Source organism: Haliotis cracherodii, unplaced genomic scaffold, assembly GCF_022045235.1.
Source record: "Haliotis cracherodii isolate W230 unplaced genomic scaffold, xgHalCrac1.p SCAF_30, whole genome shotgun sequence".
Taxonomy (NCBI): domain Eukaryota; kingdom Metazoa; phylum Mollusca; class Gastropoda; order Lepetellida; family Haliotidae; genus Haliotis; species Haliotis cracherodii.
In genome coordinates, this window is record NW_027266287.1 from 2172758 (window position 1) to 2285250 (window position 112493).

Below are 112493 nucleotides of genomic sequence, written 5' to 3' on the forward strand. Positions count from 1 at the left end.
AGGGGAAGGGTTAGAGAGGGGGGAAGGGCTAGAGATGGGGAAGGGTTAGAGAGAGGGAAGGGCTAGAGAGGGGGAAGGGCTAGAGAGGGGGAAGGGCTAGAGGTGGGGGAAGGGCTAGAGAGGGGAAGGGTTAGAGAGGGGGAAGGGCTAGAGAGGGGGAAGGGCTAGAGAGGGGGGAAGGGTTAGAGAGGGGAAGGGTTAGAGAGGGAAAGGGCTAGAGATGGGGAAGGGTTAGAGAGGGGGAAGGGCTAGAGAGGGGGAAGGTTAAAAAGGGGGAAGGGCTAGAGAGAGGGAAGGGCTAGAGAGAGGGAAGGGCTAGAGAGGGGGAAGGCTAGAGAGGGGGAAGGGCTAGAGAGAGGGAAGGGCTAGAGAGGGGGAAGGGCTAGAGAGGGGGAAGGGCTAGAGAGGGGGAAGGGCTAGAGAGGGGGAAGGGCTAAAGATGGGGAAGGTTAGAAAGGGGGAAGGGCTAGAGAGAGGGAAGGGCTAGAGAGGGGGAAGGGCTAGAGAGGGGGAGGGCTAGAGAGGGGGAAGGGTTAGTGGTGGGGAAGGGCTAGAGGAAGAGTAAGGAGTAGGGGTGGGGGAAGGGCTATAAGTAATGTAAGGAGTAGGGGTAGGGGCTGGAGGTATGGGAACGGGAAAAGCTAGAGATGGAGAAAGGGCAGTAGGTAGGGATAGGGTAAGTGCTGGAGGTAGGGGTAGGGTAAGTGCTTGATGTAGGGGACAGGCTAGAGGTAGGGGAAGTGCTGAAGGTAGGGGTAGGGGAGAGGCCCGGTTAGGGGAAGTGCTGGAGGTAGGGGTAGGGGACAGGCTAGAGGTAGGGTAAGTGCTGGAGGTAGGGGTAGAGGAAAGGCCCGGTTAGGGGAAGTGCTGGAGGTAGGGGTAGGGGAAAGGCCCGGTTAGGGGAAGTGCTGGAGGTAGGGGTAGGGGAAAGGCCCGGTTAGGGGAAGTGCTGTAGGTAGGGGTAGGGGAAAGGCCCGGTTAGGGGAAGTGCTGTAGGTAGGGGTAGGGGAAAGGCTACAGGTAGGGGAAGCGCTAGAGGTGGGGGAAGTGCTGGAGGTAGGGGTAGGGGAACGGCTACAGGTAGGGGAAGCGCTAGAGGTGGCGGAAGTGCTGGAGGTAGGGTAGGGGAAAGGCTAGAGGTAGGGGCAGGGGAAATTCTAGAGGTTAAGGAAGGGCTGGGAGTAGGGGTAGGGGAAGGGCTAGAAGTTAAGGAAGGGCTGGGTGTAGGGGTAGGGGAAAGTCTAGAGGTGGAGTAAGGGCTGGAGGTACGGGTAGGGGAAACGCTATAGGTGGAGAAGGGGCTGGAGGTAGGGGTAGGGGTAGGGGAAAGGCTAGAAGTAGGGATAGGGGAAAGGCTAGAGGCTAAGGAAGGGCTGGAGGTAGGGGTGGGGGAAAGGCTGGAGGTAGGGATAGGGGAAAGGCTAGAGGCTAAGGAAGGGCTGGAGGTACGGGTGGGGGAAAGGCTGGAGGTAGGGATAGGGGAAAGGCTAGAGGCTAAGGAAGGGCTGGAGGTAGGGGTGGGGGAAAGGCTAGGGGTGGAGGAAGAGACATTGCCGAAGGCGTCGTCAAACTCACTCAATCTGCATCGATTTGAGCTAAGATAAAACTGATCCCTGTTTACATGTGTTTATGTTACCAGCGCATCAATGTCCCAGAGTTCTAGTGATGCCCTAGAAAATAAATGAAAACAAAAACAGCGATTAGGTCACAAAACAATAATGGTGTTTCCCACCACTGCTTGGCCCTAACAATCGGAAAGGACCCTTCTGAATCTTTATTCTTTCCGAAGTTGCACCTCTCTATAAATCTTTTGTGATGACTCTCAAGGACGATTCATGATTTTGCAAATCAGGAATTACTTCAAATCAATGTTAAGGTATCGCAATAAAAAAAGAAACTTCAAATTCAACCGTTATTACCATATCTTTCAAAAATAAGAAACAAGAATGTTTTTGTCTGTGAAGATGTCCATATGGATTGTGATGCGTTTCATCCATTCCAACCAATTTTAATGTAATCTACAAAAATAATTTCTCAAAGTAAACAAAAACCGTCTCATGTCTAAGATGTTACAATGATCGAGAAATATCAACACAGAGACATGATAACATTATCCATGAATTGCCCAAGGAGAACATTTACTGGAAATGGCTGGATGGGACTGGTTTCTGACGTCAATGTTGGTGTGAAAAACATAGCCGTTTTGTATAAAAGACTTGGGATTGTCTCCGTACCAACATTAGTGAGATCAATTAACATTCGCCGCTGGACAACTGAATCCGTATCAAGGAAGGATGGCATTATCCTACCTGACTTCCGGCACCGCTTCTTCCACCTTCACATCATCAACGGTTGGAGGAGACACGTTCAGAATTGCTGTCATGGGAGCAGCCGCTGTAGGTAAGACAACCATCATCAGCCAGTTTGTACACGGCACGTTTCCTCGACTTTATTGGCCAACGGTGCAGGAACGCTACACCGAAGACATTGATGTGAATGGAAAGTCCGTTGTTCTGGACATCTTTGACACCCCTGGGGGCTATTGCTTCTCTTATTTAAGAGAATTAGCCATCGCCAATGCTGATGCGTTTGTGCTAGTGTATTCAGTCGGAGCTGAGGCATCCCTTGAGACGGTGGCTAATCTCAGAGACATGATTGTCCAACAGAAGCCTGCTGGTGTTCCCATCATTGTTGTTGGCAACAAGACAGACCTGATACCCGCAACTCCTCGTTTTATGTCAAGTGAGAAAACTGAATACATGGTGAATGTAGACTGGCAGCATACCTACAAGGAAGTGTCAGTCAAGGACAGTTCCAACGTTTCAGACATTTTCAGAGAGATTGCCATTCAAACCCAATCTTTTCTGTTCCCTAAAAGAAATCGTATCAACATCTTCAAAAGAATCAAACGTCGTTTGAAGAGGAGCGAGTCGGGGAAAAAATGATTAACTACTGCTTAAAAGTGTTTTTTGTAATATATATGTACTATGTGCAGTGTATAGACAAATATGACAAATACGTCAGTATGACACTGGCGTTTTACCAATGGATGAGTCTGATGTAAGGCAGCTTTGTTGAATAGTGGATGCCAAATAAATCTTCACGTGAATTCATATAAATTTGTTCTTTGTCTTAACCTTATGGTTCCCCAAAATAGTTTGAGGGAAAATTTCTAAAACATGTTGGGCCAGGAAATATGTATAATGCCTGAATTTTTCAGGGATTATGTATTGTTCCCGATTGAATGACACATTATATATATGCCCGGAATTTTTCAGGGATCATACACATTCCCTGACATACATGCAATTCCACTACCTTTGCCAATGTCATCTAAAGCTCATATTGCAACTTCATGGTTTGAACACTTGTCACAAAAACAATTGTTGCAATATGTAGGTCTTTATCAAGTAGTTTTAATTAAGCTTCAGGTATAACGCTGATCTGATATCATTCAGTATTGTTAAAATAGTCAATTCCCTGATTTAACTACCTGTAGTAGGGGTTGGTGTCGTAGCCTAGTGGTTACAGCATTCCCCTGTGACGCCCTGGGCTTGATTCTCCACATAGGTACAATGTGACCTGGGCCATTCCACGTGTTTCCCGCCGTGATATTGCTGGAATATTGCTAACAGGGATGTAAAACGATACTCGCATTCACGAGATGAAGGAATAAACGAGATCAGTGTCACATTTAGATCTTTGCAAAAAGATTCAGAATGACAGAAAACTCTCCACAAGACTTCAACTTTCCAGTAGTGAACATTCTCTTCATGTCGAGCAATATTTCATTTCCAGTGTCATTCAATGACCTTCGATTTCCTGAAACACATTTCCAATGTAAGATAACTTTGAAAAAGAAACTCTTATTCCTCTAGCTACATAACTACACACGCCTACCTCAGTAAGAAAGTTAAATGCACTTTCCATTGAATATCATTCTCATTTGAAAACTTACATGCAGTATGCAGTGCAGCTTTAAAAGAAAGTCTGTTGCTTCTACCAACAGTTATGATAAGGTTACATTTACTTCTGTTGTATATACAAGCAACAAACCCTTTCCACAGCCACAAGACATTTCTACTAAAGGCAGAGTCGATTGTACGATTCTGACAGTATCATGTTAATGTGTTTATGAAGCCTGGTCTAGGAGACATAAAGTCTTGTTTGTCTCTGCAAAACCGGCACATTTCGCAAGCACATCGACGGCTTGTAGGTCACAGCGATGTAAACCTTGACGCGATTCATTCAAACATAAGTCAAATGAGAAAAAGTGTCTTGCAGGGAGTTGTGTATCTCTTTGGCCCCAGCGGCAAGTCCATGATCCTGAGGAATGGTACTGGGGGTTGGCGTCTATGCCCGGTAGTACAGTGAACGTGTCGATTGAACGCTGGTTTCTGACGCAGTTTTCAGTGAATCCAGTTTTCAATGGAATTAGTATTGTTCCTGGATTATCTGTCCTACTTTAAGGTCCTGCTTTTTTGCCCATTCAGGCATTTCCTCGGCCATGACAACTGTTTTTATTTCACGTCCTTTTCGTGGAGTGAACAGAGCAAATAAAGCCACAAACCCTTTCCATATCCAATAGGGAACTCTGCATAAAGCAGAATCTATTGTACAATTCTGACTATAGCATGTGATTATGAATCACTATCAAATAGTAATGATATCAGGTGTTCTCGAAAAGGTTAGCGTATCCTGCCTTACCGGTGGCACACGTCATAAAGAAACGTAAAGGCAAGTCAATGCATCTAAAAAAAACATGGGGAAACATGGTACAAGTCAAAATAGAGAATTGCATCTGACATCATGTTTGTCACTGATGCGTCAAGTTTGTAAATGTCCGCCACATGTCTGCCATACAACTTTTTGAAACCTTTACTGAGGCCCTGAATTTTGTAACCGTGATGAAACAACTTCTGAGCAAGATTCGTATGCCACTCTTTGAAATCTGGGTAGAATGAGCATGCGCGATTGTATCTTAACAGTTGCGAAATGTAAACACCAAAGGCTGGAGGTGCATAAAGGGAGAGTTGACTATTGGAAAGTTGAAGTCATCCCTCTTGTCATACAGTCTTGTTGAGAGTCCATTGTTACTCTGAATCTTTATGCATAGATTTAAATGTGAAACAGATGAAGCGGTCTCACTTGTGTCCCTTATTTCTAGTTCAGGCATTTGGCTATTTGACTGTTATTGAACGATATCAGATAATTCTGAAGCTTAACTTCTTGGCCAAATTACCTCAATTTGACTTTGGCGATCCGACCAGAACTTCCGATTCATATGCACAATGAAACAGATCAGCAGGAAGGGGAGTACGGTTGGTGGACATAGGGATGCTTACTTCATGCCTACACGTCGAACAGTTAGAAACAAATATAACAATTAGACATAATTCAGTTTACGCGACTACTGTCTGTTTTGGATCTTTCACTTTCAGATTCTAGTTTGTGTAAATGAAGTTACATGATCATTCCACGATGACCTTTCTGGAAGGGACCATTTCCCTTCTATTCTTACTGCCATAAACCCAGCTGATGAGCCGTGGAAATTTTCAAAGACAAATTGTCAGAATAAATTGAAACCTGGTATTATTATTAATTATCTGATTACCTAGCTAATTTTCAAATATATAAATAGCAGCAAGAGAAGACAAATGTTGATTTTAATCAAATTTAGACAATTAGACAAAAATCTGAACTTAAAACAATAAGGTATGAAACCAACAAACACATGGTACACAATCAACAATTGTAATACACAATGAATTAGGTTTACAAATCTATAAAAACATTACTGCACAGCAACGACAATGACAGTATGCAATAAAGAGGTGGTACAATATTCAATGGCAGTATAAAATGTGATCAGTGGAAATGACAATGACAAGAATGAAAATCACTTCACCATAACAGTGGTCAAGCTGGTCCGAAGTTGGGAATCTGGGGTGTATGAGTGATCTTCACATGAAAGCTTCTCTTGAATAATGTCAGATAAAATGTGAGATGAAATGTGAGATGACATGTCAGATGCCACAGGCACGCGCCTGCTCCACTCATATAGTCTAACTAGCTTCCAGCTTTCTACAAAGTGCCAGACAAATCCAGTGTCACATACTCATCTACCCAAGCCATTTCGATCGTTTACAGATAATCTGAAAATCTAAATATAATAACTTCCTCACCACTGCTTACATTAAAAAAATACGACATTCCTAACAACTAATTATTGTCCAAATACACAGCAATGAACTTCTAACAATAAATGTTGACAATAAATTACACAGGTCCCTATACCAAAGCCTGGCAGGGCCATTCAGATTCTTCAAATTATTGACCTATATCATTAACTATGTGTGTCTATAAAACCATGGAACGTATGGTAGACAATAGATTAATTTGGTACTTGGAACCTGTTTTAAATGACTCAAGTGATAAGTCATCATTTGTTGAAGATTTTAACATATATAGAGTCGTAGCAAAAATATATGTACTACTGAAGGACAATTGCAGCTGTGTCTGATTAAAATTCAATTATGGTATCTTGAAAATGGTTTAAATTTTTCAAAATCCATGACAAATAGTATACATGTTTGTCAAAGCTATAAACCCGACAAAGATTTGTTTCTTGATGGTACACCTATTAAGGTTTTAGAGGAGGCCAGAGTTTCATGACTTTGACCGCATATTAGGTATCTAACGACTAAATGCCAAAGGCTTTAGACTTGTTGAAAGTCGAAAAAGTGGGGAGGGGATCAGACAGCACTTCTCCACTTATACACATCACATATTCACTCAAAATTCTAATACGGCCCGATTGTTTATGGTGGAGCCTGCAAGAGTAATATAGAAAAAATAGACAAAACACATCATCAAGGACTGAGGCTATGTATTGGCGCCTTTAGGGCATCTCCCATTGATAGTCTCGATGAAGAAGCTGATGAACCTTCCCTAAGTTTTAGCTCTCTCTTAATTTACAGCTGAATATCCTCCATTCTGTATCACTTGTGATAAAAGAATCACAGTCAAACATGTTTTGCTTGACTGTGCAGATTTTTTCTCTGACAAGGGATATCTAATATCCTTTAACTTCTTAAAAGGATCGTTTTGATAATGTCAGCACTCGTGTAATTTTTGGCTTTTTAAGAGAAATATAAGTAATAGATAAATTAAGAAAAGTTGATATATGTTTTAAAAGTCGTTTCATGTTATCATAAAGTGATATTGTTGATGGTGGGGCTACTCGGGGGTGAGAGTGGTGTAAGTATATTGTCCTTCTGCCAGTGGCACGTAAGCCTCGACCAAGGGATATTATTGACCAGTTATAACCATAAGCCACAAACATACCGTCATACAGTACTATAACCAGATCCAGATATGACATGACATGACATGACATGGCATGACATGACTTTCATTCTTTCATCACAAGGGATCCTCACATTTCAATAAATACTCATATGATCAAGACGACATATTCACATTGTGACCTCTTCAAATTTGGACTGACAACCAAAGTGGTTGTTCCCTATCCCTGGGTTGAGATTGATGTAGTTTATTCATAAATACTTGGGTGTCCCATTTCTTTTGCAATATATAGCTGCTGTAACTTCTAACCACAGGTTAATAATCCCTGTTGGGGATAAGCAGTGTTGTCACAGACGTGCTGAGTGCTGCTTTAGAAGTAACAGCAGCCATTTTGTTACCAACAATCTCAAAATGGCTTGGTAACCAACAAGAGACATAAATACACACAATAATCCTAATCACTGCTTATAAAAGAATGGTAAATGTAGTTTTTGACTGCGCATAATACAAGAAATATGTTTTGTTCACGAAATACTGCATCCCATAGAGTGGGTTGCGCGTTATGCTTGTGTACGCAATCAAAGATAAGTTCTAAAAATGTGGCTTCCTCCATAATGTTTATTGCAATGCCATCAAGCTGTGGCTCAAGATCCTCATGAAGTCTAATTTGCAACACAAATGAATACAATTTGTCCCGGTTTTAGACATTTTAATTATTTTTTCAAGACATCATTTCTGCATTTTGTTGAGACATAATTGAAGCTATCAAAAGTATACATACTTTTATCCCAGAAGATCTATTGAAATCAGATCCTAGTTCCCGCAACCGCTAAGACCAACCGTCACCTCAGAACGATCTTTCACCCAAGCATTCAGGTATTGCTTACCAGATCCGGAAAGTGAAAGTCGGAATTTGTTTTCTAATCATGCCACTTCCAAACGGTAAACACGGGGTATTCTGAATGACATATATGGGCTGTACGACTGATTGCGTCAAATTCAGCGTATATGTCTGGCTTCACAAGGGATAAACATTTGAAACGGAGGAGACACTTTGGGGAGTGATGCCATACTATCTCGGCCGTCCTTTACACATTCCAGAATTTTCTTTTGTTCACTTTTCGAAGTAAAAAAATATTCTTCAAAGCAAAGAATTGAATGGAAGTTACCACTTGATAACTAGTAACGTAAATATAAATTACAAATGTCCTCCTGCCGTCATGTGACATGGGGCTAGAAAGTGCCAAAGATGGGGAGTTCATAGTTTTGTATTTTCAATACATTTCAGAGCCCAGCGGTTCTTTATGGAATTGAAATAAAAGTCACAAAGAATGCATAAAACTGTTTACAGGGCGAAGTCTGGCTCAAAATATTGGCGATAGAACAGTATGATTCTAACGAAATGTGAATGTTTCTGTCATTGCCTACATACTAACATTTGGACTCTGGGAATCTCAATAGTTTAGATCTTGGTAACAATCGACGCTGGTTTGGGCGGAGATTTCTTACTAAGTGATTTGTCGATTTTTTTTGCAGGAATATCTCCTCTTTTTTCTTTTTCATAAGTTTACCCTATCCTGAAAATGTGCGTATTGAAGGATGCACAAATCTTAAAATTGAATATTTTAAAATCATTTGATCTCTTTCAAAACTTCAACACCTGAACGTAAATCATTTTACATTTTACATACACTCACAGAAGTTTTGAAGTAACTGTTAACAGACATGTTCACAACATATTTTATCTTTTCATGGTATCTTGTCTTTAATATCTTAGACCCATAGTCCCATGTATGAGTTGTGTCATTATTTCAGATGCCCGAGAATTAGAATGATTTCAGATGAACATGTCTAAAAGACCCCCCAGCGTTGTTTTGATCCAGGGTGACAAAACTCTCTCCAACAAGTCTGTATGACAAGGGGGGTGACTTCAACATTCCAATCATAATCTTTCCCTTTATGTCAAATAATTTTCCTGCAGCTTCTTACAAAATTACGTGAATGACTAGTCAATTGTAACATTCAAAATGGTGTGTCTTTATTCTTGAATTGAGTATGAGCTTATCTGAGGCTGAGGTAAGGAGAGTACCATTGTGAAAGCAGCGGCATATTGCAAGGATCGAGAAGCAGCAGAGTCAGGATTCAGAAATGTGACGTCAAAACGATCGCGTATCTTGAGGCAATGAAAAATAGAGGAAATATAGGAATGTGGGTTGCTTCTAGTTACGATCTGAGCTGTTCTGTTTTTGAATTTTCTTCAGGCTTGGGAGCAGCTGCTTATCAGATATTCCAGTTGCAAGGCCTTTGCAATAATCTCGTCAGGATAGAATATGATTGAACAAGGATGGCAGTTGCATGTTTGGTGATAAAATGTAGGATAGATCAATTGTATCTTACATGGAGCTGGCTTATTTTATACAGAGGATCATATCCCATGGTGAAGCTAGGCGCATTGATGTCTAACAGTAAGAGTGACAGTGTCACTTGTGTCTGATGTCAACAGTACTCAAGACGTAAAGCAGGACCTACCAAAAAAACCCCACTGTTTTCATCGCTATGTTCTTACATTTGTAATTACATCCACTTTGGATAAGCAATTTTCGAACAGACACATGACTGTCAGTGGCCATACTGAAACTGCCAATCATCAGAATGTCCACCATCAGAATGATGATATCACGTAGGAGATGCAAAAGAGGTATCAAATACTGGGTGAAGAAGATGCGGAGCCCTAAAGAAAACTTGTCAGATAATGCATTATCGATCGGCCTTCTCAGGTGTCCCCCGCAATGTTATTGCTCAAAGCTGCGTAAACCCATGCTCACTGAATCCAGTGAGAGCTTTTGATATGGCCAAACAGTTGAGCTAGGCTGGTGTTATAACTATTTGATAGTGATTCATTGACACCTTCTCATGATGTAGTCGGAATCGTATAGTCGAGATGCAGAGTTTTCTTATGAATATCGACAGGGTTTTATTGCTTCTCTGTACCTCTACAGACTGAAATCGCGTCCACAATCCATATTTGATGTGGACAGCTGAACCTTCATCAAAAAATGAAGCAGTGTCTAAATCATCATGCAGTCTTGTTGTTTTGGAATGGGAACCACTTAATTGTCACGTCCTCCTTGGTCTCCACCCCCATGAAGTGTCAAACAAGGGCTCAAGCCAACTGCAAATACCCAGGCAAAAAAGACATATTGTTGTCAAACAGAACACATCAGGCTGCTGTTGGTATTGACCTCAACAAAACTAGAACATGTGGGCCAATGATGCCAGATTGGCCTACGAGGCAGCACCTTCTGTCATAGGTCAAGGCAAGTGAATGATAATTCTGAACAATTGAACATGGCGTGACCAGCCGATTGATAGAAGCAGTCCAGGTGAGGCTGGGGTCAAAAGTGGTGAGTTTGACAAAGATATGCTGTTTTTTGGGGTCCAAGGTCCAGAATCACCTCGCAACACCTCGCCTGGTCAATTTAGTCGCCTCATGCGACAAACAGTGGCGTGCTTTTGACACATTCATACATTCATTATTGAGGTCATTAACTTGTGTTCGTGATAACTCAAGAAGTGTTTTTGACTCATGTGATCCTCAGAGGGGGGATTGAATTGATAAAATTTTAAGCGACAAAAACACCCCTACCTCGCAAATTAGGATTTAATCAGTGAGAAATTAGAAACCAACGGTTGTACCTAGGCAAAAAAAACACCTTCGGTAATCACGTCTCACACATTCGAATCACCTCGCAACACTTCTCATGCGACAAACAGTGGCGTGCTTTTGATACATTCATACATTTATTCGTGATGACTCAAGAAGAGTTTTTGACACATGTCATCCTCAGAGGGGGATTAAATTAGTAAGATTTTAAGCGACAAAAACACCCCTACCTCGCAAATTTGAATTGAGAAATTAGAAACCAACGGTTGTACCTAGGCAACAACAACACCCTTGGTTATCACGTCTCACACATTCGTGATGCTCCCTCGCAACAAGAGAAATATAAGCAACTAAAAAACATTTCCATAGACAGCAAGATCTACTAAAAGCTGAGTCAATGTGCGATTCTGACTATATCATAATAATGTGTATATGAATCACAGCCAAATAGTGATGATACCGGGTGTTTGCGAAATGGTGAGTGTATACCACCCCATCAGTGGCACCCGTTACAAACACATGCAAAGGCAAGACAAAATTTATCACATGAAGAAACAGGGATACAAGTCAAAATAGGGAATTGCATCGGATACTCACATCATTTTGGTCATTGGTGCATTAAATCTAGAAATGTCCTCCACGCGTCTACCATTAAAACGTTTGGACAGCTATACTAAGGCTTGATTAAAACATGAACAGATATGGAAAACATCTGTTGACGCCCAGTTGGCGGTAATCATGCTCTGCAAATTCCGCAATCGACCGAAATATGAGGTCAGTCGCCATGTCGCCGAATGTCGATTTCGGTACCCGATTTTAATTGGACTATGCATAGAGTCTTTAGTCCAGCCATAATTTAACTCAATAATTCCAGCCTTGATCGGAAAAGGTGTAAACAGTATACTCCCTTGCCTCGGGAAGATGGCGTGAGGAGCATATGTGTTTATGAAGAGCATATAAAATGTCTGGGAACCATTACGTACACAGATGTGTTTATAGGATTCTGATGCCCATCTCAATGGACAAAGATATAATTAAAGTACTGTAACTACCGATCGCCCTACCTGTGGTTTGAAGTATTTCAGTCACAACGAGTCCTATCGACAAGTTTACAGGAAACAAATTCGAACGAAAAACAGGAAGTTCACATTTATTTTAAGTCCAATGATGACAGTCTGAAACGGGCTATAGAAATATGCACACGTGACTCTGTTATAATGATAATAATTTAGTCTTCATAAAACATCTAATCCACACACAAAAATCATTTTGAGAAAATTCTAGATGTGCATCTTCTTAAATGACAAAATGACGCTGCGCTTTTTATTAACATTGCTCCGATGATGCATGTTACATTAGACTTGCATAGCCATAACCATGGTACCCGATATGGAGTCTGTACTGGGAATTGTATACAAGTTCTTTACACTTTAGACAGATAGGAGGAAACCATTTATTAACTTAGATAGGGTGAATTACCGAACTGCCCAAGCTATGGGGTTTTCAATTCATACCATCAAGTCTACGGTATGATAAGAAAACAAAACAGGTATAGGGGTGGTCTCAAAAACAAAACTGGGAATTAAAAGGGTATTAGATAGCTGTGATACAGGGTGATGAGGCGTATAGCGCACAAGCTTCATCAGCAGAAGGTAACCCTGACTTGTAGTAGAATTTGGGAGGAATTAAAGATACAGTAAATGTTTCCTGGACTGCACTAACTATTGCTCTCCAAGAGATGAGATTTCGATACACGACGAGTGGCGATGACCGAGCACTTTTCAGGGGAAATATTCCATCCTGTCTATGAGGTCACATTATCTCCGAACCATTCATAACTATCACAGTCAGGGCGTCCAGATAATTTACCTTGATGAATCATTTCACTGACTACATGTAGCTATCGGCAGATGGACAAAAAGCACCCATGGTACTATCAGGTAAAGGTAATCGTGTCATTGTTTTGCACGCTGCAACCCATGATATGGGGCTTATTGATGGATGTGTAATAGTTTTCGAGGCGAAAAAGAAAACTGGTGATTTTCATAAGGACATTATAGGAGGTGATGTGTTTATAGAATGTTTGGAACTTCAGCTATTGCCCACTTTAAACAGTGAGTGAGTTAGTTAAATTTAACGTCATATCGGCAAAATTTCAGCCATATCGTGACGAGAAGTTATTATATATTATCAATTAATAAAAACTTGTCATCAATGGACAGTAAAATAACTAGAATATCCCAGATAAATTGTTAAAACTAGCATGTAATCATAAAAAGATATCACCATATGTCATGATACAATATAAAAATGAGCTATAGATCACCAGCAACCAAAGTTCGGCCACCATACTAGGGACCATGGGGAATTACGGTACTTCTGCTACCTACATTGTACCCCAGCAGGATTTTACACCATCCCTCTGGCTACTGGCGGTGGTCAGAATTATTAACCAAACAGTTAAAACAACAAAAATACTACGATTAAAATCACAGAGAAATGAAAAAAAATTACTTTGAATGATACCGGACGCCTATTTTAAACAACGCTAGTGTTATTGTCACGGGTAACGCCAGTTATATAACGTCCGGGAATCAGATACTGTCGCCCAAACCATGAGTAGTCTGAAGGCGACCATACAGGAATATATGACATTGTCGACTTCAGACCATATGAAACGAAAGTTCAACTCATGGAGAAAATTCGGCTGAATAAGAAACCAGTAAAGTACAAGACATATGTGCTGGCGGCACAACACGGTTACGTTGTCTTACGTACGCCAGTCAGACATTGTGAGGTCAATCCTGTTGTGCCAATCTTGGCTAAGTGTAATGGGTTCGTTGACATAACACAACATTCAAAAGTACAGTTTCATATACGTCATCAGCGGAGATAAATGCTACCTCAAGAAACCATCTGTAGAACAACAAATACCTCTGGATTCCAAAACCGCAAGCTTCCAATACTCATCCCGTTTCATAGCTCTTAACAAGTCCATCAAGTTTCCAAGCAAATATAATGCAGTACATATCCTAAATTGCTACCCCATCGACGCATGTCAATTTAATACAATAACAGCAATATTTTGAGACCACACCCAACTCGGTGACATTTGCACCTGGGAGAATGCACGGACGGTGTGAGGTCATCGCCTCGGGACAGGTGTTAGGTAATTAGGCCATTTCATACATGCATGACAACACACGAATATTTTCTAAGTTTGTCATAATTTTACCTGTAAAAGGTCATTTGAAGGGTAATCACAATGTCAGTTAGGACAGGCCAGATTAGGTCAATGCGCGTTATTTTGATATATGCTTTTTTATAGTCCTATGATTCGTATTTATTACTTGAAGTCAGAAAAGCAGTGTTGTATCATTTCCGACGGTACTTAAGTAAAATTTGAATTTTTTTCGTATTTTACCGTCATGATGATTATTACACTTTTGGTCTGATCACGCAAATCATTTAAGCTCTCTTAAAATACTCTACAACGCTTAGACTTGCAAATGACTTCATAGGTAAATAAATTGGACTGTGCTAGAACAAATAATTAATTACATATGGATTATACATTGACAAAAAATGTCTGTATTATCAGCCACTTTTTGTGTGTTGTTTGCATTGTTCAAGGAATTATGTTGTCGGTCATCTTTGAGATTTAGACGCCGCCGAAAGGAGTGACCATAATATTGATTATGATGAATGTATGTACATAATGTAAACAGACGTTATACATGTACAATGTTATATTTGACTTCAAGTATACAAATAGACTAGATAAATGTCTTCACCTTCACGTCACATATGCGATCTTTGAGAACGCTATTAACCTGTAACCTCATTCCTTGAAAAGCAGCAATGAAATGGTTCACTTTGAGCAAGGAATACGTTTTTTGATATGTTCATAACATTATCAAAAACTAATAAATAAAAAAGGAACATGTACGACCTTCAAGAGCATCATTAACCTCATTCTTTGAACAATAGGAATGAAATGTTTTGTAAAATATTATTAAAACATAATTTCTTATGTGTCTTTCAAAGACATAATTTATATATATTTGTGCGACTCCCCTTACCTGGATCTGTTTGAACAATCGTATCCAAGGTACAATTTAGCCCTTAATTACAGGTGTTAATTGGTGTTAATTAACAGGAGTGTAACAGTCGTTACCTCCTCACCTGTACCACGGTAATCCCCTCGTTCTTGGTGCTGACAGACTGGGATGTTACGAGAGGTACAAGGTCAGTACCCGAGGGCCTTGGATGAATTACCGTAGTTCTCCCAATGAGCACAAAGAGTTTTCTTTCGTTGATGGCTGTTTATTCAATCACCACAAGATTGATCACAAACTTCTGGTCACGATGGTTTAAGGACTTTAGCCGCAAAGCTTCAGCCCTGGCCGAAATACTGGAGGTGTAAACTGGTGTTTTTCAGAGTAAGGTCGAGATCGTGGTGCTCAATTGGGATCCTCCAGTCTCCCGAACCTTGGGTCTCCCTGTCTTTTTACCCCCCAGCCTACGTCAAGGTTTTACCCATTTTTTCCTATTTCATTGGTCAAACACCTTTCCCCCCTTACCTTAGGTCGTTCTTCCCCACTCTTCTCTAATAACCAGAACCTTATTCGGACTTACTATCATGTAACTCCTCACCCTTTGGAATTCGGGCTATTTCCACCCCCCAGACCATATATGTCCAAAGTCCCTGACGTTCCCGTACCTCCCAACTCTATTTTACCCCTCTATCTATTTTTCATCTGGTAATCATTTTTCGTTAATGTATATCCCTCGACCTACTGCCCTCATCCCTGGATTCTGTAGCCCTCGACCTACTGCCCTCATCCCTGGATGCTCGTGGCCAGGCAAGCTCCCGTAGCCTTCAACTAACCAGAGCTGCCTGTATTATACATATACATATTCCCGACTTACCGACCCCAACTCTCCCTCTTGATCTTTTATAGAATCAGAATGTATCTTAATGCTTATTACTTACTTTAATTATTTGTTAATTATCTAAATATATATTACCATTTTATGCCTATAATAATAGCCCTTACTTGCTCCAATGTTCACACTGTTGTCGAGCGTATGTCATGACAAATAAACTTCAGTAATATGAAAGAAAGAACAGGGAAATCTTCAACTTCTTTTGTGTAGAACATATTTCTCAAAGTTCGGGGCTCGTCTCCATTCCTTTTCAGAATGGCGGGTTCACGGACTTCTATACTGAATCTTACTTAGCATCATCATGAAACGTTTCTGCTCTTATTTTCCCGGTTTTCTTAAAATTCCGATTATTGATGGGCTCATTTCCATAGCATAACTCATGAACCGTTTGTATTTCCACAAAGATTTTCTTCTATATATATTTTACACTGACACAACGGAAAATCAGTGTATCCGACGATATCCACTGCCTCCGGTGATCTTTCCACAGTAACACTTCCATCTTGATTTGGCAAAATGTACCATTCAGCTAGTAGCATATTCTTCAGGTTTCTATCAGTGTCATGGGTGGGTGTTGTGTTTAGGAGCTCTATTATTATTGCCAACGTAAACATGTACTATGAATAAATAATAACAACGAACACTTTGATATACTGGCAGGAAGCCCACAGAGCCCTTATGTAAACCAAACAAAACCATCCACGGTCAATGCAGCATTTGTGTGAATCTAGCTCACCACGAACAGACATCCCCCTCTTATCATTAGAAAAGTCTGTGACACTGAAGAATGTCCGATTCTGATTGGTCAAAACATTATAAAAATCTGGTCTCAACCTCAATTCGATACCTAAAAAATAACATGCCTAATTCACACAAAAACGTGGTGTGGAGACATCGATCTATTGGTAGTCTACACAACTTTATCATGCCTGTCGATAAACCATATTATCATATAATAGGTTCGTTTCTTGCAGGATAAAGCCAACGGATAAAAATGGTATCCTTTGAGGTCATATATGGATGAAGAAAGTGTGAAAGGTCAGGTTCGTTTCTCGCAGGATAAAGCCAACGGATAAAAACGGTATCCTTTGAGGTCATATATGGATGAAGAAAGTGTGAAAGGTCAGGTTCGTTTCTCGCAGGATAAAGCCAACGGATAAAAACGGTATCCTTTGAGGTCATATATGGATAAAGAAGGTGTGAAAGGCTAGGTAGGTACTACTTTCAGTTTTTTCAAACAAACATGGTGTTGCCCTTGTCCGTCATCGGTAATCGGTAATGTCTGGGAGCGATGAGAACAGGTTTTTCGAAGACTGGATTCAAGAATGACATGATATGATATGGAGGTTACCACGCTTGTGTGTTTATGTAGGAATACACACTACTCCTAGTACATTAAAACAAGATAAAGCCAATGGATAAAAACGGTAACCATCAAAAAATAAATTTGCAAATTACACAATTCAATTGATTCCATAACAATTCTCTGCAATCGATTGTATCTGACATTTGTCCCCGCTTCTGTCTTGTCACCACATCTAAAATCATTTTGAGGAAAATTCAAGTCAATGAGAAGTTTCTTGTATTCCGTCAATAGTCCCAAAATTTTATAATTTCTAGAATCACAATCAGTGAATTATTACATTTAAATGAAACTTTCATAAAATGTATCATGCCGTGTGTATTCAAACGTAAATAGATGTAATAACACGGTCTCTGTCATATTGCGCTAGTATGGAGGTAAAGCATAGTACTCGCGAGTAATGCACCACGTGTTTGACTTCCCCCACTGATACTTTATAACTTTAAAAAACATATCTTTATAAACAAAATTAACATATTCCTTTTAAATCCGTCTTTCAACAGTTGTGGTTAAAGTGTGTTTCCCTACTACAGAAATCGTATACCGTACATGTACGTCATCACGAGGCGTCGATAGTGGGCGGAGAAACACAGAGGAAGGGGCGTTGTTGGGACGAAGACTGATGTAGTTACGATACAGTGAACAGGACACCTTTCTTTGTTTTCTCCTTCTCAGGGGTCGCTCTAGTTGTGTTCCTCATAATAAAGAAGTCGACATCCACGCATTCTCTCTGTGAAAAGGTTAGGTTTTGTTGGGTTTTTTAAGATGTAGGAAATAATGGAACTGTGAAGAGTATCTTGAGCTGTGTGATCAGTTGAAACACATTTTGCTATCAAGTACATGAATTGTCAAAACACCTATTCGAAATTTATAACTGAAAAAAATCACTATAACCTAAATGATTATAATGATAAGTGAGCAAGATGAAGAAAAACTATTTTTTTGTCAGTTCAGGGATTTGGACAAACGCAAACAAATCATGAGCACAAGACATGTGAGTACATGTGGACATCGTGTTTTGTCGCGTGGCACTTGAATAAAGAGCCCCATACACTGGTTGCCGATAGAAACGTTTCTTTAAGGGAAAATGCTGTGCCACTATTCAACTTGATCACGTGGTCTGTGATCACCTGAAGTTGGCTGTATGTGGTGGTTTCAAAAGGAAGAAGAATTCCTGGCCGTAATGTTTGACAGGGAGACGTTGATCGTATGCCGTAAATGAGTTGTAAATTATCCCGGAATAGACGGCTATGCTTTCCCTCGCACAGATCACAGTTCCGTTTGGTTGTGTTGTTGCAACCACAAGTAGTTTCTGATTCTCCCCAGTATACTTACCAAAGATGGCGTTGTGTACTTGGTTCCTGGTGGGGGAGAGAGCCTTCTATCACCACGTACTATTATTTGCATATCAGCATCGCTTGCACTTATTGTAATGGCCTTGGATTCAACATAACTTTTAATCTTCGTTTAGTCATCAATATACACTGTCATGTTCCCTACTGCAGTGTGGATACTCACCTGTCACAGACCTTTCCAGTCTCTCCAGTCATAGCAATTACATAGATGGATCTCTCATCGTATGCCATAACTGCCAAGAGGGGCGGTAGGGTAGCCTAGTGGTTAAATCGTTGGCTCGTCACGTCGAAGACCCGGGTTCGATTTCCCACATGGGTACAATGTGTGAAGCCCATTTTCCGGTGTCCCCCGCCGTGATATTGCGGAATATTGCTAAAAGCGGCGTAAAGCCGTACACACTTACTCACACACTCGTAACTGCCAAAAACTATTCACCTTTTGATGTTAGAACAAGACTACAAAGCTGCGTATATAAATATTTATAATATAAATTATATATAATTATATATATTTATGGTTATAAATATTATACCTCAAAACAAAACAAAAAAACACTTTTTAGCTGTCACATTTCAGACTAGATATGTCGCCGAATACGTTTTCATTTCAGAAAATCCAAGTGCTGTTTTGATTTATTATCTGAATATAATTTTGTAAACATTTAATTCTGTCTACATTTTTGGACAAGGATAAGGCTCACGCCATTTTGTTTGTTTGTTGTTAAAAGCTGCATTCGGCAATATTCAAGCTGTATAACCAGGACCCCATGCTTGTCATAAGAATCATTTAAGATTATCGTGTGATGTTGACGATTATATTTCATGTTGCCCGAAGGAGTTGATCATTGCTCGAGCATTCACTTAATGGTTGTATGGTCCAGGTCCATTATTTTGATTCTAAGACCAGACAAACCAGTGTTTGATACTGTGAGCGACAATCCACGCCGTCGAGGGGCGTTGACACACTATCAACCATGTCATCGAGTGTGACAACCTGATTCACTGAGTCGACACAAACGACCAACATAACTTGCTAGGTTTCAAGTTCCTGAGGCACCATCTTCGACACTCACTTCCGCAATTTTTGACAATATTTCGAAAACACATAAGTATAAATCGGAGACAATTATGCACAAAGTTTCCTTGTTTTAACCCCTAAATACCACAGGCAGAGTAACAAGTACAACAAATCGTTTGGCAAGACGCGACCAGGGGACAAATACCCCGTGCATATCAGATCAGGTTTGTTTGTGATTGTTTTTTAAAGTTGCACTCAGCAATATTCCAGCTATATGACGACTGTCTGTATTAATCTAGTCTGGACCAGACAATTCAATGACTGACATCATGAGCATCGATCTACGCAAATGGGATGTGATGACATGCAGAAGATCCATTCTACCCCCAATATATTAGATCAGAAAGGCCAACCAAGTGTGACGAAGAATAATAAAGAACAGTGCACAGCTGGCATCTTCACAGCGTGTCAGTTAAAATACACTTGTCTGTAAGTGAATGCGGCCAAGTGAGGTCAACGATGGAAACTGTGTAAAATATCAATACACAGCAAAATATTAAATTTGTTATTGCTGAACAATTGGCAAAATGACGTTTTCAATATGGCTGCCAGGAGGGCTAATTCTCGTTGGTGATATGTCGTTGGTGATATCTGTGATCTTAACTGCGACTGGTGGAACAGGTACGCTCACCTTTTCGGGAACGCTGGCATCATCACTACTCGGCAGTGATTCATAGATACAATCTTGTGGTAAACATGTGATACAAATATGAAAATCACTGAGGCATTGGCGTTGTGAATGAAATTGAAATCGAAACGTCAACAGACTTAACATCATGAGCGTATGTCTTTGGATAATATTTCTCATAACATGAACCATATTTTTGCGAAGATTTTGAGCTTCCGTTGGTGGTAACGTGACGTGCACCATGTTGTATTCCATAATTATTATGGACAAATGTAACATCTATTGATAACAAATGAATATAATTGCATTTAATTCTTGCAATTTTATTTCTAAAGCGCGCATGACAAAACGTTTGGTCGTATTAACTAACAATAGAATAAACTAAGATGTTGCTCACAACAAGGAAATAGACGTACAGTACAGCACTTCAAAAGCACAATATAAGAATCCTTAAATGTATAGGATGCAAAGATCTCAAGGGCTTACAGCTAGTCATTTGCGAAAACATTATAATACTATTGATTTGAGACTAAAATAAAGTGAAAAAAATGTCGAAATGAATGTGGAGGGGAATGCTGGCGTTACCATTATCTCTCAGGATACTTAAGCATTTTGCATGTCTCTCCCTCCTTGTCACTGTGTGCGCGTGTGGTTGCGCCTATAACTATACTATTTTTTATCCATAGGGTAATAGGTAACCGAGTTGATTGGGCAAATATCACTTCACACGCGCCGGTGTATTGTTTACGTCATCCGGAATCATTGGATCACATTGTGACGTAAGGTGGTGATGACGTCACAATAGTAATGACACCATAGCTGAAGAATGTTGCCGTCATTCGATATACATACCCGTATAGTAATCTCTATTTATATGTTGTGTGGGATTTATTACACATATAATGGGATTTATTACACAGGTGATAACTCGATAAAATTAGCGTGAAATGAAAATATATTATAATCACTGCCTAATTATTACAGAGTGCATAATGCAAAATGTAAGTTGGGTAACAAAGGGATATGCATGGGAATCCATAATGTGAAATAATTTTTAAGAGATAGTAAAACAAACACAAAAAGTATACTACAAATATCCTAACAGTATACATACTTAAACAAAGTGAAAACAAGAAAACAAAAGATACTCAAGCTAATAGAAGAGCTATAATTCTTGAAGAACACTTGTGCTACAATATATCAAAGACAAAACATTAACCATCAAAAAGAAGAAAACTAACAGTAAACATGCATGGATAAAACAATAAGTGAGACAAAGCTAAGCTTCAGGCACTATCGATATATGGATTTCTGATTAACTATGAATTATTTCCATGTGTAATATGGCACCAGACAGGTGTTAATGGTGCATGTGTCTACGCTGGATGGCTCACTCGTCTCATCAATGGTCAAGTAAGACAGGGCTTCAGCAGCTACAGCCAACAGGCAGGAAGGGCATGCTTGTCCTGAAAATGGGTTGATTCATTGATATATAGTGAGGAAATGTAACACTTAAACGTAAATGTTTAAATATTATAGACAGGATGTATAAATTTAGGGTCACTGCTGATACTCAATGTATTTCTAACTGCACCTTCCTCATATTTAAGGAGCAGGTAAAAACAACTACAATAAATGTTCCGCTTGTCGATCGCCTCACCCTAGGTCACTTGATAGTTGAGATCAAATCCTCTTCCTGTGATGCTGCCATCACTACTGAAGTTCACCACGATGTCACCGCTGGTGTAGGGGACTGCAACAGTTGCATACATGTTAACTGTAGAAGTTAACTAGCCAACTTTCACATTCAAGGACTGATATATTTAATCATCAACATCACATTTTAGGCACGACTGACAATAATGGTCTTTTAAAACTTTTCCGGACTCAGAAACGAAGTACGTACAGCTAAGTGTAAGGCCTGCTCTGCTGCGACCACAGGTCTTGGAGGAGTTGACTCCGTTCACCTGGAACATCAGAGAGTCGAAGTTGCAGGAAGAGTGAGACTCGAGGTCGAAGTCTGTGAAGGTGACGTTGAATGTCTGTCCAGCCCCAGGTCTGATAGTCACCTGGCAACGGACGTTGTTGGTGTAACTGGCGGTAGTTGGGTAGTAGATGCGCCCCGTGGGAGATGTCAGCGTTGTGCCACAGGCACCTGGATAGAAAGCCGTTTTGTAGTTTAGCACAACAACAGCGTCAGTGAAAACCTTTATCTATTTTTCATACATCGTAACTTTGTCATGTGAACACTGCAATATTCATAGTTTTTAAACTTAAATATCTCACAAGCTCTTCTTCATTTTGAAAAGCTACTTTATTTCTGTCCGAGTCGAGAGGAAATGGTCATAATTACTACAGACAAATGAAATTAATATATTGCTGTACCAGGTATCGGGCCATTGTTATGCCACATATACTGATTTCAACCCTTTGCGTCCACACAGTATATATCAAAGGTAAACTGAATATAACGTCTTAAAAGATCAATTCAAACGCACAGAAACCTAATATGTGAAATCAGATTGAGGGGGCGATCCACTGAGCAACTCCTTTCATATCCAATTTCATAAGGAATTAAAATGTAACCCTTCGATTGGAATTGCATTGATGACACAGTTAAAGCATCAAAATATGCTACTTTGGATGCAATTATATGTTCCCTGGAAAACAGCTTAATACACTTGACGACGTTGCACAACATTAGCTGGCATGACCCTTCAGATGAAATGATCTAAAACTACTGTTGAAGGTTGAACGATGAGCAGGGTTGATATTGAAGTACATCACTCACCGTTGTTTGACGCCAGCTCAGTGGGGTTTGAAGTTGTGTTTTGCACGTCAATCACTATAATTGAAATGAAAAGAGTTAGATAGTCGTGACTAGTTGTTATCTGGCGTTGACGTGGTTGGTGGGAGTGGTGGGGGTGAGCACTGATTTCAACGAGATCTACTGGAGTGTGAGAGACAGGACATTATCGGGGTGGGGGGAGCACTGATTGCAACGGGATCTACTGGGTGCTGGAAGGAGAACATTATCGGGATGGGGAAGCACTCATTTCACAAGTTCTAATTGGGTGTGGGAAGCAGGACATTAACGGAGTTGGGGGAAGCACTGATTTCAACGGGATTTACTGGGGCGTGGGAAGCAGGGCATTATCAGGGCGGGAAGCACTGATTTCAACGAGATCTACTAGGGTGTGGGAAGCTTAATGTTTACCGCAGGGGCAAAACGTGAACATTCCAAAACACATACGTGGTATGTTTAATTGCGGATAATAATTAATTCAGTAAGCAAAGTTGATAGATTTCATGACTGGGATGATCCATGCAAAACAAGAAAGATCTTATTGTTACAGAAGAACATTTCCATCCCATATATCACATGTACATTCAATATAATTGAACTCATTTTTAACAGAATAAATCAGAATCGTGATCTGTGAATGTTCAACATCCTTCATGTGTTGGTAACTTCAAATAAAAAAAAGGTGAAACAATAGGTGAGGCTAGCAGGACAGGGTAGCATCAAATTCGTTGATGACTTTAAATCCTGATAGATGAACAAAAGGACGAGGTGTAGATACACGGAGTTACACAGGGGTGCTTGCAGGATTATTGTACGATTGTGTGTGATGAGAATCAACCATCAACCATCAACCATTAATACCTACCGTCGTTGATCTGGTGTCTGGCAATACATTTCAGGCAAACCAGACGATATAAATTGCTTAAAAGAGAGTATTTCAAGTTTTAGGGACCAGAATGAGCTTGAAATTTGGCGCTTTTCTATAGCCGACTGTGACCTCATATTTTCTGTGTCACAGTGTAACATAATGACAGTGACGTGCGGTGAAGAACTAAACCTTGCAAGACTTGCTTATTTTCTTGACGGATGCCCACATCACGCTGGTTCACGAAGTTGCTGCGGGTTCGGTTCCAAATTCTATGAAGCACGCTTAAATTTACAGGTAAAATGGCTCTACATTGAAAACATAGTAAATTTATCCCCTAATTTAATATCTGTGTAATAATCAGCAACACTTACACAATATACTGATAAAATACTTATGTGGCATTAATTTTAAATGTACTTTTCAGGATCAAGTAGTGATACGAATACGCACATAAGAATGATATGATATTAATTTTACTGTGCCAATAAAGAAATCCAATATCTTTACAGCTTTGTTTGAAATAGGCTAGGGAATTTTCAATATGTCCACAATCCTGCGCTAGCTAAAATAAGAAAATCCTGTTGGGAAAGTATATTTCCAGCATGAGATTCCTAGTTTATAGTCCAATATTTGTCATACGTTTCTAACATCTGGTAACAAGCCAGTGGGTAACGGTGATTTTCAATTTGTAAGTATTTGAGACAGCTACTATAGTAGCTAAAACATAATTCATATATCTAAAGATCTTCCAGCAACCGTCTTAGGAGAAACTAGGTTACTTACACACAATTATATGTTGAACAACATAACATAATCAAATATATTTAAAAAAATGTCATAGGGAAATGTTGGATAATTCCTAAACATCGAAAAACAATGAAAATATGCTTTTTTATGGCCTATGTTGAATAAAGGACCACCAAAATACTTACTAATCATTCACTATTTTTTTTAATATGGTGCCCTTAATGAAACCAGTTTTCTTAAAACACCAATCATTCTAATTGTCTTTACAAGCCAATGCATGGAACTGAGTCATCAATAAATGTATTGCCGCTGTCCAAAGAGTAATAGTACTGTTATTTCCATTTAGAAAAAACCCATAGCGGCATGGGTGGCGTAGTCGTCAAAGACGCGGCAGTTCTCTGTGCAGAGTTGCTTCCCTCGAGCACAATAGAAACCTATGATTGTGGGTGCAAATCCCGGTTCGCCCTGATTATGTTTCTAGGTTTGACAGCATCATACCCGTGCTCGTGGGTTTCACCAAAATGGGAGACGAGCTACATCACTTCGGGCTTTCCTCCCACATTATGCTGACGCGCCCGGATATAGCTGGAATACTGTTCAAAGCGGCGGTAAACCACACTCACTTGCTCACTCACATTCTCACTCTGACAAATATCCCCATTACGCCACTAATTTTCATTTCTTCGACTCTTTCAGTAGCAAAAAAACTTAATATTTCAGACTTGATGTGAGCTCTTCTAACAGAAGATTTTTTACAATACATCTCATAATAGCAATACAAATAACAACATACAAGTATTTTTATCCATCAAATCAAACATATGGAATCGCCCCATATTAAATGTGTGCAAAAAATGCTACAAAACGACAACGCGACAATGTTCCGTTCCAGAATTCCATACAAACGCTCTACAGAAGTTTATTAATTGAACATAAAACCTGGAAACACTCCCGTGACAAATTCTGTATTTAAAAGTAATTCTAAATTCAGAACGATATTATAAAGCGATATTTTTTATATGCGCCAGGGTGTCGTAATATCCAATATGAATACTTCACAACAGCTTTGGTCAACCTCCTGGCATCTTCTTCAGTGAACGTATAGCGCCGTTATAATATAAACATCTTTAAACCAGGATTTAGCAATTACCAGACTCTGTCGCAACTTCTCAGTGCACATCACTTTTGTTAGCTCCCTTAAGATTACTTGACTACCCCTCTACAGTTTCTGGCTAGCAAACACCTACATGGCTCCTTCCTGTAGTTGATGACGAATCCCCTCCTTGTGACGCTACCGTCTGTCTTGAAGTACAAGATGAAGTTGTTCCTGAACGTATCTGTTGGCATATAAGAGGCACGAACTAAATTATAAAGATACAACATTTACACACTCATTCTGACCAGCGTATGGAAACTAACAAAACACATGACTAAATATTAATGATATAGCTTTTTGTGAGTTTGGTGACGCCGCTTAATCAATATTTCAGATAGATCATGGCGTATCATGTGTGAAGAACGCCCGAATCGGCGCAGGCATGACGCTTGAAACCTACAAACAAGGAACGGCGCTCGCAAACCCGAATCTGGGTTTGGACTCTTGATCATAGGTACATTCGAACGCGTATTGCAGCGACTGACCCAAGGGACGCCCCTGACCCTCATGTTTAATGATATTTGTAAAATGTGTTCCACATTAAACCAGAATTAAAACCAGCACCCTGCCACACACACATAAAAAAAGAAATGTACGACGTTTCTTATTTTGTTAGTTATATTCCATTGTTCTGCGCCATTGATATCACGAGTTGAAACAGTTAATCTTCAACAGATAAAGTAGTTGAAAGATACAAAATAATATTAAGAGTAAAATGTAATTCTCACATGTGAGAACACTGCCGGCGTACAGAGAGCTCCCGCAGTATTTCCTGCTGGAAGTTGAGCCGAACTGGAGCGAGTCGTAATGGCAGCTGGACTGATCCTCCAGGAGAAAGGTCTGTACAGTGAGCTGCAGAGTCTGCAGGCTGGATTTCCCCTGTACAGTGTACGTACAGTAGGCGTTGTTAGGGTAGTAGGAGCCGTCTCCAGGGGTGCTCTCTATAGTGCCCTCGTCGGCCGTGTAGGTCAGGTTACAGCTGACTAGACACAAGCAGAACATTGACAGCAAATACAGCGTAAGGGAATTGTGGTAAATGATATAAAATTGAATATATTACATAGCTTCTGATATTGTTCAAAGTTATTTTTATAGAATTGAATTGTAGTGAATATCTGAAGTAGTGAGGCAAACCGATCTTTCAAGAGCAAGTAAACTGAAGCCGTGCTTCCTCAACACTATCAGACAGAGTGTAACATCTGGTAACAAGCTTGTTGGTAACGGTGGTTTTTCCATTTGTAAGTATTTGAGACAGCTACTATAATAGCTAAAACATAATTCATATATCTAAAGATCTTCCAGCAACTGTCTTAGGAGAAACTAGGTTACTTACACACAATTATATGTTGAACAACAAAACAGAATCAAATATATTTCTAAAAATGTCATAGGGAAATGTTGAATATTTCCTAAACATCGAAAAACAATGAAAATATGCTTTTTTATGGCCTATGTTGAATAAAGGACCACCAAAATACTTCTAATCATTCACTATTTTTTTTAATATGGTGCCCTTAATGAAACCAGTTTTCTTAAAACACCAATCATTCTAATTGTCTTTACAAGCCAATGCATGGAACTGAGTCATCAATAAATGTATTGCCGCTGTCCAAAGAGTAATAGTACTGTTATTTCCATTTAGAAAAAAACCCATAGCGGCATGGGTGGCGTAGTCGTCAAAGACGCGGCAGTTCTCTGTGCAGAGTTGCTTCCCTCGAGCACAATAGAAACCTATGATTGTGGGTGCAAATCCCGGTTCGCCCTGATTATATTTCTAGGTTTGACAGCATCATACCCGTGCTCGTGGGTTTCACCAAAATGGGAGACGAGCTACATCACTTCGGGCTTTCCTCCCACATTAAGCTGACGCGCCCGGATATAACTGGAATACTGTTCAAAGCGGCGGTAAACCACACTCACTTGCTCACTCACTTTCTCACTCTGACAAATATCCCCATTACGCCACTATTTTTCATTTCTTCGACTCTTTCAGTAGCAAAAAAACTTAATATTTCAGACTTGATGTGAGCTCTTCTAACAGAAGATTTTTTACAATACATCTCATAATAGCAATACAAATAACAACATACAAGTATTTTTATCCATCAAATCAAACATATGGAATCGCCCCATATTAAATGTGTGCAAAAAATGCTTCAAAACGACAACGCGACAATGTTCCGTTCCAGAATTCCATACAAACGCTCTACAGAAGTCTATTAATTGAACATATGTTGAACGATGTTGATAAAATGTGAGTGAGTGTCGTACTGCCGGCTGTCACGGAAAGCTCGTGCAAAAAGAGTATGAGTATCTCTATTCAGTGTTGGAGGGCCCGGGTCGGCTCGTTCGTACCCAGGAGTCGAAATCCACCGGTGACAAATAGTTCGTTGATTTTGAATGGTGGATTTATTTCTAGACAGATTCAATTGTTGCTTATTCTGAACTTGTGTATTTTCCTGAATTGCCGGATGTCTCAACATGGCGGTGTTAAGGCCAGTTGTCTGTCGACAGTGGGTGTATTGCAAACGAAATCAAATCAGACCATGTGCAATGAACTAACTATTTGTAGTAAACCACATGTACCAAGACTATTGCAACTATGTTGTGACATAGAACTGAATCCTGGCCCACGAGTACGTAGTCAGAAGGGACCAACTGAAAAGCAAACGAGACTCCCTTATCACACGAGTGTTGACAGCGATAATGACGAGCAAGGCGACATTGTTTCTATGTTCAGAGACATTAAGAAGGAAATACAGTCTTTAAACTCAAGGTTTGAGAGTTTCAGGGAAGAGTTCATGGACGAACAAATTCGTTTGAAAGAAGAAAATAAGGAACTTAAGACTAAACTTGAGAAGCTTGAAGTAAAGTTTGACAGATACGAAGCCCAGAGCAGAAGGAACAACATCATAATACATGGTCTTGAGGGCGTGGCCGGCGAGTCGTGGGACGACACAGAGAAGTTAGCCCGTGACTTCATGAGTGAGAAGCTTGGGGTGAAAGACGTAGATAAGTATTCAATTGAGCGAGCACATCGCTTGAATACTAAATCAAAAGTTAAACCTGTCATCGTTAAGTTTACCTTTTTTAAGGATAAAAGTTGCGTTTTGGATGCAGCCAAAACCAAACTCCGAGATGATAAATCGTTGAGAGTTGTAAATGATCTCACTGAGAGGGTAAGAAATGTTCGATCAGAGCTGATACCGTTCATGGTTCAAGCCCGAAATGATGGTAAAAGGGCATACTTAACATATGACAAATTGGTTATATCTGATCAAGTATATGTTCTGGCAGATGATGGCAGTTCACTGAAACCAGTGGGTACCACCAGGCGAGTTCCTCACCCTGGTCGTAATGCTGGCACATATAGAGCTGCACAGGGAGTCCACGAGCTTCATGAGGTGCTTGAGAACCAACCCATGAGCCACAAGGTGGGACACTCCAGGGGTGAGCAGGAAACTTAGGGACTCGGCAGTGGTCTGGACCACAAACCCATAGTGGACACTGATTCCCGCTTTGGTAGTTGCCACATAGATATGTCAACTTGCCTACATATATGTTCATGGAACGTTCAAGGACTGCTAACAAAAATAAATGATACTAATTTTAAAAGTTTTCTTGAAGGGTTCGATATATTTTGCCTAATTGAAACAATGGTGTACAACGTTGATAAAATCCGTTATCTGTTTAATGATTATATCTGTCTCCCTGTCCCAGCAAAACGTATAAGTACATTTGGTAGATTTTCTGGTGGCGTAGCACTGTACATAAGAAAGACATATGCTCACTACTTCAAGAGAATTCACCCAGAATGGGAAAACTGTGTGTTAGTAAGCTTATTAGGCTGTAGAGAACCAGTTATTTTAGGAGGAATATATATACTGCCAGAAAATTCCCCATTGTATGAAAATCCTAAAGGTAATGGTATTGAAGAGCTTGATGATAAAATAGCTGCCATTAAGTCCGAACATGATAGTGACATAGACCTACTCCTATTTGGGGATTTGAACGCTCGAGTTGCACAGCAGGATGATTTTATTATTGAAAGTGAAGAAGATGTAGATTTGCTGAATCTAGGGGAAATGTATAGCTCTGATGTATTCTGTATGCCTAGAACTTCTCAGGATGAAAAAATAAATAAGTTTGGTTTATCACTTCTTTACATCTGTAAACTTTGGGGTATCCATATAGTTAATGGAAGAAAGCTTGGGGACAGTGAGGGGTGTTTTACGTTTATCGGCTTTAATGGAATGAGCTTGATAGATTATTTTATAGCATCAACTACTATATTTGATCATATTACCAACATGTTTGTGCATAGTCGTACAGAGAGTGATCACTTACCAATATCATGCCATTTTAGTTATTGTCCAAATCCAATCCCTCAGTATCCCAAAGATAACGTACATACAACAAGTATCCCAAGATATATTTGGGAAGAAGGTGGAAAACAACAATTTAACGCCAATTTCTCTTCGGATAAAGTACAATCAATTATTCAGAAATTCTCTAACTTAGTAAATGAGAACATAGATGAAGCTGCAGATGAATTAACAAATCTATTTTATGTTGCAGGGTCTCATTTTGAGAAAGTAAGGAAAGTACAATCAGATGCATTTCAGGTTCATAATCAACCTCAGTGGTTCGATAATGAATGTAATGTATTAAAGAAGTTGAAATACAACCGTTTGCACCTTCTTCGAACAACAAAAAGTCCCCTAAATTTGAGGTTGTACCTTGAGTCTAAAAGAAATTTTAGAAAATTATGTCATGAAAAACAAGAGTGTTTTAAGCAAAAAACGATTGAGTCCATAAATTCCGCCCTACTAAATAAAAACTGCCAAACTTTCTGGAGTAGTGTTAAACGTTTATTACAGTACCGCAGTCGAAAATCTGGGGTGCCACCGTCTGTATGGGTTACTTACTTTCATGAACTTTTAAATCCTGAACAAGTTTCTGATAATGAGTTTGATAAATCTGTGGCAGATTTTATCAGACATCATGATCCTCTGAATTGTGAGAAATGTAACGATACTGAGGTGCTTTCAGATATGATAACAGATGAGGAAATAAAACAAGTATTGAAAACTTTAAAATTAGGTAAGGCGCCTGGATCGGATGGAATACCACCCGAGTTTTATAAATATTGCATGAATATCGTCCCATACTTAAATATACTTTTCAATGCCATTTTAAAGACAGGGACTTTCCCTTGTGCCTGGAATATTGGCCTTATAATTCCTTTGTATAAATCTGGTGAGTCAACAAATCCTAACAATTATAGAGGAATATCCCTCTTAAATATAATGGGTAAAATATTTACTTCTGTTGTTGAACATAGACTTAGATACTGGGCTGAAATCAATGAGATGTTATCGGAATCCCAAGCTGGTTTTAGAGAGGATCATTCAACAACTGATAATATTTTTGTTTTGCAGGCGTTGTGTCAAAAGTATTTAAGAAAACCAAAACATCGCTTTTATGCCGCCTTTATAGATTTTAGAAAGGCGTTCGATTTTGTTGATAGAAAGAAACTATTGTTTGTACTTCTCCAAAAAGGCGTTCATGGTAAAATGTATAAAGTTATTGAAAATATGTATAAAAATGTTTGTGCATGTGTGAAGATAAGTAATAGCAGATCGGATGTTTTTAACACCTCTTGTGGTGTAAGACAGGGCTGTATGTTGAGCCCATTATTGTTTATCCTCTTTATTAATCAATTAGTGTCTGAAATTGAGGCAAGTGAATGCCGGGGCATTTTTGTAAATGAAGTTATTGAAACAATTAAGCTGCTGCTCTTTGCAGATGATGTTGTCCTACTTGCAGACTCTGTGATAGAATTGCAAAGAAAATTAGATATATTAGAATTATTTTGCAATAAATGGGCAATGGAGGTAAATATGGAAAAATCAAATATTATTGTTTTCAGAAACGGGGGGTATCTAAAAAAAGTGGAAAAATGGTTTTATAAATCTATGGAAATGCAAGCAACTTCACATTATAAATACCTGGGCATTATATTTTCTTCCAGGTTAATCTGGTCTAAAGCTTGTGAGACTATTTCATTACAAGCTAGAAAGTCATGTTTTCCGTTATTTCAACTTATGAAAACTTATCCAGATATATCTTTGAAGACAATTGTTGCTTTGTTTGATTCAAAAATTGCACCCATTCTATATTATGGCAGTGAAATTTGGGGATATACATACAGAGGATCTATAGAAAGAGTACAAAGTTTATATTTTAAAAGATTTTTGAAACTGGGAAAACAAGCGTCTTCAAGTGCCGTTTTGGGCGAAGTTGGCCGTTATAACCTATGTATAAATTATTTTAGCAGGTGTCTAAAATATTGGTGTAGACTTATTCGTATGAATCCGAAGCGTTACCCCTATGCCTGTTATAAAATGTTACAGTCACACGATGCGATTGGGGCTTTGAACTGGGTTTTACATGTCAGGATGTTGTTATTTCAAACAGGTTTTGGTTATGTCTGGATTGCTCAGGATTGTGGAAACACGAAGGGTTTCATAACTATGTTTAAACAGAGATGTGTAGATATGGAGATACAGAAATGGTTTCAAAAGATTACCAGCTCACATTTCCTGTCACATTATAATTCATACAAGTCATTACTAGCGCCAGAGATGTATATCACATCGGGTGTTTTAGATAAAGACTTGATCTGTGTATTAGCTAAGTTCCGCACTCTTTCGCATAGTTTGAAAATACAAAAACTGCGTTATAGTAAAAATAATGCGAAAACAAATGTTGATCAGCTGATGCTATACTGTGACCAGTGCGATGAATTAGTTGTAGAGGACGAGTACCATTTTGTACTACTCTGTTCATACTATAAGCAAAGTAGAAACACATTTATTCCACAGTATTACCATAAACATCCTTCTCGTCAAAAATTAATTGAACTAATGTCCTCTACAACACATTCAACAATCAAAGGTCTTGCTTTGTACCTAAAGAGAAATTTGAAAAACACAAGAAACAAACAAACATAATTATGTAGTATGTATTACGTCACATATTATGGAAACATTGTAAATCAACTGTGTGAGATCCACAAATAAGTTAGATATAAATGTATTGTACTCTGGTCCACGAGGCCTCCAATACTGAAATAAAGAATCTATAATCTAATTGAACATAAAACCTATTTTTGAACATTTTAAGAAACGTATGGGATAATGATTGCAAAACAAAATATATTAGGAAATGTTGAGTAAAACCTATATGAGACTCATCTTAGATGTTATTCAACTCCACCCGCAATCTTATACGAATTTCAAGAATAGATGTGAAAAGCTTAACCACAATAATGTTTAACAGTGGGATGACCCAAAACATATTCGAATCCACCTGATTAAAAAACTTGTAGAAAGAAATTAATCATACCAACGATCCAACTTCCTGGAAACACTCCCGCGACAAATTCTGTATTTAAAAGTAATTCTGAATTCAGAACGATATTATAAAGCGATATTTTTTATATGTACCAGGGTGTCATAAAATCCGTTAACAAATACATGTACCAAGACACATTGTATGCAAGACGCATGCTAATTACAACAGGGGGAGATCCATCTACTCGTATACTGAAGTGTGTATCGTCAGGAACAAACATCATCAGAATCTAGACATGCCAAGGGGGAGTCGATAGTGTGTCATGTATATCGGGAAATGCCATGCATACTTACGTGTTGGCGGTGCTGCTGCTGTTGTTGTTGTTGTTGTAGTGGTTGTGGGAACATCTGAAAAGATATAACCAAAAAGGCATGATCACATTTCGTAAACATTTCTATTTCTAATGTTCAAGGAGTCTGGTTGTAGTTGGTAGTCGCATCGAAATCATCACATTTCAACCGACATGCATGTGTTTAGTATCCAATATGAATACTTCACAACAGCTTTGGTCAACCTCCTGGCATCTTCTTCAGTGATCGTATAGCGCCGTTATAATATAAACATCTTTAAACCAGGATTTAGCAATTACCAGACTCTGTCGCAACTTCTCAGTGCACATCACTTTTGTTAGCTAGTCACAAATATCTGTCTGAAAGAAAATATATTCATTGTGACGTTGTGTCTACAGTGTACATACGACTAAGACAATGCCAGGAGTTTTACTCACTTTCTGTGTAGGAGTATCTGATCAGAACTCCCCTCTTCTGGGTGGAACTGTCACTGTGGAAAGTGATGTTCAGATCCCCATCAACGATGTTATCTGGAATAGAAGGACATTTTCAGAGATGTGTTGCGTTAACGTACATTGATTACTGCATGTTTTATGATAGATTAGGTAGATACATGTTTAGATAAATTGAATGCATCATTGAGGATAATTGCTAAATGGCTATTGATATGTTCAGAAATGTACATTGCCTAAATCTTATTGTTAAAGGCAATGGAAGTGATAAAAAAACTAGCATTGGCTAATTAATGAAATATTCTTTATCTCTGACATAACTCTGCACAATGTTTCATAAGTTTATGACTCGTATACCAGTTTTACACACGTTGTATCTATCCCTCAATGCAGATATATCGATAAAATACGTTTTGTTTTTTACAATAGGTACCTGGCAATACACTGCCTCTAGTTACTTCCTTCCCCTATAATTTGGAATTTAAAGGTACCTAGAAATGTCCAGTAGGCTCTCCTGCACGTGTAGTCAGACCTTTTATGAAGTAAGTGTAGAATAACCTATTTTTATAAGCCTCCTACTTGGCTTATCGTCCAGGCTACAAAGTATAGTGAATGACACAGACAGACAACTATTTCAAGCCTCATTTGGTCGTACATATTTTTTAACATAAATCGGTATACGTCCATATCTCAAACGGTGATATGACTTACGTATGTAAGATATGGGTGAAATCCTCGTTCCGCACATCCTGGAGGAGGAATAGCCGTCGTAGAGGACCTGGACATAGTCCATGCTGCAGGAGGTGGAGAAACTGTTACTGTAGGAGGAATAATATCTCTGCACGTCGAACTCCTCCAGTGTAATGTTAACAATCCATGCCCCACCTGCTGGAGGCCTGATGGTGAACAGACAGTCAAGGTTAGGTGAGTAGGTGGCGCTGCCATCGTCAGGGACCTGGATCTCCCCTTGAGCATCTGTCAGGACTTGGACACAGCTGTCTGTGGATGAGGCAGGAGACATGTCGACTATGGGTATGGTTCTGTGTGATGCTCATTTAAGGAAGACTTTTGTCCTAAATTCACTGAATATATTTTGTGAGTAATACCTTCTAGAATAACTATGAGAGATTACAAAAGTCCAGATGGAAGGAAGCCTCGATTCTCATGTACATCTGCTGCAGTAAGGACATTCGTATGTCACGTTTAATCAAGCCCACTTACTCCCTATTACATAGAAAAATATACGTTTGTTAATACTTACTTTGTTCATATGAATAAGCCATCACAAATCCTCGTCTTAGTATAGATCTATCAGTGACGAAGTTGATGACAAAATCACCTCCAAATGCATTATCTGAAAAATGTCATTTGTGCTGATGCAAATAAAGGTTATAAGAATGTTCAAAATCAAATATCTTATACCTCCCTGTTACATGCTTCCAATACAGCCTTCATCCATGTCTCCACACAAGGATTGTCTTGGTTGACTAGAACGCACAACATGTCTTAGATCGCTCATTAAGTATGACATACAAAGTGATAAATAATAATGGGTGCTAGACATCCAGATCACACTAAGTACATTCAGAATGTTAACTCAATGTATACAGTTTACATACTTGTAATCGTAAGTACAGTAGATCTTTTATCTACAACAGTCATCTTGTATGCCTTACTTCAGAGGGCCGTATTACACAATGCAATGTTTATTATACAAACATTGTAAACATATATATCACTATACTGAATGACACTGTTGCACCTTTTAGTATTGTTTGTTTATGGCTACATGGTTAGAGTTTAACAAATGGCAAATCGTCTGAAATGCTACATTGGTGTCCCAAATATATTTTTACGAGAATGATTACAAACAAAATAAATCCAAATATTATTCTAGATAGGTACGAATAAGAATATGTGCAAGGCCTTGACAATAATAACTTCATATACTATTAGATGATAGCTTGGTTATGATTTGAATAAATCCATATGCTCTTCAAACGTGAATCTGTTCTGAAAAATCTGTAGCTTGTATACTTTGTTCATGCGAAGCTTTTGGCCTTTTGGAAGGCCTTTTGAAGTCAAAGAAGCACTCATACAATGTTTCATAGCGTGCATACGTTTTGAATGTGTTGTGTTTACACAATTAAGTCCACATGTCGAAGTGATTCCAAGTGTCAGCATCATCTGCCAGTCCACGAATACACTCTTTGTACTTTCCCTCCTCGCGTATTGAGTTAAACCACACTCATGGTGGTTTTCAATCAATATGAAAACAGTCTTTGTCTTTTCTCCTTCAAGAATGCTTCTCTTGAGACTTGCTTGGAATTACGTTTTACAGTTTATTTAAGTTTTCATAACATTTGAAAACGTGCGAAAACGTTATCGAGATTAGTGTGTGGTATCTTGTTGATGTAGGAGACAGAGTGAACTGACAAGTTACACATGCCTAGCACAAAACGAAGAGTGTCATGTCTGCATTGACAGAAACGGTTGCAGCAGCTGATGTAGTAGCCTATTGTTAATGTAGAATATAAATAGAGGATTCATCACGAGTGTTTTTTAATATGGGAAATATCAACCGAGTCTTAGTTAATCGGTATTTGCCGAGCCTTTGGCGAGGCAAATACCGATTAACGGGACGAGGTTGATATTTCCCATATTAAAAAACACGAGTGATGAATTCTATTTATCATTTTCACATTTTTGCTTCCCAATTAAGGAATAATTGCATTAAACATTAACATCAGCAACTTGTGGAAATCTTACTTATAGATCGTGCGTAGTGATACATGTTTTCCATAGCCGTGTAAACCAAAATAAACAACCTCTTAACTCCTTTATGGCATATTCCTTCGCTGAGAAAAAAAGTTCCTCGGATTATTTTAAACAAAATACTTGAACAGACTTTTACAGAATAATTGAAATAATGTCTCCAACATCAAAGGTATCCATGTTGTTTGTAAACACCTACTCACGTGCACTGGCGAAAAAAGTCCCACTTGCGGTTATCTAATTTGCATATCTAATTTGCATACTTATGTCATTGGGGTATGACATACATGTTTTTATGTCATAAGCTTATGTCATGGATAAATGCTTTAGTTAAATGATAAATGTCATTAGCAGAATCATGCCACGCACATACGCATTGAGACAGAAGATTATGTACTTTTCAAAAGTGGTGGTCTGATTTGTCTGGCTGTGATATAAGAAGACCAAAGACGCACACTGTACATTGTTCACATGTTTGCCCTTAAATATGTCTGAATAAGAAAAGTAGGTTTATAAACTGAGGGCCAAAAGAAACGTTACCAACATTAACTGATTTGCCACTTTGAAACAAAGATGCCGACCTGTTCAAAAACAGTAAAGAACACATCTCATACAACCTTCATGTTCTCTGTCGTTCTTGGCACGTGCCTTGTGGATTTTGGGAGATATTGGTGTTTTTCAGCAACTTTTTAAAACATTCTTTCCAAAATTATCGTGCAATTTCCGGGTATAAATTACGCACGGATCTGTTTCCTATCATCGGTTGCGATGATTAACACCAACGAACATGCCAAGACTGACCGCTGTCCAGAGGGAGAGCACCATAGGTATGCTGCAGATGGGCCCGACACAGAGAGCGGTTGCCATTAACATGAACTGCTCCAAGATGACCATTACCAGACAGACTGGCAGAACCGCAGACAGACCACGGAGTGGCAGACCAAAGGTCACGACCCCGCAGGATGACCGATTTTACGGGTACTTCATCTGAGGAACAGATTTCTGTACCCCTTAAAGCCCGTATTACTAGAGACTTCCTCAACGCCAACAACGTGACTGTCCTGCCGTGGCCAGCACGATCACCAGATCTGTCACCCATCGAACATCTCTGGGACCAGCTGGGGCGTCGTCTTTGGAAACGTCAACATCCTCCCTTCACGAGACAAGCGTTGATCGTTGCCCTCAGTGAGGTATGGAATCGGATACCTGCAGTCGATGTGAGGACGTTTGTCTCTCAGTTCGACGCAGCATTCGAAGATGCATTGCCGCTCATGGAGGTCATATCCCGTATTGAAAGGTCTGGGCCGTTGTCACCTCAAAGTTGTAACTAATGTTATTGATCGAATACTGGTCAAATGACCCTTTGTCAAGAAATGTCCCCGTCGGAGGTCAAGGACTTTGTTGTTGAATCAGTAAATTTGCATTTTACTGTTCTGAATGATGAATTTCTACAATATTATTGTTACTGCTGCTTCAAATAGTGATGGTCATATCTTATCCTAGAAATATCGTTGGTAACGTTTCTTTTGGGCGTCAGTTTAGTATTACGGTGTAACATGAGTAGAAAATGTGATATTTTTGTCAGGATTTTACAGGAACATAATTTGCCTTCTACTTTACAGTCGTTTTCGTCAAAACAACGACAGGAGTTGTTGCCATACGGGTGTAGAGTGAATTATACTATGTTTTCAAAGTGCATAATCATGACTTACAGAAATACGTCCTTGGTGAGCTCATCCTGCCGCACAGTCTGCTGGGGCCGTTTGGTCCTGAGAACCTGGTCTCCACGTAGTCGTAGCTACATGATGTACTCAGAGAGTAAGATGAGGAGTTGTAGGACGTCCTCTGAACGTCAAACTGAGAATACGTCAGAGTGAACCTGTATAGACCCTGCGTTGGAGGTCTGATGGTATAGGTGCAGTTCAGATTATTTCTGTAGAGACCAGTGCTATATACGGGACTCCTTATTGTGCCATTAGAATCGGTAAACAGCTCATCGCAAAGATCTGAAATAACAAAATGATGAATAATAATGATAATGATAGTTAGGATTTCCTCACTCGGGAAAGATAATATATTATCTCGATATTGATTTATATCCAATGGATTGGTTTGGGAATCCGTAATGTCCATCGATCTGTTATTGGTATGTTATTCGTCAATCTCATCAATTTATATTCTAATTCGTTTGTGAATGGGAATCTTTTAAGAATATCACATAAATTATACCATTACCTTCTTCAACCCTGTACGACATATTGAAACCTTGTCTGCTGATCTCACTGTTTGTATGAAGGATCAAGTTGAATTGTCTCGCATTTGTATACCCTTCAAGAAATATAAAAAGTATTGGTCTTACTTTGAAGTGCAGTAAAAGAGTCCATATACGATAACAAATCACGATGATCAAATTGACAAACATAAGATAAAACGTCACTCACAGGTAAACCTGGTTCCTGCAGCGATGGCACCACAATACCTCCCGAAAGTATAGGACCCGTCTGTGAAGTATATGTAGTCGTTGTAACAGTAGCTCGAACTGTACGATGGGGATTCAAGGTCGAAAGCATTGACGGTGACCGTGACCCTAGTCTGGTTGTAGGATGTTAACATGGTGTATTGGCAGTCAAGGTTGTTGTGGTACAGACCACTGCTTGTCACGGGGCTGATGAGAGTGCCTTCAGTAGTGTTGTGCGTTACCAGGCATCCAGCTGAAAATTGGTGCATGCTATGTGATCAACAACAGGATTATAGGATTTTGGTAAGGAAGGGCAAGGTGCCATTGTTTCTATGGACATAATGTCATGAAAAGGAACGTATCATACAAGTAAACAGCAGTGGCTTAATGTTTTTTTGTAATCTATAAAGAATATGGGTTTTGTCTGTGACTGATCATTCTGATTGAAAACGATTTGTGATCACAGACACGGAGCAATGTGCATCATGTCATTGATAGTATTTAAAAAGGGAAAAAGACAACTATTTTCTACAATTAATTATTGGCATAGTCACCTGGTACGATGTTGTAACGGATGTTGAAGCCCAAGTTTGTCTGATACGTGTCACTAATGAAGGTCACGACAAATGTATCGTCAAAGTTGACTGTAACAGAAAGAGGTATAATATTTTTTACAATGTCAGACTGTAGAACGTGAGAAAGATAATCACGAATCACACCAATATCAACCATGACAATTACAACATAGTTATTTGTTATGAACCTTGAGGCCAGAGCTCTTCTGAAAATGTGACTAAAATCAGAATCATTAATTACATTTGGCTGCGCATAATAACACATTTCTCTGATTTGAATGAAGTGGATAAAAGCCCTTCACTTACAGCTGCGAGTCCCGTTTTGGTATCCACACAGTCTCTCTTCGCCATTCATATCCACATAGTCATTACAGACAGATGTGCTGTTGTCAGGGTCCTCCAGGTGGAACTGATTGAGACTAAAGACAATTGTCTGACCCACAACGTCATCCCCCTTTATTGTGAAGATGCAGTGAGTGCCGTTATTGTCGTTGTAGGAACGGCTGTACACTGACGGATCGCCATAACCAGAGTAGCTGTTGATGTAGCCCGCAGTGTCGGTCAGCGTTATATTACATGAAACTGAGAAGGTGACATTATTCATCTGGACGCAGCTTATCAAATTGGTATACGTAAAATATATCGATATATAGAACGGGTAATTAATTGAAAATGACTATAAAAAAAACATAAAGAAACATTCTTAGGGCAATTAATCTAGTTCACCTTTGATCACTTATTATCATCGAGATAACCTACCGGGCCTTGTGTTGTAGTTGATGTGAAATAATTCCCTCCTCCCTGTGACTGAATTAACAGAGTGATGATACCTCACAGGCAGCTCAGGCTCCTCGGATGAGACTGGAAACATATCACGTTACGACATCTATCTCGATATGGAGAAGTAGGGCGTTATTGCACATTATATATTAGTGTCAGTATCCTGATCAGTTTGATGTTCAGCACACCTTTTCAAGATAGATAACTTGCACTTTATCTGCTGGGTATTTGCGCTACGAATATGTCCCCAGCAGCCTACGTTGGTCATAGGACGCAGCTTCTTGGAGAATGGATCGGGTTGTCACGTAAGGTGGCTGATATATACGCGTATCATCTTACACCAACAGTCTTGATCGTTGCTACCAATGTCGATCACTGGATTGTCTGTTCCAGGTTCGATTATTTAAAGGCCGCTGTCACAAAGCTATATTATAACATGAGTGTGGCATTAACGACAATCAAACCAAAATACATATTCTTCAATTTCTAATACTATAACAATGCGACACCCTATATTTTTTACTTTTAGTACAGTTCTTACAGTTATACTGGCCATAATCGGTTCCACAGTACTGTATGCTGTCGATCTCCACATAGCTGCCAGAACACGTGCCGTTGCTGCTCATAAAGTTGTGAGGCATATAGAAGGGATTGAAGTACATCGTCAAGATGAATGGGTAGTAGGGGGGACGAATGATGTGTTCACAGTCCATGTCTTGTGCAAGAGGAAGTCTTGACACAGTGTAGGTATCCAAATTCCCTGACGTTGAACGATATACTCGATCACATGTGTCTGCAACACAACGATGTCATGATATGCTTTTAGGGATACCAAAGGTGATAATCAGTGTTTTCCTGTATTTCAATTCACTAATTTACAAAATCATATAATATTCTAAAGAACACTAAACGTGTGTGGGACAATCATTCATGCACTGTCAGTTTTGAGTTTCTTCTAACTGTTGAACGGTGACTGGACACATTGTGCTCTTCTGTTCTTTGAAAAAGACAGAGAAAATATATTCATGGAACTATCGACGCATTTTCTTTTCTTTTCACCACACAAGGAATCTATAATGCCACTTACAGTTAGTTACAAAGTAGTCGACATCCACTCCTCGTCCTGTGCTGTCACTATTGGACAAGAAGGTCATGTTGATCCTCCCTGTCATATGGACTGAAGGAAAAAAGCGCACATCTAGTAAATAATAGTAGTTTTATGAGTTCTAAATGGACACATTGAAAACTGTATTTTCCCTGAAGTAAAGTCGTACTACATGTTTTTCGGCATCCCCAATTTTAGATTATACTGAGACAATATAACATCTGTGTAGCTCACTATTTATGTTTCTGGAATAATATTTTGGATCGGAAAGGCTATACAAGTACAATAATGAAAAGGCAAAGGAAATAAGACATTGGTACACAAAGAACAAGGATGTGCAGGTAAATATAAACCATCATCAAGATTGCAATAACATTACATATTACACAGCAAATAGAAAATGTGTTACAGGGCACAGAACACACACACACGCACACACACGCACACATTGAAAACAGTATTTTAAATGAAGTAAGGTCATACTAGCTGTATTTCGGCTAACCGATTGTAGTTTGGTTCCTCGAGAAAAAAACAACATACAAAGATATATTGTCCTGATCCACAGCAAATCCTCAAAAAGTGACTTGGGGTACAGTGAACTAATGCTTAACATAGCAGAGTTATACCCCAACTTCTTTGTGCATATGTTACCTCTGTGTCGTCTTTTGACGTCATAGAGAAAAATTGATTCTCGTCCTTTATTGCAAGCTATTTTTTGTCGAATGTATAAAGTTATATAATAGCATAAAAATACATTTGATATTTATTTATGCCATTCAGAGCTATTAAATAACAAAAATTGTCGCACATTACTTTTATCGGCGTAGATTAGAAAGTGGAAAAATTTACTGTTTAACAACGCTTTACATCATCCCGGAAAGCACTCAACAGTCTTCTCTTTTTTCAAACAGGTTTCCAAGATTTGCAGTTAAATTCACACCATCAGATGGGAAAATAAATAATCAATATCCATGCGTAATTTTAAGGTGAGCGGTAGATCTGATGCTGCGCGAGTGCAATTCTCGCACAACATTCACTTTTCAGATCATATGAAAATGTGCGCTACAAACATTACTCAGTATTCAGGGGCTTAACATGACGGCAATGTATGAAAAATTAGAAATTAGGGATTCAGTGTAAAGATCATCGTTGGGTTTCTTTTGAGCTGTATCTTGAGATTTGCCAAGTAATTGACGTTGTCACTTCAGTCTTATGCTCTAAATAGTAGACTGCGTGAAGAAATATAGAAATTAACATAGATTCACTACTCACATGTAGTCTGGGTCAATCTATTTCCACAAAAACGCTGTCCGTTGACGATGAAATAATCACCACAGTTTACATCAAAAACCCTGACTGTGAAAGTAACAGTCTTGAGGGAATCTCCCAGGTCCAGGTAGTAAATACACAAGGTGTCTGTTGGGTAGGTCACCCCACCCTCAGTCACAGGGCTGCGGATTGTACCATTATTCTGGTCGAGGTCCGTCACACAGGTGTCTGAAATGTCAACACATTTTGCTATGTCAGTTTGCTATAAACAGAGTAGGTTTGAGCACTTGAAATGAAGCTGTGGGGGTGACATATATTTATCAAATATTTCTGTCATGTACAGTTGTACATGCATCTTCATTTGGGGAATCAGGTTACAAGTTAAAACTGACTGGAACTGCAACAGAGATAAGCATTTGTAACATGCTGCACCTTTCAAGATGCACATGGATAATTTCTTGATAAAGATCAATTGTGCTTCATTTAAGAAGTATTTGTATACACAAAATCAGGGCATATAACCTTCTATTGCAAGACGTCTGCTTACTTTCAGTGTAGGAGAAAGATATGTTGAAACCATTCCTCTGAACGGAGGCATCACTGTGGAAAGTGATATTCACATCACTGTCATAGATGTTGTCTGCAGATAAGGAAGTAAAATGTATACACATATAAACCACCATTTTAAACACATGTAGTTGTCTTTCTTCGGTCTCTGATCCATGGGGTATTTGTCACTGAACGTGAAATTCTGCACAAATTGGAAAAATAGAACAAAGGAATTTAGTGAAAAAGTTAACTTCATGGTCGGGTATTTCGATGATCTGATATCATTCAATAATGGTCAAATAGCCAACTCCCTTCAACTGATTTACCCACCTCAGCATTGGATCCCGAGAGACTGCTTCATCTGATTTAGATATATGACTACAGATTCAAAGTAAAAATAACTATCCACAACACTGGATGAAATTAAGGATGACTTCATCTTTCCAATGGTCAACTTTCCATTGATGTCTTGCAATATGCCAGTAGATCCAATGTATGACATCTTTTGAGCAACAATCGAGAACATCCATTTAAACATACATTAAAGATGTCACGTGTACATGTACAAACATTGTTTTATCAAGCAAATGGTGATGGCAAGCATTGATGGTACAAACATATGTAAGATTTGGGTGAAGTCCTGGTTCCACACATCCTGGAGGAAGAATAGCCATCGTAGAGCATCTGTATGTAGTCATTGCTGCAGGAGGTGTTGAAACTGTTATTGTTGTAAGAATAATATCTCTGCACGTCGAACTCCTCCAGAGTGATGTTGACAACCCACAGCCGACCTGCTGGAGGCCTGATGGTGAACAGGCAGTCGAGGTTAGGTGAGTAGGTGGCGTTACCATCATCAGGGACCTGAATCTGTCCATCAGCATCTGTCAGGACCTGGTAACAGCTGTCTGTTGAGGAAGCAAAAGCTTTTAGTAGATTTGATCTGTATGTTATAACAACGTTAATCTGGACTAATGCAATGATATATATATACAGTTTTAAGACTTTTAACAATAGGAAATATATATTCATATGGCAAACGAAAGAATGCTGTTTTACGCAAAATTAGAAAGTTTGACACGGTATGAATATGGGTGACCATTCACGTCATCAGAGTGAGTGAGTGAGTTGGGTTTAAACTTAATGTGGGAGGAAAGCCCGAAGTAATGCAGGTCTCAGACGTTTACCACTTCGGTGAAACCCACGAGCACGGGTATGGTGCTGACAAACCTAGAAACATAATTGGGGAGAACCGGGATTCGAACCCACAATCATAGAGTTCTGGCGTGCCCAAACGACTCAACTCTGCACAGCGAATCGCAGCGCCTTAGACGACTGGGTCACCCGTGCCCCCGATGATGACACATTGATGTAGGTCACAGCAATGAGACAAAACTTAACAGTATCTGCAATATGCTTACAATATATAAAACCGAAATACACATTTTAAAATCATTCGAGGGAGGAGAAAAGACTTTCTGACATGTGAAATATATTAGCAACAATTTTTAAAAGAGAGAAGTGATGAAACGAAGGTTAATCTTTTACTCCAAGACAACGGTAATCAAATATGAAATTGAAATATGGCAAAACAACTTTTTTGTTGGGATCCCCGTGGGGATTCCATGTTTGAACTGGCCCCTAGCAACCTCTGCTCCAAGAGACGACATAATGGAGAGGGTGGTCAGACTCTGTGACTTGGTTGATGGCATCTTGCTTGCATAAGTCTGAGTGCGGCGTTACACATCAACAGTACGGAAGCATGGATGCACGGACGCACGCACGCAAACATATATTGATATTGATGAAGGTATTGATGAAATAGTAGGAGGAATAACATCGACAACTTGATACTGAACATATGTATCTCTGTCAAAGTAGAGATTGACATCGAGGCTCAAAACTGTAAACAGGGTCAATGGTTAAGGTAACTCTTGTCCAGTAATCTTACATATACACGCTGATTTGATCATGACGCCCTGTATGACCTATGGTTGATCGCAGTGTTAACAGGTGATCGAATATACAAGCATTGTGATGGATAGTATTTGCTAAAAGATTCAATACACATGTGAACGTACTTTCGCCATATGAATAGTTCAGCACAAATCCCCTTCTCTCAATGTTGCTGTTTGTCACAAAATTGATGACTATTCCTCCATTCATACTGTTATCTGAAATATAAATACTTCACTATTACAGGAAATTCTCAAAATTCTTGGTTATATTCCAACGGTTATATTGACAATGTCTGTCACCGGCCAAAGGTATCTTTGAGCATTGACCAGTAACATAGATCAATGTCTGTCATGTTACAGAAAACAAAAAACTATCGAAATATAGTGTAAGATGTCATGCGATAGGAATTGTATTAATTTATTTCACTGATTTGAACTCAAACGGTTTTGGTAGCATGGTACCTGTAATGAAGCTCAAATGCATGTTTACCCTGTTGACACACTCACGGGGGTCATGACTTACAGAAGTACGTTGTTGGTGATCCCATTCTGCCACACAGTCTGCTGGAGCCGGTGAGTCCTGAGAGCCTGGTCTCCACGTAGTCGTAGCTACATGATGTACTCAGACTGTAAGATGAGGAATTGTAGTACGTCCTCTGAACGTCAAACTGAGAGTACGTCAGAGTGAACCTGTATAGACCCTGCGTTGGAGGTCTGATGGTATAGGTGCAGTTCAGATTACTTCTGTAGAGACCAGCACTGTAGACAGGGCTCCTTATTGTGCCACTAAAGTCGGTAAATAGTTCATCACAAATATCTGAAATAACAAAAAACAATTCTTATTATAACGAAAATCATTTCTTCGCAGGAGAGGTCTGTCTTTCGCGGGAAAGATAGTAGATTATCTCGATACTGAAGTATATCAAATGAGATCGGATTGTGGAGTAATCCATTGATCTCTATATTTTTAGTGCTCATTACGTCACAAGTTCAAGAATATCGAAGAATTGTCGTTTAAGAATATCACACTACGTATAACATTACCTTCCTCAATCTTGTAGGACGCACTGAAACCTTGTCCACTGATCTGGTTGTTTGTATGAAAGACAAAGATGAATTGTCTCGCATTCGTGAACCCTTCAAGAAATAAAAGTATACACGTCTTACTTCATGTAGAGTCAAAGAGTCCATTTAAGATAACAAGTCACAATGATTACAATATTTCAAAAATAATATATAACGTTATTCACATGTGACGGTAGTTCCTGCAGCGATGGCACCACAGTATCTTTCTGAAGTGTAGGACCCGTCTGTGAAGTATACGTAGTCGTAACAGTAGCTCGAACTGTACGATGGGGATTCAAGGTCGAAAGCATTGACGGTGACCGTGACCTTAGTCTGGGTGTAGGGTGTTAACATGGTGTATCGGCAGTCAAGGTTGTTGTGGTACAGACCACTGCTTGCCAAGGGGCTGATGAGAGTGCCTTCAGTAGTGTTGTGCGTTACCAGGCATCCAGCTGAAAATTGATGCATGCTATGTGATCAACAACAGGATTACATTTCCTAGGAAGATAATGTTATGAATAAAATTTATCATCAATATGAACAGCATCTTTATTTTAATGTAATTTAAAATGAGTATTGAGTGAGTTTCGTTTTAGGTCGCTCATTAGGTAGCAATATTCTAACACTATCACGACAGAAATGAGCTTCTCACATTGCACCTATGTGGGGAATCGAACCCAAGCCAGGCCTTCGATCTGACGAGGGAAAGCTTGAACCACAAAGCTACCCCAATGCTTTCAGAATATGAGTAATGTCTGTGAGTGATTATTCTGATTGAAACGATCTGTAATCACGGATGATATTATACATCTAAAAAGTTACAAGAAGACACGATGCAATGTGCATCATGTCAGTGACAGTCCTACAAAGTGGAAAAGACAAGTGTTTTCTATACACCATTAATGAAATAGTCACCTGGCACGATGTTGTAATGGATGTTGAAGCCCATGTTTGTCTGACTATTGTCACTGGTGAAGGTCACGACAAAAGTACCATCAAAGTTGACTGTAATAAAAGGAGATATGATAAGTTTTTAAATGACACAATGGAACTAGAGAAGGATTATTACACCCCTCTCAGATTTTAACCAGGTCAATAATAACATAGTTATTTGCTATAAATTGTTGAGCACGTGTCACCAATAAACAAAAGATAATAGTTGTGTTTCTGTCAGAAAAGCCCTGACAACTCCGGATTTCTTAACCAAAATCTGCCCTTCTGACTATTAGTTACACTTCGTTAAACATAAGAACAAATGTGTTTTAACTGATGGAAAATGATAAAAACCCTGCACTTACAACTTCGAGTCCCATATTGGTATCCACATAGTCTCTCTTCGCCATTCATATCCACATAGTCATTACAGACAGATGTGCTGTTGTCAGGGTCCTCCAGGTGGAACTGATTGAGACTAAAGACAATTGTCTGACCCACAACGTCATCCACCTTTATTGTGAAGATGCAGTGAGTGCCGTCGTTGTAGGAACGCCTATACGCTGATTCATCGCCATAACCAGAGTAGCTGTTGATGTAGCCCGTAGTGTCGGTCAGCGTTTTATTACATGAAACTGAGAAAGTGACATTATTCAATTGTATGCTTATGAACAGGAAGGTTAAGTTTGTATTTTCTGAATATCCTCACGATTTTCTCGCCTATTATCGGTACCTTCTACCAAAACAGATTGCAATATCTCGCCCACTTTTGGCCACTTTTGCCAAGCTACATCTTGGGGAACAACTCACTACCCACTAAAAATACCGTTATCCAATTACGACATCATCAATATGCGAGAGGTATGTTCGAATGTCCAGAAATGACGTCATGATAGCACAATGTTTATTGTGACGTAAACCAGGCCTCATTCTTTATTGTTCTTTGGGATTTATCTCGTAGCATCGTATATTAGTATTTGAAGAAGCATTTCAAGGGCAATAAATCTAATTAATCTTTTATCACATATTTGTCATCTGAGATACCTACCGGACCTTGTGTTGTAAGAAATGTGAAAGACCTCCCTCCTCCCTGTAACTGAATTAACAGAGTGATGATACCGCACAGGTAGCTCAGGCTCCTCTGATGAGACTGGAAACATATCAATTTACGATTTCTATTTTTCGGTGAGGTAGGGCCTTATGACAAATTACAAATTCCTATATAAGTGTCTGTAACCTGATCAGTTTCTATTTTCAGTACAGCGTTTCAAAGCTGATAAGGTGTGCTCCATGTGCTTTACATGTTCGGGGAGTTTTCGGGTTATAATAGGTCCATAGCAACATATGCTGGTGTATGCTGGTTGTAAGAGGCTAGCTAATGGATGGCTCCGTGATCTGATTGATTGCGTTTAATCGCACCTGACGACGTGAGTCGTTGCTCATAATATCAATCACTGGATTGTCTCATCCAGGTTCGAGTATTTACAGCTCGCCCTCATGGAGTACATTAAACGTTAAACACCAAACAAAAAAAACAAACCATATTCTTCAATTTTGTTTAGCTTATCTGCTCTAAATGCATACATTTATAACAATGCGACAACCTATATTTAAAAAAAAATATATTACAATAGTACAGTATAATTCTTACAGTTATACTGGCCATAAACAGTTCCACAGTACTGTGTGCCGCTGATCTCCACATAGCTGCCAGAACACGTGTCATTGTTGTCCGTGAAGTTGTACGGCATAAAGAATGGACTAATGTACATTGTCACGAGGAAGGGGTAGTAGGGGGGACGAATGATGTATTCACAGTCCATGTCTTGTGCGAGAGCAACTCTTGACACAGAGTAGGAATCCAAATTCCCTGACGTTGAACGATATACTTGATCACATGTGTCTGAAAGAAAACGATGTCATGATATGCTTTTAGGGATACCAAAGGTAATAATCAGTGTTTCCTATATTTCAATTCACTAATTTACAAAATCATATAATATTCTAAAGAACACTAAACGTGTGTGGGACAATCATTCATGCACTGTCAGTTTTGAGTTTCTTCTAACTGTTGAACGGTGACTGGACACATTGTGCTCTTCTGTTCTTTGAAAAAGACAGAGAAAATATATTCATGGAACTATCGACGCATTTTCTTTTCTTTTCAGCACACAAGGAATCTATAATGCCACTTACAGTTAGTTACAAGGTAGTCGACATCCACTCCTCGTCCTGTGCTGTCACTATTGGACAAGAAGGTCATGTTGATCCTCCCTGTCATATGGACTGAAGGAAAAAAGCGCACATCCAGTAAATAATAGTAGTTTTATGAGTTCTAAATGCACACATTGAGAACTGTATCTTCCCTGAAGTAAAGTCGTACTACTTGTTTTTCGGCATCCCCAATTTTAGATTATACTGAGACAATATAACATCTGTGTAGCTCACTATTTATGTTTCTGGAATAATATTTTGGATCGGAAAGGCTATACAAGTACAATAATGAAAAGGCAAAGGAAATAAGACATTGGTACACAAAGAACAAGGATGTGCAGGTAAATATAAACAATCATCAAGATTGCAATAACATTACATATTAAAAAGTTATATAATAGTATAAAAAATACATTTGATATTTATTTATGTCATTCAGAGCTATTAAATAACAAAAAATGTTGCACATTACTTTTATCGGCGTACTAGAAAGAGGAGAAATTTACTGTTTAACAACGTTTTACATCATCTCGGAAAGCACTCAGCAGTCTTCTCTTGTTTCAAACAGGTTTCCAAGATTTGCAGTTAAATTCACACCATCAGATGGGAAAATAAATAATCAATATCCATGCGTAATTTTAAGGTGAGCGGTAGATCTGATGCTGCGCGAGTGCAATTCTCGCACAACATTCACTTTTCAGATCATATGAAAATGTGCGCTACAAACATTACTCAGTATTCAGGGGCTTAACGTGACGGCAATGTATAAACATTAGAAATTCTTATTGGCGGGATTCAGTGTAAAGATCATCGTTGGGTTTCTTTTGAGCTGTATCTTGAGATTTGCCAAGTAATTGACGTTGTCACTTCAGTCGTATGTTCTAAATAGTAGACTGCGTGAAGAAATATAGAAATTAACATGGATTCACTACTCACATGTAGTCTGGGTCAATCTGTTTCCACAAAAACGCTGTCCGTTGACGATGAAATAATCACCACAGTTTACATCAAAAACCCTGACTGTGAAAGTAACAGTCTTGAGGGAATCTCCCAGGTCCAGGTAGTAAATACACAAGGTGTCTGTTGGGTAGGTCACCCCACCCTCAGTCACAGGGCTGCGGATTGTACCATTATTCTGGTCGAGGTCCGTCACACAGGTGTCTGAAATGTCAACACATTTTGCTATGTCAGTTTGCTATAAACAGAGTAGGTTTGAGCACTTGAAATGAAGCTGTGGGGGTGACATATATTTATCAAATATTTCTGTCATGTACAGTTGTACATGCATCTTCATTTGGGGAATCAGGTTACAAGTTAAAACTGACTGGAACTGTAACAGAGATAAGCATTTGTAACATGCTGCACCTTTCAAGATGCACAGGAATACTTCCTTGATAAAGGTAAATTGTGCTTCATTTAAGGAGTTTTTGTATACACAAAATCAGGGCATATAACCTTCTATTGCAAGACGTCTGCTTACTTTCAGTGTAGGAAAAAGATATGTTGAAACCATTCCTCTGAACGGAGGCATCACTGTGGAAAGTGATATTCACATCACCGTCATAGATGTTGTCTGAAGATAAGGAAGTCAAATGTATACACATATAAACAACCATTTTAAACACATGTAATTGTCTTTCTTCGGTCTCTGATTCATGGGGCATTTGTCACTGAACGTGGAGACCATAGATGTAGTTAGTATCTCTCTATCTTCCAAGGTTTAGGACTATTTGTTAAAATTGAATCAAATGTTATCTGAAGTTCCATTGGAAAACAGTTTGAAAAATGATGGACTTTCTCACAGATAGCATCGATGTGACATTGGGAGCATGATATTTATGCAATAATTTAGGCATCCCCATAGGCACCAACTGTGCTCTCCTCCTTGCAGATCTAATTATTTACATATACAAGTCAGAATTTCTGCACTAGTTGCAAAAATAGAACAAAGGAATTTAGTGCAAAAGTTGATATCAGGGTCAAGTATTTCGATGATCTGATATCATTCAATAATGGTCAAATAGCCAACCCCCTTCAGCTGATTTACCCACCTCAGCATATGATGAGAAATCCCGAGAGACTGCTTCGTCTGACTTAGATATATGACTACAGATTCAAAGTAACAATAACTATCCACAACACTGGATGAAAGAAAGGATGACTTCATCTTTCCAATGGTCAACTTTCCATTGATGTCCAGCAATATGCCAGCAGCTCCAATGTTTCACATCCATTTAAACATACATTAAAGATGTCACGTGTACATGTACAAACATTGTTTTATCAAGCAAATGGTGATGGCAAGCATTGATGGTACAAACATATGTAAGATTTAGGCGAATTCCTTGTTCCGCACATCCTGGAGGAAGAATAGCCATCGTAGAGCATCTGTATGTAGTCATTGCTGCAGGAGGTGGAGAAACTGTTATTGTTGTAAGAATAATATCTCTGCACGTCGAACTCCTCCAGAGTGATGTTGACAACCCACAGCCGACCTGCTGGAGGCCTGATGGTGAACAGGCAGTCGAGGTTAGGTGAGTAGGTGGCGTTACCATCATCAGGGACCTGAATCTGTCCATCAGCATCTGTCAGGACCTGGTAACAGCTGTCTGTTGAGGAAGTATAAATCGATTTGATCTGTATGTTATACCAACGTTAATCTGGTCTAATATATATATATACACACACACACACACACACACACACACACACACACACACACACACACACACACACACACACACACACACACACACACAGATATATATATTTACATTTACTTATTGTTTTGGTAAAGAAGGGCAAGGTGTCACTGTTTCTGGGAACATAATGTTATGAATAAAATTTATCATCAATTTGAACAGCAGCTTTATTTTAATGTAAGTAATACAGATAATGAGTAGTGTGTGAGTTTGGTTTTATGGTTTAAGTTCGCTTTTACCAATATTCTAACACTATCACGACAGAAATGAGCTCCTCACGTGGCACCCATGTGGGGAATCGAATCCAGGCCTTCGACCTGACGAGGGAAAGCTTGAACCACTAGGCTACCCCAATGCTTTCAGAATATGAGTAATGTCTGTGAGTGATCATTCTGATTGAAACGATCTGTAATCACGGATGATGTTATACTAAGGTTACATGAAGACACGATGCAATGTGCATAAGGTCAATGACAGTCCTACAAAGTGGAAAAGACAAGTGTTTTCTATACATCATTGATGAAATAGTCACTTGGCACGATGTTGTAATGGATGTTGAAGTCCATGTTTGTCTGACTATTGTTACAGAAGAATATTTCCATCCAATATATCACATGTACATTCAGTATAATTGAACTCATTTTTAACAGAATAAATCAGAATCGTGATCTGTGAATGTTCAACATCCCTTATGTGTTGGTAAATTCAAATTAAAAAAAATGTGAAATAATAGGTGATGCTCGCGGGACAGGATAGCATCAAACTCGTTGATGTCAAAAGTCAAATGACTTTAAATCCTGATAGATGAACAAAAGGACGAGGTGTAGATACACGGAGTTACACAGGGGTGCTTGCAGGATTATTGTACGATTGTGTGTGATGAGAATCAAACATTAATACCTACCGTCGCTGATCTGGTAGGAGGCCACGAACCCACGGCTTGTGACTGATCCGTCAGTGTAGAAGGTGACACGGTACTGGCTGTTCATCGTGTCCGTATCTGGAGACAAACACACACCCAGGATACAACGCGAACACCGATGCATGATGTATATTGAGGTGTTGAGTGGGGCCAGATCATTTCGGTCAATTTAATTCACAGTTACAATAATGTTGTACTATGCTCTTCTGCACTTAATAACACTGACTTATATACAATTGAGGTATACTGAATAAATACGTACCCAATATATTGTGCAAAAGTTGTCTTTTCTGTATCTGTACTTCAGAAATACCTGCCCAATTAACAAATATGTATATCTCGAAAACCTATGCATATGCTGAGGCATGGGAGTATTGAAACCTCAAAAACATCATCGAAGTTCAGCTTGAGATCATTTCCCAAGCTGCTTGGAGTACTTACACACGAGATTGGAGATAGTTCCACATTTCTTCACGCCGCTGTTAAACTGGAGGTAGTCATATCCGCAGGAGGGATGACTCTCCAGCTGGAAGGTTGTGAAGGTGAAGGTAATGGTTCTCGGGTAGGATGTCGCTGTGAAGGTGTAGTAGCACCGGGTGTTGTCCAAGTAGTTGCTGCCGTCACCTGGGGCGCTCATGATGCTGCCAGATAATGACGACGAGGTTGCGGTGCATGTCGCTGGAACAGAAAACAATTATATGAACAATGAATTAAATATTTACTGATATTAACTTAATACGCAGGCAAGGATTATGAAGCATCATTGTATCATTGAAGAATGAACTTACCTGTACTGCCGGGAGCGGGCGTAGTGGCGTTCACAGCTGAAATACGTAATGCCTTGTATCAGAATGTGTGCCCATCATCCTGTTCAAATAATCATTCTGTCACGATCACCCAGTTTCCCACGAGTTCTCGTACCTCAGATATTTCGAGAGTTCATTGTACGTCATGATCAAACTATTTATACGACATAGTGGAGTAAGAACGTTGAGTGAAGCCATGAACTCATTATACCAGGTAGAGCCTCTGTACATACCGTCATTAACAACGTAGTTGGCAACAAAGTCACTTCAGGTGACACTTCCATCTGTACGGAAATCCAACGTAAAGTGGAAAGCGGGACATTATCGGGTGATGAGAGCACTGATTTCAACAAGATCTACTGGGGCCTGGGAGGCAGGACATTATCAGGGTATGGAGAGCACTGATTTTAACGAGATCTACTAGGAGTGGGAAGCAGGACATTATTGGGGTGGGGTAGAGCACTGATTTTAACGAGATCTACTGGGACGTGGGAAGCAGGACATTATTGGGGTGGGGTTGAGCACTGATTTTAACGAGATCTATGGACGTGGGAAGCAGGACATTATTGGGGTGGGGTAGAGCACTGATTTCAATGAGATCTACTGGGACGTGGGAAGCAGGACATTATTGGGGTGGGGTTGAGCACTGATTTCAATGAGATCTACTGGGACGTGGGAAGCAGGACATTATTGGGGTGGGGTTGAGCACTGATTTCAATGAGATCTACTGGGGCGTGGGAAGCAGGACACTATCGGGGTGGGGAGAGCACTGATTTCAATGAGATCTACTGGGACGAGGGAGGCAGGACATTACTGGGGTGGGGTTGAGCACTGATTTTAACGAGATCTACTGGGGCATCGGAGGCAGGACATTATCGTGATAGGCGAGCACTCACTTCACAAGGATCTACTATATGAAGAATGAATTAAATATTTACTGATGTTTACTTAATACGCAGGTGTGTGCATGGATTATGAAGCATCATTGTAACATTAAAGAATGAACTTACCTGTACTGCCGGGAGTGGGCGTGGTGGCGTTCACAGCTGAAATACGTAATGCCTTGTATCAGAATGTGTGCCCATCATCCTGTTCAAATAATCATTCTGTCACTATCGCCCAGTTTCCCACGAGTTCTCGTACCCCAGATATTTCGAGAGTTCATTGTACGTCATGATCAAACTATTTATACGACATAGTGGAGTAAGAACGTTGAGTGAAGCCATGAACTCATTATACCAGGTAGAGCCTCTGTACATACCGTCATTAACAACGTAGTTGGCCACAAAGCCACTGTAGGTGACACTTCCATCTGTACGGAATTCCACCGTAATGCATGGATTATGAAGCATCATAAGCAATATGAAGGAATATACTTTAAGAACGAAATAACAGCTGTGAAGATGTGATTTATTTGCCAAACAATACAACAACAACAACAGCTAAGAACACGTATCGCGTCATATAACTACGTAGAAACAGCTGTGTATTGGAATATAATAAATAGGCTGTGGATTAATTGTAATTCGTGCAATCTGTTTGATTATATATGTAAAAGATAAGCCACGCCCACCGAGACTGTCTGCTTTCACCACAATTGGGGGAGCTCCAAGCTGCAGGTTCACTGGCACAAAACGATCTTATCGCTTCATTTTTTGCACATCTGTAAGGTGGCGATTTAAGACTTCGACTACAATCCACGCGTACAAAGCGATTGTAGGCGAAGTCGTAGCATCAGCCCAATCATAAGTAGCTAATATCATTATTGTCCCTGAACATCCTTATCAAAATGGCGGGACATTGACATTCATTTGGTAAACTGAGCGATCCAAATTGATTATTTAAAAAACATAACGAACGCATTACAAATTTCGCATCAGAAATGTTGTTAATCTCGATATCGAATGTCGATCCACATAACTACCTAGTCGATAGCCTAAAATTACATTCCTGTCTATGCTGAAAGACATGTTAAACAACGTACCGCAGAGCTCCCTGCAATTAATGTTGTTACGAAGTGTTCGTTCTGATTACGCGTGGGAGTTCTGTTTGTCGGATCTTTCCTTGATCGACAAGATCTAAGAAGGTTGCGTTGACCGGCCATTGACTAGGGAGCCATATTGATCAGTTTATGATCATAAATAAGTAGTCACCCGATTTGTCATCCTACAACAACCTGTAATTGTAATGTGTTTTGATTTATGTGATATTTTGTTATAAACCTATTGTTGGTAACATGTAAAAAATAATCATTAGGATTGACTGTGTATCTATTTTCGATTCACTGAGGTATGTAAAAAAAAACGATGTGCAAACTTTTTTTTTCACACAGAACATCGGTATTCATACTTCAATGTTGAAATAAGTAAACAGAAATCCTATAATAGAAAAAACAAGTCAAGGTGTTATTATGTAGTAAAGGCCTAATGTCTCAGAGTACAATTGTACATTTTGTCCATTCAGAGGTACTTGGAACTTGTGAAGATACGCATACTCTTTTTCCTTGTTTTCTTTTTAAGAAAATAGATAGACCTATAAGGGTATAAGTGTCACTTTGAGATATCAGTTGACAGAACGTCCTGAGGGATAATTATATTCTGGAATATGCTGTTTTCTGATCACATTATGATTTGGGCAAATCAACATAAAATTGTATTCGTCCATACTTTGACAACTATCACACCTATTACAGATTATAATATCTTCACTTACTGAACATGAAAACGGAGCTGTTGTATATTCCAACATGAATAAGGAAGTTACTGATTGGTAAAAAATCACAATAATCACTTCTGATGGAAATAGAGGATATGACGGCCGCATCACCGCGGAGAATAATATTTATAGAACAGTACTCCTTTCTCAGTCAACGTCGGTAAACATTTTTAAATAATAATAAATACAGTTATTAGTTGCAAAATGCAGACTTGCGTTTGATTCAAATATTAATAGTATGTCTTGCAATACATTTCGGGCAAACCAGACGATAGAAATCGCCTAAAAGAGAGTATTTCAAGTTTTAGGGACCAGAATGAGCTTGAAGTTTGGCGCTTTTCTATAGCCGACTGTGACATCATATTTTCTGTGTCACAGTGTAACATAATGACAGTGACGTGCGGTGAAGAACTAAACCTTGCAAGACTTGCTGATTTTCTTTACGGATGCCCACGTCACGCTGGTTTACGAAGTTGCTGCAGGTTCGGTTCCAAATTCTATTAAGCACGCTTAAATTTACATGTAACTTGGCTCTACATTTAAAACATAGTAAATTTATCCCCCAATTTAATATCCGTATACAAATCAGCGACACTTGCACAATATACTGATAAAATCCTTATGTGGCATTAATTTTAATACATACTTTTCAGGATCAAGTAGTGATACGAATACGCACATAAGAATAATATGATAGTAATTTTACTGCGCCAATAAAGAAATCCAGTATCCTTACAGCTTTTTTGAAACAGGCGATGGGAAATATCAATATGTCCTAAATCCTGCGCTAGCTAAACATAAGATAATCCTGTTGGAACATTATATTTCCAGCATGGGATTCCTAGTTTATATCATACGTCATGTCATACGTTTCTAAGATCTGGTAAGAAGCCAGTGGGTAACGGTGCGTTTCCTTTTGTAAGTATTCGAGACAGCTACTATAATAGCAAAAACATAATTCATATATCTAAAGATCTTCCAGCAACCGTCTTAGGAGAAACTAGGTTACTTACGCACAATTATATGTCGAACAACATAAAAGAATCAAATATATTTCTAAAAATGTCAAAGGGAAATATCATATGCATATATATGCTGATGGTAGGGCGAGGGTGTGGAGGCGCCGTCAGGAACGTTACGCCCAGTGTTGTGTACAGGAAGTTGACAGATTTCGAAGCGGAAGCGGATTTCTGTGGCAATGCACGTTCCAGCCAGGCTTCTTGTCATCTGAGGCAACCTCATCGCTGCTGCTTACCGCGACCAGGTACTGGCACCAGAACTTCTGCCTTTTATGGCAGCACATGGACCCGGTTTGATCTTCCAACACGACAATGCCAGTCCCCACACAGCAATTTTGACAAGGAATTTTCTCCAGAAGGCGGGAGTCAACGTCATGGACTGGCCGTCAAGGTCTCCCGACCTCAATCCCATCGAACACGTCTGGGATGCTCTTGGCAGAAGTCAGCACACTCTCCAGAATCAACCACAGAATTTGCAAGATTTTGGCACCATTTTGCAGCAACAATGGCGTCGTCTTCCCAATCATGTGTTCACAAGCATCACAAGGTCCATGCGGAGGCGTTGTGTGGCAGTTGTCAACGCAAATGGTGGCCATACACGCTACTGAACTTGTGTGCCATCAGATTCTCGTGCTTGGGACTTATGATTTAAACTGTTGATGTTATTACCGAATACCGTACGTAGGTGCTTGGAACAAATTATGGTTACCACCGTTAATTAAAATCCTTGTTTGGACATTAATGATTACAAATTACCTTCTCTGATACATTTGTCCGTTGTATATCATATAAGGGATTACTTTTAAAAATGTGAAGTTTTTAATTTGACTCTTTAATATTCTGACACTATCAGGACAGAAATGAGCTTCTCACGTTGCATCCATGTGGGGAATCGAACCCAGGCCTTCGACCTGACGAGGGAAAGCTTGAACCACTAGGCGTTATCCAATTACGACATCATCAATACGCGAGAGGTATGTTCGAATGTCCAGAAATGACGTCATGATAGCACAATGTTTAATGTGACGTAAATCAGGCCTCATTCTTTATTGTTCTTTGGGATTTATTTCGTAGTATCTGATATTAGTATTTGAAGAAGCATTTCAAGGGCAATAAATCTAATTAATCTTTTATCACATATTTGTCATCTGAGATACCTACCGGGCCTTGTGTTGAAGTGGATGTTAAAGCCTTCCCCCCTCTCTCCGACTGAATTAACAGAGTGATGATACCGCACATGTAGCTCAGGCTCCTCCGATGAGACTGGAAACATATCAATTTACGATTTCTATTTTTGGTGAAGTAAGGCCTTATGACAAATTACAAATTCCTATATAATTGTCAGTTACCTAATCAGTTTGGATTTTCATTACAGCGTTTCAAAACTGATAAGGTGTGCTCCATGTGCTTTACATGTTCGACGTATTGGGGAGTTTTCGGGTTATACTAGGTCCATAGCAACATATGCTGCTGATCGTGTGGCCAAGCTCAGTGATCTGATTGATTGCGTTTCAGTGCACATGATGACGTGAGTCGTTGCTCATAATATCAATCACTGGATTGTCTCATCCAGGTTCGAGTATTTACAGTTAGCCGTCATGGAATACATTAAACGTTAAACACCAAACAAACAAACAAACCATATTCTTCAATTTCGTTTAGCTTATCTGCTCTAAATGCATACATTTATAACAATGCGACAACCTATATTTAAAAAAAAATATTACAATATTACAGTATAGTTCTTACAGTTATACTGGCCATAAACAGTTCCACAGTACTGTGTGCCGCTGATCTCCACATAGCTGCCAGAACAATTGTCGTTGTTGTCCATGAAGTTGTACGACATAAAGAATGGACTGAAGTACATTGTCACAAGGAAGGGGTAGTACGGGGGACGAATGATGTATTCACAGTCCATGTCTTGTGCGAGTGCAACTCTTGACACAGAGTAAGAATCCAAATGCCCGGACGTTGTACGATATACTCGATCACATGTTACTGCAACACAACGATGTTGTCATAATTTGCTTTATGATTTGCCTAGGTTATAACGAGTGTTTTCCAGTATAACACGGACGTATTTCAAAATCAACAATAAATTCACAACACACTGAACGAGTGTGTGACTTTCATTCAGAAACTGTACACCCTGAATTGCTGAAACCTGTTGTATGATGACTGGAATAAGAAAGTTGGGTTGAGTAAGGATTGTTCTTCATATATAAAACTTGCAAACTAAATACATCTGAACTTTGGGCATGGTGATCCTATGTTCTTTGGAGAAGACAGATAAAATATGGAACTATCGACGCATTTTCTTTTCTTTTCACCACACAAGGAAACTATAATGCCACTTACAATTAGTTACAAGGTAGTCGACATCCACTCCTCGTCCTGTGCTGTAACCATTGGACAGGAAGGTAATGTTTGCCCTCCCTGTCATACACGCTACTGAACTTGTGTGCCATCAGATTCTCGTGCTTGGGACTTATGATTTAAACTGTTGATGTTATTACCAAATATCGTACGTAGGTGCTTGGAACAAATTATGGTTACCGCCGTTAATTAAAATCCTTGTTTGGACATTAATGATTACAAATTACCTTCTCTGATACATTTGTCCGTTGTATATCATATAAGGGATTATTTTTAAAAATGTGAAGTTTTTAATTTGACTCTTTAATATTCTGACACTATCAGGACAGAAATGAGCTTCTCACGTTGCATCCATGTGGGGAATCGAACCCAGGCCTTCGACCTGACGAGGGAAAGCTTGAACCACTAGGCGTTATCCAATTACGACATCATCAGTACGCGAGAGGTATGTTCTAATGTCCAGAAATGACGTCATGATAGCACAATGTTTAATGTGACGTAAATCAGGCCTCATTCTTTATTGTTCTTTAGGATTTATCTCGTAGCATCTGATATTAGTATTTGAAGAAGCATTTCAAGGGCAATAAATCTAATTAATCTTTTATCACATATTTGTCATCTGAGATACCTACCGGGCCTTGTGTTGAAGTAGATGTTAAAGCCTTCCCCCCTCTCTCCGACTGAATTAACAGAGTGATGATACCGCACATGTAGCTCAGGCTCCTCCGATGAGACTGGAAACATATCAATTTACGATTTCTATTTTTGGTGAAGTAAGGCCTTATGACAAATTACAAATTCCTATATAATTGTCAGTTACCTAATCAGTTTGGATTTTCATTACAGCGTTTCAAAACTGATAAGGTGTGCTCCATGTGCTTTACATGTTCGACGTATTGGGGAGTTTTCGGGTTATACTAGGTCCATAGCAACATATGCTGCTGATCGTGTGGCCAAGCTCAGTGATCTGATTGATTGCGTTTCAGTGCACATGATGACGTGAGTCGTTGCTCATAATATCAATCACTGGATTGTCTCATCCAGGTTCGAGTATTTACAGTTAGCCGACATGGAATACATTAAACGTTAAACACCAAACAAACAAACAAACAAACAAACAAACAAACAAACAAACCATATTCTTCAATTTCGTTTAGCTTATCTGCTCTAAATGCATACATTTATAACAATGCGACAACCTATATTTAAAAAAAAATATTACAATATTACAGTATAGTTCTTACAGTTATACTGGCCATAAACAGTTCCACAGTACTGTGTGCCGTTGATCTCCACATAGCTGCCAGAACACGTGCCGTTGTTGTCCATGAAGTTGTACGACATAAAGAATGGACTGAAGTACATTGTCACAAGGAAGGGGTAGTACGGGGGACGAATGATGTATTCACAGTCCATGTCTTGTGCGAGTGCAACTCTTGACACAGAGTAAGAATCCAAATGCCCGGACGTTGTACGATATACTCGATCACATGTGTCTGCAACACAACGATGTTGTCATAATTTGCTTTACGAGTTGCCAAGGTTATAACGAGTGTTTTCCAGTATAACACGGACGTATTTCAAAATCAACAATAAATTCACAACACACTGAACGAGTGTGTGACTTTCATTCAGAAACTGTACACCCTGAATTGCTGAAACCTGTTGTATGATGACTGGAATAAGAAAGTTGGGTTGAGTAAGGATTGTTCTTCATATATAAAACTTGCAAACTAAATACATCTGAACTTTGGGCATGGTGATCCTATGTTCTTTGGAGAAGACAGATAAAATATGGAACTATCGACGCATTTTCTTTTCTTTTCACCACACAAGGAAACTATAATGCCACTTACAATTAGTTACAAGGTAGTCGACATCCACTCCTCGTCCTGTGCTGTAACCATTGGACAGGAAGGTAATGTTTGCCCTCCCTGTCATATGGACTGTAGAAAAAAAAGCGCACATCCAGTAAACAATGTTAGCTTGATGGAAAATGTGATACTTGACACAGCACATGCACAAACTACTCCCTGCATGAGACAATAATACATGCAGAAATGGGTCCGAATAGGGTAAACCAAAATTTCAACATGGCTGCAGTTTGGGTCATTTTTAAAACCTGATCGAAATTCAATGAGCTGTTTCAGGGGCACCATGTACGCGATCATGTGAACACAATTTCCAATCTAAGAACTCAGATGTTTCAGAACAGAAACACAAAATATGTAAAACTGGGAAAATATTGAACTTGAAAACTGAAATTGAATGAACGTTTCATACATTAAAATAACAAATATCATTTTATTTAGTTTATTTGGTATATCTTGATGGTATATCTTTAGAATATCTTGGTCTTCGCCAAACAATTGACGTTCTCATTACAGTAATATGCTCTAAATAGTTGACTACTCACAAGCCGTTTGAGTCAATCTGTTTCAACAGAATGACTGTCCGTTAAAGATGAAGTAATAGAAGAATGCGTGAAGAAATATAGAAATTAACATTGATTCACTACTCACATGTTGTCTGGATCAATCTGTTTCCACAGAAACGCTGTCCGTTAACGATGAAGTAATCACCACAGTTTACATCAAAGACCCTGACTGTGAAAGTAACAGTCTTGAGGGAATCTCCAAGGTCTAGGTAGTAAATACACAAGGTGTCTGTTGGGTAGGTCATCCCACCCTCAGTCACAGGGCTGCGGATTGTACCATTATTCTGGTCGAGGTCCGTCACACAGGTGTCTGAAATATTAATATATTTCCTATATCCATTTATTGTAAACTGAGAAGGTTTGTTTCCTTGACATGAAGCTGTGGCGGTAACACAAACAAATAAATATGTCTGTCATGTACAGTTGTACATGCATCTTCATTTGGGGGATGAGGTTACAAGTTAAAACGGACTGGAATTACAACAGAGATTAGCATTTGTAACAAGCTGCACCTTTCAAGATGCACAGGAATAATTTCTTGATAAAGATCAATTGTGCTTCATTTAAGGAGTATTTGTATCCACAAAATCAGGGCATATAACCTTCTATTGCAAGACGTCTGCTTACTTTCAGTGTAGGAGAAAGATATGTTGAAACCATTCCTCTGAACGGAGGCATCACTGTGGAAAGTGATATTCACATCACTGTCATAGATGTTGTCTGCAGATAAGGAAGTCAAATGTATACACATATAAACAACCATTTTAAACACATGTAATTGTCTTTCTTCGGTCTATGATCCATGGAGCATTTGTCCCTGAACGTGGAGACCATAGATGTAGTTAGTATCTCTATCTTCAAGGGTTTAGGATTATTTGTTAAAATTGAATCAAATGTTATCTGAAGTTTACTTGGAAAACACGTCGTAAAGACATGGACTTCCTCACAGATATCAGGGAGCATGATATTTATGCAATAATGTAGGCATCACCATGGGCACCAACTGTGCTCTCCTCCTTGCAGATCTAATTATTTACGCATACAAGTCAGAATGTCTGCACTAATTGGAAAAATAGAACAAAGCAATTTAGTGAAAAAGTTACCTTCATTGTCGGGTATTTCGATGATATGATATCATTCAATAATGGTCACATAGCCAACTCCCTTCAACTGATTTACCCACCTCAGCATTAGATGAGAAATCCCGAAAGACTGCTTCATCTGATTTAGATATATGCCTACAGATTCAAAGTAACAATAACTATCCACAACACTGGATGAAAGAAGGGATGACTTCATCTTTCCAATGGTCAACTTTCAGTTGATGTCCAGCAATATGCCAGCAGCTCCAATGTTTCACATCTTTTTAGAAACAATCGAGAACATCCATTTAAACATACATTAAAGACATCATGTCTACATGTACAAACATTGTTTTATCAAGCAAATGGTGATGGCAAGCATTAATGGTACAAACATATGTAAGATTTAGGCGAAGTCCTTGTTCCGCACATCCTGGAGGAAGAATAGCCATCGTAGAGCATCTGTATGTAGTCATTGCTGCAGGAGGTGGAGAAACTGTTAGTGTTGTAAGAATAATATCTCTGCACGTCGAACTCCTCCAGAGTGATGTTGACAACCCACAGCCGACCTGCTGGAGGCCTGATGGTGAACAGGCAGTCGAGGTTAGGTGAGTAGGTGGCGTTACCATCATCAGGGACCTGAATCTGTCCATCAGCATCTGTCAGGAGCTGGTAACAGCTGTCTGTTGAGGAAGCATAAATCGATTTGATCTGCATGTTATACCAACGTTAATCTGGTCTAATGAAATTATATATAATATATATAAACACTTTTAAGAATAGGAAACATTTTTCCAGAAGGATCATGTTTCTCGAGACTGAATATTATTTACTGATCGATCATATGGCAAACGAAAGAATACAGTTTTACGCAATAATAGAAAGTTTGACACGGCATTAATATGGATGACCATTCACGTCATCAGATTGTGATGACACATCGATGTAGGTCGCTGCAATGAGACAAAACTTAACAGTATCTGCAATATGGCTACAACATATAAAACCGAAATATACACTTTAATATCATTCGAGGGAAGAGAATAAAACTTTCTGACAAATCTGAAATATATTAGCAACCATTTGTAAAAGAGAGAAGTGATGAAACGATGGTTAATCTTTTATTCCAAAACAACGGTTATCATGTATGAAATTGAAATATGGCCCAAACAACTTGTTTAACTGGATCCCCGTGGGAATTCTGTGTTTGAACTGGCCCCAAGCAACCTCTGCTCCAAGAACGACATAATGGAGAGGGTGGTCAGGCTCTCTGACTTGGTTGATGGCATCTTGCTTGCATATGTCTGAGTGCGGCGTTACACATCAACAGTACGGACGCAGGGATGCACGGACGCAAGCTCGCAAACACATATAAGGTATTGATGAAATAGTAAGAGAAATAACATCGACAACTTGATACTGCACATATGTATGTCTGTCAATGTAGAGACTGACATCGAGGCACAAAACTGTAAACAGGGTCCATGGTGAAGGTAACTCTTGTCCAGTAATCTTACATATACACGCTGATTTGATCATGACGCCCTGTATGACCTATGGTTGATCGCAGTGTTAACAGGTGATCGAATATACAAGCATTGTGATGGATAGTATTTGCTTAAAGATTCAATACACATGTGAACGTACTTTCGCCATATGAATAGTTCAGCACAAACCCCCTCCTCTCAATGTTGTTGTTTGTCACAAAATTGATGACTATTCCTCCATTCATACTGTTATCTGAAATATAAATACTTCACTATTACAGGAAATTTTCACAATTCTTGGTTATATTCCAACGATTATATTGACAATGTCCGTCACTGGCCAAAGGTATATTTGAGCATTGTTCAGTAACATTGATCAATGTCTGTCATGTTACAGAAAAAACAAAAACAGTCGAAATATAGTGTAAGATATCATGCGATAGGAATTGTATTAATTTATTTCACTGATTTGAATTCAAACGGTTTTGGTAGCATGGTACCTGTAATGAAGCTCAAATGCATGTATACCCAGTTGACACACTCACGGGGTCATGACTTACAGAAGTACGTTCTTGGTGAGCTCATTTTGCCACACAGTCTGCTGGAGCCGGTGAGTCCTGAGAGCCTGGTCTCCACGTAGTCGTAGCTACATGATGTACTCAGACTGTAAGATGAGGAATTGTAGTACGTCCTCTGAACGTCAAACTGAGAGTACGTCAGAGTGAACCTGTATAGACCCTGCGTTGGAGGTCTGATGGTATAGGTGCAGTTCAGATTACTTCTGTAGAGACCAGTACTGTAGACGGGGCTCCTTATTGTGCCACTAGAGTCGGTAAATAGTTCATCACAAATATCTGAAATAACAAAAAAGAATTCTTATTATATCGAAAATCAATTCTTCGCAGGGGAGGTCTGTCTTTCGCGGGAAAAATAGTGGATTATCTCGATACTGAAGTTTATCAAATGAGATCGGATTGTGGAGTAATCCATTGATCTCTATAATTTTAGTGTTCGTCAATCTCATTACGTCACAAGTTCAAGAATTAAGAAGAATTGTCGTTTAAGAATATCACACTACGTATAACATTACCTTCCTCAATCTTGTAGGACGCATTGAAACCTTGTCCGCTGATCTGGTTGTTTGTATGAAAGACAAAGTTGAATTGTCTCGCATTCGTGAACCCTTCAAGAAATAAAAGTATACCCGTCTTACTTCATGTACAGTCCAAGAGTCCATTTACGATAACAAGTCACAATGATTACAATATTTCAAAAATAATATATAACGTTATTCACATGTGACGGTAGTTCCTGCAGCGATGGCACCACAATACCTCCCGGAAGTGTAAGATCCGTCTGTGAAGTATATGTAGTCGTTGTAACAGTAGCTCGAACTGTATGATGGGTATTCAAGGTCGAAAGCATTGACGGTGACCGTGACCTTAGTCCGGTTGTAAGATGTGAACATGGTGTATCGGCAGTCAAGGTTGTTGTGGTACAGGCCACTGCTTGCCAAGGGGCTGATGAGAGTGCCTTCAGTGGTGTTGTGCGTGACCAGGCATCCAGCTGAAAAAATTGATGCATGCTATGTGATCAACAATAAGATTACATTTACTTATTATTTGGTAAAAAAAGGGCAAGGTGACACTGTTTCTGGGAACATAATGTTATGAATAAAAGTTTTCATCAATATGAACATCATCTTTATTTTAATGTAATTTATACAGATAGTGAGGAGTGAGTGAGTTTGGTTTTAGGTCGCTTTTAGCAATATTCTAACACTATCAGGATAGAAATGAGCTTCTCACGTGGCACCAATGTGGGGAATCGAAACCAGGCCTTCGACATGATGAGGGAAAACTTGAACCACTAGGCTACCCCAATGCTTTCAGAATATGAGTAATGTCTGTGAGTGATCATTCTGATTGAAACGATCTGTAATCACGGATGATCTTATACATCTTAAAAGTTACAAGAAGACACGATGCAATGTGCATCATGTCAGTGACAGTCCTACAAAGTGGAAAAGACAAGTGTTTTCTATACACCAGTAATGAAATAGTCACCTGGCAAGATGTTGTAACGGATGTTGAAGCCAATGTTTGTCTGTCTATCGTCACTGGTGAAGGTCACGACAAAAGTACCATCAAAGTTGACTGTAATAAAAAGAGATATGATAAGTTTTTGAATGACACAATGGAGCTTGAGAAGGATTATTACACCCCTCTCATATTTTAACCAGGTCAATTACAACATAGTTATTTGGTATAAATTGTTGGCCAAGTGTCACCAATATACAAAAGATAATAGTTGTGTTTCTGTCAGAAGATCCCTGACAACTCCGGATTTCTTAGACAAAACCTGCTTCTTCTGACTATTAGCTACACTTCGTTAATCATAAGAACAGATATGTTTTAATTGATTGAAAATGATAAAAACCCTGCACTTACAACTTCGAGTCCCATATTGGTATCCACACAGTCTCTCTTCGCCATTCATATCCACATAGTCATTACAGACAGATGTGCTGTTGTCAGGGTCCTCCAGGTGGAACTGATTGAGACTAAAGACAATTGTCCGACCCACAACGTTGTCCCCCTTTATTGTGAAGATGCAGTGAGTGCCGTTATTGTAGGAACGCCTATACGCTGATTCATCGCCATAACCAGAGAAGCTGTTGATGTAGCCCGTAGTGTCAGTCAGCGTTATATTACATGAAACTGAGAAAATGACATTATTCATTTGTATGCTTATGAAGAGGCAGGTTCAATTTCTGTATGTTCTGAATATTCTCACGATTTTCTCGCCTATTATTGGTACCTTCTTCCAAAACAGATTGCAATATCTCGCCCAGCTACATCTTGGGGAACAACTCACTACCCACTAAAAATACCGTTATCCAGTTACGACTTCATCAATATGCGAGAGGTATGTTCGAATGTCCAGAAATGACGCCATGATAGCACAATGTTTAATGTGAGGTAAACCAGGCCTCAGTCGTTATTGTTCTTTGGGATTTATCTCGTAGCTATCTTATATTAGTATTTGAAGAAGCATTTCAAGTGCAATAAATCTAATTAAGCTTTAATCATGTATTTGTCATCTGAGATACCTACCGGGCCTTGTGTAGAAGTAGATGTGAAAGACTTCCCTCCTCCCTCCAACTGAATTAACAGAGTGATAATACCGCACAGGCAGCTCAGGCTCCTCTGATGAGACTGGAAACATATCAAGTTACGATTTCTATTTTTCGGTGAAGTAGGGCCTTATGACAAATTACAAATTCCTATATAAATGTCTGTAACCTGATCAGTTTCTATTTTCAGTACAGCGTTTCAAGGCTGATAAGGTGTGCTCCATGTGCTTTACATGTTCGGGGAGTTTTCAGGTTATAATAGGTCCATAGCAACATATGCTGGTGTATGCTGGTTGTAAGAGGCTAGCTAATGGATAGTGTGGCCAAGCTCTGTGATCTGATGGATTGCGTTTCAGTGCACGTGATGACGGGAGTCATTGCTTATAATATCAATCACTGGATTGTCTCATCCAGGTTCGAGTATTTACAGCTCGCCATCATGGAATACATTTAATGTTAAACACCAAACAAACAAACCATATTCTTCAATTTCGTTTAGCTTTTCTTCCCTAAATGCATACATTTATAACAATGCGACTATATTTAAAAAAAATAATAGTACAATAGTACAGTAAAGTTCTTACAGTTATGTTGGCCATAAACAGTTCCACAGTACTGTGTGCCGCTGATCTCCACATAGCTGCCAGAACACGTGTCATTGTTGTCCGTGAAGTTGTACGGCATAAAGAAGGGACTGATGTACATTGTCACGAGGAAGGGGTAGTATGGGGGACGAATGATGTATTCACAGTCCATGTCTTGTGCGAGAGCAACTCTTGACACAGAGTAAGAATCCAAATTCCCTGAGGTTGTACGATATACTCGATCACATGTGTCTGCAACACAACGATGTTGTCATAATTTGCTTGACGAGTTGCCAAGGTAAAAATTAGTGTTTTCCAGTATAACACGGACGTATTTCAAAATCAACAATAAATTCACAACACACTGAACGAGTGTGTGACTTTCATTCAGAAACTGTACACCCTGAATTGCTGAAACCTATTGTATGATGACTGGAATAAGAAAGTTGGGTTGAGTAAGGATTGTTCTTCATATATAAAACTTGCAAACGAAATACATCTGAACTTTGGGCATGGTGATCCTCTGTTCTTTGGAGAAGACAGATAAAATATCCAACCATCGACGCATTTTCTTTTCTTTTCACCACACAAGGAAACTATAATGCCACTTACAATTAGTTACAAGGTAGTCGACATCCACTCCTCGTCCTGTGCTGTAACCATTGGACAGGAAGGTAATGTTTGCCCTCCCTGTCATATGGACTGTAGAAAAAAAGCGCACATCCAGTAAACAATGTTAGCTTGATGGAAAATGTGATACTTGACACAGCACATGCACAAACTACTCCCTGTATTAGACAATAATACATGCAGAAATGGGTCCGAATAGGGTAAACCAAATTTTCAACAGTCAGTTGGTCAGTTTTATACCTGATCGAAATTCAATGAGCTATTTCATGGGCACCATTTATGCGATCATGTGAACACATTTTCAAATCTAAGAACTCAGAATATGTAAAACTGGGAAAATATTGAACTTGAAAACTGAAATTGAATGAACGTTTCATACATTAAAATAACAAATATCATTTTATTTAGTTTATTTGGTATATATTGATGGTATATCTTCAGAATATCTTGCTATTCGCCAAACAATTGACGTTCTCATTACAGGAATATGCGCTAAATAGTGGACTACTCAAAAGCCGTTTGTGTCAATCTGTTTCCACAGAAATGATGTCCGTTGAAGATGAAGTAATAGTAGAGTCCGTGAAGAAATATAGAAATTAACATAAATTCACTACTCACATGTTGTCTGAATCAATGTGTTTCCACAGAAACGCTGTCCGTTAACGATGAAGTAATCACCACAGTTTACATCAAAGACCCTGACTGTGAAAGTAACAGTCTTTGGGGAATCTCCAAGGTCGAGGTAGTAAATACACAATGTGTCTGCTGGGTAGGTCACCCCACCCTCAGTCACAGGGCTGCGGATTGTACCATTCTTCTGGTCGAGGTCCGTCACACAGGTGTCTGAAATATGAATATATCCGTCTATTGTAAACTGAGAAGGTTTGCTCACTTGACATGAAGCTTTGGGGGTGATATACATTTATCAAATATTTCCGTCATGTACAGTTGTACATGCATTTTCATTTGGGGGATCAGGTTACAAATTAAAACGGACTGGAACTGCAAGACGTCTGCTTACTTTCAGTGTAGGAGAAAGATATGTTGAAACCATTCCTCTGAACGGAGGCATCACTGTGGAAAGTGATATTCACATCACTGTCATAGATGTTGTCTGAAGATAAGGAAGTAAAATGTATACACATATAAACAACCATTTTAAACACATGTAATTGTCTTTCTTCGGTCTCTGATCCATTGCGTATTTGTCACTGAACGTGAAATTCTGAACGAATTGGAAAAATAGAACAAAGGAATTTAGTGAAAAAGTTAACTTCATGGTCGGGTATTTTGATGATCTGACATCATTCAATAATGGTCAAATAGCCAACTCCCTTCAACTGATTTACCCACCTCAGCATTAGATGAGAATTCCCGAAAGACTGCTTCATCTGATTTAGATCTATGTCTACAGTAAAAATAACTATCCACCACGCTCGATGAAAGAGAGGATGACTGTCATCTTTCCAATGGTCAACTTTCCATTAATGTCCAGCAATATGCCAGCAGCTCCAATGTTTGACATCTTTTGAGCAACAATCGAGTACATCCATTTGAACATACATTTAAGATATCATGTGTATATGTACAACCATTGTTTTATCAAGCAAATGGTGATGGCAAGCATTAATGGTACAAACATAAGTAAGATTTGGGCGAAGTCCTTGTTCCGCACATCCTGGAGGAAGAATAGCCACCGTAGAGCATCTGTATGTAGTCCTTGCTGCAGGAGGTGGAGAAACTGTTACCGTAGGAGGAATAATATCTCTGCACGTCGAACTCCTCCAGAGTGATGTTAACAACCCACAGCCGACCTGCTGGAGGCCTGATGGTGAACAGGCAGTCGAGGTTAGGTGAGTAGGTGGCGTTACCATCATCAGGGACCTGAATCTGTCCATCAGCATCTGTCAGGACCTGGTAACAGCTGTCTGTTGAGGAAGCATAAGTCGATTTGATCTGCATGTTATACCAACGTTAATCTGGTCTAATCTATCTATCTATCTATCTATCTATCTATCTATCTATCTATCTATCTATCTATCTATCTATCTATCTATACACTTTTTCAAGAAGCATCATCTTTCTCGAGAAACGAAAGAATACAGTTTTACGCAATATTAGAAAGTTTGATACAGCATTAATATGGATGACCATTCACGTCATCAGATTGTGATGACACATTGAGTGAGTGAGTGAGTGAGTGAGTTGGGTTTAACCTTAATGTGGGAGGAAAGCCCAAAGTGATGCAGGTCTCAGACGTTTACCACTTTGGTGAAACCCACGAGCACGGGTATGGTGCTGACAAACCTAGAAACATAATTGGGGAGAACCGGGATGCGAACCCACAATCATAGGGTTCTGGCGTGCCCAAGGGACGCAACTCTGCACGGCGAATGGCGGCCCCTTAGACGACTGGGCCACCCGTGCCCCCGATGATGACACATCGATGTAGGTCGCAGCAATGAGACAAAAGTTAACAGTATCTGCAATATGGTTACAACATAAAAAACCGAAATATACACTTTAATATCATTGGAGGAAGGGAAAATACTTTCTGACAAATCTGAAATATATTAGCAACCATTTTTAAAACGCGATGAAACGATGGTTAATCTGTTATTCCAAAACAACGGTAATCATATATGAAATTGAAATATGGCCCAAACAAACTTTTGTAACTGGATCCCCGTGGGGATTCCGTGTTTGAATTGTCCCCTAGCAACCTCTGCTCCAAGAGACGACATAATGGAGAGGGTGGTCATGCTCTCTGACTTTGTTGATGGCATCTTGCCCCAACATCATGGATTGTTGATCATATCAGTTTTTCTGTTCCAGGCTGCCCTCATGAACAAAGTATATGTCTGAGTGCAACGTTACACATCAACAGTACGGACGCAGGGATGCACGGACGCAAGCACGCACACACATATAAGGTATTGATGAAATAGTAAGAGAAATAACATCGACGACTTGATACTGCACATATGTATGTCTGTCAATGTAGAGATTGACATCGAGGCACAAAACTGTAAACAGGGTCAATGGTGAAGGTAACTCTTGTCCAGTAATCTTACATATACACGTTGATTTGATCATGACGTCCTGTATGACCTATGGTTGATCGCATTGTTAACAGGTGATCGAATATACAAGCATTGTGATGGATAGTATTTGCTTAAAGATTCAATACAAATGTGAACGTACTTTCGCCATATGAATAGTTCAGCACAAACCCCCTTCTCTCAATGTTGCTGTTTGTCACAAACTTGATGACTATTCCTCCATTCATACTGTTATCTGTAATATAAAAACTTCACTATTACAGGAAATTCGCACAATTCTCGGTTATATTCCAACTGTTATATTGACAATGTCTGTCACTAGCCAAAGGTATATTTGAGCATTGTCCAGTAACATCGATCAATGTCTGTCATGTTACAGAAAAAACAAAAACTATCGAAATATAGTGTATACGATAGGAATTGTATTAAATTATTTCACTGATTTGAACTCAAACGGTTTTGGTAGCATGGTACCTGTAATGAAGCTCAAATGCATGTATACCCAGTTGACACACTCACGGGGTTCATGACTTACAGAAGTACGTTCTTGGTGAGCTCATTCTGCCACACAGTCTGCTGGAGCCGGTGAGTCCTGAGAGCCTGGTCTCCACGTAGTCGTAGCTACAGGATGTACCCAGATTGTAAGATGAGGAGTTGTATGACGTTCTCTGAACGTCAAACTGAGAGTACGTCAGAGTGAAGCTGTATGGACCCTGTGTTGGAGGTCTGATGATATAGGTGCAGTTCAGATTACGTCTGTAGAGACCAGTACTGTAGACGGGGCTCCTTATTGTGCCACTTGAGTCGGTAAATAGCTCATCGCAAATATCTTAAATAACAAAAAAGAATTCTTTTTATAACGAAAAATCAATTCTTCGCAGGGAAGGTCTGTCTTTAGCGGGAAAGAAAGTAGATGATCTCGATCCTGAAGTATATCAAATGGATCGTTTTGTGGTTTAATCCATTGATATCTATATTTTTAGTGTTCGTCAATCTCATGATGTAACAAGTTCAAGAATTACATGGTAACATGGAACCACTTTTTGGGTCGTTTAAGAATATCACACTACGTATACCATTACCTTCCTCAATCTTGTAGGACGCATTGAAACCTTGTCTGCTGAAATCGTTGTTTGTATGAAAGACAAAGTGGAATTGTCTCGCATTCGTGTACCCTTCAAGAAATAAAAGTGCATTTGTCTTACTTGAAGAGCAAGATAATAAAGATAATAAACAAATCATGAGTACTATTATATTTAGAAAATAACATGAACGTTACTCACAAGTAAACGTGGTTCCTGCAGCGATAGCACCACAGTACCTCCCGGAAGTGTAGGACCCGTCTGTGAAGTATACGTAGTCGTTGTCACAGCATCTCGAACTGTATGATGGGGATTCAAGGTCGAAAGCATTGACGGTGACCGTGACCTTAGTCTCGTTGTAGGATGTTAACATGGTGTATCGGCAGTCAAGGTTGTTGTGGTACAGACCACTGCTTGTCCCGGGGCTGATGAGAGTGCCTTCAGTGGTGTTGTGCGTGACCAGGCATCCAGCTGAAAAAATTGATGCATGCTATGTGATCAACAACAGGATTACATTTACTTATTGTTTTGGTAAAAAAGGGCAAGGTGACACTGTTTCTGGGAACATAATGTTATGAATAAAAGTTTAGATCAATATGAACACCATCTTTATTTTAATGTAATTTATACAGATAATGAGGAGTGAGTGAGTTTGGTTTCAGGTCGCAATATTCTAACACTATCATGACAGAAATGAGCTTCTCACGTTGCACCCATGTGAGGATGTGAACCCAGGCCATCGACCTGACGAGGGAAAACTTGAACCACTAGGCTACCCCAATGCTTTGAGAATATGAGTAATGTCTGTGAGTGATTATTCTGATTGAAACGATCTGTAATAACGGATGATGTTATACATCTTAAAAGTTACAAGAAGACATGATGCAATGTGCATCAGGTCAATGACAGTCCTACAAAGTGGAAAAGACAAGTGTTTTCTATACACCATTAATGAAATAGTCACCTGGCAAGATGTTGTAATGGATGTTGAAGCCAATGTTTGTCTGACTATTGTCACTGGTGAAGGTCACGACAAAAGTACCATCAAAGTTGACTGTAATAAAAGGAGATATGATAAGTTTTTGAATGACACAATGGAGCTTATTACACCCCTCTCACATTTTAACCAGGTCAATTACAACATAGTTATTTGGTATAAATTGTTGGCCAAGTGCCACCAATATACAAAAGATAATAGTTGTGTTTCTGTCAGAAAGTCCCTGACAACTCCGGATTTCTTAGACAAAATCTGCTCTTCTGACTATGAGCTACACTTCGTTAATCATAAGAACAGATGTGTTTTAATTGATTGAAAATGATAAAAACCCTGCACTTACAACTTCGAGTCCCATATTGGTATCCACACAGTCTCTCTTCGCCATTCATATCCACATAGTCATTACAGACGGATGTGCTGTTGTCAGGGTCCTCCAGGTGGAACTGATTGAGACTAAAGACAATTGTCTGACCCACAACGTCGTCCACCTTTATTGTGAAGATGCAGTGAGTGCCGTTATTGTAGGAACGCCTATACGCTGATTCATCGCCATAACCAGAGAAGCTGTTGATGTAGCCCGTAGTGTCGGTCAGCGTTATATTACATGAAACTGAGAAAGTGACATTATTCATTTGTATGCTTATGAACAGGCAGGTTCAATTTCTGTATTTTCTGAATATTCTCACGATTTTCTCGCCTATTACTGGTAACTTCTTCCAAAACAGATTGCAATATCTCGCCCACTTTTGGCCACTTTTGCCCAGCTACATCTTGGGAAACAACTCACTACCCACTATAAATACCGTTATCCAGTTACGACTTCATCAATATGCGAGAGGTATGTTCGAATGTCCAGAAATGACGTCATGATAGCACAATGTTTAATGTGAGGTAAACCAGGCCTCAGTCGTTATTGTTCTTTGGGATTTATCTCGTAGCTATCTTATATTAGTATGTGAAGAAGCATTTCAAGTGCAATAAATCTAATTAAGCTTTAATCATGTATTTGTCATCTGAGATACCTACTGGGCCTTGTGTCGAAGTAGATGTGAAAGACTTCCCTCCTCCCTCCAACTGAATTAACAGAGTGATGATACCGCACGGGCAGCTCAGTCTCCTCTGATGAGACTGGAAACATATCAAGTTACGATTTCTATTTTTTGGTGAAGTAAGGCCTTATGACAAGTTACAAATTCCTATATAAGTGTCTGTAACCTGATCAGTTTCTATTTTCAGTACAGCGTTTCAAAACTGATAAGGTGTGCTCCATGTGCTTTACATGTTCGGGGAGTTTTCGGGTTATAATAGGTCCATAGCAACATATGCTGGTGTATGCTGGTTGTAAGAGGCTAGCTAATGGATAGTGTGGCCAAGCTCTGTGATCTGATTGATTGCGTTTCATCGCACATGATGACGTGCGTCGTTGCTCATAATATCAATCACTGGAATGTCTCATCGAATATATTAAACGTTAAACACCAAACAAACAAACAAACAAACAAACAAACAAACAAACAAACAAACAAACAAACCATTTTCTTGAATTTCGTTTAGCTTATCTTCCCTAAATGCATACATTTATAACAATGCGACTATATTTAAAAAAAATAATATTACAATAGTACAGTAAAGTTCTTACAGTTATGTTGGCCATAAACAGTTCCACAGTACTGTGTGCCGCTGATCTCCACATAGCTGCCAGAACACGTGTCATTGTTGTCCGTGAAGTTGTACGGCATAAAGAAGGGACTGATGTACATTGTCACGAGGAAGGGGTAGTATGGGGGACGAATGATGTATTCACAGTCCATGTCTTGTGCGAGAGCAGCTCTTGACACAGAGTAAGAATCCAAATTCCCTGAGGTTGTACGATATACTCGATCACATGTGTCTGCAACACAACGATGTTGTCATAATTTGCTTTACGAGTTGCCAAGGTAAAAATTAGTGTTTTCCAGTATAACACGGACGTATTTCAAAATCAACAATAAATTCACAACACACTGAACGAGTGTGTGACTTTCATTCAGAAACTGCACACCCTGAACTGCTGAAACCTATTGTATGATGACTGGAATAAGAAAGTCGGGTTGAGTAAGGATTGTTCTTCATCTATAAAACTTGCAAACGAAATACATCTGAACTTTGGGCATGGTGATCCTCTGTTCCTTGGAGAAAACAGATAAAATATCCAACTATCGACGCATTTTCTTTTCTTTTCACCACACAAGGAAACTATAATGCCACTTACAATTAGTTACAAGGTAGTCGACATCCACTCCTCGTCCTGTGCTGTAACCATTGGACAGGAAGGTAATGCTTGCCCTCCCTGTCATATGGACTGTATAACATAGCGCACATCCAGTAAACAATGTTAGCTTCATGGAAAATGTGATACTTGACACAGCACATGCACAAACTACTCCCTGCATAAGACAATAATACATGCAGAAATGGGTCCGAATAGGGTAAAAACCAAATTTTCAACATGGCTGCAGTTTTGGTCATTTTCAAAACCTGATCGAAATTCAATGAGCTGTTTCATGGGCACCATTTATGCGATCATGTGAACTCAATTTCAAATCTAAGAACTCAGATGTTTCAGAACAGAAACACAAAATATATAAAACTGGGAAAATATTGAAATTGAAAACTGAAATTGAATGAACGTTTCATGTATTAAAATAAAAAAAATATCATTTTATTTAGTTTATTTGGTATATATTGATGATATATCTTCAGAATATCTTGATATTCGCAAAAACAATTGACGTTCTCATTACAGTAATATGCTCTAAATAGTGGACTACTCACAAGCCGTTTGTGTCAATCTGTTTCCACAGAAACGCTGTCCGTTAACGATGAAGTAATCACCACAGTTTACATCAAAGACCCTGACTGTGAAAGTAACAGTCTTGAGGGAATCTCCAAGGTCGAGGTAGTGAATACACGAGGTGTCTGTTGGGTAGGTCACCCCACCCTCAGTCACAGGGCTGCGGATTGTACCATTATTCTGGTCAAGGTTCGTCACACAGGTGTCTGAAATATTAATATATTTCCTATATCCGTCTATTGTAAACTGAGAAGGTTTGCTCACTTGAGATGAAGCTGTGGGGGTGACATACATTTATTAAATATTTCTGTCATGTACAGTTGTACATGCATCTTCATTTGGGGGATCAGGTTACAAGTTAAAACAGACTGGAACTGCAATAGAGATTAGCATTTGTAACAAGCTGCACCTTCCAAGGTGCACATGGATAATTTCTTGACATAGATCAATTGTGCTCCTCGCTTTGTCTTCATTTAAGGAGTATTTGTATCCACAAAATCAGGGCATATAAGTTTCTATTGCAAGACGTCTGCTTACTTTCAGTGTAGGAGAAAGATATGTTGAAACCATTCCTCTGAACGGAGGCATCACTGTGGAAAGTGATATTCACATCACTGTCATAGATGTTGTCTGAAGATAAGGAAGTCAAATGTATACACATATAAACCACCATTTTAAACACATGTAATTGTTTTTCTTCGGTCTCTGATCCATGGGGCATCTGTCAATGAACGTGGAGACCATAGATGTAGTAAGTATCTCTATCTTCAAAGGTTTAGGACTAATTGTTAAAATTGAATCAAATGTTATCTGAAGTTTACTTGGAAAACACTTTGTAAAGTGATGGACTTCCTCACAGATAGCATAGATGTGACATTTGGAGCATGATATTTCTGCAATAATGTAGGCATCCCCATGGGCACCAACTGTGCTCTCCTCCTTGACGATCTAATTATTTACATATACAAGTCAGAATTTCTGCACTAATTGGAAAAGTAGAACAAAGGAATTTAGTAAAAAAGTTAACTTCATGGTCGGGTATTTCAATGATCTGATATCATTCAATAATGGTCAAATAGCCAACTCCCTTCAACTGATTTACCCACCTCAGCATTAGATGTGAAATCCGAAATACTGCTTCATCTGATTAAGATATATGCCTACAGATTCAAAGTAAAAATAACTATCCACAACACTGGATGAAAGAAAGGATGACTTCATCTTTCCAATGGTCAACTTTCCATTGATGTCCAGCAATATGCCAGCAGCTCCAATGTTTGACATCTTTTTAGAAACAATCGAGTACATCCATTTAAACATACATTTAAGATATCTTTCATGTGTACATGAACAAACATTGTTTTATCAAGCAAATGGTGATGGCAAGCATTAATGGTACAAACATATGTAAGATTTGGGTGAAGTCCTCGTTCCGCACATCAGGGAGGAAGAATAGCCATCGTAGCGCATCTGTATGTAGTCATTGCTGCAGGAGGTGGAGAAACTGTTACTGTAGGAGTAATAATATCTCTGCACGTCGAACTCCTCCAGAGTGATGTTAACAACCCACAGCCGACCTGCTGGAGGCCTGATGGTGAACAGGCAGTCGAGGTTAGGTGAGTAGGTGGCGGTACCATCATCAGGGACCTGAATCTGTCCATCAGCATCTGTCAGGAGCTGGTAACAGAAGTCTGTTGGGAAAGCATAAGTCGATTTGATCTGCATGTTATACCAACGTTAATCTGGTCTAATATATATATATACATATATATATTTATATACATACATACATACATACATACATATATATATATATATATATATATATATATATATATATATATATATATATATATATATATATATATATATATATATATATACACACATACACTTATAAGATATATATACACATACATTTATAAGAATAGGAAACCATTTTTCCAGAAGCATCATGTTTCTCGAGACTGAATAATATTTACTGAACAATCACATGGCAAACGAAAGAATACAGTTTTACGCAATATTAGAGGTGAGGTGAAATGGGGTTTAACGTCACGTCCAAGATTGTTGCACTTATATAGCGACGTACGCAATATTAGAAAGTTTGACACGGCATTTATATGGATGACCATTCACGTCATCAGATTGTGATGACACATCGATGTAGGTCGCTGCAATGAGACAAAACTCATCAAAGTGATCAAACGAAGGTTAATCTTTTATCCAAAAACAACGGATAAATGAAATTGAAATATGGCCCAAACAACTTGTTTAACTGGATCCCCGTGGGGATTCTGTGTTTGAACTGGCCCCAAGCAACCTCTGCTCCAAGAGACGACACAATGGAGAGGGTGGTCAGGCTCTGTGATTTGGTTGATGGCATCTTGCCCCAACAGCGTGGATTGTTGATCATATCAGTTTTTTCTGTTCCAGGCTGCCCTCATGAAGAAAGTTTTGTCACGACGGCCATACTGCGGGCCGACTCTGACTCAATTACATAGACGTCAACGTCAATTGTGGGCACAGCGACACTTACGATAGACTTGGAATTGGAATCAAGTCGTCTTCAGTGATGAATCCTGATTTAATCTTCGATTTGCTGATGGTAGGGCGAGGGTGTGGAGGCGTCGTCATGAACGTTACGCCCAGTGTTGTGTACAGGAAGTTGACAGATTTCGAAGCGGAAGCGGATTTTTGTGGCAATGCACGTTCGAGGCTTCGTGTCATCCCTGGCCACCTGATCGCTGCTGCTTACCGCGACCAGGTACTGTCACCAGAACTTCTGCCTTTCATGGCAGCACATGGAAACGGTTTAATCCTCCAACACAATGGCGTCGTCTTCCCAATCATGTGTTCACAAGCATCACAAGGTCCATGCGGAGGCGTTGTCTGGCAGTTGTCAACGCACATGGTGGCCATACACGCTACTGAACTTGTGTGCCATCAGATTCTCGTGCTTGGGACTTATGATTGAAACTGTTGATGTTATTACCGAATACCGTAGGTGCTTGGAACAAATTATGGTTACCACCGTTAATAAATATCCTTCTTTTGACATTAATGATTAAAAATTACCTTCTCTGATACATTTATCCGTTGTATATAATATATGGGATTACTTTTAAAAATCTGAAGTTTTTAATTTGACTCTTTAATATTCTGACACTATCACGACAGAAATGAGCTTCTCACGTTGCACCCATGTGGGGAATCGAACACAGGCCTTCGACCTGACGAGGGAGAGCTTGAACCACAAGGCTACCCCAATGCTTTCAGAATATGAGTAATGTCTGTGAGTGATTATTCTGATTGAAACATGTGCATCATGTCAATGACAGTCCTACAAAGTGGAAAAGACAAGTGTTTTCTATACACCATTAATGAAATAGTCACCTGGCACGATGTTGTAATGGATGTCGAAGCCCATGTTTGTCTGACTATTGTCACTGGTGAAGGTCACGACAAAAGTACCATCAAAGTTGACTGTAACAAAAGGAGGTATGATAAGTTTTTAAATGACACAATGGAGCTTATTACACCCCTGTCACATTTTAACCAGGTCAATTACAACATAGTTATTTGGTATAAATTTTTGGGCAAGTGTCACCAATATACAAAAGATAATAGTTGTGTTTCTGTCAGAAAGTCCCTGACAACTCCGGATTTCTTAGACAAAATCTGCCCTTCGTTAATCATAAGAACAAATGTGTTTTAATTGATTGAAAATGATAAAAACCCTGCACTTACAAATTCGAGTCCCAATTTGGTATCCACACAGTCTCTCTTCGCCATTCATATCCACATATTCATTACAGACAGATGTGCTGTTGTCAGGGTCCTCCAGGTGGAACTGATTGAGACTAAAGACAATTGTCTGACCCACAACGTCGTCCACCTTTATTGTGAAGACGCAGTGTGTGCCGGTGTAGATGGAACCCCATAGGATTTCATCGCCATAACCAGGGTAGCTGTTGATGTAGCCCGTAGTGTCGGTCAGCATTATAATACATGAAACTGAGAAAGTGACATTGTTCATTTGGATGCAACTGATGAACAGGCAGGTTAAGTTTGTATTTTCTGAATATTCTCACGCATTTTGCGCCTATTATCGGTACCTCCTTCCAAAACAGATTGCAATTTCTCGCCCACTTTTGGCCACTTTTGCCCAGCTACATCTTGGGGAACAACTCACTACCCACTAAAAATACCGTTATCCAATTACGACATCATCAATATGCGAGAGGTATGTTCGAATGTCAAGAAATGACGCTATGATAGCACAATGTTTATTGTGACGTAAACCAGGCCTCATTCGTTATTGTTCTTTGGGATTTATCTCGTAGCATCTTATATTAGTATTTGAAGATGCATTTCAGGTGCAATAAATCTAATTAATCCTTAATCACGTATTTGTCATCTGAGATACTTACGGGGCCTTGTGTTGAAGTAGATGTTAAATTCTTCTGAATTTACAGAGTGATGACACCGCACAGGTAGCCCAGCCTCATCTGCTGAGACTGGAAACATATCAATTTACGATTTCTATTTTTTGGTGAGGTAGGGCCTTATGACAAATTACAAATTCCTATATAAGTGTCAGTTAAATGATCAGTTTTGATTTTCAGTAGAGCGTTTCAAGGCTGATAAGTGTGTTCCATTTGCTTCACATGTTCGACGACCCGTGGGGATTTCAGGTTATAACAGGTCCATAGCAACAAATGCTGGTGTATGATGGTTATAAAGGGCTAGCTAATGGATCGTGTGGCCAAGCTCTGTGATCTGATTGATTGCGTTTCATCGCGACTCACATGACGACGTGAGTCGTTGCTTATAATATCAATCACTGGATGGTCTAATCCAGGTTCGAATATTTACAGCCCGCCGTCATGGAATACATTAAACGTTAAACAAACAAACAAACCATATTCTTCAATTTCGTTTAGCTTATCTGCTCTAAATGCAAACATTTATAACAATGCGACACCCTATATTTAAAAAATGATATAACAATAGTACAGTATATTTCTTACAGCTGTACTGGCCATCAATAGCTCCGCAGTACTGTGTGCCGCTGATCTCCACATAGCTGTCAGAACAATTGCCGTTGTTGTCCATGTAGTTGTACGTCATAGGTAATGGACGCAAGTACAGTGTCATGAAGAAGGGGTAGTAGGGGGGACGAACGATGTATTCACAGTCCGTGCCTTGTGCGAGTGACACAGAGTAAGTATCCAAACTCCCTGACGTTGTGTGATATACTCGATCACATGTGTCTGCAACACATCGATGTTGTCAAAATGTGCGATAAGGGATGCCAAGGTTATAATGAGTGTTTTCCAGTATTACACGGACAAAATCAAAATCAACAATTAAGTCACAACAAACGGAACGAGTTGTGGAGGTTATACAAATAAATATATATTTCTGTGTACAGTTGTACATGCATCTTCATTTGGGGGATCAGGTTACAAGTTAAAACAGACTGGAACTGTAACAGAGATTAGCATTTGTAACCATCTGCACGTCTATGTCTATAACTATGTTGCTTGCACAAACGGTGTCAAACAAATTTCCTCACCTCACCCACGGAGGTAATAGACTAATACATTGGGTATTTTCTTTGCAATGGCTTCCGGCTGACCAAGAACAAGGGCAAGAGTCGGTATTCGAAACAGTAACACACCGGTTGTATGGTGTACATGTTCAGTGGTATTTCATCTGTCTGGTGACATAGATCACAAGGAAAGCATGGGACAATAATCATTAACAAACATGGCATCGCCCTTGTCATTCAGCGATCGAGTCGGAATTAACCATCGAGAATCTGGAAAAAACTACTGTGATAATTGCTTTCATTATTGAAAGAATTGTTTAATATAGTGAAAACCAGTGTCTTAATGGTGACGTAGCTAATTCACTTCAGAAGTTTGGGCAACTTTGGATTTATAAATTGCGAAACAATTTTGCGAGGGCACTAGCCAAGCGGGAACAGTAGTCATATCTTTGCTTGTAGACCTCTGCGGCTTGGAACCTTTTCAACAAATTAAAAGAGTTGGATTTTGCCGAAATATGTTCGAATTGCTACCTTGTTCCGTTTTATCGCTGTGTGTAGGTACATTTGACTGCACTTCGTAATGTTATGACAGGACAGGCCGACTGTCAACAACGTCTGGCTGTGGCCGTGACGTTTCATAGACTAGGGTTAGAGTAGCTTCCCTTTGATGAAGGGCAGTTGTTTTCCATGTAGTTACGCCGCTGCCTAAGAAACAGGTTTCAGTTGGAACTATAGTGGCTACTGTCACTGTCCGACTTACACATCTCTTATTATATAAATGCGCACATACCAGGAAAACTTGAATGTTGAGGAAATGTTTGTGAGAGATGGAAAGAGACTTTCGAGCACAGAATTGAAGAATGACATTATATGATAATGAGCTTATCACGATTGTGTGTTTGGGAAGAGTAAGTATCCTGTATTAGGAAGAAACGCTATGTATTAAGCTCGCCTAGGCTCGATGAAAACAATGTTCATTCTTAATATTTATTCAGGATACTAGTATGTACCCTCCCCAAAACACACAAGCGTGATAACCTCTCATGACACGATAGTATCAGTTTAATATTGAACAGTCGTAATAGGCTTACAGGTAGTGTCATGTCTGAAACGTGCAAGGAAGTATTTTAAATAGAAAAATTAAACATAACGAGTAAAGGAAATATTCATATTGTAGTGTTACATTGTCAGCGGGAGTTTGCCTCTTAAGTTTAACACAAAACTACTGTTACGGATTGTAATGACTGATTCAAAATACTTTTTAAAGCAAAGTCTGAAATGGAAGTCACCAATTTGAAACTAGTGCCGCAATGCTTAAGAAAGCTGCTTTCTTAGTGGCTAATGTCGACTTCCTGTTAGTAATTTCATTGGTCGGTCAAAGTTCGCGAAAGGTCTTTCTGACGTGACCTGTAATGGGATGTCCGCAGCGGTAGCGAGAACTTGTATCCGATTTTAATGAGATTGAAGTAACCTAGGCATGTGATTGATATTGTTTTGTTTATCTAAAGCAGTGATTGTTTATTGTTAAACAAGTTTATCTCTGCAGCCGTTGAAATATGCAGATACGGAGTACGTGGATCATTGTGTCGGACTAACGAGACTGATAAATGAGGGATTTCAGAAATTCGTTGTAAATCAGGTGTGTTGGAGTCGGAGTGCGAGACTGTCGGATTAACGGGTCTAAATAACACTAATTTAATCGATTCCCATCATTTGTGTCGGATAAAGCAGATTGTCGGATTAACGAGTTTCGGATTAACGAGACTTGACTGTACTGATACATAACGTTGTACCTGTTTAAGATGTGGTGCGAAGGAAATATTCTCTGAGAGAAACAGTGCTTCAGAAATAACTTTACGTGTAAAAAAATCCAATGTTAATTATTTACATGATACGTTTACAAACAAATATATAAATCAATAATCAGAAGTTTACATAGTTACCTAGTCACTAATTATTAGTAAACGCTGTTTAAACTTTGTGAACCTCCGACCTTGGGAGTTGGAGCCATGGTCATCGGTAATGATGCACGCTGCATTGTAGGATGTGACACATTCATGTAGAACGAGGATGAGTTGTCGTTCCCTGCGCATAACATCTGACGCAAATGCAAACCCAACAGTTTCAGGCGGATCACTGGTGCTTTGGTCTACAACAACATGAGGTGTCTTACGCAAGGAGGCGCACCGGTGCCAAGAGTTTGAGACACTGTTTATGGATCTGTCAAGGTCTAAAGCAAAGAAGTATTTATGGCCTACTTGCTTGAGTTGGTGTGCAGATGGGTGATCCAGTTGTATGGGAAGGGCAGTCAGGACTCCGTCTAATACTTGTGAACCGAGTGGGTAAGATTTTTGGACAACAAGCAATCCATCCTTGGAGATGGTTGCTGCATTTAGGTATCGTTTGATATCCCTGATGTTTATGACCTTCTTGGATGGTCAGGTACCTTGGAGAAGATGAGCATGTATTCGTCGAAGATCCTGGCACTCCTCTTGCAAGGAACGCCAAGCAGACCTGCTTGTGAAAGGAAGGCGGGTAGTTCCATTCATGATGTTCTCTATAGACAGTTGTCGAACAACAGAGCTTTCTGTGCGCTCAATGAAGGAGCAGATTTGGCAAGAAGGAATGTCACATTCTGGTGCGTTTCTGCTTGCAAAATCGGATGGCACATTTGCAGAACCAGCAAGGTGTTGTATCATTGCTTGGTAGCGGCTAACTGTCGATAAGAAGGTAGACACCCGAGGACTAGCAGAGAACTCCCCACGGCATAACTTCTCAAATGCCAAAACACATGGTCTACTGTCGTTAAGGATACATGCTTTGTGTTTTGACTGGATAGTGAAAGGACTGAAATGCTTGGTAGCGATAGCAATTGAAAGGGCTTCCACTTCACATGGTAACCATGCGACCTGTTGTCACAGAAGCTTGGGACTGAAGAAACCTGCTAGTCGTGGCGAGTCACTACGTGTTACAATATAGTGTTGCTCCAATTCCTGGCTTCCTAACAGCACCATCAGTTACAATCCAGAGTTGGTCATCGGGGTGAGGCAGTACTATGGATTTGTTGGATGCGAGACCAGTCTGTGCTGTTTTGAAGGCATCGAGCAAAGAGTCAGACCACAGAAGCTTTTCACTGGACTGGCGACCGCCCACGTCAGCATCAAGTGGGGCAAGGAGTGTGGAACAACCAGATATTACACGGGACAAGACCTTGTAAGCTCCTACAAATGACCGTAAGCCATTCACTGTTTCCGGAGGTGAACAAGAAGCCAGAGTTGATATGCAGTGTTGACTTGCTTGAATGGATCCTTGGTGCCATTGCCATCCTAGGATGTTTTTTATCCTGGGAGCAATAACTGTCTTGTTAGGATATAATCTGAGATTGTTGTGTTTGAGCACTTCAAGTACGCGTCTCCAATGACAAAGTAACTCATCCGGGCTATCAGCACCACAATAAAGGTCGTCGGCAAGCTTAGCAATCACCCCTTCCTCTAAAAGATCCCCTAGTACGTGGCACATGAGCTCCTCCAACGCAGTTTCAGAGCCCGGCATTCCCATTGCAGACCTGGCATAAACTCTCACACCATGGAACGGGGTCACTATATCGCAGTATTTCATCAATTCTTTGGACAGAGGAATCTGATAAAAGGCCTTGGTTAAATCTGTGGTTATAATGTACTTCCACTTTGGCAATCTGTCTTAGACAGAAGGTTGTGGCTTACTGTATCGTCCTACATCAGAGAAGGTGGTCACCAATCTATAACCACCACTGGACTTCTTGATTAGGAAAGAAGGGTTGAGGTATTCTACTTGGATACCTGCATCTTTGTATGACGCTTGAGATAATTGCAAATTCTGGCCAAGTAGATGACAAGGTAGAGCGTCCAGGTCTGGTATCTATGCGGGGTTCTATGGCAAATGTGAATTCCGCAGGAGCAAAGCTTTCGGGAAACGGCACCTCAATAAAATCTCCAGGCCATATGGTAGTAGAAGTGTCTGGGGCTCTGAGTACACAAGCTCGTCTCACAGCATGTTTGTCACCAGTTGTTTCTGTGGAACCGTATGTGTATGTCGAACCATCACCAAGTATGATCTGATGTTTTGCCTCCCAAAATCGAACTCCTTATTGTCGCGTGTGAAAAGGATTCTTGTCTCTCCAATGACCTTCAGTGGGGAAGAGCCATCTGCCTGAAGGGCTGACTGAGAGCGCTAGTCTTCATGTCAGCGCCGAAGCCTGTTGCTGTTGAGGGGCGGATCATATTACCAGTAGCTCCACTATCTACAGTGACTCGTGCCGTCCGGTGGCCACAGAAACAGTACATATAGTGTGACTGACGGACTTGCACACGAAGAGTGGAGACAGGTTCGGTGGATGGCTCTGCACACACATTTTCAACCGTATCACTAGCATCGTCAGTAGGGTCGTCAAGTATACTGGCAATTTGTCTCGCTTTGACCATGTATCTCCGGTCATGATCTGGAAGGAACTTGCACTCGCTGAGATAATGAACATGATCGCTGCGTCCTGCAGCTTTACACAGTGGACATGATTTTGGAAACTTTCTAGCCGTTTGTTGTGCTTTAGTAAAACGTGAGAATGACGAGCGCTGTTGTGAAGTGTTTGTCCTCATAACCTTAGCATCCTCTGCTGTGCGGATTTCATCTAAAAGCGAATCGAGAGCCTGTGAGATTTCAGGTTTCAAAGAGGAAATTGTTCGTGGACGAAGATCAGTCCCATAACGTTGATTGACGAGCATTGGAAGTTCAACATGTATTAGCCTCAGCCATGTGAGCACAACAAAATTTTCTAACGATGGTGACAGTTCCTCGTCCTCTTCAGGTGCATTGCCATGGTGGGTTATTCCCCCTTCACGGCAGAGTTAATTGTCCTTCACAAAAGCCATACGTCTCTGATACAAATCTTCCGGTCTCTCGTCAGTTTCAAGTTTGATTTCGGCAAAGTCAATGAAATGAGCGCCAGTTGCTTGGAACCTGAAATGTAGGCGTATGGCATGCCATATGGCATCTACAGACGTTGAGGATTTTATTATGGTGCTCCGGGAAATTATCGGACAATAATTGGCAATCTGGCCGAGCATGAGCTCCAAACTGCTAACCTTTTGTCTTGCAGTTCTTCTAATAGCTTCACGGACGTCTTCCCCGTCGTCAGTCTTGCCCCTGAGTGGCGTGGCCCTAGTTTTTTTATGCCAGACTGCCCCGTCGGCAAGACATGGAGTAAAATTTGTGTCCAAAGATAATGTATAAAGGAGATTTTGCCTCCAGTTCTCGAAAGAATTTACAGTCTCAATCTTACCGAGGCACCATTGCTTCGGTGCACGTTGAGCGTTGGCCATAATGACAGTCTTGTTTACTCTGCGTTATCCAGGCACTCTACCGCCTGACCTGTTGATCACGTTCAGTGAAAGTATGCAAGTACTATAGCTCGTTGTGCCGCCTGCTTCTTTAGACGTGAGTTCAAACCCGCTGCCACCACGCCAGTTAGGTTTGGAGGAACTGTACACTTGTCACACATCGACAGGACACAGGTGAACGCTTGACGACATTTACGAGCGCGAAACCCAGGCGAGCCTCCCAAGACAGGCGAGCTACCAAGGGGAGCTAACTCTGCTTACATTAATACATGCCAAGCAAACCTGCGTTGGCGCATGACCTCGAGGCGAGGTCAACCTTCAAGCGATGGTTTATATACGACGCCACATAAGTATGTAAAGAGGTGCATTTCGAGTCGAACGGTAGCATATATACTAGCCACATAAAGAAACTGTGCATGGAGAAAATATATTCTGGATTGAAATACAACACAGCAAGAACAAAAAGATGCAGACGCTTTAGCAGCTGAATGATCGGACCATAAGAAAATGTCAACGGGACCTGAACAACATCTGTTACGATGACGTCAGAAGATCAAAATGGAGTAGGGGGTCAAACGACAAAGTCACAAAGTCAATAACGGGTATGACCACCCTGTGCTTGAATCACAGCAGTGCATCGGCGACGCATGGAGTCCACCAAATGGGCATTGAAGGCCTGGGGAATGGCCTGCCATATCCTCCTCAAGTCCTGTGCCAAGTCACGGACGTTATCTGAAGGATGTGGAAGACGACGCAGACGGCGCTCCATTTCATCCCACACGTGCTCTACTAGGGAGAGATCTGGAGAATTTGCAGGCCATGGCAGTAACATGACATTGTTATGGTGAAGGAAATCCATTGCGACCCTAGCCGTGTGAGGACGAGCGTTGTCCTGTTGAAATGTCAATCCCGGGCCATGACGTTGCAGGAAAGGAATGACCACAGGCCTCAGAATCTGATCTCTGTAGCCAACACCGGTGAGATTGCCCTGAGCAACCACCATAGGGGTTCGATGTCGTGCTGTTATCACACCCCAAATAATCACAGAGCCACCTCCAAAACGATTCCTCTCCACAATACAGTTGCGTGCATAACGTTCTCCCAAACGCCGGTAGACACGTTGGCGTCCGTCACTGTGGGAAATGTTGAACCTCGATTCATCTGTAAAGACAACATTTCTCCACCATATTCAAGGTTGGCGAACATGATTTCGACACCATCTTAGACGGATGACGTGATGACGGTGTGTCAGGGTGGGACGTATGGCAGGGCGTCGTGGTCGAATCCCGTACTGACGTAAACGATTTCTGAAAGTTTTGGGATGGATACGGCGCAGTCCAGGAATTGTCTGGGACGTCGTTACTGCCGTTTAGAACCTGTGTCGGAGATGTGTAACTCGAATCCATCTGTCCTGTCTTGGCGTCGTTACTCGGGGACGTCCTGAACGTGGGTGGTCGGCAACGTCATTTGTGTTCTGATAACGCCTCACCAATGCCGATATCGTGTTACGATGGCACTAGAAATATGTTGCCACCTGTTGTTGCCTCGTTCCCGCTCGGATCATTCCAATGGCTTCATGACGCTGTGCAGCTGTCAATCTTGGCATGATTTGCTTGTGTCTGCGCCTGAGAAGTTTTGAATTTTTGAATGACCACAGATCATGCTTTCCAAAGTGACAGCGAATTTTGAGATGCACATGCTGTGTACAGCTGCACAGTTTCACACAGTGCACAGTTTCTTTATGAGGCTAGTAGATAAGGATGAAAGTTATACTTACTGCTGTTGAAAATTAAGTTTATAGAACAATTATGGAAAACACCCCGATACATGAACCCTCCCATGATTAATGAATGTGTGGCATGTGTTTGGACTGTCGGAAACCAATTCGGACCATGTGGAAGGGACTGGTGGGGATTGATTTGAAACTTTTGTGTTCTGTGATAATTTTCAACATCATGCTGTGTTATATTTGTCTTGTGTAATACTTTGCTAAGCTAGTGTTTCCTGTCACCCGAGATGGACCTACTGTATGACCTGATGCCAGCTTCATTTCTATGCCCCGTCCTTCTTCCTTCCGCTTTTCGGAACAGTAATTCCGTCTATACAGATATGTTCTCGTCTCCAGTGACCAATCGGTAAAACAGGTAGGCAATTTAAAAAAAACAATTTTAATGTAAGTTTCTTTCCTGACCTTTTTATGTTTTATGGTTTCTCAAATCTTGGATTTTTTCCCCGATACAATAGTGATTCGGTTTCGTTTATGATTGACCAGGAGCAGTGGCTTGGATCTGTGTCGGCGGCCACATCTGAGCATGGAACGACATTGTTTTCATTCGTTATTGTCTTGGTGCTAGATTCCTGTCATTTCCGAAAACAAGGCTTCAAAGTCAATATCGCTCAATTAATCAATTTCGTTCACCTCAGTAATTTTACAGAATTCATTGTCTTCACTTGCGTTATTTGTATCGATAGAAAGCAATTCCATATCCAAAGCATTTATTTATGACCAGACCAGGCGAAAATACTAAATTAATTATATTGCTGACAAAAGTAAGGATTACAAAGAAAGTAGTGTGAGTAAGTGAGTGAGTGAGTGAGCAATATCACAGCGGTGAACACCACAAATGGGCTTCACACATTGTACCCATGTCGGAATCGAACCCGGGTCTTCGGCGTAACGAGCTAACGCTTTAACCACTAGGGTACCAGACCGCCCCACAAAGAAAGTAGAAAAACTGGTTGATTGTAAACACCGATCGAGAATTCGGGGAACCCTGGAAAGCAGTTCCGGCAAACGTTCGCACGATCAATCTCACAAAAAAATTGTTCACATCGTGTGAACTTTTTTTGTCCGTTCACAGGTGTGTGAACTCCAAATATCGGACCACGTGTGACTGTCCATTCAGCCAATCAGCATGACAGAAACAGTGTAAACTTTAAAGTAAGAAATTATAATTACGTAAATAATCCTCTTCCTTTAAAGGTAGGAATTGACAATGTGAATATGCTAATATTTTCAGTATTGTATTGTTGTCTCTTAAGATTTAGTAGTACAACAAATCATCTATGTTACAATCATTATTATGCATTAGTTTTATTTAGTGTGTCAGATGTTCCTGTGTTTCTAAAGAGATGGAAATTAAGTAAATCGATCAAGTTAGATATAATTGTTCACTGAATGTTTAAAGATACACATTTATCCATTTAAGTACACATTGCAGGTTATTAATTTTGGTAACTTTTTATAAGTACTTGCATTCACAAGGAATATTCTTCAAAATGAACATTGATATAGCTTGTCTGTTTTTACGAAAGCCATTGTCAGTATCCTCAATATAGAAGGAGAGATTCCTAAAACCATTATGAAGTTAAACCAAAAAACAGAAGGTGAAATGAAATGAACAAGGTGAAAAAACGACCGAAGTTGTAAGAATCGGTGATGGTTCTCTATATACCATGACTTTTAGAATTAGGAGATAATGATTTATGCTCACTTGACTGCGCCTGGCGTTTTTTGCGGAGTGAAGACATCCGCTGCAACATCACGAAAAACAAATAAATATCGAGAAAACAAATTACTAGAGCACTGTATTTCAACTGCAAGTTTTATAAAGTGATAAATATCTTTAAGCAATAGTGGCTTCAAGTAATAGTGGCTTATTAATAGAAGTTAAATTAATGAATGTTGGTTGGTTGGTTGTTTTGTTGTTTAACGCCGCACTCAGCGATATTCCAGCTATATGACGGCGGTCTGTAAGTAATCGAGTCTGGACCAGACAATCCAGTGATTAATACCATGAACATCGATCCACGCATTTGGGATCGATGACATGCATCAACCAAGTCAGTGAACCTGCCCACCCGATCCCGTTAGTCGCCTTTTTCAAGCATAGTCGCCTTTTACGGCAAGCATGGGTTGTTGAAGACCTATTCTACCCCGGAATCTTCACGGGTCAAGTGTGAATGTAGTGAGGAAGTTTAACTGCTGCACATTTAAGCCTCAATATTTTAATGTATGTAGGTATGTACCATCAATTATGAAAGAAGCCTGTCATAAAAAAAACATCTTGTACTTCACAGTTGGATTACGTTATAAATGACACAACTATAATCTACTGGTGTACCTACCAGCCAGTTTAGGAGGCTGTAAGGTTCCGCGTCACACACAAGCACTAGACACAGCCCGACCAGCACTGTGGCCACGCCCAAGTAGAAGGTCTTCATCCCCACGGGGAAAACGGGCACCTTGATCCACGCGTGTGTGATTGACAGTGGGCACTGAAATGAATATATGTACTCAGCAAAAATCCAAAAATCGAATGGATACAAGAACAACCTTTCTGGTGTTTAAATCGGATACGAAAATATGAAAACATGTAACACAAACGCAACCTCAGCAGAAACGCACGATCTGATGACAAAAAGTGTCTTTCATGCAGCAATCATGCTATTGATTATGTAAACCAGGGTATAAGTGAGTGAGTGAGTTGGGTTTAACGCCGCTTTTAACAGTATTCCAGTTATATCGCGGCGTGTAAGCTTCATGTGGGAGGAAAGTCCGAAGTGATGCAGGTCTCAGACGTTTACCACTTCGGTGAAACCCACGAGCACGGGTGTGGTGCTGACAAACCTAGAAACATTATCGGGGTGAACCGGGATTCGAACCCACAGTCATAGGTTTCTGGCGTGCCCAAGGGACGCAACTCTGCACAGCGAATAGCGGCGCCTTAGACGACTGAGCCACCCGTGCCCCCACCAGGGTATAAAAGCACGCGTGTTGTAGGGATTCGGTATGTACTGTTTCTGCTTATCTTGAAAACTGCAACACGGAAAAACATCAAATTTTTCAAACATTATTTGAAGTATGGAGGTGCCTTGCTCACCGTATAAGACGTTACGTGGAGAATAGCCTGGCCCGACCCCCTCCGTGGTTTAGTGGTATAGCGTCCGGCCGGAGAGTGGAAGGTCCGGGGTTCGATCCCCGGCCACGTCATACCCAAAGACGTTAAAAGATGGTATTTGTTGTTACCCTGTCTGGCGCTCGGCATTAACGGGCTAAAACAAGGACTGGTCGGCTCGTCGTCAGTATACTGTGTCTGAGTGGGGTATTCATGTTTAAACTGCGGCATGGTATCTCAGTGGGCTAGCACTTTAAATCGGCATCAGCCCCCCCCCCCCCCCCCCCCCGCCACACACACACACACACACACACGCGCGCTGTATAAGTGCAATAATCTTTATATATATGTTTAGCAGGGACACTGTGATCCGACGTCTCCGTTCCAACAACCTCAGATGTCGCCGACCAGCACGCCGTCCTGTTCTCCAACCACGGCATCGACAAGCAGTGGGCACAGGGTCATCACAATTGGCGTCATCTTGAGTGGAGGCGTGTCATCTTCTCTGATGAAAGTCGCTTTTGTGTCTCCCATGCAGACGGAAGAGTCAGAATTTGGCGACGTCGAGGTGATCGTTCGCTGACAGAAACGTTGTGGAAAGGGATCCATGGGGTAGACCTAGCGTCATGATATGGACAGGGATTGGACTTAATGCGAGACTTTGACCCATGTGCTCTCTGAATGTTGGTCAAGGTCGGGGAAACGGCGTCACTGCTGAGCGGTGTATCGACCAAGTGATCAGACCTCACTTGTTCCATTTTTTGCACAACATCAACAACACATTTTCCAGCAGGACAACGCTCGTCCCAATGTTGCCAGAGCTACCATGGCCTTTCTGCAACAACACAACATCCGTGTTCTACCGTGGCCAGCCCTCAGCCCTGATCTGAACCCCATCGAACACTTGTGGGATGAGGTTCAAAGGCGTCTGCACAATGTGCGCCTAGTCCCTACAACTGCCGATGAACTACGCACAGCTGCTCTGGATGTGTGCAGGAGGATCCCTAGGGCCTTCACAAATCGTCTGATCCACTCAATGTACAGGAGATGGGTGGCAGTGATCAATGCTAATGGTGGTCACACCAGGTATTGACTGACATTTTGGCCATTGACCCGAAACTGTGTGAGCCCTTAACATTTGAAAAAAAACCCAATAATGTCATCTGCCTTTTTAATCCATCAAACTGTCTTCAGTCAAATTTTTGTCAATCTTGCCCTATTAGTATTTCTTGTCTTTACTGTTGAAAATCAATAACATGAATACTGCATACTCGATTTGCGTTTCTTTTGCGTGTGAGTATATATGAATATATATATATATATAATAATATAAATATCATATCTGTGCGTGCGTGCGTGCGTGCGTGCGTTTGTGTGTGTGTGTGTGTGTGTGTGCGTGTGTGTGCGTGTGTGTGCGCGTGTGTGTGCGCGTGTGTGTGTGTGTGTGTGTGTGTGTGTGGTTTTCATGTGTGTTTATGTACATTTAAGAATTGACTTTCACTTTGTGTGAGTTCACTGGAGTATGAACCTTCGTAGAGTGAAGTCCCTCCTGTATGAACGTCAATTCTTGTAATTTTTATCACAATTTCTTACCCCAAAGGATGTTGGCCAAGATCTATATACAATTTTATTTACTACGTGTGACTCCATGTTTACACTGACAGCCATACAACAACCAGCTATGTGGCGCAATTCAAAAAGAGAGGTGACATGAGCGTATGGATGCACAACTTACTCTTCAGAAACATCTTACGCAACTCATGTATTCAAATAATATCACCATAAGATGAGAAAGGTCTGTTAAGAACTACCTCATTAAGTCAGTCACAATGACAGTGCGTCGTAATAAACAAAGTACAGGGCGTCAAAATGGCCGACACGATAAACGTGACGGGAGAGATTTCGGGAGGTGCCAATGAATCCATGATGGTTACATGTTTTAGTCGTCATTGATCAATTGGCCGATCATTGAAAGGTGATCAAAGATGTGTCAAATAGACACTATATTATAAGGTAAAGTCATAGATTGCTGAAGACAGTCACTGTCAGCTGAGGCGGTACTACCATAGTGTGGATATGCCTTTCTTCGTTTTGTTCTCTAGAATGGGTCGTAGCGAGGCTATTCGTGAACGATCGTGCAGCCAAACTCTGACGTTTCTCATTGCATACTCAAACGCTGAGTACAAGATATATAGAATACTAAACGAGCTCCCGTGTAATATCAGTTTTATGAAACGAGTGAATAGTTGTGGTATCTGACGAACGAAAGCGAGTCAGATACCACAACTATTCACGACTTTCATAAAATTGGTTTTACACGGGAGCGAGTTTAGTACTTTATTTATTACTTGCCATTTATAATGTTTTTTATGAGTGTGAATAGGCAGACACCTAAACGATCCATGGCATAATCCAATTGATTTTAACAGAATAATACTTCAAACACGTCAAAAGTTGAAACGTATGAATTTAATATCATTCAATGGTCCACCTTTAGAATTCAGGCGTCCGTCCCACAAAATTATCGTAGCGCTAAGGCTATCGCAACTCACAAACTTTAACTTAGACTAACGACTGTCGTTGCGTTACAATACGATCGCCTTGTGGAACGGGGCCTTGCACCTCAAAGTTTACAATCACGTCACAATATCCGATGACGTAATTTGTGGAATTTTGTTGCAAGATCCACCGGCGAAACAATGCCATGTGACGTCAGCCTAGCAACATGGTTGCTGGGGTCATCGAGTGTGCATAAGCTCCTCCAAGTGATCTATCATCTCCACACGCAATGTCGTTGAATAAGCCAAGGGATGTTGAGAGCTGATGTTGATTTGTTCGTGAAACGTGTTCCGAGAGTACATAAGCACGCGTTTTGGTATTACACAATCTGTATTACAGCTGTATATTTATTAAACGGGTGATCTCTTCACGGGCAAGTAATAATAAATAGTCTGAATGATCAGTTATCTTGCACGAGATGTGCCGTCCGACTTTAAAGACTTTAAGAAAATCCTACCAGCAGAAAATAAATCTGTTAAACAAACTCTCAGTATCCCGTATGTGATCGTCTTATGCTCCCAATAGGTATCTGGATGATTGACAAGGAAGATTGTACCACTCTTCAGAAAGAACATTGCCGAGTTCCTGTAGAGTTCCTGGGAGGACGGAGCGTTGTGAGAGGGCGATATCCATCTCGTTCCGACAGGGTTGAGGTCTGTTGACCGGGCTGGCCACTCCATGCGGACAATGGTCTCCGGCACATAAGCAGGCATCAACGACACTGGCACAATGAAGTGCGTTATCGTCCAAGAGGATGAAGTCTGGTCCAGAAGTATGCGGTCCAAGGTACACATCCAGACTGTCACCCCTGTGGCGCACACCTGTCATTGGTCCCGCTGTTTGAGATCGACTCTTCCACCTCTATTGACTGCATACCCTTCGCGACCGGAGTCCATCCACACGGAGACGATTTCTGACTGACTGAGTAGAAACGTTAACGCCACTGGCGTTCCGCTGGTCATTTCTACGTATGGTGGCAGTCATGAAGTGATGGCGTCTTGCTGCAATCAGGAGAAACTTCCCTCTGTGTGATGGGACGCTGGCGACCACCTTCATGTCGCTGGTATCGATTGTTTGCCCTGCTGATCATACTTTGACTGACACCAAAGACGTTTGGAACGTGACTTCCAGTTTCAAGCATGCCTAGGCACCTTACGATTTCTTCTGTCATTTGACGTCTTGGACGCTGATCGGACATAAGGGCTTTCAGTTGTTACAATCTTCAGGAGCAAATGTTGTTGTTGATCCCTGATAATAATGTGCAACGATTCTGTCACAGTACATCCAAAGAATAGGTCTTCAGGAACCCATGCTTGCCGTAAAGGCGACTATGCTTGTCGCAAGAGGCTACCAACGGGATCGGATGTTCAGGCTCGCTGACTTGGATGATGCATGTCATCGTATCCCAAGTGCATGGATCGATGCTCATGATGTCAATCACTGGATTGTATGGTCGAGACTTCATTATTTACAGACCGCCGCCATGTCGCTGGAATATTGTTGAGTGCGGCATTAAACAACAAACAAATAAACAAAACAAAACATAGTGCCCATGACTGCATACATGACCGTCCATCATGGAACTGTGGTCCTACGGCGGTTACACATCATTGCGAACCGGGGTAATTGAATCTATAATTGTTGGATGATATTTTGTATCATCAAAACTTGATTCTTAGCCAACTTTTGTTAGTGAGTGTGTGAGTGAGTGAGTATCGTTTTACGCCGCTTTTAGCAATATTCCACCAATATCACGTCGGAGGACACCAGAAATGGGCTTCACACATGTTGCCAATGCGGGGAATCGAACCCGGGTCTTCGGTGTGACGAGCTAACGCTTTAACCACTAGGCTACCCCCATAAGCCAACATTTTAGTAGTTTATAGATAAATGTTTATTCAACAATCTCTTCAGACTACAGGACGAGGAGGAGGATGTGGCGGTCAAAATATAACGGTCTCTCAACTTAAGTATGACTTTGGTCATACCTTACTCATTGGTGATTATTTTGAGTATGAACCGGGTCATGTAAAAATTATTTTGGTGGATATATTTAACCAAATCGCTGCTTGTTTGTGTGGTAATTTTAATACAAGGTCTTCAATATTATAGAAAATGGATACAAAATCTCGCCTTCTTCAACGCCTACCATAAAGATACAAGTCACAACAAGTCTGCTACATTTCAGCAGACTTTCTATCAGAGGGGTTGTGTCACAATTACTCAAAAAGGCAGTGTAACACAAAGCCCACATTTGTTCATTCTTCGTCAGTCTAAATCCAATTTTCAAGTAAAGAGACACTGATATTAGACATGTCATTGGTTTGCCAGCATGTATGGAAACAATCGGAAATGTGAAGATCGAGGACAGCGATTTAATGCAGAGTTATGTTTTTTACCAAATCTGAAACAGTTTCGGATTGCAACAGATAACAGACTCCTGTGAGTTTTCAAAAGGTTAAATTTGCCATACAGACTTCAGAAAAAAATGAACATGCCAAAATGTCAATAGCGTGTGTGGACTCTGGTTGCGATGCAAGCAACACATCTTCGTCTCATGGAATAGACCAGGCGTCGCACAAAGTCCTGTGGGATATCTGTCCATATCTGCTGGAGCATGTTTCGAAGTTCCTGAAGTGTCCGTGGAACACGTGGTTGACGTCGAAGGCGCCGATCCATCTCATCCCACATTAGCTCGATTGGTGAGAGATCAGGGGAACGAGCCGGCCAGGGTATGACATTCACGTTGTTTTGTTGAAGAAAATCCTGAACAAGTCGAGCAATATTAGGCCGTGCGTTGTCATGTTGAAAGGTAATGAATGGGCCATGACGACTCTAAAACGGTAGAACAACAGGGCCGATGACCTCGTCTCGTCAATTGAGATTTTCCTCTACCACTATCAAACGGGTCCTCTGTCTTGCTGTAATGCACCCCATATCATAACGCTGCCGCCCTCAAACCGATCTTCTTCCATGACACAATGATTGACGTAACGTTCACCTCGACGTCGGTACACTCGAATCCGTCAATTGCTGTGGCTGAGGTGAAAACGAGACTCGTCAGTTAATAGAACTTGTCCCCACTGCATGACCGTCCAGCGTAGACGCTGTCTACACCACTGTAGACGTGCTGGACGATGGTTTCCTGCCAAAATGGGACGTCAGGCGGGTCTTCTGGCGATAATCCCTGCACATCTAAGGCGACGACGTACGGTTTGTGAAGAAATTCGTCGAAGGCCAGGTATGCTTCTTGCAGTCACTGTTGCTGGCTGGAAGCAATTTCGTAGGTGTGTTGTTCGAATCCAGTTGTATTGTCGATTATTGGTTACGCGTGGCCTGCTATTCCGAGGATGGTGTCTGACTGCATTCGTGTGTTCCCAACGTTGCCATACACATCAAATGGTGTTTCTGTGGACGTTAATATGTCTTGCAACATCACGTTGACTCGATCCTGCTTCAAGCATACCAATGGCTCACAGACGCTCATTTTCGAACAAAAAATCATCCAACAATGCAAATATAGATTAAATTACCCCGGTCTCTAATGTTGAATAATTGCGTAATTTTGTTGTTTTTCTGAGTGGTTGTTGTCAGCACGATGCTAAACAATGCCTATGGAATCCCGTTAATGCACATGTTTTTATACCCATTCTTGGGTAGTGAAATGCATGAGGCTTGCATAAAAGTCAATTTTTGCATGGTATGCATGCTTTTCTGTAGCAGTTGCGTTTTTGTGACTTGATTCCATACATGTACTACAATATTGAAAACCAAACTTTACTTGTTTGAAAAGTACACTGAAATATTCGTGTCACAGGAACTTTTGTTGTTGAGTATAGACAAAAATTTCGATATTCATTCGGTATTCGATATTCATTTTCCCACGTAATACATAACATTTGGAGTTTTCTTAGGGTACAGGTCAAGTCAAGACCGACTGTTTTTTACCCCTCCTGGAACGTCGTGTGATTTTTTCTCGAAATCAGTCATGCAGTTGTTTTGCTTATTCTGGATTGAGAGGGGTTCGTCTCCAAAGGAAAGAGTAAATAATTCAGGATGCACCAAATCTTTATATTGTATTACAATATCCACATACAAATACACGCTCAAACTGGCAAGGTGTATATATTTAGCTCATCCGTCAAGGTCGAGACTTTCTGAATGAATTTAAACGTCAACCCAAATGTCTTTCTGTATGCTCGCGGTGTTCAGGTATTCTGATGTGCGTTCTTAATGTTAGGTGTATTAAAGCCATAAAATAACATTAAGGGGCTGTGAATTGTAATTGTAAAGACATGACAGTCAGATAAAAGTCGTATTGTAATCATTAAAAAACGTTTCAAAACGCAAAACGAGTTTTTAAGTGGCCAACGCCATATGACACCAGCAATAGTTGTGTTGACAAAGGAGAGCGTATCGAAGAAATTGTGAATGTACACTTTTTCATGTGCAAGTCTCCAACTTCACACATGTTAAAATCTTTCAAAAGATTCATGATAATGAATACCCGTGAAACTTTAAATGTTATTTTTTTATCTGTAAAATTATTTATGCGTATACTTGTGTGAGATCGAAATGTCCGCAAATTTCTTTCCTTGTGGCTCATGTTGGAGTATGACCAGAAACCTCCCGTATATAACGAATAGTGACTGTCCTTTATCATGGGCCGGATGATAGTATGCTATTTTTTGCAAGCCATCAAGGTGACATATCAAGGCCGTAGTAAACTTTTTTTGACAGGGAGGGGCAAATATTTGTACAAGTATCACTTGTCCCCAACTTGATTCAAATAAAACTGTTTTCTATAAAAAAAAATCCAGGGTTTTCTATAAAAAAAATGAATTACTGTAATATAACTACTTCTCCATAGCTGGTATTCGTGACCATGTTGTTTTTGTGGTCGATTGTAATTAGGAGATAAATCTACTTTGTTTTGTAGTTTGATGTAGTTCTACTGTAGATTTAGATACCTCCTATTAGCGCGAGGTTTCAAATGTACAAATATGAGGTCTTATCTGCAGTGAGACTACATCAAATTAGTTTTTGTGTGTTTATGTCCATTCTCCCAAAGGACAATTTCATCGCAAACTGTTGCATAATTGCACTGCTTAGCCTCAACCGAGTCATTTCTTGGAAATCCCCACGATAAGTCATTTCTTGGAGGGGGCGGTCGGGTAGCCTAGTGTTAAAAGCGTTCGCTCGTCACGCTGAAGATCCGGGTTCGATTCCCGACATGGGTAAAATGTGTGAAGCTCATTTCTGGTGTCCCCCCGCCGTGATGTTGCTGGAATATTGCTAAAAGCGGCGTAAAACCATACTCACTCACTCACTCATTTCTTTGATATCACCAAGAGAACTCCCATTTAGGGCTCACAGGGTGTAAGAAATGGCAAAAGTTGGATAAATATCATTTTGAAGTTGCCCTAATTAGCAGTTGGTGTGAAATATTTCCCTCTCTTTCTCTCCACTCCGAACTTGGCTGAACTTGTGGTCCATGGCCGCCAAACTAGATGTTCATTGTGACAATGCTATCAAAAAATTACGTGGACCCAGGTGACAATCCCAATCACTAGTTCAACATTAACCTGATGCTATTCTGATATCGAATGTATACAATTTTATCGGCAGCCATTATTATATGCATCGATGCGTCGTCAGGGAGATGTTTTCATGCGAATGTTGTTTTCGTGTGTGAAAAGACTAAATTTAAAAAAATATTAATATGAAAAAGGATACCTCTTATTAACCAATCAGAATCAAGAATTCTTCAATGTCTTGGTAGAATTAATTATTTTTAACATACAGTATTATGTAATAGTACAATTCTGGAAAATTTCATACCATTTATTTATTTGTTGTTTTTGGTAAAATATATTAAGTGCAACAGATCAACAATTATGTTAGAACCAATATAAACCTAATCAACCTTAACGATATCGATATCGTAGATATATATGATGAATGTGCACTGCTTACTTTTAATGTATACAAATATTTTCTCTTATTTTTAATGTTACCCACAATGAACTGCCACTAGCTTATGTTTTATGTGCATACGATGTTCATTCTAGGTTCTTAGTCAGTATACGACCGGGAGAATATGAGATTAGACTAAAGTCAAAGAAAACGTCAGATATTTGTGACGAAATATGGAAGTAGTGAGTGAGTGAGTGAGTATGGTTTTACACCGCTTTTAGCAGTATTACAGAAATATCGCGGCGGGGTCACGAGAAACGGGCTTCAAACATTGTACCCGTGTCGGGAATCGAACCAGGGCCTTCGGCGTGAAGAGCAAACGCTTTAACCACTAGGCTACCTGACCGCTCTCAATATGCAAGTAACATTTGCAAGGAGAGCATATATTAAATGTTTACTGAATCCTCCAATTCACCGATTCCAATGTATGGAATCCTAGGAGGCGTTGTCGCCTTATAACAGTGTTACCAACCCAGGCAAACTGACCAAATTAACCAAATCGCGATATCGTCAACGCAACATTGTGACCAACTGTCGTATCGTCCCGTTCTGAAAAATACAACGTTGTGTTGTCGCACTTTCTAACGCATTTCATATATTAGACGGGGTGATAATGCGACAACGCGACATATATTGACCTCGAAAAATGTCGCGTTGTCGCATATTGATAAAATAAACAAAATATTTTATTCAAAACGCAACCCGCTGTTGCGACGTTGAACCTACGTCATTGTTTTCCAGGTTTATGCGACTGCGACATTGTGACAACGACCGTTCTAGGATTCCATAACACTGGCTTCATCCGGGCAATCCGACTATGAAGGTGTTGGAACTCAAGATATTAACACGATACATCAGTGTGTGCAACCTCATCTTTTCACACCTATTACTGAATAGACAACGGGATACCCTCCTTACTGAGGACAGCAATTAGATTACAAATTGGAATGAACATTAAAAACACGATCGTTGAGACACATTCAGGTATACCTTTCGCCCCAAAATCGTATGAAATAGATGTAAGAGGCTCAAGAGGTTTATCTAGTTATACATACATGACGACCAGTAGTCCTGCATTTTTAGACGTGTCACCATGCATATTTTAAGATGCTGGTACAAACAAGCGTACTTACCCCGTGAGATAATACCGCTCTAGTTCTTCCTCTCGACTTCAATACAACAGGAGAAGTTCTTTATGAGTGAGCAGTCATGGTCGAGTGCGTCCGTTTTATGCAAGTCCCTGGTGGTTACGTACCCAAGTACCCGTATTAGCCAAACAGCATGCATTTTACACTGAAAGGCTTTGTCGAACGGAAAAAACCCAACCTGCTTACGAGACGTGTCTGAGGTTATCCCGACATTTGAAGTGTATTCTGGTCGTACCAACCGCAATTTCATACTACAAAGTGTCTCGTGCTGTGATATACCATCTTATTACACTTCACATGACATGCTAAGTTTAACACTAATGTGATGTCAAATATTGACGACTTGTCGATTTATGTTACTTCTGGGGCAGAGAATTAACAACCTATTTCCTTGAGACACAGGGCGATGGGGTAACCTCGTGGTTCATACGTCCGCTCGTCACGTCAAAGATCAGGGTTCGATTCCCCACATGTGTGCAATGTGTGAAGCCCATTTCTGGTGTCCCCCGCCGTGATATTGCTGGAATATTGCTAAAAGCGGCGTAAATCCATACTCACTCACTCACTCCGAGGGCCACATATTAGGCCGTGGGCTAGGTATGACCCACGAGCACCACTAACACACCCCCCCCTACCCCCACCCCCCCCCCACCCCACCCCCCACGCCCCCACTTCCATATCCAAACTCCACTATTTTTTTAAAGCCCATAAACATACTAAACATGATTTGGAATGTTAACAAGAAAAACGTTGCGACGAACTTGTCATCTCACTAGTGATACACTGATCTTCAAGTGTGATACACCACTCGAAGCCATATATACGTTCCTCTCCAATGAGGTATCAATAATTGGTATTGAGTGAATATCGTCCAACTCATGGCAAATCGAACGTCATATATCCCGACAAAACCAAATTCTTCTCGCAGAAACCTTAATTCCGTTAATGTTCTAGGTACGTGTGCCTGATTCCACTATAATCTTCTAACACATGTTCCAGAACATCTCTTGAAGTACTTCTTAACATGTGATTTTACCTGTTGAAAATATTTTGCACAATTTGGAACAAATTTACTCTTATAATATCAGAGTAGGATACCCAATATTGCATCCTCAGCTTAGTGACATCGGAACAACGCTTGGATGTATGCTCAGGATTTGGCTTGCCATCTTGTGCGTTATTCGCCGACCTAGATGTGTTATATACCATTGGAAATCATATATAAACACAGATTATTTATCTACTTGTGGACAATCATACAGAATACTTCTTGACAACTCTGATATCATTCACGTTTGTATGCAAATAAGAGGTTCACAGTATAATGCTCGAGTCGATTTCAGAGCTTTGAATGAAATGGACCTATGTGTAACATATTCAAGATGGCAACCACAAAGCTGTGAGAAAAAAAACTGATCATAATGTAAATGTTATTCATTTCAGCAAATATACAAATCAATTTCTTGGCCGCAGGCTTGATATTTTGACAAGTTTTGGTGATGTCAAAGAAATGAGTGAGTGAGTGAATATGGTTTTACGCCGCTTTTAGCAATATTCCAGCAACATCACGCCGTGGACACCAGAAATGAGCTTCACACATTTTGCCCATGTCGGGAATCGAACCCGGATCTTCAGCGTGACGAGCGAACGCTTTTAACACTAGGCTACCCGACCGCCCCCTCCAAGAAATGACTTATCGTGGGGATTTCCAAGAAATGACTCGGTTGAGGCTAAGCAGTGCAATTATGCAACAGTTTGCGATTTCAAGTTGAGTTGAAATATCCTCAATGAGAGTGATCGAATGATAAATAAAGGTTGAAATACCAATCAAGAAACGAGGATCTTACGACAACAGTGCTACGTGATCAAAACACTACGCCAAACTCTTTGTTGCACGTTTTGTATCCTTGTCTTGAGTGAATCACCAGGTGTTGTATGTCACACTGTCCTAGTCGGAATACAACACTGCTGGCAGTAAAGCACTTGGTATTGCAAAATCCCTAGCAGAATTGCGACACTAGAATTGCTGAAGGTGAATAAAAATTGGTCGTAGACCATTATGTGACTCATGTAACCTTGGCCTCGGTGGATAATGAACATGCTGTTTGTTTTGTGGTGTTGTTGCTGGGTGATTTCTTGTATTTATTGTCGAACGCAGTCACTCTTAAGCTCTATTGTTACCTAGCAACGTGGTTACGGCTAGGTGGGTCCTAGGAATTTCATGTGCACGTGAAAACATCTGTGCCCTTGATCGCCAGCGTTGTCTGCATGCTGTGGTACACTGACTACATCTGACGTGGACCAGAGCACAGATAAATAAAGTTATTTACAAACTGTTATGTTGAAATCATGTTTTGACTTAATTGGATGTGAAGTAGCCATCATATATTTGAAAGTGTGCAATGGCGAAACGGAAACGAGGCTGATACCCAGAAGTAATGTGTGCACTGCATTAACCAGTGTTTACCAACCTTACGTCTAGGTAACATGAGGTGAGGTAAGGTGAGGTGAGGCGAGGAGAGGTAAGGTGAGGTTTGGTGAGGCGAGGTGAGGTGACATGAGGTGAGGTGAGGCGAGGCGAGGTGAGGTGAGGTGAGGTTTGGTGAGGCGAGGTGAGGTGACATGAGGCGAGGTGAGGTGAGGCGAGGCGAGGTGAGGTAAGGTGAGGTTTGGTGAGGCGAGGTGAGGTAAGGTGAGGTTTGGTGAGGTGACATGAGGCGAGGTGAGGTGAGGCGAGGCGAGGTGAGGTAAGGTGAGGTTTGGTGAGGCGAGGTGAGGTGACATGAGGTTTGGTGAGGCGAGGTGAGGTGACATGAGGTGAGGTGAGGTGAGGCGAGGCGAGGCGAGGTGAGGTGAGGTAAGGTGAGGTTTGGTGAGGCGAGGTGAGGTGACATGAGGTGAGTTGAGGTGGGGTGAGGTGAGGCGATGAAAGGTTTGATATCACGTTGATGATAACTGCACTCATATAGCAACGTGGGTGTGCGTGGGTGTGTGTGCGCCCGCGCCCGCGTGTGTGTTTGTGTGCGTGGTCTGTGTGTGTATATGTGTGTATGTACACATGTGTGTGTATGTATGTATGTATGCATGCATGCATGCATGCATGCATGCATGCATGCGTGTGTGTGTGTGTGTGTGTGTGTATGTATGTATGTATGTATGTATGTATGTATGTATGTGTGTGTGTGTGTGTGTGTATGTATGTATGTATGTATGTGTGTGTGTGTGTGTGTGTGTATATGTATGTATGTATGTATGTATGTATGTATGTATGTATGTATGTATGTATGTATGTATGTATGTATGTATGTATGTATGTATGTATGTAATGTATGTATGTATGTATGTATGTATGTATGTATGTATGTATGTATGTATGTGTGTGTGTGTGTGTGTGTGTATGTGTGTGTGTGTGTATGTAATGTATGTATGTGTGTGTGTGTATATGTATGTATGTATGTATGTATGTATGTATGTATGTATGTATGTATGTATGTATGTATGTATGTATGTATGTATGTATGTATGTATGTATGTATGTGTGTGTGGTGTGTGTATGTGTGTGGTTATCTGTTGTTAACTAGCCCGGACTAATACTGGTTCTTTTTTTGCTAGCCGACTTAAAAATACAATGTCACATTGACACAGAATATAGTCACGGTCACAATTGAAGTGTATTTTGACTGGAACTGGACATGGGGGTATAACAAGATTAATATTGTATGTTGGAAAGTTACGCAACCAGCAAACATAGTGCTGACGCCACCAGAAAAACGACAGCATATGAAATTGCCGACTGTTGCCTCCTGGCTATTAGAACATTGTGCTTGCATAGGCCGCCGTTATGACGGGAGTTTCAAGAACAAATTAAGCTGGGTAGTTACTGTGTTCAATGTGTTTGATGGAATGCTTCCTGTTATTATTTGGGATATGTGTTTGTGCCTATCAGTATTTATGAGACAGTTATTGTTCACAGAATGGTTGTTCTAGTAACCAGTTATCTGCTGTTTTCATTATGGAACATTTTTGTCATTCAACATTTGTACGCGCCAAGTGTTTTCACGTGTAGAACCTGGCTGTTTTACACATGTTCCATGACTGTGAATGGTTGACTTTCTTAGTAACATTTCCGATAAACCGTTGGTCGGAGAATTACGTAGGCTGAAAGTGTGAGCCGATGTAAAACAGCTCGTCATCATTTTCAGAAATTGGTTATTGGCATGTTATTTACAGACTGTATCAGTGACATTGACCATCAGGCTGTAGCCCCCTGGTGACCTTTCATACAATCTAGCAGCACTGTATCAGTGACATTGGCCATCAGTCTGTTGCCATCTGGTGACCTTTCATAGCAATCTAGCAGCACTGTATCAGTGACATTGGCCATCAATCTGTAGCCATCTGGTGACCTTTCATAGCAATCTAGCAGCACTGTATCAGTGACATTGGCCATCAGTCTGTTGCCATCTGGTGACCTTTCATGGCAATCTAGCAGCACTGTATCGGTGACATTGGCCATCAGTATGTAGCTATCAGGTAACCTTTCTTAGCAATCTGACAACACTGTATCAGTGACATTGACCATCAGTCTGTAGCCATCTGGTGACCTTTCATAGCAATCTAGCAGCACTGTATCAGTGACATTGGCCATCAGTCTGTTGCCATCTGGTGACCTTTCATGGCAATCTAGCAGCACTGTATCGGTGACATTGGCCATCAGTATGTAGCTATCAGGTAACCTTTCTTAGCAATCTGACAACACTGTATCAGTGACATTGACCATCAATCTGTAGCCATCTGGTGACCTTTCATAGCAATCTAGCAACACTGTATCAGTGACATTGGCCATCAGTCTGTAGCCATCTGGTGACCTTTCATAGCAATCTAGCAACACTGTATCAGTGACATTGGCCATCAGTCTGTTGCCATCTGGTGACCTTTCATAGCAATCTAGCAACACTGTATCAGTGACATTGGCCATCAATCTGATGCCATCTGGTGACCTTTCATAGCAATCTAGCAACACTGTATCAGTGACATTGACCATCAATCTGTAGCCATCTGGTGACCTTTCATAGCAATCTAGCAACGCTGTATCAGTGACATTGGCCATCAGTCTGTAGCCATCTCGTGGCCTTTCATAGCAATCTAGCAACACTGTATCAGTGACATTGGCCATCAGTCTGTTGCCATCTGGTGACCCTTCATAGCAATCTAGGAGCACTGTATCAGTGACATTGGCCATCATTTTGTAGCCATCTGGTGACCTTTCATAGCAATCTAGGAGCACTGTATCAGTGACATTGGCCATCATTCTGTAGCCATCTGGTGACCTTTCATAGCAATCTAGCAACACTGTATCAATGACATTGACCATCAGTCTGTAGCCATCTCGTGACCTTTCATAGCAATCTAGCAACACTGTATCAGTGACATTGGCCATCAGTCTGTAGCCATCACGTAACCTTTCATAGCAATCTTGCAGCACTGTATCAGTGACATTGACCATCAGTCTGTTGCCATCTGGTGACCTTTCATACAATCTAGCAACACAGTATCAGTGACATTGGCCATCAGTCTGTTTCCATCTGGTGACCTTTTATAGCAATCTGACAACACTGTATCAGTGACATTGACCATCAGTCTGTTGCCATCTGGTGACCTTTCATAGCAATCTAGCAACACTGTATCAGTGACATTGGCCATCAGTCTGTTTCCATCTGGTGACCTTTTATAGCAATCTGACAACACTGTATCAGTGACATTGACAATCAATCTGTTGCCACCTGGTGACCTTTCATAGCAGTCTAGCAACACTGTATCAGTGACATTGACCATCAGTCTGTAGCCATCTGGTGACCTTTCATAGCAATCTAGCAGCACTGTATCAGTGACATTGGCCATCAGTCTGTTGCCATCTGGTGACCTTTCAGGGCAATCTAGCAACACTGTATCGGTGACATTGGCCATCAGTATGTAGCTATCAGGTAACCTTTCTTAGCAATCTGACAACACTGTATCAGTGACATTGACCATCAATCTGTAGCCATCTGGTGACCTTTCATAGCAATCTAGCAGCACTGTATCAGTGACATTGGCCATCATTCTGTAGCCATCTGGTGACCTTTCATAGCAATCTAGCAACACTGTATCAGTGACATTGGCCATCAGTCTGTAGCCATCTGGTAACCTTTCATAGCAATCTTGCAGCACTGTATCAGTGACATTGACCATCAGTCTGTTGCCATCTGGTGACCTTTCATACAATCTAGCAACACAGTATCAGTGACATTGACCATCAGTCTGTTTCCATCTGGTGACCTTTTATAGCAATCTGACAACACTGTATCAGTGACATTGACCATCAGTCTGTTGCCATCTGGTGACCTTTCATAGCAATCTAGCAACACTGTATCAGTGACATTGGCCATCAGTCTGTTTCCATCTGGTGACCTTTTATAGCAATCTGACAACACTGTATCAGTGACATTGACCATCAATCTGTTGCCACCTGGTGACCTTTCATAGCAGTCTAGCAACACTGTATCAGTGACATTGACCATCAGTCTGTAGCCATCTGGTGACCTTTCATAGCAATCTAGCAGCACTGTATCAGTGACATTGGCCATCAGTCTGTTGCCATCTGGTGACCTTTCATAGCAATCTAGCAACACTGTATCGGTGACATTGGCCATCAATATGTAGCTATCAGGTAACCTTTCTTAGCAATCTGACAACACTGTATCAGTGACATTGACCATCAATCTGTAGCCATCTGGTGACCTTTCATAGCAATCTAGCAGCACTGTATCAGTGACATTGGCCATCAGTCTGTAGCCATCTGGTGACCTTTCATAGCAATCTAGCAACACTGTATCAGTGACATTGACCATCAATCTGTTGCCATCTGGTGACCTGATGTCAATGTTTCTGGTAATCTTTCATAGCACTCTAGCAACGCTGTATCAGTGACATTGGCCATCAGTCTGTAGCCATCTCGTGGCCTTTCATAGCAATCTAGCAACACTGTATCAGTGACATTGACCATCAGTCTGTTGCCATCTGGTGACTTTTCATAGCAATCTGACAACACTGTATCGGTGACATTGACCATCAGTCTGTTGCCATCTGGTGACCTTTCATAGCAATCTAGGAGCACTGTATCAGTGACATTGGCCATCATTCTGTAGCCATCTGGTAACCTTTCATAGCAATCTTGCAGCACTGTATCAGTGACATTGACCATCAGTCTGTTGCCATCTGGTGACCTTTCATACAATCTAGCAACACAGTATCAGTGACATTGACCATCAGTCTGTTGCCATCTGGTGACCTTTCATAGCAATCTAGCAACACTGTATCAGTGATATTGGCCATCAGTCTGTTTCCATCTGGTGACCTTTTATAGCAATCTGACAACACTGTATCAGTGACATTGACCATCAATCTGTTGCCATCTGGTGACCTTTCATAGCAATCTAGCAACACTGTATCAGTGACATTGGCCATCAGTCTGTTGCCATCTGGTGACCTTTCATAGCAATCTAGCAACACCGTATCGGTGACATTGACCATCAGTCTGTAGCCATCACGTAACCTTTCATAGCAATCTAGCAACGCTGTATCAGTGACATTGACCATCAGTCTGTAGCCATCTCGTGACCTTTCATAGCAATCTAGCAACACTGTATCAGTGACATTGGCCATCAGTCTGTAGCCATCTGGTAACCTTTCATAGCAATCTTGCAGCACTGTATCAGTGACATTGACCATCAGTCTGTTGCCATCTGGTGACCTTTCATACAATCTAGCAACACAGTATCAGTGACATTGACCATCAGTCTGTTGCCATCTGGTGACCTTTCATAGCAATCTAGCAACACTGTATCAGTGACATTGGCCATCAGTCTGTTTCCATCTGGTGACCTTTTATAGCAATCTGACAACACTGTATCAGTGACATTGACCATCAATCTGTTGCCATCTGGTGACCTTTCATAACAGTCTAGCAACACTGTATCAGTGACATTGGCCATCAGTCTGTTGACATCTGGTGACCTTTCATAGCAATCTAGCAACACCGTATCGGTGACATTGACCAGCAGTCTGTAGCCATCACGTAACCTTTCATAGCAATCTAGCAACGCTGTATCAGTGACATTGGCCATCAGTCTGTAGCCATCTGGTAATCTTTCATAGCAATCTAGCAACGCTGTATCAGTGACATTGACCATCAGTCTGTAGCCATCTGGTAATCTTTCATAGCAATCTAGCAACGCTGTATCAGTGACATTGACCATCACTCTGTAGCCATCTGGTAATCTTTCATAGCAATCTAGCAACGCTGTATCAGTGACATTGGCCATCAGTCTGTAGCCATCTGGTAATATTTCATAGCAATCTAGCAACGCTGTATCAGTGACATTGACCATCAGTCTGTAGCCATCACGTAACCTTTCATAGCAATCTAGCAACGCTGTATCAGTGACATTGGCCATCAGTCTGTAGCCATCTGGTAATCTTTCATAGCAATCTAGCAACGCTGTATCAGTGACATTGACCATCAGTCTGTAGCCATCTGGTAACCTTTCATACAATCTGGCAACACTGTATCAGTGACATTGGCCATCAGTCTGTAGTCATCTGGTGACCTTTCATAGCAATCTGGCAACACTGTATCACTCCCTTTGTATCTTGTAAATATTGTCTTCACTGATCAAATGCATCGGTGCTGTTCCGTTGTTTGTGTTAAGCAGTGTGCACCAAAAAAGCCCCTGGGTCATTGTTTTATGTCATAGATTTATGTCATGGATGAAATTATCTCAAGGCATAGCGCATTTCATTTATTAGGAGTACAAAAACTATGTGAAAGTTACATTCGAGAGATCCATCTCTTTAGGTTCTGCCCCATGTTCCATGTTCTTATTCCTTCATGAGGAGCATAACGTGTTTTCACTGCTGTATTTTCCCCTATAAGTCCTACTCATCTAGCCTAAGAAATATCAAGAGGAACAAGCAAACCTCCTGATATTTAAAAAAACAAAACATGTAGGCTGAATACCAGCCAACAAAGCTCAGGGCCAAACAGGTCATGTACATGTACAGTGTCTATATATATTATTGTGTACGGTACTACATATTATCCAGGCTTCGTGTATTTTGGTTTACACTTACATACTTTGGCCGGTTGCAGCATAGGCGATGCGGACAAATGGATAACAAGGCCAGCTTACCAAAAACACCCCTCCGTGTGTGACCTGTGCTCCTGCAGGGCCCCGTTCCACAAAGCGATCTTGGTCTACGATGGTCGTAACGTCTATACTTTAAAATAGGTTAAAAATAGTTGTAGCG

General features: G+C 40.3%; 3 protein-coding genes and 1 pseudogene across 4 annotated transcripts; 1 reads left to right on the forward strand and 3 right to left on the reverse strand.

Moving 5' to 3' along the window:
• The first annotated feature begins 2294 nt into the window (after positions 1 to 2294).
• On the forward strand, positions 2295 to 2945 carry LOC139476983 (ras-related protein Rap-2c-like). The gene has a single exon (XM_071259531.1). It carries the CDS (start codon positions 2295 to 2297, stop codon positions 2943 to 2945), a length of 651 nt encoding a protein of 216 aa, XP_071115632.1.
• Positions 2946 to 20678: 17733 nt separating this feature from the next.
• LOC139476986 (cubilin-like) lies at positions 20679 to 79120 on the reverse strand. 2 transcript variants are annotated; one of them, XM_071259536.1, is made up of 57 exons: positions 79039 to 79120; positions 78173 to 78265; positions 77617 to 77841; positions 77054 to 77143; positions 76442 to 76693; positions 75829 to 75930; positions 75143 to 75412; positions 74770 to 74859; positions 74007 to 74276; positions 73806 to 73898; positions 73259 to 73552; positions 72866 to 72958; positions 71302 to 71589; positions 70683 to 70775; positions 70280 to 70504; positions 69644 to 69733; positions 69032 to 69283; positions 68428 to 68529; positions 67762 to 68031; positions 67378 to 67467; positions 66608 to 66877; positions 66402 to 66494; positions 65872 to 66165; positions 65472 to 65564; positions 64220 to 64507; positions 63370 to 63462; positions 50699 to 50923; positions 49745 to 49834; positions 49200 to 49451; positions 48597 to 48698; positions 47914 to 48183; positions 47531 to 47620; positions 46801 to 47067; positions 46595 to 46687; positions 46074 to 46367; positions 45674 to 45766; positions 44213 to 44500; positions 43594 to 43686; positions 43050 to 43274; positions 41760 to 41849; positions 41214 to 41465; positions 40652 to 40753; positions 40199 to 40474; positions 39872 to 39961; positions 39301 to 39570; positions 39095 to 39187; positions 38572 to 38865; positions 35346 to 35438; positions 34796 to 35083; positions 34070 to 34162; positions 33636 to 33689; positions 26652 to 26906; positions 26015 to 26104; positions 23138 to 23191; positions 22253 to 22501; positions 22007 to 22099; positions 20679 to 21812 (listed from the first exon to the last, which is right to left on the reverse strand). In XM_071259536.1, exons 1-56 carry the CDS (start codon positions 79103 to 79105, stop codon positions 22008 to 22010), a joined length of 9597 nt encoding a protein of 3198 aa, XP_071115637.1. In that variant the 5' UTR covers positions 79106 to 79120; the 3' UTR covers positions 20679 to 21812; position 22007. The 2 variants fall into 2 exon arrangements, with proteins under 2 accessions (XP_071115637.1, XP_071115638.1); XM_071259537.1 differs by lacking the exons at positions 66402 to 66494; positions 66608 to 66877; positions 67378 to 67467; ... (17 more) ...; positions 78173 to 78265; positions 79039 to 79120 and adding exons at positions 51243 to 51335; positions 52084 to 52371; positions 53369 to 53464; ... (7 more) ...; positions 62162 to 62251; positions 62828 to 63052 and having other exon boundaries at positions 65872 to 65976.
• Positions 79121 to 79711: 591 nt separating this feature from the next.
• LOC139476956 (cubilin-like) lies at positions 79712 to 103167 on the reverse strand. Its single transcript, XM_071259509.1, has 8 exons — positions 103131 to 103167; positions 92693 to 92842; positions 92059 to 92098; positions 82669 to 82911; positions 82069 to 82155; positions 81386 to 81652; positions 81032 to 81121; positions 79712 to 79809 (listed from the first exon to the last, which is right to left on the reverse strand). The coding sequence occupies exons 2-8, from the start codon at positions 92786 to 92788 to the stop codon at positions 79712 to 79714; spliced, it is 921 nt and encodes a 306-aa protein (XP_071115610.1). The 5' UTR covers positions 92789 to 92842; positions 103131 to 103167.
• LOC139476924 (uncharacterized) lies at positions 87025 to 88546 on the reverse strand (annotated as a pseudogene).
• Positions 103168 to 112493: the final 9326 nt, after the last annotated feature.

What these genes read in the sequence shown, in the direction of transcription:
- LOC139476983 (XM_071259531.1), top strand. Translation starts at nt 2,295, where the DNA reads ATGGCATTATCCTACCTGACTTCCGGCACCGCTTCTTCCACCTTCACA.
- LOC139476986 (XM_071259536.1), bottom strand. Translation starts at nt 79,105, where the DNA reads ATGCGCTACGATGGCTATTCTTCCTCCCTGATGTGCGGAACGAGGACT. An exon ending in CTACTTCGACACAAGGCCCA is followed by an intron (nt 75,413 to 75,828) that starts GTAGGTATCTCA and finishes TCACTTTCTCAG; the next exon opens with TTTCATGTAATATAACGCTG. An exon ending in TTCGCCTAAATCTTACATAT is followed by an intron (nt 63,463 to 64,219) that starts GTTTGTACCATT and finishes CCTTATCTGCAG; the next exon opens with ACAACATCTATGACAGTGAT.
- LOC139476956 (XM_071259509.1), bottom strand. Translation starts at nt 92,788, where the DNA reads ATGAAGACCTTCTACTTGGGCGTGGCCACAGTGCTGGTCGGGCTGTGT. An exon ending in AAAACGCCAGGCGCAGTCAA is followed by an intron (nt 82,912 to 92,058) that starts GTGAGCATAAAT and finishes GATGTGTTGCAG; the next exon opens with ACACATGTGATCGAGTATAT. An exon ending in CCAAATTGGGACTCGAATTT is followed by an intron (nt 81,122 to 81,385) that starts GTAAGTGCAGGG and finishes CTTTTGTTACAG; the next exon opens with TCAACTTTGATGGTACTTTT.